The 112,366-nt window shown below is 33.1% G+C and overlaps 8 protein-coding genes, 1 long non-coding RNA gene and 1 other non-coding gene across 17 annotated transcripts; 5 read left to right on the plus strand and 5 right to left on the minus strand.

The window, feature by feature from the left end:
- The first annotated feature begins 33,362 nt into the window (after positions 1–33,362).
- LOC139101023 (uncharacterized) lies at positions 33,363–41,626 on the plus strand. The gene is made up of 3 exons (XM_070653885.1): positions 33,363–33,427; positions 34,215–34,948; positions 40,671–41,626. Exons 1-3 carry the CDS (start codon positions 33,363–33,365, stop codon positions 41,624–41,626), a joined length of 1,755 nt encoding a protein of 584 aa, XP_070509986.1.
- A 3,935-nt stretch (positions 41,627–45,561) lies between these two features.
- LOC139100998 (pyroglutamyl-peptidase 1) lies at positions 45,562–46,951 on the minus strand. Its single transcript, XM_070653828.1, has 2 exons — positions 46,766–46,951; positions 45,562–46,706 (listed from the first exon to the last, which is right to left on the minus strand). The coding sequence occupies exons 1-2, from the start codon at positions 46,810–46,812 to the stop codon at positions 46,154–46,156; spliced, it is 600 nt and encodes a 199-aa protein (XP_070509929.1). The 5' UTR covers positions 46,813–46,951; the 3' UTR covers positions 45,562–46,153.
- Positions 46,952–47,641: 690 nt separating this feature from the next.
- Positions 47,642–48,303, plus strand: mRpL23 (mitochondrial ribosomal protein L23). The gene is made up of 2 exons (XM_070653829.1): positions 47,642–47,860; positions 47,924–48,303. Exons 1-2 carry the CDS (start codon positions 47,720–47,722, stop codon positions 48,242–48,244), a joined length of 462 nt encoding a protein of 153 aa, XP_070509930.1. The 5' UTR covers positions 47,642–47,719; the 3' UTR covers positions 48,245–48,303.
- Positions 48,290–49,194, minus strand: RpL30 (ribosomal protein L30). The gene is made up of 4 exons (XM_070653830.1): positions 49,130–49,194; positions 48,997–49,051; positions 48,778–48,923; positions 48,290–48,529 (listed from the first exon to the last, which is right to left on the minus strand). Exons 2-4 carry the CDS (start codon positions 49,015–49,017, stop codon positions 48,349–48,351), a joined length of 348 nt encoding a protein of 115 aa, XP_070509931.1. The 5' UTR covers positions 49,018–49,051; positions 49,130–49,194; the 3' UTR covers positions 48,290–48,348.
- A 216-nt stretch (positions 49,195–49,410) lies between these two features.
- lap (phosphatidylinositol-binding clathrin assembly protein lap) lies at positions 49,411–79,399 on the plus strand. Of its 8 annotated transcripts, none has more exons than XM_070653820.1 (14): positions 49,411–49,943; positions 64,458–64,600; positions 64,675–64,750; positions 65,332–65,352; positions 65,498–65,722; positions 66,155–66,348; positions 66,423–66,562; positions 67,679–67,844; positions 67,917–68,151; positions 68,870–68,983; positions 70,757–70,970; positions 71,739–71,835; positions 72,661–72,747; positions 73,788–79,399. In XM_070653820.1, the coding sequence occupies exons 1-14, from the start codon at positions 49,808–49,810 to the stop codon at positions 73,977–73,979; spliced, it is 2,040 nt and encodes a 679-aa protein (XP_070509921.1). In that variant the 5' UTR covers positions 49,411–49,807; the 3' UTR covers positions 73,980–79,399. The 8 variants fall into 8 exon arrangements, with proteins under 8 accessions (XP_070509921.1, XP_070509922.1, XP_070509925.1 ...); XM_070653821.1 differs by having other exon boundaries at positions 67,920–68,151; XM_070653824.1 differs by having other exon boundaries at positions 67,727–67,844.
- Positions 60,968–63,962, minus strand: Hsc70-5 (Heat shock protein 70 cognate 5). Its single transcript, XM_070653704.1, has 5 exons — positions 63,754–63,962; positions 63,631–63,668; positions 62,892–63,470; positions 61,584–62,829; positions 60,968–61,518 (listed from the first exon to the last, which is right to left on the minus strand). Exons 1-5 carry the CDS (start codon positions 63,841–63,843, stop codon positions 61,444–61,446), a joined length of 2,028 nt encoding a protein of 675 aa, XP_070509805.1. The 5' UTR covers positions 63,844–63,962; the 3' UTR covers positions 60,968–61,443.
- Positions 79,400–82,519: 3,120 nt separating the features above from the next.
- TRNAR-CCU (transfer RNA arginine (anticodon CCU)) lies at positions 82,520–82,611 on the minus strand. Its single transcript is given in 2 exon segments — positions 82,520–82,555; positions 82,575–82,611. It is a non-coding gene; the product is annotated as a tRNA-Arg (tRNA).
- Positions 82,612–84,531: 1,920 nt separating this feature from the next.
- Positions 84,532–89,142, plus strand: LOC139101024 (uncharacterized). The gene is made up of 7 exons (XM_070653886.1): positions 84,532–84,903; positions 85,127–85,546; positions 85,886–86,031; positions 88,308–88,457; positions 88,517–88,627; positions 88,698–88,849; positions 88,918–89,142. The coding sequence occupies exons 1-7, from the start codon at positions 84,532–84,534 to the stop codon at positions 89,058–89,060; spliced, it is 1,494 nt and encodes a 497-aa protein (XP_070509987.1). The 3' UTR covers positions 89,061–89,142.
- A 4,624-nt stretch (positions 89,143–93,766) lies between these two features.
- On the minus strand, positions 93,767–95,275 carry LOC139101002 (uncharacterized). The gene is made up of 4 exons (XR_011545503.1): positions 95,135–95,275; positions 94,892–95,053; positions 94,665–94,829; positions 93,767–94,061 (listed from the first exon to the last, which is right to left on the minus strand). It is a non-coding gene; the product is annotated as an uncharacterized lncRNA (long non-coding RNA).
- A 1,165-nt stretch (positions 95,276–96,440) lies between these two features.
- On the plus strand, positions 96,441–97,410 carry LOC139100947 (uncharacterized). The gene is made up of 2 exons (XM_070653734.1): positions 96,441–96,513; positions 96,571–97,410. Exons 1-2 carry the CDS (start codon positions 96,506–96,508, stop codon positions 96,995–96,997), a joined length of 435 nt encoding a protein of 144 aa, XP_070509835.1. The 5' UTR covers positions 96,441–96,505; the 3' UTR covers positions 96,998–97,410.
- Positions 97,411–112,366: the final 14,956 nt, after the last annotated feature.

The raw sequence follows: 112,366 nt of genomic DNA on the forward strand, positions 1-112,366 counted from the left end.
AATTCCATAAAAAGCACACAGCCCACAACAAGCAAAGAAAAGAAAAGTTTTCTCGCTTCTATCTGCTGTGAATTTGAAATTTGACGAGATTACAAAGGAATTTCCAAATAATAACAATAATCATCTCTGAATCCGTGGATTACACGGCAGTGAAAATTATTTCCTTTTTTTTGTGATGTGCGTCGACATAAACTTTAACATTATTGATTAATACATGTTATTGATTCACTTTTCACTTCACTGCCGCTGACTGCCTGCCTCACTCTGCTGCTACATTTTTTTTGGTATTATGGTTTTAAATATAATCGCATTTCTCACACTCAATTTCACTTGAATTTGAATTTTTATTGTAGCACGTTTCACTTCCTTTTTTTGGTTCCTTTTTTGTTCCTCCCTGCTACTCTCGATGTTGTCATTATTATATTTTTATTACTTTTATACCAAAATATATTTTTTTCTTTTTATTTTCTTTTCGTTTTTACTTTTTCTTTGGGAAAAAAGGAGGAAAAACTTTCTGTGGTGCTGCATTTTCCCGAGGGGTGATTGTAGATTTAATGATTCATTTTGGGTGGCTGAATGGACAGTTAAATTGATCGTTTTAAGGTAATGGAGGAATTTGATGTCAATAAATTGCTCATTTTAGGTCTCTTTGGTAGTTTGGATTTATGTTTTAATTTAGAGACTATACAATAATCATGAAGATGATGTCTAGATTCATAGTGGCCATTCTGTGTATTGTAACGTCGTGCAGCTCATAATCTTCTCTTGTTGGCTGCCAAAGAGTTTCAGTACGAAATCTTGGTCATTTATGTCGCTCAAAAATTTACACTTTTCATTCATGAATAGTGCTGTATATCCAGATATTATCATGCTCCATTAAACAGGCATTTTGGATTTACATTTTTTAATGTCTCTGAATTTTAATAAAATCGAAAAAGACACAATTGGACCAAATCAAATTGAAGAACTTTTGGTTCTCTAGGCAAACTCATAGCCAGAGCTCGAAATCGACTGGAAATTTTGGTGGAGTCGAGTCAACTTGAATCAAATTTTCCATAAAAAGTCCAAGTTTACTTCAAGCTCTGCTCATAGTTTTGAAAGTTTGAAGAGGATATATTTGAGAAAAGTATAGTCATTTTCATTTGTGCTGCTCGGGTTTTTAGGTTCCTCGAATTTTTTTGTGGTTTCTTGTTTTGGCGAAAACAACCGGATTTGCCAAGTGGCTGCCAATTTCCTAATATACTACTATCTCGTCGGCGTGGTCGCAACATTTCAAACAGTGCCGATCGGTAAAAGAAAATGATTTCAAAAATCTCATCTTTAGATCAAACTGGAATTGAAAATCCAGGAAATCTAAGAGTGACTCGCTTGTTACGTAACGCATAATTTTAGTGCAGAATGGTCTGTGTCTTACTACGCTTTATATTGAAATTTTTGATTTTTTGAAATAGTTTTATAAAAGCAACTTAAAGTTCAAAGTTAAAAATTCAGACCATAAAAGAAAAATCCAGAGCTCGAAGTTGAAATTCATATGGAGTCGAGTCGACTTTTTCAATCCAAAATTTTGAGCTCTGAAAAATTTTGAAAAAATGTACGGAATTAATTTCCGAATTAAACCAAAATTACAATTTTTTTAAGACATCATTCCAAAGAACAGACCCAGATTTCAAGGCCAAAATAAAATTTTATGGAAAAATAGACTTAAGTCAACTCAATTCCGTGTAAAATTCGAGTCCACTTCTAGTCCTGCAATTTAAATTTCAAATCAATTTCAAATCAATCTTAAATCAAATCCAATTCATCCGAAAAACAATATCTTCAGCAACAGCATCTTAAATCCATAATCTCGGATATTCACCCAAAAGACAACATATTCTTGGTAAAATGTCTCAATATCAACTTGAGTCAAAGATCAAAATTTATTGATTCTAGGTAGGAAATCTTAAAAAACACACTTAAGGGGCACCTGCAGGCACGGTATTAAGTTCTTTTAGTCAGAATCTTCAATGTTATCCTTCAGAAATTAACAGAGCTTGAAATTGACTTGAATTTTGTATGCAAAAGTCAAGTTCCTAGAAATATTGAGTTTCTTGGATTTTGTATGGAAAAGTTGGTTTGAATCCTTGAAAATATTGAGTCGATTTCATGTTCTGAAACTTGATTTGAGGTCTACAACGTAATTGCAGCTTAGAAACCTAATGACAGCTCCAAAATACCTGATTTTGAATGGAAAATTCAAGATGACTTCCATCTTTTGAAAATTTGAGTCGATTTCAAGTTCTGGAACCTAATTGGAGCTCTACAGCCTAATTTCAGCTCTACAGCCTAATTTCAGCTCTACAGTCTAATTTTAGCTCTACAGCCTAATTGCAGTTCCAAAACCTACAGCCAACCCCAAAACACCTCAAAATGAATCATTTGTCACCTACCAAACCTCAGAAAAATGCGTCAAATCCACCAGAATATGAATCCAATAAACTCACGTTATTCAAACTTTAGATCTCATATCTTCCTTATATTATTATTTTTTATTAAATTGTCATATTAAAGAACAAGAACAAAGTTTTCGTGTATAAAATTTATATCACTGTAACATTCACATTCACATAGTTTTTTTTTGTCGACTACAGGTAGACTGAACATAGATGAAAGAGAAGGAACGAAAAATGTCTCACATCAATTATCCATTAGTGTTTGTTCGTGTGTAAGAACCGCAAATATATAAAACCGTTACTGTGTATTATAGATTAAGGAATCAAAATTGTCATTTTTAGCATGCGGCAATATAATCCAATTATCAATGCTTAATTTTGGAATTAACGATCAAAATTCACAAAAAAAATATATATCCTTAATTTCTTATTTCCTGACAGTCACTAAAACACACAAAGTATGAGGAATATCCTTTCACGACGTTACTTTTCTTATGTGCTATCATAAACACGCTTTTGATTAAACTGAACTTGAAATAAATTCTTATATTTTGAGGAATCGACTTGAATTGAGGGGTAAAATGAAGGGATAAGAATTTCTTCCCCTTACGTCCCCCACCAAAAATGTTGGACATGCGCAATAGCTATTTTCACCCCACTCCTTGTTGCGTGCATTGCACACCACATGTCTGTGTGACATTCATGTCGTCGACACAAAAGAGAGTGACTTGATGCTCAATTGAGCATTTTCTCTCGATGAGCATAAAAATGTCTCTCAGAGATGGCAAAATTGAAGCACATTTCATGAATTATGTGCTTGAATTCTCAATTTTTTAATACTGTATTTTATTATTTTTTTAAAGGAAGATGAGAGAAGGACGAGCTGCACACGAGAATTTTTTTTCTTTTTTTCTCATGTCGTGTATAAATGATATAAAGCAGCACATAATAGGCAATTGCAACAAGCAATAAAAATTTTTTTCTCCTTCTTCTTATTTTCTAATTTTTACTCAAAAAAAAGACGAGAATCTCGTCATCTTCTCCCTTTAATGCTGTTGTTGTGAGGATGAAGAAGTAGGAAAAAAAATTGAGAAAATTCCGTTTGATGCCTTCAGACAAAAAGGAGGAAAAAATTTAATTTTTTGTAAAGAAATAAGTTTTATGTTCTTTGAACAGATTCTTTCATTTGACAAATACTTAACGGAAGACAGCCATCTGCAAGTGGGTTTTCTAATCATTTTTGCTTCGTTTAAAGATATTGTCGATGAATTTCGAATTTTTTTTCTAGGCTTGATTTTAAAGCGAATTTTAAATTTTTTCCCATACAAACTAATATATTGCTTGTTATTTAATATAAGGGAGGGAGAAGGGGGGTGGAAGGGGGTACATATGAGAAGGTCGGAAAATTCATTTTTTTCGCAAAATAATAACTGCATGGCCTCTATTAGAGAACGTTCTTAAATTACGTCTCGCCAAAATTAGCAATTGAACCAGTGATGGGCAACCTGTGTGCAACGGTACAATAATGTGTCGACAAAAATTATTAGAAATGATATGAATCTTGTGCGATTTCGCTCGAAGCTTCCAAACATGATTTGCCGTGACAAGTTAAAGGTTGCCGACCACTGATTTAGACCTACACCCTCCCCTTATCCTGACGTTTTGTATCAAAATGATGAGACAAAATTGGCTGTTTTTTACGTGGACCACCAAAGAACTCATGGAAGGATTTTATGGATAGAGACAGTATTGTACTTGATATTGATAATTGGCCGATGAATGGTGGGGCGGTAGAACTCCATGGAAGTCAGAGAGCGGTAAAACCAGGTTTAGTCTCAATCTGAAACTAGTCATGGATCACAATTAATCTGTATGGCCAGTGAAGAAAGCAAGTACATAACAAAATTAACTTCTTCTCCCTCCTCTTTCTTACTTACTTGCAGTAATCAAGCTCCTATGAAAAACTTAGGTTGTAACAAATTGCTATCCATCTGACTTTGTTGCTGGTTCTGGTCACCTAGTGTGTACAAATCCTTACCCTAGAACCTCAGTACTTTTGATAAAAAAAATTCTCTGCCTTCACGTTGACCTGCCATTCTTAACCCTCCTCTTCTTAATCATTACATAATCCACAAACATTCTATACCGCCGTCGTGTTTCCATCAAACCATTGAAAATTAAATTTGTCACAGCATACAGAGATTGTAGGATTATTATCTGCGAAAGCCTTATTTTATCACATTTTGCGCATCAATTTAAAACATTTTTTTTTCCTTATCAAGAGTTCGTTGCTCTTAGCAGCTTAAATCACAAGGGCAGCATGTAAACAGAATCAATGTCCATTAAATATTCATGTTTAAAAGAGAAGTAGGATGTACAAAAATTGTGCTGTGATGATTTTAAGGTTGTAGTCAGGGGTGAGGAGGGGTTTTGGGGTGTGGGTTAAAGGGGGTTTGACCCCAAAATCCCCTCTCTTGTGAATTTTTTTCAATTTGTTCGTAGAAAAAATTCCAAAATGTCCTCGAAAACTTTCTGCCTACATCTTTGCATCAATTTTTCTAGGAAGTGAAAGCAATTGAATTTCAAAATAAATATCATCGAGACTCAATTATTTAGAATATTTGGAAAACATCAGAGATCCTTTACGGAAGAATTATAGAGTTTATTCCTGTTGCTTTGGCAATTTAAAGAATGTTTTTATTTTGTTTCTTGGAATATTGACAGTAAAGTCGCTTTAAAGGTGAACTTGTCAATTTATAGGTTTGAAGCCGCTTGAAGCACATTCTAGAAAATTATTATTAAATGTTGATAAACAGAGAATTTGCATGATGATGCAAAGTTCAAGGTCAAATTCTTAGGTATCCTTTTGCATCACTTGATGTTGCTTAGCCTAGCAGACAGTGAGGATACTCATATTAATGAACAGGTAAGCATTCATGAGTGGCTTTTGGGAGTCACACCCAATACTGTCCCTTTCTGGCTACGTTCCTGCTGAAGAGTCTTGGGCACTTAACTTCCATCCCCTTTCTATTTATGGCTATGTCCCTGCTGAAGGGTTTTGCCCGCGACAGCTCCTTCCTCACCCTCTCTTTTACAGACTACGTTCCTACTGATGAGTACACTCTATTAATACAATTGAGCATGCTTTGTGAGCATATTCATCAGCATCCCGAGCGACACAGAAGAAGAAGGCTCCGCCACAGAACTTTAAATGCTCCAACACGGAACTTTAATAACTCCGCTAAACCTCTTTTAAGGAAGCCGCCCTAATTGTGCAGCCATCATGATGAAGCGTTCTTCCTATGCTTTCTCGATACCAAGACCGGGACAGCCTCGTCCCGATCCCATCCGAGAAAGCATTGTTCTCCCATTATGTCACTCGACCAAGCTCCTCATCTCTTCCAACTAATTCAACCATTCACGCACATAATTGACAACAATTAAGACTAACAAAAATTTAATTACAGATCCATATTACGTCAGCAGATCTCATTCCCTAGCCGAGCGGGAATACTTGGAAATCAACTTGAAAGACACGAGTCTAAATACGTCTAAGCATTTCAACAGAACTCATTCCAGTCGGCATTCATATCTAATTGAATCATTTGCTTAAAAAAGCAGCAATTCCGTCTACCTCCGCATATAAAATTCATTGAATGACATCCACGCCGGTACTTTTAAGCAGTCATCAAAAATGCTCATTTACACTAATTTGTAGCTTGAGGCTATAAATTTATTACTTTAACCACCTAAACATCCTTAATATTAATCCTACATCAATAAAATATTGTGAATGTGAACCTTGACCTTGAAAGTTTACAGTTCCCGAGAAAAACTTTCTCTTTTTTACCATTTTAGGTATTTAACGTCTCGTAATACATTAAAAAGATCGTAAATTAATAACTTAAGACCTTAATAATTATGAATATAATTTATTGCCTTATTAATTATGAATGCTCAGTTTTGAGGCTAAAATGACGCTTTTTTGAATTCTCAAAACGTTTCGTATGAGCAGCCATTTATTGATTTTTTTTTTCATTCTTTCCTCTTCCACAATCTTGAATATGCTTTAAAATGGATGAAGGAGAAGAGATTTATTGTACATGTGAGAGTGTGCCTTCTCATTTTTGTATGTTTTGAAGACTCTCACACTTGAGTAATTTTTTGATGTTTATGGTAATTTTTGTATGGATTGGTGCATTGATTTGATTGCTGATGTGTACTTTTAAATTGTTTCTGTTTGAGATGGAAGCTGATGAAGCTAAGTAGGGGTTCTGAACAATGTAATTGAAGGGATTCGAGTGAAAGAATGTCAGCTCAACGTTCGGACAGATAATAGAGCCGGACAGAGAATAGAGCAAAAGAGTAAGATGGAAAGTCTTCTTTTGTAACCTAATCTCCACATAGGAACATGGTTGCAGCAAATAAGTATGTAAGTAATTAAGGGTAGTGAAACTGAGTGTCTTATAAGTATAAAGGATAATTATCCCAAATTGGCAAAGAGATCGGTTTTAGGTGCTGTAATTGTATTTCTATGCCTTGAAAGCATGCTCTTTACCTGTTAGGATACGAATGTTTAAAAGGTTAAAAGTTAAAGCCATTATTCTGCTTAGGTACGAGTTCATTTTTGATTATTGATGATTGGATGCTGTTTCTAGCTAGGTTTTGATCCTAAAGCAACTAATTTTCAGATTCTGAAGTGTGAACTTAAGAAGCAAAAGTATCTAAACTTCCGAAAAATCATCAGGATGATGGTAAGACTTGAACCCGGTAGTTCAAATTCAACACCGACTTTCGTGACCTTCACCATGTAAATTGAACTATCAACGCACTTCTGCTGCTTATCAGGCAGGTGAGAGTCAAACCCTAGTCCTCAAAAACGAGAGCTTTACAAGTTTCCAGTTGACTTACTTACTCGACCAGTGAATCCTTAGAGTTATGATAACAGATTCGCCTACATATGGCTTGATACCCCAGACTCAATCTCTTCTACATCACCACACGACGATACAAGCTACAGTCTCTTACATTTCCTCCCACATAATACTTCAATAAACTTTTAAAATTCGATGATTTTAATAATATATCCACAAAGATGCAATTAACAAGATAAACAGAACTTAAACTACATGAAAGAAGAAAAAAAATTTCTGAAAAAAAGTTTAATAAAGAAAATTTCCATTCAGTAACTTTCTTCTTGCTTCCTTCTTTTTTTCCTTTTTATCTGATATTTTAACATTTCTTTCTTGTTCCTTCATCTCCCATTATTATTATTATTATCTCGAATGGTTCCATGTTATTCTTACAACTAGTTGTCGACAACAACAATAAATCCTTATAACTTGTACTACTTACGGCTGTTAACTTTCATTTCTGAATTAAATGCTTTCACATTTTTTTTGGTTGGGTAGATTATCGAGGGGTGGGAGCTGTGAACTGTGTGAAAATTGAGATATTTTTAGTGGGGATCGGAAGTGGAGTTAGAGATTTTCAAACTATGGGGTATTTTTTGGAGATCTTGATTTTTTCGATGGGTAATCAAGGGGTTTCTCAACGGATAATCAATGGACATCGCAATAAGCGATCCAACTAGCTTCTCAACTAGCTTTTCAACGAGCTTCCCAACGGATACAGACAAAATAACATTGACCCTTTGCTACGTCCCTAATGGGGTCTTTGAATTTTTGGATTTGGTAGGGGAGCAAAAGTATGAAAACCCAAAATTTTTGAGGGTCTTGAATGCTTTCTCGAAAAATCCTAGCAATTTAAAGAGCTTTTTTAGTAATGATGGGATAAGAGATTAATCCTTAGCTCCAGATTAACTCATGGCTCCGGATTCACCCAGGGATCTGGATTAACTCAAGACTCCAGATTGAACATAATTACAGATTGATCCATGGGTCCGAATTGACTCACGGCTCCGGATCTACCTATGACTCCAGACTGACTCATGACTCCGGATTGACTCATGAATCTGGATTGACTCATGGCTCCGGATCTACCTATGACTCCAGACTGACTCATGGCTCCGGATTGACTCATGCGTCTGGATTGACTCATGGCTCTGGATTGATCCATGGCTCCGTTCCTTGTGGAGTCATTGATAAGAAGGAGAGTATAGTATGAAATGTTGTATGCAGTGAGTTTTTTGAATTTCTGTCTATAAATTCCAAACAAACTTTAGAATATTGTCGAAAAATGGGGGATTTGAACCTCAAAATCTCATTGACCTTCAGCCTTTTCTCACTCTAGCAAACACAACTGGGTCATTGGATCTATGCAAAGTATTTGAATATATTAGAGTTTTGAGTGTCAGGCGAATGACAGGCTTTAAGCTTCGCTTGAATCTAGAGATTTCTTAGAAACTCAGTAGAGTTAATCTACTTCAATTGACACAATTTAAGCATAGCAGTCACTGACTCACAACCCAAAAATGCCAAAACACCAAACCCTGCATCTTAACACTACAAAAAATCTCATTTTTTACTTAAAGACTGCAAAAAAATTTTCATTCATCCTCAAAAAAAAAGAATCAAGAAAAGAAAGCACAAGATGTAGAGCAAAATCAAGAAATCATTCGATCGACATATCTTCCATCTAACATCCATACAGCAAGAAGAATAGAAAAAATCACGGACATCGAAGAAATATAATTGTTGAATTCCGTACGATATTTCAAGAATGTGGCATATCCACAAATTATGTCACACAATGTAAAAATTATAATCGGATTTCCTTAAATTAATTAAAAAATTGTTCCTTAAGTCTTGAAAATAAAGCTCATTTAATCCACCAACCAGCATTTTAATTAAGTATCATAGACAATCTCCTCATTATCAATTACGTACAATTCCCGTACTCGTATCCCATACAAGAAAAATCTCGTTCTTATTTCTATAAGCGATAAGTTCGCATGTGCTCGAGTTGCGAGAAGTGAGAAGAGACAAATAAAGGCAATGACATATACGGTCGAGTAAAAGAAAAAAAGAAGGAAAGGAAGTAAGAAGAAAATTTATGTTTGGGTATTAAAGATAGTGGAGAAATTACTTTGAGTTAAGGATTTATAAGTATAAAGGAATTAGTTAAATTGATAATTGATGAGCATTTTGTTGGAAGCTTTTAGGTGAAGTTTAGTGGCATTTTGGAGTAGTTTGGTGACTTTTTGGAATTTATGGGATGGCAATTGACTCAAATTTGGAATTATTGCTTAAAAGTTAGAGGTTTGAATCCTCCTCAATAGCAGGCAAAGAGCGTGGTCTCAAGAACAGAGCATCCTGAGCATCACGAGCATGCTCAACTAGTATATTTAAGTAAATCAAGTTTCCGAGTATTGGCAAGAGGTAGCCAACGATATAATCAGCTTCATGTGCCTACTGAGAGAGGCCATGTATATCATATCATCATGCATCCAGGATGTATCACGAATCCGTTCATGTACGCATGCAAAAAGCAGCTTTTGATCTCAAAATTCCATCAAAACAACCACGACAAGCTGACAAAAATCCAAATCCAAATCCTTCACTCCCCAAAAATCAAGCTACTATCATCGTGAAATTAAATCAAGAAGAAGCTCAATGAGTAGAATCAACTTTGTCGAAATGCGAATTGGTTTTTGTTCTCGATTCTTTTTTAACGACATCCAAAAATGAACATAGAATAAAGGAGAGGCGATGACATTGGTAATAGAAAGTTATGTGTTAATTTTAATTTATTATCTTTCAACGTTTGTTTATGGACATGCCTTTGATTTGAGCATTGACATAAGCACGTATAAACTGCCTCTCCTACCCAAGCAGTTATGCCACTCAATCAACTTATCGCAGAAAGTTTAGAAGAGTCAGTTTGATGATATTTTTGTGGCAATGGCACGAAAGGAAGAAGAAAGTGTGGTTTGTTGCAGGGGTGGGAAACTTGAGTGTCGCGGTTATTGTTGTGTGACGCTTAAAGCTGTTGGAAATGTCATGAAGTGTACAACGTGTACGGTTTTGAGCGAGGCATACCATCCGAAAGTGTGGCTTAATAGCAGTGGTGGGCAACCTGTGTGTCACGGCACACTAATGTATAGCCAGCCTTAGATTGTTGGAAATGTCACGAACCGTATTCAGTGCGTGATTTCAGTCGAAGCTTACCATCAGAAAGTATGACTTTATAGCAGTAATGGGCAACCTGTGGGCCGCGGTACACCAGTGGGTCGCCTACAATGATTGGAAATGCCATGAACCATACACCGTGTGAGGTTTCGTTCGAGGCTAACCATCAAATTGCCCCGCTAATAACACAAGGTTGTCCACCCCTGCAAGTCACTTACAACACTGCTGCAAACTTTCTTTTCTCCGCATTTTCTTTCCAAAAACGTAACAGAAAAAGTTTATCATAATTTTACATAAAAAAAAAAAGTTTGTGGCTTCCAGTGGGAACAAAAGCTGTTTTCTTGTTTGTTGCCATAAATTTCATTCTCAGCCTTCTAACTTACTCCTTTTATTTTTTTGAGCTAAAAATTGTTCATTGATGTTGTTGCTACATACTTTTTTTTTATTTTTGAAGACGTTTCATGTTACACAAAGTTAGCTGCTGCTACTGCCACATAATGTGGGCTAAATATTGATTTAAATAAATTAAATTTTTCTTGTGCTTTGTTTTGTTTAAAGCCTTGAACTTTTTATGGCTTTTACACATTTTTGCTGTGTAGACATTGATTAGTGGTGCTCTGTTTTTTGCAGAGAGGAAAAAGTTATGAAGAAATGGAAGCTTGGATGGAATTTTCGAGAATATTGATGTTGTGCTTTAAGACAGTGGTGGACAACGTGTGTGGCGTGACACACTAGAGTGGCATCACAGTAGTGTGACGCTAAAAAATATGGGTTTGGTCGAAACTAACCACGAGGGTGCCGCGGCACACTTTGGTTTGAAACCTAGACACCAAAACCACACTCGGCATACGATTCATGACATTTCCAACAATTTTCGGTGTCCCAGTAGTGTGCCGCATCACACAGGTTGTCCACAACTGCTTTAAATCCTTGAATCTGCTTATTCAATTAAGATGTTGTAATTTTTTTTTCTTGAGATGTTTTACACGTTTCATAATTTTTCTAGATTTTTGTAATGCTTTTTTTGAGGTTGAGAAATGAAAAATTTTCGAGGAAAAAGAGCCTAAGTAAAAATTCTAGATGAAACCAAGACGGTAATTAGAAGTTGTTTGAAGAAAATCTCAGGAAAACATGGTTCTTAGTCTGTGTGACTGACGATTATTTTGGTTACCATGAGAAATAATGCAGAGAGGATTTTAACAACATTGTAAAGTATTAGGCTTTTGGGAGGAAGAGTACTATGCTAGGTATTGATAATTAGAGGAAGGTAGCTAGCGATAATGCCAGATTCAGACGAAGGCATTGACAATAAAGTAAGTGAGTAAGTAAGAGAGCATAAGCAACGGTCACAAGTTATTTCCGTTCTCTGTCTTATCTCTTATTATCTTGTCGTTCGGAAGTCTATCATAACTAGTACTTGCTTATTGTGGTGTCGCTCAACTAATCGTCAATCACATGCAATGACAGCGCCAAACAGTGGTGTACCGCAGATCATAGTTTGAGAAACACTGCCTTGGAGGTATAATCGAACCCAACAACTAACCCAGAAGGCACACGATGAAGAAATGTCCTACTTGACTCTGTCCTGAGGTTGAATTTCATCGAATCTGGTCTGGGAACAGAGATACGTTGACCTGGGGCCAATTTTTATCCATTTTTACGTTGTGTGCTTTCCGGTTATAGTCGTAATACCCAAAATCAAGCGTCCAACCCTGGGCCCCTTATAAGCATAAAACATCATCCTGTATAAGATATCCTGTACCCCAAGTTCACTATACATACCACAGATTCATCAGAATATCTCAAGCCTTAGCTACCTCAACATCAGATTTCATCCCACTATATAAAGTTCAACCTCAATCTCTTTAAAATAAAGATTGCAACAAAAAAAAACTGAAAAATCTCATCAGAACCAAGTGTCTTTTATCGTCACCAAAAATAAAGCAAAATCAAAAATGCTTCTTCGCATTCATTTCATTTGTCAGTCAGCAGTTCACTCAGCTGGATATAGATATTTACTTCTTATTCTTGTTGCTTGTTTCTACGAAAAATGACTAAATCCTCAAAGTACACAGCAACAAAGTAAAAGCAGCAACAGCAGCCATCACACAAGGAATATATATATTTATACTCATGCTCATGTAAGCATACAATGTATGTACGATTTGTGGAAAAATTAATTTTTCATATTTTCAGTATATCCGACAAAATGTTTATGTCTATTTCTGAAATTGTTTTTTTGTTCTTATCCCTTTCATGTTTATTGTATAAATGCTACAATATTTGAGTTTGTCATGAAGTTGTATTTTATGAGGGAGTTCATAGCAGCATAACATGAATATGATTTGTCTTACTATCAAAACCCTCATCCATGCTAACATATAACATTCTCATTTAACGTTAAAATTTTTGGCTGCCGATGATTACATGAAATATGGATATAATATAATAAAATATTTTTTGTGCAAATATGTCGAGATATTATGAGTTTATTGACTGGTGGAAGTGGATTGTGGACTTCCGGGTTGGTATGTTGGAGTATAAATGAAGGGAGCAGTAACTTATGATAGTAGTGAAATCAGGAACTTTTTTTAGCACGCATTCGATTCTGCGATATGGAAAAATTTTAAATTGATAACCAGAAGGGGTACCAAAGGAAGGGGTCCTAGGTACCCAGGGGAAGGGGTCCTAGGTAGCCGAGGAAGCGGTCCTAGTTAGCCATGGGAGGGGTCCTAGGTAGCCAATGAAGGGGTCCTAGGTAGCCAGGGGAAGAGTCCTTGGTAGCCAGGGGAGGAGTCCTAGGTAGTCATGGGAAGGTGTCCTAAGGAGTGAGAGTCAACCCTCCTCATCCTTCATTTTTTGACAATTATCTTCAACCCTGTCTGCTAGGGATTTTTACCCTGCAAGGGTTTTTTCGAGTCAAAACCCCCTAAATTGATTTCCTTACTCTCCCCATCCGCTTCTAATTTTAGGTCCTCATACTTTGAATCCGTCACTGTCAGGGGATGCAGACCATCTCGCACCTCTCCTGGAAAATGAACTTAGTAGCATAACCACACAGCCACCCCAACTCGGACATCACTTTGATTCCATTTGATCCAAAATCTCAACATCCACAATCAACACCCTCTTAAAATCCCACCCAGAAGTTCACAATCACACTAAACAATCTGTAATTGAAACTGAATTACACGAAATAAAGCAGGAAGAAATAAGAGAAATTACATGAAAATTCACAAAAAAGGTCAAAGTACAGTCATCGAATAAGGCATAAAAGGTGATAAGCAAGAAAGCAATTTTTTACGATCACAAGGAACGTGCACTGAAGTCTCTATAACCTACTAATCATATCAATTTGAGATGCGAAAAACTGGAAGCGATGTGAAAGTTACAATCGTATAAAAATTCATCAATCTTGTTTTCATTTCCTTCTCCTTTTTTTATACTTTTGTTCCTTCTGCTCTTCTTTTTATCGCTCTCAATACATTTGTTTTTACCCTTCATTGCACTGTTACAAGTCCTCATCTATCATTTTCATTCTGACTCATTCCCACTTTGTCTAATATTTTTTCTTTTTATTTCTCTTAGCTGGATTTTCTTGGAAGGGATGATATATCTAATGGGCATGTTGGTTTGAGTGATGTGAATTTGTGGTTTGTTGCTGGAGATGGCGACAGAGTAAATTGGAATCTGAGATGTTGAGCTTATTAATAGGCTAAGTAAACAGTTCAAGGAGAAGGTTGAATGGTCTGCAATGGCCATGACTCATGAGACTATCTTACAGAATATAAATCTTTTAGACAATATAGAGCATGCGTAAGTTCGATTCTTGGACTAGAATATTGTTCTTCAGAAGTCTACTCGGATTTTATAGGAATAAGTCAATTCAAGTCGACTCGATTCCATTCAAAATTTGAGTTCACGTCGAGCTGTGTTATTGATATTATAAGGTTGTTCTTTGGCACTATCCTGAGCTAGATGAGAAGTTCCTTGAGATGTCGGAACAAAGGAGAATCTGGAGTATTGAGCCATATGCAGTCAATTATGCCAGTGCGAGCGTAAGGCTTCTGTAGCCGCGTGACTTGTCAATAGACTGAATATTTGCATCACACTTTTTGTGAGTATGAGGGTTCGATTCACACCAGGAACAGATTCCTAGATAATCATGCAATAATTTGTCGATATGACAAGGATTCGTTCAATGCTCAGGATTACTTATTACATTACAAGTAGGAACACCCCAATACTGTCTTAAACCTTCCACATTGTCGCTAGTCTTACTCATGAATTGAGACCCATAGCCTCCTTTAGATGCAGTTTAAAGCTGGTTTAATCGTTAGTTATCGTCTGCTAATGCCAACATCAAGTATCTAGTACAGTTATAGGCAACTTGTTTGCCGCCAAAAATTCTTGTAAATTTCATGAACCGTATTCAGAGTGCAGTTGCTGCCGAGCCTTACAAGCAAGGTATGGCTGCTCACCACTAATCTACTATCTAGTAGTAAAGCCTTATATCCCAAAAAATTCGCTCTAACCCCCTCAACACCCTCAATCCAATGCCTAACCTTACTCATTATCATGTCTCAACTCCCTTTATGTCTATACACATCCACATATGTACATCTCATTTGTTTTCTTCTTGTTGCTCCTAGCCTTGATTGTGACATCAGCATCAAATGTTGAAGGAGATATGATACGCGAAGGATGTCAATACGCACCATCGATAAGACCAATTACATCAAAAATCAAAAATGATTTTTATGTCCTTGGAATTATTGCTTCCATTCTTATATCTCGTAATCATTCGCCTTATGGTATTCCATGCAATTATATTTGGATGATTGTCTGTAAAGGTTTATTGCGTATGAGACAAATGATATTCAATTATATTGCGAAAAGTCGTATGCGGCAAATTATTGCTGTGGTTTGTTAAAATGAGGTTGAAGCACATGATTCAGTTGGGTATGCTGCGTATCTAGAGAGTAAAACACAAATAAAACCACAATTATTCTAGAAAAAAATGTCCATCGAAAAATTACCCAGAAGAACCACAAAAATAGCAGCAGTTAAAATTATCAACGGAATCAATCATCAAAGAAGAATAAAGAAACAACATTCATGTCTATTTTCAGTGACATTTCCAATCAGAATTCATCTTTGTTTTTTTTTCCTACATCCTTAACATTCCTACTAAATTGATTTCATGATGAGAGATGGGGGGACGCGATGATGAGTGAAAAATACGCAAAATGGCATGAAATATTTGTTGTTTGTTGCTTGTATCTCATATATGACAAACGCACATCCTTTAGATGATATTATCGGATGGTCATTTTTATTTCTTGTTTCTTGACTGTCTGTCGTGTGGACTTGATTTAATGAAAATACTTGGAAACTGCCAAAAAATTACTTTTGAGTGACTGTGATTATTTTTGGGTGACTGTGAGCAGTGAATCTGGAACTATGAGGAATGACCAAGGATTAACAGGAGTTGTTCTTTTATGACATAATGGAAAAATCGAACCCTCTGTTCCTTCATCTCTTTACAACTCAGTTTTTGAAATCAACCCCATCCTGACAACACTCATACTCAATATACGATTACAGTCTATACCATCCCTTGTCAGATAATGGGTTGCCCTAAAAACGAAGTAATTTGGATGGGTTTTATAATTATCCTTTACAGTATCAGGAGATAGATGCCACGAGAAGGTATACACTTAACATTGGATCAGCATCGGAGTCAGACTTCGACTTCCCCAATAAGAAGTTCCAAAGGAATATAAGAGTTAATTTAAGTTCGGGAGTATCACCTTGTGGCACATACTAAAATGCATGCAACATGACTATGTTACCCCTTTAATACCCTTGAGACTTTACAATATACTTCTAAATTATTTCGGAGATGGAATGTTGGTACAGCATGAGATAAGAATGGGATAAGAATGAGATGGCATGTTCGGACCGTTTACCTAAGAAGATAGAAGGTGGTGCTTGACCATCGATTTCCTAAGCTGATGATTATCCACCAAAATGACAAGAATCCAGCCCTTAGTGCTCAAAACATAGTTACTCAACCCACTTCAGCAGTCCATCCAACTATTATCCTCCAATCAATGTCCATCCAACTCATTGAGTCCCCCCACAAAATGCGCCCCAAACACAATCTCTTATCAATTCCACTTACCAATTATTATTTCAAGTCTTTTTATTCAATCAAGCGATGATGAAAAATGCGTAAAAAAGGATAAAGAAGCATTCATTTTGATTTCATGATCAATCACATCTACTTTTTTGTGTCTGCATTGATGTTTTTCTCTTTTTTGTCAATTCAATGTCCCTAAACTCATAAAGATATGTTTAATATCTATGTGGAGACATTTGCGGACATTTGATCGCTTTTCTATAATATCGGTTAAGAGGAAAAATATGCCATAAATGCTGTTTTTGTGCTATACATATCCATTTATGTTTTCCTTCTGGTCGTTTTGGTCAATAATTTTTGATTGAATGAATATCCACATCTATCGGAAATAACATTGAATATTGATTGGTTATGTTTATTTGCTTTTATTCAATGGATATGAACGGATGGGACCTATTAGAATAAAATGTAAATAAAAAATTAAAATTTTATGTTTTTTGATGCGGATATGAGTGAGTCTAATGTGGGTCATATGTGGATTATAGTCGGTAGATGTGATTTTTTTGTGGTTTTTGTTTACCGTGAAAATGTTTTTGAAAAAAACTCAATGCCAACTTAGTTGATCGAAAAATTCCAATTTACGCAGATGTTATGCATTCATACAGCATCGGACATGAGTATTTCACTGTATTTCACCATTAATTAATTAAAATCCAAACATAATATCAATTTCATCACAATAACTACACAATAATCATCATCACCAATGGCTACTTATCATTAAGATATATCAAATCAGTAATTTTTATTTTTCCACATCAAATGCTTCAGTAAACATAAACAATCCATCTGTAATTACAAGATTCATAAAAAAATAGTCTCAACAAGCTACGTCATTCTGAGAAAATGTAAAGGAAAAATAAATAATTAACAAAACCTCGCCTCTATCATTACAGTTGCTATTTTATTGTCGTTTTAATACTTTCTTTTCATTCTTGGAAATGTTTGGTCTAGCAATTGGTTGCACAGTTTGACCTGAGATGACAATGTATTACTCAATGTAAGATATCGTGGGTTGAGATGACTGGATTTTACTCAACTTGACCCTAGATGACTGAATTTAACTTCAGCTCGACCTAAGATGACTGAATTTTACTTCGGATCGACCTTAGAAGACTGAATTTTACTTCAGCTCGACCTTAGATGACCAAATTTTACTTTAGCTTGATCCTAGATTATTAAATTTTACTTCAGCTTGACCTAAGATGACTGAATTTGACTTCAGCTCGACCTTAGATAACAGAACTTTACTGAGCTCGACCCTAGATGGCTGAATTTCACTCAACTCGGCCCAAGATGGCAAATTTCACTCAGCTCATCCAAAAATGAATAAATATCATCCAGTTGAAGTCAAGATGACCGAATTTATTTCTGCTCAACCAGCTTTCAGCTTCCCAAATTAGCTGACCAAAATGCTTCAAAAAGATGCTTTACAAACCCATTAAATTTAATGAAGCCCCAAAAAATTCTCCTTAACCAGTTGATCATTGTATATCCATTTATTTTGTATATAAATTCTCCTATTTATTTCATCAGTGCTGATTGATTTGTTTTTCTTTCTGGTGAAGAACACACACAAAAAAAGAATCTCCATAGCATCAATATTCATCCAATAAAAGCATAAAATGCTTGAGAAATAAAATCGACAACTACAACATCAGCATTAATCTATCCAAAGTTGGAATTGATTTTTCTCTTTTGTTATTGTCTTGGAAATTGTCATTGAATGACAATGTTTTGAGATGATTGCTTGCTTGTTGATTTTTTTTTATTCCTTTCTTTTCTGTCCTCAGCTATTGTTTTTTGCATTGAGCTATTAAATGACTTTCTACTTTATTTAATTGTTTTTAAGCTTTTTTTTTTCTTCTTTACATTGGAAGTTGTTGATGATTGAGTCTGATTGTCAATATTGAATTGACTTAATTGATTGTTTATTGACAATTGAATCTGATGGAATTTCAATGAGATGTAAGTTTAAAATAGTTCAATTAGTTATACCCAAGCGACACAGAATTTTACTCAGCTCGACTCTAGATGACTGAATGTTACTCAGCTCGACCCAAGATGACTGAATTTTATTCAGCTCGATCATGAATTTTACTCAGCTCGACCATGAATTTTACTCAGCTCGACCCTAGAAGACTGAATTTCATTCAGCTTGACCCTAGATGACTGAATTTCATTCAGCTGGACCATGAGTTTTACGCAACTCGATCATGAATTTTACTCAGCTCGACCCAAGATGATTGAATTTTACTTAGCTCGACTTTGGATGACTTCTTCATTTGTATCGCTCGGCCATCATCAGATATTCATGGAAGGAAAGTCAAATACAGCAACAATTCGCATCAAAATAATTAAATTTCAACATTTTAAAAGTCAAATTTTCCATCCACACATCAACATACAATGTCTGCATGTGAAATGTCAATAAAAATTGCCATATTCTGATGCATCAAGAGTTAATTGTACAAATATTTGTTTATTTCACCGGATGTACTCCTCTATTGCTGTGGAAATGTCAATTATTTACTATCATGTTGAAAATTAATCGAAACTTTTGCTTTTGATGCATTTTAAAATGTCAAAGGATGTCAGTTAATAGGGGAAAAAAATGGTTTTCGTACGGGAAACTCAATCAGATGCATGAAAGCTTACCAGTTACTGATAGCTGATATGTTATGAACTAATTTGATTAATTGAAAAGTTCATCGTTTGGTAAAACTGTTACGGATGGAATTTTCCGTGAAATCAAGTTATTTTACATGGAATATACAGCATATGATGTGGTTCATATGAACCGTTATCAATGATGGACCTTCATATAAATGAAATTTTTCAATAAAAAATGCATATTAGTTCGTAAAATTCTTTCTATTTTTATGCAGGTACATTAATTCATTCTTTACAGTTCGCATTGACCCACTTTTTTATATCCAGAACTTGTTATTCTTTTGTTACTTTAATGCCTTTTTGTTTAAGCTTTTTGATTTCAAAAAAAGTTTGTTTAATTTTTATCTACTAATGTATATTGTTCTTGTAAGTATAGCGTTGCATGAAATGAAGATAAAACAATGAACTATGTGCAAAGTAGAAGTAGTGGAACTGATTTCGCACAAAGACGCACAAAATTCGGACAGAATTTGGAGTTGTAGAAGTACTAAAAATGTATCCCATTGAATGGGATAAAAATTCGGACAGAATTTGGATTTGTAGAAGTACTAAAAAATTATCCTATTTTATGGGATAAAAATTCGGACAGAATTTGGAGTTGCAGAAGTACTAAAAAATCATCCCGTTGAATGGGATAAAAATTCGGACAGAATCTGGACTTGTAAAAGTACTAAAAAATTATCCCATCGAATGGGATAAAAATTCGGACAAAATTTGGACTTGTAGAAGTACTAAAAAATTATCCCGTTGAATGGGATAAAAATTCGGACAGAATTTGGACTTATAGAAGTACTAAAAAATTATCCCGTTGAATGGGATAAAAATTCGGACAGAATTTGTATTTGTAGAAGCACTAAAAAATTATCCTGTTAAATGAAATAAAAATTCGGACAGAATTTGGAGTTGTAGAAGTACTAAAAAGTTATCCCATTGAATAGGATAAAAATTCGGACAAAATTTGGACTTGTAGACAGACGTACTAAAAAACTATCCCGTTGAATGGTATAAAAATTCGGACAGAATCTGGTCAATTATAACTCATTTTAACATCTTTCCTACCATCTAAAGCATCCTCAACTCATGAAAAAAGAAATATTGTTGTTAAAGTAAGAGGCTGCTAAGAATAAGAGATGATATAACAGCCAACTACAGTAAAGTGCAGATAAGCAAGTGGCAAACACTTTCCGCGCTATTTCTTCATTACTTAACACCAACTCATTCTTTTTTTGTTTTAAAAAAACACTTTTTATTGTTAACGATAAAAAAAGCGACAGAATGAATAAAAAAAAGGATGTGGAAATAAAATAGGTGGCGAATTGGATGGGAGGCAATAGAAGTTAAACGATAGTTGCTGGAGAGAAGTGTTGCGCAACATGTGTGTCGCGACACATTAGTGTGACGTCAAAGTTTCTTGAAAATGCCATGAACCGTATGCCGTGTGCGGTTTTGGTCAATATTTGTCATCAAGGTGGGCCCTGAAAAATCAAAGGTTGTGCACAACTGCCGTAGAATGTAAAAATGTTTATTTAGATCTTTCGTTTATAGAGCAGCACAGTTTGTGGTGTTGCTACATAAATCACATAATAATACTGCTTGTTTAACTACTAACATCTATTTAACTACATTTGCTGTAAATTCTTCTTTAAACAGTGCATACAAAGAAGGGGAAAATTCCTTTCAAAAGCGATAAAAAAAAAAGGCTTGCAAATGCATCCAGTGAACAATAAAGTTTAATTTAAAAATAAACATAGTTATTGTTGAGCTTTTTTTAGCTCAATTTTCCTTAAAATGCGAATTCATTTTTTCGCTTCTTTAACTTTATGCTTCGTTGGTCGTGACTTTTAATTTGGCAGCAAAAACAGCAAAATTCTTTGACTTTTCAGCGCTCTTTGATGTGTAACGGCTGCTAAACAACTACCCTCGGCACTGATGCTGTGCTTTGAACTGTTGACATGATGAAGTTGCTACGTTTGACTTCCAAAAATAATTACTTGATTGCTAAAGGTTAGTGTAGTTGAAATTGTATCGTATCGGTTTAATGGCATGGTCATCGTCCTATCGACGACACGTTAAAAGAGCAGTGGGCAGCCTGAGTGCAGTGACACTTTGGTGTGACATGAAAAATCTAAGTTGTGCTAATGCTGAGGTTTGAAAAGTTATTAGGGGTTTGATCCTTTGACCCCCAACAGCATGATCCTCTCACGTATATGCTCCTGATGATTACTAGACGTAGGTCAATTGGCTCTAACAGGCAAAGAGCATGCTTTAATGGTACAGAAATACAACTATGGTACCTAAAAGTGATCAATTTGCCTGTTTAGCCTGGATTTGGGCTGGATAGTCAGCTTTGATCCAAAAGACGTCCACTTGACTAAGATTTCCAACTAGCATTTAAAATGGCTGTCACTGCCAAGTAAACGTCATTCAGCTTCAATGTTAATGTCGGCTTGACCACTAAATGAACAAAATTTTGAGCCAATTCTTTCCAGATCGGATCAATGCCGAGAATTTGCCGAAGTCGAGCTGCATCTAGAACCCTTGAATTCCAACATAAGGCAATCAGATCCAAGTTCTAAATCTCAAAATGCGCTTCTGTCACCAACTATCTAATACAATCCCCTAATACTTGTAATTTAAATTGCATGCATTCCGATCTATGCTCAGTTCTGAGGTTTTGCTTATAACATTTATCAGCATGCAAACATTTATAATGAGAGGAAATAAACAAAAAATGCAATTTGCCAAGTTACTGACACATAAATGTGAATAAAAAACGATGCAAAAAGAGACAAACTACAAAAAAAATATAAATTTCCTCCCAATGAACGCTTATGCATAATGTGGACGGATGTATAAGCAAACAGAGGGGCATTTTATAAAATGAATGGGCATGTTTATTTTATTCATTTTCATCCATTTATAGCCTTTTATTTTTTTTTCCTTTTTTTATTTTAGTCAATGTTAGCCAGATATAATGATAAGAAATATTATATGCATAAACTAGTGCCAACTAGAATTGATGGAAGTAAATAGTTGTTGATACCGGTGTAAGTAGCACACTTAGCTAGGCAGGCAGTGGATTGGGGTCAAGAATCTTCAATTTTGACAAAATTTCTCAAATTAAAATCTTGAACCCCACTAAATATTAAGCCCAATGAATCAGTTTCTAGACTTCTCAGGGTATCGTACCCTATCGTATCCTGACTAAAATTTAATAATTAGAGCATAACCCTTCCCTATTCTAAGAGTCTTGCCCAACTAAGAGCTAAGGATTGGAATCCTTGGGACCGGTTTCTAGACTATTAAGAATATTATACACTATCCTATCCTACCTAATCTAAGAACTGATGCTTAATCCACTCCTTTTCTAAGAGCCTTCTCCTGTAAGTAACTAGGAATTGAAATCTCTGGAATCGGTTTCTTGGACTACTCAGGATATCCAATCTTTTTTTTTTTTTTTTTTTTTTTTTTTTTTTTTAGCTCTCCCCTGTTCTAAGGGTATTCTCTTACCCCACTCTACCATATTCTTATCTAACGGATAGGATAAGGTGCTTGGAGTAGCACTCTAAGGCAGTGAATCATATGACGTGTACGGTTTTGATTGAAGCTTACCACCAAGTTGTGCGGCGAAAAATAAAAGTTGTCTACCACCGTCCTAGAGGGTAGACGATGAGCTACTCTAGAATATTCCCACCTACGCAAGTGGGTAGGGTAACCTGATTATCCATAGAAACTAGTTCCTGGATTATAATCCTATATAACCTTCGAGGGTTCAGCTTATTCCACGTCGATGCTATTACTGAGCATTTCCTGGAATCTAAAGGTAGACTCTGCTTGCTCTTCTGCGAAACCAGAAAACCAACTCTGTCGACTACAAAATCGCTCCAAACTAAAGCTTTTTTCCCCATTTTATCAGAATTTCAGCACCCAACAAAATCTGTACAAGCTCAATATTTTTCCTTCTCTTTCCTTTTCAAGTTAATGCCAAACAACATTATTATAGTAGGAAGTATTTATACATGTGGCTATAAGTATATGTATGCATTCACATATCATTATGGTTATTACCATGTAAATATGAATCACTGATATGGCTATGAATAAATGCTTGTAGTAAAAAAAAATTGTATACATCTACATTTATGAGCTTAAAAGTCTCGACAAAACATGAAAATTTATCAGTAGTCATATTTTTTTTTATTTTGGTCAATGGCTGTACATTTTCATAAAACTTGTTTTTTTTTTTGTTCCTTTTTCTTTCTTGTCTCCGTTTATTGTTGATGTATATCATTTCATTATGTGTGTAATGTGCTGCTGAACTATGCTGTATTAAGGGTCGGTCATTTATTCATGCCATGTAAACATGAACTTTTTTTTTTCTTTCAAACATATGAGTATGGGGGCATTCAATTACAACAACAACAACAGCATACATGAGTGACTCTTGATGTTCGTAAAAAAGAATTAATTTTCAACTGCTTGATATTTATTTCCTTGTTATTGTATTTTCCAACTGTACTTAAACTTTTTTTATTTTCAATAAAAAAATCTCTTGAAATTGAAGAGGAATAAAAGCTTTCGGATATTTTTTTAACGCTTTTGGAAAGTTCGAAAGTTTTTGCTTTGAAAGTTCTTATGTGTAAGCTTTTAAAAAGAGCTTAAAAGTTTGGAGTTTAGTTAGGATGAGGAATTTTTGACTCAAATAGCCTTTGCAAATTTGTTGATCTTACTGAAAAAGTATGATTCTGAACACCGGATCTTGGAATGAGAATCGAACCCACATCCTATGATTTTAGGTCACATGCTCTTACCACTAAGCTATGGATGGCTAATCGACTGCAGGGCAAAGTACTTACTTACTTCGATGGCTTTACACATCATCTGTGATCAAAGGCCTATCTCAGTTGGCCTCTAAAACTGGCTCTACTTTGTCACTGCCTGTCCTTTGTTAATTACCAATTAGAACTGCTTCTAAGTCTCTTTCAACAACTTCTCTCCAAGAGTGCCATACATAAATTATGCATTTTCTATATCCTCCTTACAATTACAATCCCAATGTATTAGGAGCTTACCATATCATTCGATTGGAACCATGCTCCGACTTGGAGCCTAGGTTGGTACAAAATGCTTTCCATCAGACTCTGTTGCTGGCTGTATCACAAAGCTTGTACAAATTCTCAGTTTTACAAATAAATTATTTACCATAGCATTGCCATATCATTACAATGAAAGGAATCCCATTCCAACATATGTGAAAAATCTTATTCAAAAAGAGGATTGGTGGTTAGACCCCTAACCCCCTCCTTAGGATGCTCCCTCTTTAGATCAAGTAGTGATGGAGATCCTTTTATTTTTCGCATCACACCTTTGTAGGTAACTTCGACAAAAACTACACAGGACATATTGCTTATGGGATTTCCAAAAATATTTAGCGACGCACAGATTGCCCACCACTGGGATACGCCCTTAAAATGCAACACGAAAATTGAATTCAATTTTAGAAACCCACATTTTCCTCATTTGAAACCTAACAAAATATCAATCCCCCCATCCCTTTCCTGACGAACGTGAAACGTGATACAGCCCCTTAGTTCAATACCCCGAAAATAATTACCTATTCAAAATAATTCTCAAGAAAAAGTAATATTTTTTTATCAAAAACATTACAAATTATTCAAAAATTTATTAAAATCCATTGAATGTTTTCTGAAGCACGAAGGAAGCAGACGTGAGGTGTGTCAGAATACAAAAATTTACATTTTTCTCACATTCAACAATTTTGTGTGGAAAGTTCATTGAACTAAGTGAAGCTTTTTAAAAGCATTACTTTTACTATGGCACAACCAAGTTGTTGATTTGAAATAGAAGAGCTTATAATGGCATTTTTCATTAAATTCTTCTTCTTTTAATCATGCTTAACTCTCATTTTTGATAAAAAGCATCGTGCAAAATCTAGACAGAATAAGCGTAGGTTTAAATGGAAATTCTTTCGACCATAAAATTAAAGAATTGAATTTATTGTTGCTTGATATGACAATGGGAATGTATGAAAAGCATCACACGTAGCATGACTAAGTGTAATTAAATTCTCAAAAAAGTTTTGTCTTTCGATAAAGGAAAAGTATCAATGAATTGAGGTTAATATCCTTTATGACAAAGAGGAGCTTGATCCGTGCTAGAAATTTGAGTAAGGACTTGCAAGTATCAATTTCAGATATTGAATTCTGAGGATTATGGATAGGATTATATTTAGCATCTGGTAGGGACGTATTCAAGGAAGTTTTGGGGTCAAAAAAATTCTTCCAAGGAACATCCTCAAAGCAACATTCCAGACGTGTGTCTTAATGCACTTTATAGCAATATATTAAGTCTAGGAATTTAATAAATCCAAATTTTTCGTTTCGTGCTTCTATGTGGAATTTCTCGAAGTCTCGGACTTGACAAATTCTCGAGACCAAAATCAAAATTGAGACCACAAGTAAATTTCCCGAAGTCAAATTCTTGACCGGCATTTTGTAGTTAAATTCAATTAAATTGGGAAGGTAATTTTGTGACTTTCAATCGAATTATCTCCAATCCGTTCCTTAATCTTACTTTACTCAGAGCTTAAATTTCGTCTTATTCACGTGCACAGATAATTGAGAATTCTATTTGGTTACTGAAATTTGAGGACTGAAAAACAGCTTTTGGTACATTTGAGTCGTTCGGATATCTGTGTTAATCTGTTGACGTGTAAAAAAACTTCCTGATGGATTAAAATAATGATAATGTTTATTCTTCGGAGTTCAAAAACAAACTGAAAAGTAAACATATGAAAGGGTCAACAACTATAAAAGGGGAATATCAACTTATTCTAGATTACAAATACAATTTGAATATTAAATGACAGTTGACATATTTTTGACATTATCGTATGATTTTCAAGCTTTTATATCCACTTGTTCATTAAAAATGCATGTTAGACAACAAAAATCCTTCATTTTACATCCTACATCTGTAATTTTTTTGCAAAATATGATTTTTATTGACATTTTTTCACAAAAATATTTTGAATTCGATCCAATTTTTCACATATTAATGAAAAAATGATTCTTTTTATGGATTTTATGAAAAGGCTCAACAGAGAATATCTCCAACAATAGATTATCAAACAAAAAATATCTAACAATTCATCATTCAAAGAGAATTTTGATAGAAAAAAATATTCACAAAACCCAACATTGTTAATAACTGAACCTACATTCATCAACAACCTGAATCATTCTGTTGATTAATACGCAGATCTGGATCATCAATATAATATTCCTGTTGACTCAAAAAATATCAAACAATCCCAGATTGCAAAAATACATGAAATGTATAGCATCCCAAAAAAATAATATTTTCTACATCTGTTATTTTACAAATAAGAATATGAAATGAAATACCTTTTTTTGTGGATGAGCGAGCACATTTAAATATGCATTGAATGGTGCATTGACAATAAATAATTCACAAATTTATAAACATAAATTTCTATGAAATTGCAATTTACTTAATAAACTTTCTGCATTCATTTTATTCATTCACGATGTCTGAATGGAATTGGATGAGTGAAAATGTGTACAATGAAAAATGGGGTCTCTAAACCTTGAAGCATTTGATGTTTTGAAGCATATTTTGGTAGAAAAAATGGTTTTTCATGTTAATAAGCTGTTGTGATGCAGTAATCCAGTAGAGTTAAATTAAGAGGATGACTAAGTTAATGCCCGTGCGACAAAAGTCTTCATATGGAAGCTTTTAGTAAGCTACACGGAGTTCGGAGTCCATTTGGATTTGGATTTGGATTTGATCTAACCCGACTGACAAAAATAATGAAGAAGCCGCCAGGAATTAGCAAAAGCACGATAAAATACACATCAAATGATGGCCGCATTCATATGTAGGTGATATAGCTTTCAAGCAAAAGTAGCTTCCATTTAGTGGTAACACAGCTAACTATGACATATCCTCGTTTATTTGTGTCACTCAGGATGTGTTGAGCAGCTCGAAATCAAGAATGCAGCACTGATCAAGCACTTTTTGATCAGATCCATTGAGTCGTGAATGACTCGTTGTAGTAATGGTAACTAACTATTATAATATCAATCATGTGATCATGGGTTCGAAACTGAGCCAGAATGATTGACTTGTTCTTTTTCGAATCATACTTTTGTAGAGGAAGCTCGGCGCAAAATCACCTGAAACTCAACTAAATGTGATTGACATTAACTGATGTAAACATTTCTGTTTCTGATACCACAAGCTGTAAAATATTCAACATGCGCTTTTGCAGATCAATTCCTAGTACTGTCATACCAAAAAATTTTCAATTCTCGAAAAAACTATTTCAAGAATAACTGGAAGGGAAACAGAATCACACACAAAAAATTTCTCGCATGATATTTCCATTTAGTTATCATATTTATATCTAAAAAGTCCATTTCTACTTATTTTGCATATTTTTTTTAGTTCTCGTTTCTGCCTCACTCCTTCATTCATTGAGTCTCTCGTTCTCACTCTCTGTGTATGAAAATGAAATGAAAAGAATTGCTTTTTTTTCATACATTATACGAAATGCTGTTTTCCATTGCATGTCCGAGAGAAAAATTGAGTGGGAAGGAGAATGTTTAGGGGTTTAATGGGGGAAGAAACGCATTTCCGAGTGGATAAAAGGACTTTGAACCTAGTAGGTGGCAAGCAGCACTACATGGCTTAGGACGGTAATGAAGGAATACCAGTTAGATGTCAAAACTGAGAATTTGTACAAACTTTGTTATTCGGCCCGCAATAGAGTCAGATAAAAAGCATTTTATAGCTACCTAGGCTCCAAGTTGGAGCATGGTTCCAAGAAGTAAGCAAGTAAGAAGTCGAAGTCGATTCGGATTTTGTAGGGAAATGACGACTCGTCTACTTGGTTGACTCAACTCTTAGCTCGACTTGACTCCACCAAAAATTTTAGTCCATTTCGAGCTCTAATGTCAATTTCATGCCTACTTGTAACTCCGAATAACCACAACGTGTTCGCCATGGCACTACTATGTCACCACAGTGACAATAAGACGAGGAATCATCCTGACTACACCTTGACAGCTGATTTAAACCAATTTTGCTGCCGATAAGGAACACAAGATGGTAGAAAAAATGGTTTTTCATGTTAATAAGCTGTTGTGATGCAGTAATCCAGTAGAATTAAATTAAGAGGATAACTAAGTTTATGCCCGTGCGACTGAAGTCTTCATATGGAAGCTTTTAGTAAGGTACATGGAGTTCGGAGTCCATTTGGAATCATTGTTGTGTTTGATCTAACCCGATCGATAAAATAAATTTTGTAGGGAAATGACGACTCGTCTACTTGGTTGACTCAACTCTTAGCTCGACTTGACTCCACCAAAAATTTTAGTCCATTTCGAGCTCTAATGTCAATTTCATGCCTACTTGTAACTCCGAATAACCACAACGTGTTCGCCATGGCACTACTATGTCACCACAGTAACAATAAGACGAGGAATCATCCTGACTACACCTTGACAGCTGATTTAAACCAATTTTGCTGCCGATAAGGAACACAAGATGGAAAAATTCAAATTACGTCGTAATCAGGCGTCACGTAGTCATCAGGGTGTCTTCCAATATCCTCACGTTTCGCCAACAACCCAGCGACTTAACAACATCTAAGCAACTACATTACGCTTCCCGGGAGCATATTTCAAATTTTCCCTCCAAAATGCAGTCACTCTTTGCATACTACCCACCATAAAAATGCTGCATTAAAAAAAAATATAGAAGAAAAATGTAGATATATGCACATACATAGACATCTCCATGCACAAAAAAAAAACTGAATATATTTATTGTTATTGTGACCATAAAGCATTGAAAATTGCACGTACATTTCAGGCAAATTTTTGCTCTACGACTAAATTGAATTTTTTTTTTCTTTTCTATCTTATGCATCTCCAGTTCTTTTATATAAATTCTTTTTTGTCGCTTTGCTTTATGAACTTTGGACATGGCAAAAAATATTATGAGGAAAAAATTTGTATTCAAATTAGATTTTCTTGATTTTTATTTTATTGAGCTTTATTGTATGGTTTTTGGTTGTGATTTTGTAAAGAGTTGAAGAGGATATTTGAAATAGATTGAAAATTACTATGATTCAGTTTGATAAAGTGCATCAATTTTTATATGAAAATGTAGGTTCTGAGCTACAAAAATGAGGTCAAAAAAGGGTCCGTCATGGAGCTTTTAAGACTCAATCGAGAGTGTATCTTACCCAAAAATACGTGGAAGATGCGCTAAACATTCGAAGACAGATCAGAGTCAGCTCTACATAGACCCGTATTCACCATGATCTCAGTTAGGGCTGTTCAGTTAATATCTAACGCCCTTTACGTAATTCAGTGAAGGACAACCTTAAATTGTTTACGGCACACTAAAGTAAGTTTCAACCGAAGCCGCACGCTGCACAAGGTTCATGGACGAATTTTGGACGGAACACGCGGAACACAAGGAACACAGCTTACCCCAAATCGCGTAATTTATCAACATCAAAATCAGTTTAATTTCCAACTTGTCCCTACTTCAGATTCTTCCACTTTCTCTTCCAATGAAGCAATTAATAAAAAATACAACACGATATTCCCATCAGTCGTATTAAAGCGATTAACCCTTTATTGGCATTAAGACTAGATTGATCAGCTTTCCTATTTTATATACTTATTTTTTCTACTAAAAATAAAGTTTTCATTTAATTTAAACAGGGATATTAAGGTGAAAGGAACAAGTGAAAAGAAGCTTATACACAAAATGAGAAAAGTTTTCCGTCCTGGGATACTTAATACTCTTTGTTCAAGAAAATACACAAAGCATTGAGTTTCTGCTTGTTAAAGTCTCTGTCTGATGATATTAAAGATTCACTTTAAGGAATTGATTTTGATGGATATTGTGGTGTTATTGCTATTAATTGTTTGAAGATGGATGAATGATTAGATTTTGCTACATGCCAGAGTTGGCAGGACTGCTGGAGTCGGAGTCCACTGGTGGCCAAGACCTTGGAAGTCTGATGATGTAAAATTTTAGAAATTTCACATCGATTTTCATGAAATTTCATCAAAAAAGCTCATCTTCAATTGAATATCATTTACTAGCGACTACTTCCTCCATCCTTTATCCTCCAAACCCCTCATCATCAAGATAAAATATTTATATTTTATGTGAAATTCTTCTTATGCTCGCTCAACTCATTTAAAATGTATCCAAAAAAGAGTAAAGTAATCGCATGACATTGAAATGAAGAAATTGAAAAGGAAGACGGGCAATAAAATATTTTTTTTAGTCTTAAATTGATGAATAAAGGAAGAAAAGCAAGTCAAATAATTCCGATAAAGGCAAGATTCATTTCCTTTTAGGTATGCAAAGAGATTTTTATGTGTCGTGAAAAGGGACGAAGATTTTTTTTTTTTCTTCAGCCTTAACCTTTTGAAATTTTATTTTTTTATTGAACTAAAGGGAAGGGGAAATGGGATTTAAATAGGCTTTTTGCTGGATGGAAGTAAAATACATAAATTCATCTTCGAAGCTTTTCTATTTTTAAACACGTCATCAAATCTTATTTAGGAATTTTTGTAGTTTTAAAACTTTTTCAATTTTTGGTTGTTTTTCCAAATTGAGCATTTCAGGACACAATCGCTTGTCATATTATCGATCTTTTGCTAGTTTACAGTCTAAAGTTATGAATTAAATAAGTTATAAGTTTGTTTAATCTCCAAAAAGTACTAAACTTTGCAAATTTCCTAAATTTTTGAATGTTTTACAATAAGGATTAATGTTGTAGTGTAGATGAACATTGCTTATTTATTAATAAGTTTAATTAAAGACTCCTGACGGATTTATTCTTCTCTAACAACGATGTTTATTCTTCAGTGATCAAAAACGGACTAAATATTTACATGAAGGGGACTAACAACTATAAAAGGGGAAAATCAACTCAAATTTTAGTTAGATTTAGTTTGAATATAAATCAACCGTTGGTATATTCCAGAGATCAAAGTCGACCAGGATTTTATGTGAAAAAGTCGATTCAAGTCGACTCAACTCCATACAAAATCCGAGTCGACTTCATGCTCAAGTATATTCTCAACAATTAATGCTTAGATTCCTTATTTCAAATTTGTATTAAAATAAGAAAATTCAAAGCTGTACTAAAATTCGAAAAACCATTAAGAATTGAGAATTTTTAAGATTTGTCTCTACATCTTACTCAGTTCCCAGTAATCTATCCTGCCCAATCCATACAATACAAGATTTATATTCAATCAGATTCATTTATCAGCAACTTTTATTTCTGTATATTTTGCATTCCTTATACCTTTTTATCTCTCCTTACCTTTAACTTATTCCAATTTTACTTCCTCTATTCATCCAATTTATCTCCTCCACCCACTTAATTCGTTAGCTGATTGAAACATTTTTTTATTCCATTCATTTCCATTCTTATTCTATAAAATTAAAATTTTTAAGGAAGGAAATGAATGGGACGATGTCGATAGCAATGATCGAACAAAAAGTGGAGCAAGGAAAGACAGAAGAAGAAAAATGAAACTTAAACTTAATCCTTATCACTTACATTGATCTTGAAAAAGAAAGTTCTAATCTTCATCGAGCATTAAACGAAATAAAGGAAGATAAAACAGCACAAAAAAGTCCGTCTGTCAAATTACTGTCAATTATAAAGAATTTCGCTCGATATAAATAAAAACGGAAAGAGAATTGGCTATCAGGAACTATTAAGGAAGCATCGTGAGACAAAAAAAGATCAAGAGAAAAGGGACGAAAAATTTTAAGTAAGTGGATGGAGCTTCAAATATTTATGGAAGCTTTTACTGTGAATTTAGATGAAGGAAGCGCATACTTTGTTCCAAAATGAATTGAATTTGACTTCATGCTGATGAATGCAATGAAATCATGTTCTTATTAGCTCTTGATGTGGATATGCATCAAGTACATTAAGTAAAGTATGTATCAAATTAGATTGTCTTTGAAGAATCTGGATTTTAAGCTAAAGTTGCTGTACTTTAGAGTTTCTCAATCTTTTCTGAACTCGATACACTCAAGCGAAGCAAATTAAAAAGGTTACGAATACTTAAACCCTTCATCATGGACAGGTTTTCAATACCAGGATCAAAATGTATGTAATCCTTAGTTAGTGCTGTTCTCTTTAAATTAAAGGATTCCTTCCAAATTTCTACAACTCATTTAAAATCAAACAATCTACCAGCATCAACAAGCTTTTAATAAATTCACAAACTTCCCAAAACAGACAAATCGAGGACATCATCTATCCCATTCATAAGAAAATATTGGACATTGAATAAAATAACTGCAAAGAAGGAAACGAGAAACTTTTTTTCTCTGTGTGTCGAATAAAAAAGTTCATTTAAGAGAGAAAAATTGAGATGTTTTGATTTTTTATTTTTGTGCTTTAGACTTTCAAGGTTCTTTTTGTGAAGAACCAAAGAGCAACTTTAAAAAATTAAGGCCAGTTTGGGGATCGAATGACGAAAAGAAAAACTTTTGATTATTAGAGTAGAAAGTTTCTTAATTAAATCAGCATGTGACAGCTATCGATTTTTTTGGTGTTTGTTATACTTTGTATGAATTTAAAGTGCCAGATAGCATTATTTTGTATTTTTTTGTACAATGAATGTCATAAAGTCGACAATCATTCGACAATTATGTGACAATAAAGAAATGAAGAAAAATTTCGAATTGCTTTTATGGTTTTTTCGATAATGGGAATGTTCTGCTGTACTTGAGACATTAATTGTTAAAGAAACGAGATCTAATTGAATGTTTTCGGTCGATTTTAAATGACAACTGGATGTTTTCAAGTTCAAATGTTTGTTTTCGTTGCAGTTTCATTGTTAATTAATGAAGAGGAACATGTTAACTAATGAAATTGATGGTTTTATGGTCTTAGAGAAGTCTGCAAATGCAACATTGCGGATGTATTGATTAAAATCAATTACTCCTTTTCACAGTCTGTTGCATTATTTGTACATGTCGGTTTCAGAATTGTGCAGCTTACTATTCATATCCTGATTGTGGCGGTTTCTCCTGTTCAGGAAGGGTTTAAATAAGCTTTTAATCTATCCTTTCAAGTATACATTCCAACACACACCTTGATAAAGTATCCACTTGACATTTGGCCAACTTCGGAGTCAGAATTCGACTTTCCTAATTCCTCAGATTTAATCACTAATTCTATCCAAAGATGCCAGCAGGTTGATTATGTATTAGTCCCTTTTGAGTCACTTAGGCTTGCTAAAACTTGATTTTTCTCGCTAATCTTAATTTTCTGCTTCTTACCTGCTTATTTCACCACTTTGTTTACAACAAAAACAGTTCACATCGGTCCGCCAAAGGGAACAGACGTGTTTTTAATTCGCTCCGCAATTAATTCAAAATTCTCAAAAGCTCCAGATAACAACAACAGAGATTAAAGTTTCGAATCTCAGTTCAACTTGTTCAAACGTGTTTTGACTTGTTCGGCAAAATGGTAGAAACAACAACAAATCTCAACAACGAGGAAAGTAACCAAAAACTTTCGGAAAAACAACCTGAATCTCAACAACAAGATTCAGCACCCGTGACAACTCTCATCACCGAGGATATAAACAACGAAAAGCAACATGACATTGAGATGGAAAATCTCAAAACAAAACAGACAACAATGGATCAATTCGTCCAACCATTAAGGGCAGAAAAACGTCGCAGCCAACTTGAAATCTTCAGTGCGCCAGCCAAAAAGATATCTAGTGCTAGCAAAAAGAAAGATGACAACAAAAAACAATTTGACTTCTCAAATGCTAGGACGAATCTGTACGATGACAGATTTTTCAACTTCAGCGGAGATAACAGCAAAGCACCAGAACAACCAAAACAAAGTGAAATATCATCATCATCGAAAGACAACAACCTAACATCACAGCAGAAACCAAAACCACCACCGATCCATATAACTAGTGGTGGAGGACAGGAGATCAGAAGGTTGATGAACCAGATCAACAACCAACCCAGGAGTTTTATGATCAACGTCAAAAAGGATAAACTCAAAACAAAAGTTGTATCAACGGAGAGTTGGGACGACTACGACAGATTCATCAAACTCCTCAGAGAAAAACAACACCACTTTCACACCTATGCAAACCAGGAACCACAGATGAAATTCGTGCTCTACGGACTTCCAATGATGGAGATCGTAGACTTGGAAAAGGAGTTGAAAACGGAAAACATATCACCAGTTAAAATTGTCAAAATGACAATGAAACAAAGGAGACACGAAAACGACGACGACCAGAACTACCTTCTGTATTTTAATAAAGTACAGGAAGGTAACATTTTGGAAAACCTTCGAAAGGTTAACTGTGTCTACGGCTTCAAAGTAAAATGGGCTAAATACAACAACAGGCGAAACGGACCTTCTTTCTGTTCGAAATGTTTGCAGTTTGGTCATGGACAACGTGGTTGTAACAAACCACTAATCTGTTTCAGATGCTCTGAACAGCATGATTCAAAAACCTGTCCTTACATTTCGATTGAAACCAACAAGGTCCCAATCGAAAAACTAAAGTGTCACTTCTGCGGCGAGAAACATACAGCAATCTCACAAGAATGCAACATCAGGAAACAAATAATCGAGAAGTGGAAAGCTAAATCAACGAACGACAACAACCGAAATCAAAACAGACCATCAGGTGAACAACAAAGGATTCCACGAAATCCTGCTGGACAAAGGAATGCTCCACCAACATCAAAAACAGGTGAACGATCAGGCGGATCTGATCAATTTACATCACAAAGACCAGCTAGGAGTATCCCAGAACCGGTACCAACAACATCTAGAAAACCAGCTTCTGAAACCTCCGCACCAGTCACCATAAAATCGCAAAATAATCATCCACAACAGAAACCCTCAAATCAGGGAAATCAAAACAAAACACGAAGAAACAGGAGAAGGGGAAGGAATGGAAATAACAACAGGTCAAAGCCAAAGACCAATAACAATCATCAACAGAACTCAACGCAGGTTGTAGAAATTATGGACCTAGACTTCAATTCACTAACCTTGGAAACAAACAAGGTCGATCCTGAACCTTCATCCAGTGGTAATACAAAGGAACAAATTTCACCAGCCCAAGGCACAATCGATGAATGCATGTTCTTCATCAACTCATTCATCGAAATCATCACCAAAAAGCCAGAGTACCTAAAAGAGGAACAGGTACAACAAGCCATCGGCCAAAAAGTTGCCAAAATCTACATGAGTCAACATGGATTGTAGTCACCAAAGAATCAACGTAATTTACTGGAATGCTAACAGCCTTGCAGATAAGATGTTAGCATTTCTCGACTACCTCAGCATGCAAAACGTTGATGTTGCGTGCATATCGGAAACATTCCTAAAACCAAACTCCAAAGTAGACTCGCATCCTGACTACGTAATTCATCGATTTGATCGCATTGATAGACCAAAAGGCGGTGTTGCGATCATTGTCAAAAGAAATCTAAAACATCAGCTTCAACCAAGCTACAACACAAAGCTAATAGAATGCATCGGAATAAAAGTCTTCATCAACGAATCAATAAGCTGCCACATCCTCTCCGTCTATCTTCCAGGAGGAAGCAAAGGAAGGGAAATAGACGATCATCTAAGAGATGACATCAACAAAATAACAAACATCAGAGGAAACTACTACATCTGCGGAGACTTCAATGCAAAACATCGAGAGTGGAATTGCAACGTAGCAAACAAAGCTGGGACAATACTACAGGATATGTCCGGGGAGTTCATGATCTACTACCCCGATTCACCAACGTATTATCCAGAAGATCCGACGAAATCTGTATCAACAATCGACCTGATGCTCTCAAATTCCAGTCTGAACACTACAGAACTAAAATGCACAGAGGCAATGAGTGACCATTGCGCTGTGTATTTTCAAATCAGGACATCCAAAGTTGACAGAACAGACAACACAGTTTACAGATATGACTACAGAAATGCCAACTGGAAAAAATTCAAATCGTATATAACTCGTCGCATCGAAGACAGCACTCTGGAAAACCCATGCAACACCGTAGAGGAGATAGAACATCATATCGAAGTATTCTCAGAACTCATCATGGATTCCAGAAACAAAACAGTGAAGAAGAAAAAGATCAACTTTGAATCGACAAAGCTCACACCAGAAATCAAAGACTTAATCAGGACGAAAAGAAGTCTTCGACGAAGACGGCAACGTAGCAGAGATAATCAAATCAAAACTGAATTAAACATTCTACAGAAAGTCATCAAAGACAAAATTAAGGAACTCAAAAATACAAACTGGAATAAGCGGCTTTCAGAAATCCAACCATCAAACCAAACAGTCTGGAGGATTGCAAAGCATTGCAAGAAAGGTTCAAAATCGATGCCACCGTTGATTGATGCAGATAGAACATTCATCACTAATAAGGAAAAGGCCAGCGTTCTCAGTGACTATTTTCGTAAAGCTCACGAAAATCCACTTGAGGACAACAACCCAGTACATACCCAGGAAGTAGACAACGCAGTGAAGGAAGCATTGGAAGGAGAAAATAGTAACTGCACAGAACTTACAAATGTAGAGGAAATCTCATACATTGTAAGAAATCTGAAAAATCCTAAAGCACCAGGATTAGACGATGTCAACAACATACTCCTCAAAAATCTTCCACCAAAAGGCTTCGAATATTTGAAGTTCATCATCAACACGTGTCTCAAACTTAACTATTTTCCGAAAGTTTGGAAAAAAGCTAAAGTAATCCCGATCCCAAAACCTGGCAAACCAGCAAACGAAGTGAGCAGCTATAGGCCAATAAGCTTGCTTAGTTCCCTAAGCAAAATATTGGAGAGAGTATTGCTGAATAGAATAAACGAGCATCTGGAGGATAACAACATCATTCCGACTCAACAGTGTGGCTTTCGCACAGGACGATCAACATCTCACCAACTCATCAAAGTAATCAAAACAGCAAAGGAAAACATAAGCAGGAAGAAATCAACAGGAATGATCTTCCTAGATGTGGAGAAAGCATTTGACAGAGTCTGGCATAACGGACTCTTGTTTAAAATGATCAAATTAGGGTTTCCACTGCCACTTATAAAAACTGTAAGATCTTTCCTAAGTGAAAGAACTTTCTCAGTTTTTATTAAAGGTCAGTTCTCAGAAACCAATGAAATCAAATTCGAGTACCACAAGGAGCAGTGCTTTCACCAACTCTCTACAACATCTACACATATGATATTGTAAGAGAAACAACCAACAATATCGCACTCTTCGCAGATGATACTGCATTGTATCATTCTGCAGAAAACTCAGCCGATATTGTAACACATCTACAACACACTGGAAGAAAAGTACAACAATACATGAACAAATGGAAAATAAATCTCAACAAACAGAAGACTCAAGCCTTATTCATCACAAATAGGTACTCCAGGCAACTTCCTAGAGACAACATCAAATTCCTCAACGAAAACATCAAATGGGAAACCGAAGCTAAATATCTGGGAATGATAATCGACAAGAGAGTGACATTAAAGCAGCATGTAGAATATGTGACCAACAGAGCTCACACTGCACTAAGACTACTTTATCCCCTCATCAGCAGGAACTCACATCTCGACGTTCGAAACAAACTTCTCATCTACAAGCTAGCCGTGAAACCCATCTTCACATACGGCTGTCCAGCATTTGAACGGATGGCAAAAACACATCTACAAAAACTACAAGTACTACAAAACAAATTCTTGAGAATTGTTCTCAACAAAACAAGATATGAAAGGATATCAGATCTACATACTGAAGCAAAAATACCCTCTATTGAGGACTACGTCGGAAAGTTGCAAGCGAATTTCAACACTCGTCTTGCGTCGCGAAACACCGAATAAACCACAACATAAATTAAAGCAAAACAATTTCAAAATAAAATCAAAAACTAAGTGATGAATGCGATAAGCCAGAATCCTTTAAAAATTTAAATACAAATAAAATGTATCCAAACTTTGTACATAATTAAGTTAAAAATTTAATGAATAAAAAGTTTATTTAAAAAAAAAAAAAAATTACAACAAAAACATTCAAAATTTTGAACCCAAATTTGAATTTTGAACTTCAGTTGATTTCTTGACAATTTCAAATATAATTAATACGTTAATTCTGATAAATCTCTAAAAACAATCACGTTACCATTGAAATTTACCTTAAATATTTTGTTAATAATAACATTCTCAAAAGCTTCAAAGTGATCCAAATCTAAAAATAATTTCCAGCATATTCTAACTTCCAAACATCACAAGAAAAATCCATTTAACTTCCCCCAAACTCTATTGACAACAAGACCAACTAAAACATAAGGGGCCGTTCACTTATTACGTTACGCAAAAAAACAAATTTCTAGACCCCCCTTCCCCCTAGTTACAACATGTCGTTACAAAAAAAAAATTTTTGGTTGAGCCTGTTACAAAATCGTAGACCCCCCTCCCCCTAAAAAGCGAACGTAATAAGTGAACGGCCCCTAATAAATTTGAGATGAATTTTCCAGAGAATTTTAATAATTGAGAAAAATATTCATCTCAATAATCCTCAATCCTCAAGTCAATGAATTATTAAGCCACAAAAAACTCGGAAGTGCTCTATCAACTCATCAATTTGTATAAAAATAATCCACAAGAGGAGCAACAACAAAATAAAAAACATTTTTAATGAACAAGCCATAAAGCTAATCAACAAACTGAACCGGTAAGTTTAAAAATATCCAAATACATTTTATTCATTTATTCATAGACGAGAAAAACCGAATTTTCCTCTTATGCGGTTTTACTGACAGTACTTTTCATGATGTTGAATTTTATAGACAAAAAAAAGATGGAAAATAGGAATGAATAAAAGGAGAAACAGTTTGAAATTTTGTAGGGAAATGGATAAAGCGCTGTTGGTTTGAAAATGACTAGAATAATTGATTAAGGAGCTCTAAACTGCTCAAATCGGTTAGTAGATCAAAATTCCTGCGATAAGCCGGCGTGAAGTCAGAGTCACGCCTGATTCGGTTCAAATCCCGCATTGCAATGTTGTCTACATGATGATTAAGTAGACAGAATTATTAAAACTATAGGACAACTGTGTAGCACTCTCTATAAAGTAGCTGTCATTGTCAAGTAGTTTGTTCTAATTATACCTTCTGTCTATTTGCATGCCGTACGGACAGCACTTCAGATTAGATAATTTTGAAATCCCCGAAACAAAAAAAATTAAAAATTTTATCATTGTCCGATAGCAATTTTAGTGTCATTGTAATCTTAATACATATAATTAGTCAATATAATTTTAATAAGCAGCGGAATTGTGACAAATTTTAAAAAAAAAAATTAGATCCAGTGCATGGAAAAATGTCTTTTTAGTCAATATTTAAGGACTTACTTCACTGGTCGGACAGATGAATTTTAATCTTTGGCATCTTTTAGATGATGGATGATGCTGACTCTATCGCTGGCTAAAGTCTGACAATTCTAATACTAAGTGTAGGACTGCCTCTATCCTTTTGATATTTTGCCATTTACAAGTTAAATTTAAAGACTTTTTAGTGAATGATTTCTGTTAAAGTGTTGCCGGAAATTGCCAGGATAACATAAAACCAGCATCTCTAGAGGAAGTCTAGAGTTAAATTGCACCGACAGTCTCCTAGTTCAATCTAACGTCAGAGTCACGATGGCAGAATGTAGCCTTACTAATTTCTTTGCTGGCCGTACAGATCAAGTGTGATCCATGGCCCATCTCAGTCGGCGCCTGAAACTGGATACTGATTGGAATGTAGCCTTGCACAGGCGAATTTCATCGAAACCAGCCCACATCAGACTAATCCTGACCAAAAATCACATTTCTCGCCTTTTCTACGCAGTGCGTTTTTTAAGGTTGGTATTACTGGATTTGATGAGTAGCACTTGCAAGTATACAATTATCATATCAATTATCTCTTTTCATTTCGTAGAAAAAACCATCAAATTATTAAAAAAAAGCCCCAAAAGCTATTTCAGTTACTTAATCTTATCATTAGGACTTTTAAATAATTTTATTGCACCTGAAATTCCTTTAAAATTCATATAAATTGCATTTAATTCGCGACTGTGTCAGTAGGTAAACAGCCATTGAGTCAAAATGAACCAAAAAGTTATAATCGTTCTGTCAATTTTCATAATTTCTGTGTATGCTGAGTCTCAGCGCATTGCTGGTGGAGACAATGCAACACTTGGACAGTTTCCATATCATGCAAAAATTGAGCCATCAATTGGAAGTTTCAGACGATTGTGTGGCGGTGCATTGATTAAATACAATTGGGTCATTACAATTGCACAGTGTATTTTTGATGCCAGAGATGTAATCGTCCGACTTGGTGTTATTGATCGTTTGACTGGACCAGAAACGAAAATTTTTTGGGTCCGAAACCGAGAGCACATTATTACTCATGAAGACTATAGCGGTGACATTGTGACAAATGTGTTTACTAATGACATTGGATTAATATTCCTAGAAGAAGCAACTGAAGCCATGTTGAACATTCCGGGTCCAAATGGCAACCTTTTAATCGGTAATGTAACACTTCCACCACGCGACTTAGATCTTGATAGTTTTAACAGAATTGGAGTTGTAACTGGATTTGGATTTTATGAAGATGGACCTGATGCCTTAAAGTCAATGATTCTTCGTTATACACTAATGATGACTATTCCCCTTCAAGAATGTAGAGATTATCATGGTACTGCTAGAGTTACTGGTGGCAACTTTTGCACAAAGACGACTGATGGCGGTTCAACATGTATTGGAGATGAAGGTGGTCCATTTGTTATATTACATAATAATATACCAACTCTTATTGGTCTGGTTAGCACAACATTTCAGGAGTGTACTGTAGGACATCCAGCAATTTTCACAAATACGGTGTCATATCATGATTGGATTTCTGGTATCATCGATGATCCTCCTTTTGCTACTACGGTCCAGCCACCAACACGACCTCCTGGTGATGACAGCAATTGTAATTGTATATGTAAATGCTTTACTTGTTCCCCGGAAGGTATACTTCCAGCTGATAAGGAACCTATAAAAAATAACTTTTGGGATGATTAAGTTACTTGAATGATTATTTGTTGTTGATTGTCACATAATGTCCAAAAGAGATCAATAAAAAGATTTCAATCTATTGCATCATATATGTACTTACTTACTTCGCTGGCCGTACAGATCAAGTGTGATCCATGGCCTCCCTCAGTCGGCTCCGAAAGCTGGCTCTATCGCTGGCTACCGCTTGCCAATTACCAATCATCTATGCATGTCTATGAAAATAACCTTTAGGAATTCGAATCATTGAGATCCAGAGCTGTGTTAGGGCGATTTCCTGTTAATTGTTTAACGAATAGGAGTGTGCCAGGGGTCGATTTCTCTGGTAGTAGTAGGTTACACCACAAATCCGTAACAATGGTAAACCTGGTATGGCAATGTGGCATTACTGTATCGTATCAGTGATAAAGCGGTATCATAACTTGCCGTAGCATAAAGTATCACAACCGAAGATATCGGATCCACAACACTCAGGAGACACTCAATAGATCCACAATTTATAGTGAGATCGGAACCATTCCTCTGATGACATTACTTCCTGCAGCCTAGAAAAAGTCTTTGGAATCGTATTTCCATTACATATGATTCCAAAAAGGACAAATGAAAAGTTTCTCCTGCTGAGTCTCGAACCCATGATCACCGGGTCGGTAGTACAATTAATAGGTACTGAAGTACTGAACCATTCCGTCAACAAGCCACTTCTAATCCAAACACATATGTCTACAGTCTAACTAAAATCCAATCCAGCCTCAAAACCGATAACATTCATAACATTTCTTATTAAAATCGTGTTAGCAACGGTAAACCACATAAAAATATGCTTAAAAGTGGATACAAGAGTAATTGACCATGTGTAGGGTGAAAAAAAGCCAAAATCTGCACTCAATTTTCAGGTCAACTGTTCACTTTATTTTAACCAAATTATCGACTAAAAAATATCCCCAGAATTGAGATCATAACAATTAAAATTAGTAGAACGTGATGTTGAACCTAATGAAACATCGATGTTAGGGATGATGTCGGTTGGTAATCTTAAACGATGTTTTTTTTTTTTGGGTACTAAATGAGAAGTCAATTTTGAGTTTAAATGGTTTTATTTAGTTGCGTCTATAATATTAAATGAAATTCAATATTAATTGGCATTTAATACCTTTATCTTTATTGAAATGATGTCTATATCTAAAATTAAATGAGTAGCAAAAAGTGTCTTTATGGTTTCTGTCTATAAATTGCCATAATGTATATGGAAGTGGGGGAATTATTGTGAGGCGGAAGCTGAATGATTGCCTTAATAAATGTATCATGTTGTAAAATAATTTTGGATATAGGAGAGGATGGGAATAGAAATTTTCTATATTTTTGGGATTTGAAAACTTTTTCATCATCATCATTCGGGATTTCCTTAATCTTACCTCAAAAATTCGTTGATTTTGTAGGATATGCTTATGTATGTTATCACTAAATGAATACTAGAATTTTATAGTATTTAGTATTAGGGCTCGAAGTCAATTCGAAGCAGATCTCATTTGAGTCATCATTCATCAGCCAATATATGTAGGATCAAGCTTTCAATTTCTCAAATCCAGCAGAATGTAAATAAAAGTATGCATTTTGTTATAACGTTCATTTGAGATTTGAATAATATTTATTGTGCATAGTTAAAAGCCCCTTTTTCATGCAAAAGTTCAGTCAGTTTTTGAACTCCGAAGAATAAACATGTTTGTAAATAAATAAATAAATCCGTAAGGAAGTCGTTTTAATTAAACTACATTTATCTTTGTCAGCAATCTATGCTCACTTTAAGTCGGTTATGATAGTTGTGTATACTACTATACACAAACATCCGGTCATAACTACAGTTTCCGAAGCCAACTAAGTTTAATCCAGTTCAAACATTTTCATAACATCAATGACGTCAATATTAGCTATAAAACTGACCTGACTTCCAATAAATAGAAACAGTTTCCAAAGTTAAAAGTAAATCAATATAAATTCTATTTACTTAAGAGACCGTGTCAGAAATGAAGCAAACAAACAACTTAACGAAATCATAAAAGTTCCATAAAAAAGCATAAACAGAACTTTTCAATTTCTTAATCAATTATTTTCCATCTTTTCATCCTCATCTTCATCTTCTTTTCCAACAATAATCGCTTCTTTCTTTTTTTAGTCCAAATCTTGTAAATGTCCAGCAAACATTTTCAATTCATTCAAACGATCCGAACAATGTTTTGTAGGACGAAGAATACAGAACAATAAAAAATAACAAAGGAGCGAGGAAGACAGAAGGAAATGATTCAATAATTGAAGATTATATTGTTGCTCTCATCCATTCACATCCATTTATTCAATTTCCATTCAAATTTTCATTGTTCGTGAAATGGAAGGAGTAAATTTTATGGATTACCGGAAGGCAATTACAAGAACTGGATTCATACACAGACATGAATAATATGTATGTCCATGGACTATATAGTCAAAAGTACTGCAACATAAATTATTTTCAATCGAAAATTATTCAATAAAATGTTATCTAAATGAACATGAAAAATGTCCTCGATGGTCGTTTTATTGCGACATTAGACGATGACATAAAGGCATATTAAATGCTTTTAATAAGCATAATAGGTCATTAGCTCGTAAATTTTATCATCTGTCTGCAATCAATTAATGTCATGTGTCAAATTCATTCAATTACTATTTAATTGATGGCTTTTTGTGAACTGAAAATAAAGGTTTTTTATTGCTATGTCCTGTTTGAATAGCTGTGAAGCTTTTAAGTACGAACGATTCAAACGGTTGTCGACCTTAATTAGGAGATGTTTTTTGGGAGTCTATCTGACATTTTTAGTACTCTGATTCTCAAAAACTGCAATTTGAAAACTCCTTAAATGCCCTGAGGCTGATTTCATTGACACTGCTAACGTACCGACGTGGTTATACCGCACCATAACAGTAACGGAGAATCCCGCCCCAGGGTATGATTCTAATGTTGACTCAGTGTAGATCCAAATGTACTAATTTATGTTTGACTACTTGTACGGTAGAAAAGGAGGCAGAACAACAACAAAAGAAGTTAGCAGAAATAGCCGTTATAGCCTGGAACAGAGACCTGTTCAATCGCTTTGTTAACGCCCTACGATTCACAGTGGATCCATAGGAACCAATCATCATAACTTGTACGGCTAATTCTAAGGACGACTAATGTCCATTCCTACGAAGAGTGACGCACTTTTTTAATATTCAGTATTCGTCACCTACGAAGTTGCTCTCATTGGTTTTGCATCGTTTTGCAGTCAACTAATGGTGATATCCTTGCTATTAGATTACGTATGGCGTATGCATGATCATCTGTTGAGAACTCTGACTTCCAATAAAGGTTGAATTAAAGTGTTGAATTGCATATCCAGAGCACCACAATGTGCATAGTCGCTAAATTCGGCCCTATAAAATTGTTATCAGCAAGACAACATCATGCTCAACCAAACAAAAACAAGAACTAATACGAATTCCAATTGGACTTAGCACCCCGAGTAGCTTCCAAATAGAGTTTTGTGTCGCACCAGCTTCACGGCTACATAAAGGATATTCTGGTTCTGAAACACCCATATTACAACACATAAACTCAACTGACAGTAAGTAGCATGTGGCAAAGGCAACCATATAAAATTCATGCGAAACCAAATGATCTTACTTATAAGGATATTCAACTTAAAAACATTAAATTATAAATTTTTTCCTAGAAAACATTTTCAATCAATCCATAATAATTGTCAATATTTTGAATAACAACATGTACGCCACCGTTGTTTAATACATTTTCACCGCATCTCACACCTCAACTGTTTCACGCTTTTCTATTTGTGTGTGAATGAAATTTTCACACTAATCCATATAAATTTCTATTGATATTTATCGACATTTACACAATTGAATTAAATAGCTTTTGTATACTAAGAATTTATTCAGCTTTTATTGACATGACATGAAAGTCTTCTTATTCAATTTTTTATATTATAAATGTGATTTGTTTTCAATTTGGATGTGCTCTAGTTTTATCACCTTTTTGTTGTTTGTGGATGTGTATGAATCTGGGATTAATATTTTGAAATATTGACTATTTTGGGGTCATTGGGGATTATTTTTTACTTGATTAGATCCAGTATTAGCAAATGATCAAATAGACAAAGGATGACTTTAAAGTCTGCATATGCTTAGAACCAATAGTCCGACGATGAGTAATTAGCAGCAGATCAACTTGATTTTAAGTATACTGTCAGGTTAGTCGCTGAATAGACAACGATTCAATGGATGCCGGTCGGGTTGTATATAAAACTGTCCAGATCGGCGAATAAATAGAGCTTTTAAATAAAAGAAGCATAGGGATCACTAAAAGACATTTGATTCAATACAATTCCTTTAACAGAATAACTTTAGGTACTTCCTCTAACTCATCATTAAATGTATATTATGAATGATACAAAAATAAAGCTTTTTCTAAAAAGAGCAATAAAACTGGATGTGCTAAAGCACTTTCTAAATTCTAGGTGTAATTAGACATTGTTCAATCACTTTAAATATCCCTGTCGCTGTATCTTGACTACTAAATGGTTTATCAATACATGGTACGTGAACAAAAAGTGTTCTTGATGGATCTTTATCTAATGATTTTAAATAAACGTATCCGCAAAGGTATTGTCCTACATCGCATGATGCTGTAAACATGTTACAGTGTTCCTCATTGAGGAATTTTGTTATTTTATCAACATCAATTTTCGTTTCTAATTTTTGGCACTTTCCTGAGTTTTCAAGGCATATAACTGGATCACAAAGTGTTTTACAGCAAAAATCTTTTGATACAAATCCATTTCTAGCACATTTTTCTAAATGTATCTTGCAAGCACTGCCATGAACGCCTACATGAATTACTAATTCTGGATTTTTTGACCATATTTCATTAACTTTCTTATCTACATCATCGTATTCGACAGCAAGTTGAATTTTTTCTATTTTGAAATTTTGGTCTTCAATTTGAAGCTTATTTGGAAGTAACTGGACAGCTTCCCAACTTGCATTCTTCTCTTCATGACTATAAAATAGTTAGGTAATAGAAAAATTGATGAAAATTGTGAATTTTTAACTATTTACCCTTTAAATACGCCATATCCAGTGACAACAATCAATTTTTCGTCCATAGCTTTGTATTTTCTATTCTACACACTGTGAATGATTACTTAAAAGTAAAATATATCTCAAGAGATAAAAATTTGCTTCTTTAAGTGATAAGTACTGCAAATATAAAAAGTATTAAGCAACAAGTCACTTTTTTCTCTTAAAATCATACTGATTCATTATTTTATTATTAAATTGGTATTACAATGTAGTTAATTATACACTCAATAGTGAGAATACACACATACATAATAAAATGCATTAGAAATGGAATATAGTTTTGTTATTTATCCAATAAAGTTAATAACTACGACATGAAGAACAATGTGAGCGAATATAAAGTCAGCAAATCCTCTTTCCGGTGAAATTCCAATAAATTGTGCCTTATTTTGTGGATTTGATTGTAAACGTAGACAGACTGGATGTTTTAAAAAATCAATAGTTAATTTTCTGGATCATTGACAGCAATAAATACAAGACTTACCAGCAAGGATGAAGCAGCTAACAGTTGAGATGAATCCAGAAAGGAAGGAATTGAACGGGAAAGTGCCGACTAAACAACAATACACAAATTGCAGAATTCCGGTCAACAAAATGTACACTAAGTATGCATCTACAACTTTGAGCTTCTTTGGAGTGTTGTTTCTGTATTCATCGAAGAATTTACCAATAACTGTCTTTAATTGAACCATGATTTTATGCTGTATTTATGTTTAAATTAATAAAATTTATTATTTCCACGTAATTCTGAAAATAAGAGGCAGAATACTTGCTTCAATGATGCGAAATAGAAAGATTTTTGAATATTTTACAATCGTTACACATTGTTCAGTTCATAACGACTTTTTAAATTTCAAATTCTTCGCATCTCTCAGTCGTAAACAACAGCATTGAATAATTTTTTCGGCAATAAAAATTAAATAATTAACGATGAGTTCGCGATGGTATCCACTTTATCAACGTGGTAATCCACAATTAAGAGTGTTCCTTCCCAATTTCTGGATGAAAATCGTCAGGACACCAAATCAACAGCCTGGAAATGTCGTTTGCTTTGAAGTTTCACATCAAATGGTAAGAATCTCCCTTAAATTGCCATAATTAACTGTTAATAATCAATGATTCTTTTATTTTTAGACAAAATATGATATTAGGCAGTATTTGGAAAAGATTTATAAACTTCCAGTAGTAGCTGTAAGAGATCGTATTGCAATGGGAAGATTTAAACGTGAAGAAAGGAACGGCTATATAATTAAGGAAGAAGATTCTAAGCTAGCATATGTGACGTTTCCAAAGGAAGTAAAATTCACATTTCCCGACCTCTTCCCTGAAGAAAATGAGACAAAGAAAAACCTTAAGGACGATGAGAAGTCGCTGGATCAAGCTAAAGATAGATTCAAAGAATTCTGTAATAGAAATAGCAAACGTCGTGGATTACCTGGATGGTATTCAATATAGTCCTGTAAAATTAGAATTATAGTGTAATAAAAAGAAAACATCAAATTTTATGTCTTGAACTTCTTAGCTTTATATTTTCATCAAAAGTTTATAGAAATACAAGTTTAGTTTCCAGTTTGGGCTTCTGGAAGTGTTCTGATGATATCTGAATCACCAGCGTCTGTGATTGACAATGTGCAGACACGGAAATATCTACCGCAAGCTGTTCCCAATTCAATATTGTTTCCATTGTAATGGTGAACTCCGGTTTTGGCCAACATAGCGTAGTATTCAATCTCTGATTTTCTATTGGAATGAATTAAGCATTAAATGAAGAGTTCCTTAAAGTGCTGGAAATCATATGATGCCATTTTGTTGAGCCTGAAGTCCTTAATTTTTGGATTTTACTCCATAGCTTCCAGTTTAGTTAAGGAATCATACTTCTCAGTCAACAAAATGACTCCATATGATTTCCATTAGACGACTTGTGGATGCATGGAATGCTACTTCTCAGTAAATCATTTCCATCCATATCCAATGCGGTCAATTCTTACCTCAAATGTGGAGTATTGTTGGCAATAATGACCAATTTAGCCTTGCCTTGACGGAGAGTCTTCAATGTCTGCTTGTATCCAAGACAGAACTTTCCTGATTTCATCACCAAAGCCAAACGGGCATTGATGGATTCTAAAGCCTTTTTCTGTAATTAAAAATATAAAGCATTAATAACCTCGAAACTTTGATTTTATTAATATTCACAATTTATGACTTACTTGCTTCTTTTGTGTAACCATTTTGATGATTTAAAGAATTAAGCGTTCTTAATTGCTAAATTAAATATAAAACAAATTGAAATAATCACTAAAATGTATTTAATTTATGGAAAATTGAGCAAGCACGACTTACCTGCTTAAAAACTTGAGGAGAAAAGAACTTTTATAGTTCGAAATTCCATGAGTTCGAATTTTCGAAAATAACAATGTTTACTAAATTATGCAAGATTAACATTGATTGAATTAAATAATGACATTAAGTAGGCCTAGAATGTGTCAAATATTGTTAATTAATTACATAATCAAAGAAAAGACATTTTCGAAATTGCGCAATTTTCGAACCCAAATTAACGAATTATCGAATATTCAAATCAAAAAATTTCGGCCCTTGCGAAAAATTCGGAAAAAGCCAATGAAAAAAAGTCTTCAAAGGAAGAAAAATTTTGTTAAATTAAATTATCTGTATTTTGTGTGTAAAAAATCAATTTGTGTCGATTATTGTCCTTTCTTTGGACAATATTCATTCAATATTGCATAAATTAAATCGAGTGCATGTGATAAATAAGGAAATATCAAGTATTGAAAAAAAATTATTAAAATATAGGGAAAAAAAAAATTTTTTTGTGACGACAAGAAAAATATTTTTGCGAAGGAAAATATCGAATAAAGTGAAAAGTGATTCATAGCAAGTCTTAATAAAAAGGATATCCTATTTAAAAAGAAAAGTGATTTAAAAGGAAATTTGTCCATTTTCCTTCTATCATCTTTATTCGTACCAGTGAAATTAAAAAAAATAATAAATTAATTAAATATGGCTATGGCCGGACAAACAATTAATGATCGCTTATTAGCGGCCAAACATTCACTCGCTGGTCAAGGACTGGCTAAGTCTGTTTGTAAAGCAACAACCGAAGAATTGATAGGACCTAAGAAGAAGCATTTAGATTGTAAGTACTTACACGAGTGGACATAGCTAGTTGATGTCTAGTGTTAGACTTGAGTTAACATGTCAATGGAACTAGACTAGATCATGACATATGGAAAGTTGATAACTAAATTAAATTATATACTTCACAAGTGCAATCAGAAATTATGTATAGCCTACATGAATTGTGCAATCCTAACGACTATTGCCAAAATACAGTAGTAACTAAAGTGCACTTGTCAGAAGTGCTTTTGGAGCCTAAAAGCACATTTAATTCTGATTTTTTCAAGGAAATTTATCAAATATTGGCTTTTCCGTGTACGTTGAACGATTTTGGTAATAATGATAATTAACTAGACATATGTCAAGCTATATGGAATGTTCCAAATATGTCATTAAGTCGTCTTGAAGTCTAGTTCATTGGCAAGTTGATAGACAAGTAAATAGCTAATCTTTGACTTAGTTCCATGTCCACTCGACATACGTTCTTATCATATCCACTTGAATATTCATTGATAAACTTCCATATACACAAAAAATATAAACTCGTACATCTATTTAAATTTATCGTGAATATCTATTAATGTTACAAAGTGAATTTTATTTTATTCAAAATGCCACGGTTGCCGCTAAAAATCTTTTTTTATTAATTCATACGTCCTTGAGCTTTCTAAACTCACTTAAGAAAGAGAGTATTGGTAACTCTGACTGCGGTGAACTGGCATGTGTGTATAGACAAAAAAAAAATAAATTTTGTAATCAACCTTAGAAAAAAATACGTATATAGTAATTTTTTTTTATTTATTAGCTTATTATCCACGTTGCAATCTCCTTTCATTCATTGAATTGGAACTACTGCACTCTCGTTTCACCTGGTTTTCTTATAAACAAATTCTAGTTTTTTTGTGTAAAAAATGTATACAGCCTCTTAAGTAGAGAATATGATGATTTATATTACATACATACTTTTATCTGGGGCCAATAATCACTGAATTAGAAAAACTGGTGCAAGAAGGTGGTTTTCAATGTTTTTATTGCTAGATTTCCTCATGAATTTCCAGTTTCTTGTTTTAACGGATTTTTAAAATTCAAATCCTCAAATAGAATTCGTAAAATTTCGAAATTAAGTTTTAACGGAATTTTAAAATTCAAATCTTAACGAAATTTGTAAATTTTTGAACTAAAGTTTAAACGATTTTTTAAAATTCAAAATTTTTGTGAATGCGCCTGAACATTTTTTGCACATTTCACCATCACAGTATCACACCCTTTTATCGATTCAAAAAATAACAATTCCGTTAAATTTTCTTTCCGTAATTACAAAACTCTGTGAACTCTAATTAATGAAAGTGAAATACAGATCAACCATGCAAATTCATTACTTTAACGCCTATAGCGTGTTTGAAAACAATTCACATCGTATTTGATGAGTTAACACAAATTCTACTCGTAATCTTGAATAACAAACAAAATCAAAACAAATAATTTAATTCAATTATTAAATCATTGACAGTCATTCAAAACTGAACATCATCAATACATTTGTTTTATGTAATCGGCTATTTGATGATTATTTGGAATTATTTTATAGAAAAAGTAACGCTATGAAGCACATCATTCATAAAATTTTGAATGTTAAACCCGATTGGCACAAGTTTGGCAATGTGGCAGTGAAGTGATGGTTTCTTGGTACCCAAGTGGTGGCAATATGGCATACAATTGACTGCAACATGACATTCAAGTGGTAGCCACATGACATTCAAGTGACGGCAACATGACATCCAAGTGTCGGTCGCAAAGCATCCAAGTGGCAGTCACATGACATTAAAGTGGTGGCCACATAACATCCAAGTGGTAGCCACATGGCATCCAAGTGACGGCCACAAAGCATCCAAGCGACGGCCACTTGTCATCCAAGTGCCAATTTAAATGACAGTTAACATTAAATTCGACAATTGGACACCATAAAGCTACCAATTGACTGTCATGAATAATTTGTGCTGATCGGTAAACTTGCTAAATAGCCGACAACAAAACATATTAATTCCACCTCTTTTGGTTACTTGGACAACAGTAATTTATACATGAATCATACTTTATTGTTCTGTTTTGGTGGACATTTGATAAATTGCGAATTGATGTGCTTCATGCAATGCTGAACTCAAGAAAAATGTTGTAAAAATATTGGATTTAAGGGATTATTTTCTGAACTTAATTGTTGCGGATTAGAATGACGTGCACATTATGTGCAAACATTCACGAGAAGCTTTTAAAAAGTAACAAAAAATTTGCATTTCGAGAAATTCACACAGCACAAAAAAGAAGAGTGAATAAATTTATTCATGATGAGATTTTAATTAAAGGCTTCTTTTTTTTGTTTATATTCAACCTTAAATAAATACAAAAGAAAGAATCATCAATGCCTGCACGATTTCATATTACTCATTTTTATTATGAGCTTAATTTGCGTTTTTTTAATGGAAATTTGAGAAATTATCTTTATGGAAATTATTTCGCTGTGCTGCATATGGGCAATAGATTTGTTTATTGATGTCTGCCAATTGAGTGATCATAAACTGATCGACATGAATGTGGATACAATAAATTAATATAAATGATAAAGAATAATTATCAATAAAATGCTGTATTTTTATTTGGATTCAATGAAGCAGAAAGAATTGTTTAGTTTGGTGATACTTTGTTGCAATGCTAGTTAGTGATGGGTGTTAATATAATAGACAGGAATTGTTTACATATTTGGGTATTTGGGTATTTGTATTGACATCTCTAATTCCATCTTAAATGTATCTAATATCTGAATATGGTTCCACAAACGCTGTACATCAATTCAATTGAATCATTAACAATGCTGCGATACTGATCGCCTGATGTATCAGACTATCAAAGATAATCCGATTCCTTAAAAAAATATACCGATTCATCTTCCATATGACACATTCAACTATAATACATACTTCATCAATGTAACCTCATCTGGATCTAATTTTTCTTTAAACTTTAACTCAAAATATGACACTGAACTAAAAAAAATTCCACCGACATTCCACAAATCCGACACAGTCATCATCACATGCAATCGGATCGTCATAAATATTCAACAATATTTCAGATAGAAAATAATAAAATCAGCCACTAATAAAAAATGTCTTAAGCCGGTTTGAATTTGCGTAATAATTTTTGTATAACTAAAAAAAATTAAAATAATGCAATGCTCGCAAATGAAATGAAAAGTGAGGCAAAATGAAGAAATTTTTTGCAAGTAATCGTGAAATTTTTTATTACAAATCCGAGCTTAATCTTCCAGGTCGATACTGTAACACTATAGAAAAATTACGATGAAAAGAAGAATTTATTATGCTCATAAATATTTTTTTTTCTTCTCTCGCACGCAGTGTAACACGTACGATTAGATAATTTCTCATCGCACTTAGTAGATCAAGTAGTTGATAACTATCACTTACACATCGTCTATGCACTGAGAACTATTATTATTGTTGTTGTCATATTGTTATTTAATTCAATTAAATAATAAATTGAACGATTATGTTGTGTAGTACTTTTAACTGGCATTCGGAAGTCTGAGGAAATAGAATGATGTAGTACATAATATATGGATTAGAGTAGGTATTGTGTGGGAAATTCGTCAGATTTGGTATATGAATAAGGTTTGAGTTTAGTGTTGATCAGCCGACCCTTACCATCCTAATTTAGTCCCAGGATAATTCTAGTCGGATTTTTGGGTACTTTCTCGCTGTTTTTAGTCACATCAACTCGAATTGAGCACTTGCGACACTTAAACTGTGTCTGAGTTCATTGCATTGGTAAATTCTAGGTCATGCAATTGTGCTAAATTCAAAAAAAATCAAAATTCAATTTTGAAAAAATAACGGTCAAATTATATTTAAAAAATAACGGTCAAAACTATTTTAAAATGCTCATAAAAATATTCAAATTTCTCAAAAACCGTTACAAAAACAATTAGATTGTCAGCTTCCGAATCTGCCTCTCTATTTTCTATGGTATACAGAATGGGCTTCCGATGCTGAAACCGAGACTTCCAGGGTAGTCTCAATCTTAAGAATTTGTCGAGACCGAGACTTTGGGAAACTTTAGTATACTGCCTAAATAAAGAACTTATAACATAAAAATACCTCAAAAAAAGTCAAAAAAATTCTGACAAAATTTCCCTAAATTACACAATTGTTCTCTTCATACCTCTTTTTTCCATTCTTACAATTCTCTCGCATTGCATTGAACATAAAACTTTAATTATTAATTATGTAAGAATGTCTGGTAAAGTTTCATGTAATTGTTGACATAGAAGAAACGACAAAAAAATAAAAAGAAACAAAACTGGCAACATTGAATAAATAAATTTTTATTTTCTGCTCTCTTTAATCTTTCTGACTCATTAGCCATGTCACTTTAATATAAATGCACGATTCTTATGTTTACCTTTTTAAAATGTCCTGTGGAAAAAAGTAATAAAAGATAGAAATTGATGTTGATTAGACAATGCAACATAGTTCATAGACAGAGTTGTAAAAAAGGTGCTTGTGACATGCAAAAACCGTATAAATTCTTGATAATTTATATAATTTTTCCTACAAAACCATACAATTTATCAAGAATTTGTACGGTTTCCGTCTGTCACAGGCACCTGTTTTGCAACTCTGGTTCATAGTACATTGTCATGGATGGTGAATTAATGATGAGAATGATGAGTTTGTTTGTCGTTGAGTGAAATGAAATTTATTCTTGTGGGTATTGAGTTTGATGTCGTTTTCAAAATGACACTAATGGAATTGAATAAAAAATAGTTAAAATGAGTAGTAAACATTAAACGAAAATGGGACTTTAAATGCTTTTGTAAGGAAATGTTTAATGACTTGGCTGGAAGGTTATTGATTTTTAAAGAATTGTGATTTTTTAACGGTTTTTAAAAGAATTTGTAAGGTTTTAAGAATCTAAAAAATTGTATGGTTTTGGCTGTTTGTAAATTTGTAATTGTTTGGTTATTGTGTCTTCAGAATTGAATGCTGTTGAAAGGTTTAAAAATGGAATTGTAAGGTTTTGTGTATTCTAATGAAATGCTGTTGAAACTTTCTAAAAATGAAATTGCTAAGTTTATTTGTTAATTTTTGGAATTGAAAGGTTTTGAACAAACTTGGCTGATTTGTATTTTTAATTGAAGTTATTCTCTAATAGAAAAATTAATAATTTTTAGAAAAACTGTTAAAAATAGCCTTAAAACTGAAGTTATTCCACTTCTTTGCTATTACTGGACATTGATGAATTCTAATAAAGATCATCAAAATAAAACTGTTGTATGGTTTCAACGTTAAAAATTTAAATTTGAAAAAACCATTAAATTTCATAAATTCATATTTTGAAGTTCTTGACCTAAAATGTCTACAACATCAACCCTTATCCACAAATAAATCACATAGATAATCAATTTAGCAATTTTAAAACAAAGCTCATTGCAACTTCATTGTTAACTTTTAATTACTTACATTCCCAGAAGTACAATTAAAGGTCTGAATTCATCCAATCATATATCAATCAATAAACAATGTTATCATATTAATGCCGAACAATGTAAGCAATTATTGATACTGTATCGCTATCATCTAATGAATTATTCAGCACTTCCCTTGTTTCAAACAAGAAAATGAAATTTTTTTTGATAAAAGTCGTTCTTCCTGAACGACAGCGTTGCATATTTTTAAACAACATTTTAAGTCTTATCGGAAATGTAGCAACACAAAATGCTGTACGAAGAATGTTTTAATGCAAGTGATCTCAGAGTCATTCATATTTTTGTATGCAGTAAATCATGTGCTTGTATCAAAATCAACTCGCAGTTGTTCCTGACGAAAATAAGTTTGTTTTAAAAAAATTACTGTAAATTCTTGGTTGAGTCATTCACTTATGACGTCGGCAATTTTGTGATATTGGTGACTTTTTAGTCATGGACTTGGTGTCCTGGTTAGTTTTGGACGTTAAATCGTGTCATTTGCTATTGAGGGTGTTCTAATGTATTTTAGGGTCATGATGGGTGTCAAGTCCAGGTCAAGGCATGACAGATGTCAATTTCAGGTCAAGGCATGACGGGTATCAAGTCCAGGTCGAGGCACAACGTGTGTCAAGTCCAGGTCAAGCCATGACAAGTGTCAAATCCAGGTCAAGGTATGACGGGTGTCAAGTCCAGATCAAGGCATGACGGGTGTCAAGTTCAGATCAAGGCATGACGGGTGTCAAGGTCAAGTCAAGGCATGACGGGTGTCAAGTTCAGGTCAAGGCATGACAAGTGTTATGTTCCAGGTCAAGGCATGACGGGTATCAGGTTCAGGTCAACGCATGATGGGTGTCAAGTTCAGATCAAGGCATGAGGGGTGTCAAGTCCAGGTAAAGGCATGACGGGTGTCAAGTTCAGGCCAAAGCATTATGGATGTCAAGTCCAGGTCAAGTCATGACGGGTGTCAAGTTCAGGTCAAGACATGACGGGTGTCAAGTTCAAGTCAAGGCGTGACGGGTGTCAAGTCCAGTGCAGTGTTGATATTGCATCATTATCAGTTAAACTTCTAGAATCTTCAGACAATCCTCTTGACATTCCAATCTATTACCCATCACTAATGCACAACTCCCATCATTCATCCAGCTCAACAAAAAAAATGTCTTTGACATTCGCAATATGAGTAATATGATTTTGCGTCACCTATCGCTTTACGACAGCAGATGATCGAAATGTTAGTAAGCATGCGCAAACTTTACTTCTTTTTTTTATTCATACATGCTTTCATTTATTGAATGAACTTTTTTTTTTTTCTTTATTATTTCTTCTCGTTTCTGTGTTTCGAGGTTTTATTTCTTCTCATTTCGTCGTGTTTGGCATTGAAAAAATTTGACATCGACATTTTCACACTTGACACAAATAATGAGTCCGTGTGTTTATTATCTAGTTCTTTTGTTTTATGTGGACACAAGATCAGTTTTTTTGGACATTTAATTTGCATTTTTAATGTTTTTGGGATGTTGTGGATGATGATCATGGTGACTTTTTGGTGTGAGATGGAAGTGAGTTTTTGTTGGGATTTTTTTGATTGTTTTAAACAGTTTTAAAGTTAATTGATTTAGGTCAGCAACTAATTAGCACATTTTGTGTGTAAATATGAATTTGTTGCTGTGCTGGGTGTTCATTGTGATAGAATATTGGGAATAGTACGTTGATTTTGAATTTAATTCTTAAAAAGTAGAGTCTAGTCATGAATAGCTGGTCCGTATGTTGGATGCACATGCTTGTAGTTTACGGCTGCATCTTAAAACTCAATCAAGGTTGTAAATCTTGAACGAATCCAGCAAAAAAAAAATCTTCAAAAAACCGTTAAATTTTTAAATTTTTTGTAAAAAATTTAGGTTCAAATTTTGAACTTTATAAAAATGTAAACAATAAGCATAGAAATTGGTCCTTCTGGCTCTCTGCCTTAATATTCATGTATCCTAAAGAAATTCTATTCCAAAATCCAAAAAAGCCATTTAAAAACTTTAAAAATGAGTCACAAAAACTCAAAATAAATACAATATTTCAATCAGAATTCGTGCCTATATACTTCATGAAAAGATTACAAAAAAAGTCAGCAGAATACACCGACATTAAGTGTCGCATTTAAGTGTCTCAGTGATTCTTATCAAGATACAATAATTATAGTAGGTGCAACGACTGTTTATCACTAATGTATTAATTGCCTCCTTTGTTCATGAGAACTTACAGACATAAGAATGATTTGACAAATTTTTAGTTACAGTACATTCTATGCTACATAATTGAGACCCTGATTGAGACTTATTTGAATACATAATAATATTAACATGTTTCTGAATTCAATAGATAAGACTTGAAACGCCCACATGACGAGCAAGTAGTTTATCAGCATATATTTATTTTTTGTTGGCTGTTACCAAGTCTATGTGATTGTATTTCTGTATTTTATGACTATTTTTTGCACAGATCTTTTTTTGTTTTCTTTTTTTATTAAGCAACTCACGAAATCACTCAGTGTTGCACTTCCAAAAAATTATAAATCAATTTGAGCTTTCAATTTCGACGCTGTTGCTTGAAAATTCTTTCCATTTCGTTATATTTTCGTGTAATAATGCCTCAAAATTGATTTATCGGTGGTTCTCGTCAATTTTTTTTTGTCTATGCTTTATTATCGGTTTTGTTTTGGGGAATATTTGGGCGTTGAGGTGTTGATTTTGGGGGACAAAAACCGTACAAATTCTTGATAATCTCTGGGTCATGAACCACAATTGATCTGTATTGTCACATTAGCACTGCTGAGATAGCTCAATAGAGTGTTCTTATGTTCCATTGACCAATCCTTGTCTATTGTCGTTTGTATTGGTTCATCGTTGTTCGCGGCGTCGCTAAGTTAACGCAGTGCTGTAAAAGATTCCAGTATACTCCATCACGGTGCCGTCAGGGTAACTTTGCATCTTGCCACTATTCCGGTGGCGATTTTGTAGCCCAGCGAACACGGTACGCTGGTTTGTTATAAACTGTGAGTCCAGGCACAAACTCTAGATCTAGGCCAATAAACAATGAGATATGCTCATGTAGATACCTCAATGCCATCAATAGCCAGGAAAATTAAGTGCTGTAGATGCTAACAAAAACCATTGTAGATGCTAACTTAATGTATCAAAATCCAGAACCACTTAATATTTTATCACAAACTTTTCAATCGTATCTTAGCCTTTTTCAACTCCACATCGTTAAAATCTCCAGCAAACTGGCAACAAAGTCTATAAGCCGGCTTCTGAATCAAATACATATATGACCCTTTTCAATACTTTTCTTATTCCGTACCCATTTATTTCATGACTAAAACGTAGAATTTCTTTTCTTTTTATGCAATCAGATAAAATTGTTCATGCCATTCAGTCTATAATGCCGACATACATGTATGAAGCAAATGGCTGTTTTCTTTAAAATTTTTGTGGAATTTTCATTAATCGAAAAAAATTGTCTTGCTTGGTTTATTGAACTGTCTAGCGGATTCAGTCAGGTCAAATTATTTAAAGTGGAATTTCCAATCAATAATTCACAATAGTTTACTATGATCTATTTGCATAGCTATATTTATTAATTTACTTGATTGTTAGACGAGGAAGTCAACCTGTTGATGAATTATTTTTGGTTAATTCCAATTTTTGTTTATTTATTTGCATACAAAATTAAATTATTCAGAATATTTAGGCCTATCGTATGCTGTGCTTCTAATTGCCTCACAGGATATTTGGCTCTTGTGTATATTGATATGGGGTGCTTGTTTACTCAGGAAAAATTATAATTGAATTTTCCAGTACGAGTCCCTATTAAAATAACGAATTTTAAAAATTCGAAACTTCATTTTTACGAACACTTCATTTTTTCAACCGTATCATTTTTTCGAAAAATTCTTCATGCAAATCTCTTATAATTTTCAAATTTTTAAAAACCGTTGATTTTTTTTCAAGCATTTATACATCAAGTTTCTAATGTTTTCTACAATAAAACTGTTTATTCACATTAAGAACAATTAAATTAGCATAGTTCTTCAATATAAGTAGAAAACTTAGCTGTAAAATATATGTTTAAGAAAATTAAAATGCTTGAAAAAATTAACGGTTTTTTAAAATTTGAAAATTATAAGAGATTATATGAAGAATTTTTCGAAAAAATGATATGGTTGAAAAAATGAAGCTTCGTAAAAATGAAGTTTCGAATTTTTAAAATTCGTTATTTTAATAGGGACTCTTCCAGTACATATCTCTCGGAAAAATATCTCTCTCGGGCGTAATTATATCCCATTATATATTAAACGATACTGATATTCTCTAATTGATTCTCACTTTAATGCGTGCAATTAAGGCTTAATTTAATTATACTTAATGAATCTTTACTGGGGTCACTTTAATCTGCTGTTATTATTAATAGATCCGATGGAATTCTGGAGAACTGATAATAAATATAATTGTTGATTTTTTTGCTATTATCATAAGTAGGAAGCTTGTGTTGGCTGAAAATGCTTTGACTTGCTTTATCGTCCATGATTTTTTATCGCATTAACTGAAATCTCTGCACGATTTGATCTCAGTCACAAATTAAAAATTTACTGAAAACTTAAATTTTATAAAATTTTCAATCTCAATTTTCCGTTAAAAATTGAATATTTAATTTTTTCTGATAAAATCTTAAATTTCTGTTGAAATTTTGAATCTAATGTTCCGTTAAAATTTTGATCCCTTAAATTTTAGTAAAAATTTTAAATCATAAATATCCGTTAAAATTTTGAACTTTTGATTTTCGTTGAAATTTGAATCTTAAATTTACAGCTAAAGTTTGAATCTGATATATCCGTTACAAATTTGAACTTTTAGTTTTCGTTAAAATTTTGATCCTTATGTTTTCGGTTGAGCTATTTGAACCTTAAACTTTCGTTAAAGCTTTGAACCCTAAATTTTCGTTAACACTTTGAATCTCAAAAATCCGTTAAAATTTTGAACTTTAAGTTTTCGTTGATTTATTTGAAACGTAAAATTTCGTTAAAATTTGAATCTTGAACTTCCGTTAAAAACATTTATTGTCACATGAGCCTATAAAATTAAGTTAACAATTTATATCCAGAATTAAACATCTAGAAGCTTTCAATTAGTCAGCACCGCCACCAACTATGATATTTACACAGATAAACTTTTCAGTGATTTTTCGTCATGATAACAACAGCACAACTACATTAATTGCTAATTTACTTCCGACTTTAATGTTTAAGCTGACTCGACAGTCGAGAATCGTGATAATCAAATCATCAAATACTATTTTTATATATTCTTTCCTACAAATCTTTAAGTGTAGCGCCGTATAAAGCACTCAATTTGTGCAAATTAAGCAATTCTTATTTATTTCATTCATAAATAAATTATTGGAGTTGGGCATGAAAAGGGTTTTTTGTTGAAAAAGCGGTAAGCAGTAAAAAAATGTTTCATTTTATGTTCCTTATGTATACTTGATAAACTTTATTTTCGGTCATCTAGCCATGCTTTACATATTTAGAAAAAAGTTTTTCCTTAAACATACTCAATCGCTCTATTCATCTACAAAATTTCATTCAGAAAATTGAACAAAAGTTATTTAAATTAAAGAAAAATATGTGATCGATTAAGGAACGGCTGTAGAGTCATCTAACTATAATAAAACATTTTTCCGACTCCAGCAATTTCCCAATCGATTTCCATCCATATTAATCCTTTGGAAATTAAACAGTTACATACACACATGGTTGATTTAAATTGAAGGATTCAGTTATTCTTGTTATTTATTATCGTCTATTGTTCTCGTTTTTTTTAAGCTTTTTTTTAATTCTAATTAAATTTTTTATTCTTCCAACTGATCTTTGTATCATATTTTTAATGCAATAGTTAAAGTAACTGGAAATATATTTGATGACTGATTAAATTTAGTTCTTATCTTCCTTCTTCTCGCTGCTCTCCTCATTTGGCTTACTTCCTGAACTCTCACGCTCTGATGCCATCTAAAATATTCATGAATAATATCCATTAGAAATCTTCAAATTTATATATATCCCTAAAGTCTTACCTTTTTGTATGCCATTTCGAAGAGTTTGAGTGATGATTGTTGAAGAGCACCAGTCTCTTTACGTACGAGATCTGGATCAGCATTTTCCTTATCGGCAAGCAATGTTCGTACTTTTGAAATTTCTTCTCGCAATTTATCGCATTCCTCCTTTGGCAATTGATCTTTGTATTCTTCCATTTTTGCTTCTGTGTCATGTACTATTGATTCAGCTTGATTAACAGCTTCAATTCTTTCTTTCTTAACCTTATCAGCTTGTGCATACTGTTCAGCATTCTTAATCATATTCTCAATTTCATCCTTACTAAGACCACCTGATGATTGAATCACAATTTGTTGTTCCTTGCCAGTTCCCTTATCTCTAGCTGATACATGAACAATACCATTTGCATCAATATCAAATGTTACTTCAATTTGTGGTACACCTCTTGGTGCTGGTGGTAATCCAACAAGTGTAAATGCACCAAGTAATTTATTATCAGATGCCATTTCACGTTCACCTTGATGTACTTTAATTTCAACTTGTGTTTGTCCATCAGCTGCTGTTGAGAATACTTGTGATTTCTTTGTTGGAATTGTTGTGTTTCTTGTAATAAGTCTTGTAAAGACACCGCCGAGTGTTTCAATTCCAAGTGATAATGGTGTGACGTCAAGTAAAAGAACATCTGTAACATCACCAGCCAAAACACCACCTTGAACAGCAGCACCAACGGCAACAGCCTCATCAGGATTAACAGCACGTGATGGTTGACGACCGAAAATATCTTGTACTGTTTGTTGTACTCTTGGCATACGTGTCATACCACCGACAAGTAAAACTTCACCAATATCTGACTTTGATACTTCAGCATCTGATAAAGCTTTTTGGCATGGTGAAATTGTACGTTTGATGAGATCTCCAACAAGTGATTCCAATTTCGAGCGGGTCATTTTAAGATTCATGTGTTTTGGTCCACTAGCATCCATTGTGAGATAAGGTAAATTGATGTCTGTTTGGACTGCTGATGATAATTCACATTTTGCTTTTTCGGCTGCTTCCTTTAAACGTTGCATTGCCATAACATCCTTTCGGATGTCAATTCCTTGATCCTTCTTGAATTCATCAACCAAGAAGTTAACAATTGCATTGTCAAAATCTTCACCGCCCAACATTGTGTCACCATTTGTTGACTTGACTTCAAAGACGCCTTTTTGGATTTCGAGAATTGAAATATCGAAGGTTCCACCACCGAGATCGTATACAGCAATGCTATATAGGAATTAAAGATTTATATTAGTATGCGGAATTTCATGATAAGGCACAAAACTTACATTTTGTCTTCGCTCTTGTCCATACCGTAAGCTAAGGCAGCAGCAGTTGGTTCATTAATGACACGTAAAACATTAAGTCCGGAAATTTGACCAGCATCCTTTGTTGCTTGACGTTGTGAATCATTGAAGTAAGCTGGAACTGTAACGACTGCATTCTTAACTGGAGTATTTAAATAAGCTTCAGCTGTTTCCTTCATTTTAATTAATACAAATGCACCAATCTGTGACGGTGAATAAACTTTTCCGTCTATTGCTTGAACCCATGCATCACCATTTGATGCCTTAACGATTTTGTATGATAAATTTTTCATATCTTTTTGAATTTCTGGATCATCAAATCGTCGTCCAATAAGACGTTTTGTAGCATAGAATGTATTAGCTGAATTTGTAACAGCTTGACGTTTGGCTGGCATACCGACCAATCTCTCTCCTTCTTTTGTAAATGCAACATGAGATGGTGTTGTTCTTGATCCTTCAGCATTCTCAATAACCTTGGCCTGTTTTCCTTCCATTACTGCGACGCATGAATTTGTGGTACCTAAATCAATACCGATGACAGCACCTTTAACACCTTCAGATCTATGATGATTCAGTTTTTTTTCACGAGTCGATTGGAATGTCGCGATTATGTAAAGAATCATTATTTGTGGAAATGAAAAGAAGCAGTTAGTATTTTATGTATGATGAAAATTTCACTTATATTATGAAAAATTTATTGATTTTCTCATTAAATACTCACTTGTATCTACATTGTAAGCGATTAAATTGATTGAAGTTCTAAAATGTAAATGCAGACAAATTAGATATTGCACAAAAATGACATGATAAGTTATAATCATGAAAATTAACCAAAGAAACTCACATTTTTCATCAAACTCGATAGATTTCTTGTATTCATAAGAGTTTGTGTGATGTTTGAGTTTTTCAACAAGTGTTTTGTAGCTGACAACATTTTGTTTAATTATTTTATTCACTTTTAACTTGCTTAACTTCTTTATTTCACGTGAGTTATTCTAGAAATACAATTTTTTTCTCTCCAATAAGAAGAATCGAGAAAGGTTCAAGCCGATTTCGAATAAATGTGACGTAATATTCGAATTTTCGAAAATGATATTATGTGTTCGAAATGAGTTTTTATTTGAATTTTTTGACCGTTATTTTTATGGTCGACTATTTTTACTTGCGAAATTTGATGTTTTGATGTTTTTTTAAATTATTATCACTGATTATGACTTAATTAAGTATGACTCTATGTTCTTTGGTGTCAACGTTCGGTTAATTAATCTTTATTATTCAACACATCCCTATACAACTGTCGATGAATATTGACTTATCTGATAACACTTACACATGCTTATTCTGCGGTATCTGTTCAAAAATAAAGATGCGCACATGCCAATCGCACATTCTTATACATCTCTACATCGATGATTCTAGAATAGAAAATTCAGGATCCTCTAGATTACGCAACATCCATGCCGTACTTTACTAGATATTCACATCCATCAATATTTTCTATTTTTAAATATGACACGCAAATTTACTTATTTTTTTCTATTTTTACAGACTTAGTCCATTGTACAAATGAGCCAAATGTCTCAATTCCCAGCCTTGCAAATCTCTTGGTAGAAAGATCACAGAATGCTAATTGGGTCGTGGTATATAAAGCTCTCATCACAACACATCACTTGCTTGCTTATGGAAATGAAGTATGTTTGGGATTTAATATGATAATGATGTTGTACGGGAAATTAATTAAAAAAATTTCTTTTGTTGTCTGCAGAGATTCATTCAATATTTAGCATCAAGTAATTCATCATTCAACTTGGGTAATTTCCTTGATAAAAGTGGAGTGCAAGGTAAATTATATGTGAAACATTAAAGTCTATGCTGTAAAATTGTGCGTGTATCAATGGAATGTAGAAATGGTCAAAGTATTGGTTTGTAACGGAAAGAGGAAATTTAAAATTTTTTGTTCAATTTTAACGGTTGAATTTTGAAAATTCGCATCATTGAAGCGAAAATTCAAAAACTAAAAGTTTGTTATATTTGAACTTTGGATAAAAATTCAAATTTTTGAAAACCGTTAATTTTTTAATTTGGTTATTGAACAATATTTTGGTAGTAGAATCTAACAAGAATGTAATCTTATAAGATTCCATTGGTACGCAAAGTCTTTAAAGTAGCGTGATTATGCATGTTAATGCTGTAATTACCATTGACTAATTTTCTGCTTTTTTACTAATTTAGAAAAATGTCTTCAATATCTAATAATTTTGTTGACAAAATGACCTTATTGGTAGTCAATTACTAATTAAATTTTTATTTTTTGCTTTTTTTCTCTTTTTCTCCTTTCTATCCCCAAACATATTCCATACTTATGATATAAACAATATTTTATCATATTAATAACATAATTTGTCATATAAATTATATCAAGGTGCTGTGGGAGCACGTGTTGGTAAGTTTTCGTAACAAAAATTCATATCTGATACATAATTTTATTATTTTTATTATATTTATTATTTTGGTGAAGGATTTACCCAAAAAAATAATCTTATTTATGTACACAATAACACAACATATTTATCTCTATTAATCTACAGGATACGATATGTCGCCATTCATAAGACGCTATGCGAAATATTTGAACGAGAAATCACTTTCTTATCGTGCGAATGCTTTCGATTTTTGTAAAATTAAACGTGGAAAGGAAGAAGGATCACTTCGCACAATGAATACTGATAAGCTATTAAAGACTCTTCCAATATTACAGCAACAGCTTGATGCTCTACTGGAATTTGATTGTACGGCAAATGATTTGACAAATGGTTAGTAAATTGCAATATCCTTTGAAATTGTCAACGGTCAAAAAATATTTGAAAAATAACGGCTGGAAAAAATCCAAATTTTTTGAATAATTTTTGACCGTTAATTTTTTAAATTCATTTGATTCTATTCAATTTGGATTAAATCAGACAATTTGTACCAGTATTGAACATTCCTCAAGAGAAATAAGAATTGAGATATAATCAGATCAAACAAGAATTTCTAAGGAATTTGACTGAGGAAAGAGAAGCGAAAAATTCCATTAAATTGCTCGATGTTTATTGAATGCCTATATTTATTTCTGTTTCGTTGAATAACATCCAAATCTCCGCAATTTACACCTTCTGATTTCTCTCAATTCAATCTATCTGATAATCTATCAATTTAAATTCAGATCATTCATTGAATTATTTATTTTATTTTATTTTTTATAGGTGTCATTAATATGTGCTTCATGCTCTTATTCCGTGATTTGATTCGCTTATTTGCTTGCTATAATGATGCCATTATCAATTTATTGGAGAAATATTTCGATATGAATAAGAAGCAATGTCGTGATGCATTGGACTTGTATAAGAAATTCTTAACTCGTATGGATCGTGTTGGAGAGTTTTTGAAAGTTGCAGAGGTAAATTTTGTGTAGTTAATTTAATTAAATTCATTTTAGAGACAATTTGTCAAATTAAAAATCAAAAATTCCAGAACATTGGTATTGACAAAGGTGATATTCCGGATTTAACAAAAGCACCAAGTTCATTATTAGATGCACTTGAGCAACATTTAAATACACTTGAAGGAAAGAAGACTTCATCTGCCGCAAATACCCCAACGCAGACAGCAAGGTATAAATTTTCAGGATGCATCGTGAAAAATTTATCAGACACGAAATTATTACACAGAAAGACACACAGATTTAGTTTGATTTTTTTGACAAACAAAACCTTTAAGTAGATTGATTGATGCTATTCGATTAGAAATTGGATGATTTTTTATTATTTTCATGTGAAAAATTTAGAATTTCAAAATTGTTGAGAGAAAATTTTCATTCTTAGAATTTTGAGGATGTTTTGTGTGGTTTCATGATCGGAACAATTGGAATGGATTTATTTGAGAATTTGACCGAATTGATTTCATGATTCCACTCATTTTGGAAATGGTGTCATTTGGAAATTTGACACAATTGAAAATTTAACGGTCAAAGAAAATTCAAAATTGAACCGTAATAATTTTTTTGAAATTTTCAAGTTCAAAAGAGTTCAAAATTTGAAATTTTAAATAACGGCTTGAACAATAATTTCTCATTTTACATTCTGTAAGTTCCAATTGAGGACAGAGACAGCTTCCTGTGAAACTGCAGCTTCACAAGATCATTGCTGCATCCATGTCCACTCATAAATCCATGAAATTCCATAAACATTCTCAATTTTATTTAAATTTTCTTTACAATACAGTAGCACCTCAAAACTCAAATGCTAGTACTGAGTCTCTTTCTCTATTTATTTCTCGATAGTTTCTAGACCTAGATGACGTCATTATCTTGAGACTAATGAGACCATTTCATTATAGTTACAATTTACATACAAAAATAGATTTTTCTTTATAGTAATTTTTGATTTTTTTGTCTTTTTTTTCTTTAAACTTTTTTCTCTTTCTTGTGCCTCCCAATAACTAACACATTTTTGTACTAATCCTGAATTCACAATATAATTAATCATATATGTATCACTATCTGTTTGCAATGTTTTATAATTTTCTTATATTTGCCCCCTATAAAAATGCATTTTTGTTGTTTGCTTTCCCATTTTATTGCACCATCTGTACTATTTGCAATGTTTCATCCTTATTACTTGCTCTAATTTATTCTTTGGATGTACACAAAATTATATATAAAAAATTAACTTAATCTCATATCCAACAATGATAAATTTGACTAAATAACTAACGAAAATAATAATTAGCAATCAGAAAAACGTAAAGAGCGGTGTTTCTGCCCTATCTTCTACTAGCTCATCATTTGGAACTGCTGCTGCATCGGCTAAATTTGATCAACATACAAATGGTATTGATGAAGGTATGAAAGCTCAAGCATTGGCTGAGGAGGAAGCTGCAATGAATCAATACAAGGTTTTTATCTGCTAATTTAAAGGAACTACTTCCGTTGATTTTAATTCTTACATTCCATTTCTAATTTCAAAGCAGTCAAAAGTTGGTTCACCGACCGCAACAAATCCATTCTTAGCATCACCGCCAGCGTCATCAGGAAATATTGTTGACTTATTTGGACCAGCTGACGGTGCTGTTGCACAACCAGCACAGCCATCAAATGCATTAGATGATTTATTGCAATTAGGAAATCCATTTGCTGATATGTTTGGTGCACCAGCCCCACCACAGCAACAGCAACCTGTACCAAATCAATGGATGAGCAATGGTAAGATCTGTTTTGAGCTTTTATGTTTCCTATTTTGAAATAATTATGATAATTTGTGGAAAAAGATATATTATTAATTATTAATGAGTTGAATCTTTTTATTTGGATGAATTTGAGAACCTTACAAATGTTTTTGAATTGCTAAGGAATTGTATGGTTTTATTTGATAAAAGTGATTTTTCATTTAATAATTCTGGAATTGTGAAATTTTCAGACATTTTTGAGAAATTTAATGATCTCCTGAATTTTGTATTTGTATGGTTTTTGATCCTTTTGGTTTGTAGACTTAAATGTTCTAGGACAATAAAATTGATTTAAAATCCTTTGAATTGTTGAAGAATACCAAAATGTTTCAAAACCTTACGAATCCCTATGAAGCAAAACTGTTGTATGGTTTTCAAATTTTTAAATTTTAACGTATTTTTAATTCCAACTTAAGAATTTTCAACTCAAAATTTTTCTTTGAATTTTTCCCTTTCTAAATTCTTATTCTTTATTTTAAATTGTTTGAATTAATTTATTGAATTTTATACTTATGATTTTAATTTATTATCATTTTAATCACACATAATGATTCACATAAGTAAATAAGTAGCTCATTTCAATCAGTTCGGCTAAATAAAATAAAATCACATGGGGCAGCAAAGAAAAATTTTCCATAAAACAAAATAATTGAGAATTTAAATTCATGACATCAAAAAAAATATATAATTTCTAGGATTTAATGGACTTGCGACACAAACTGCTCCTTCATCACAAACACAAAATCATTCGACTGCATTTGTTAGCGAAAGTAATTTCTCCTCAGTTTTTGGAAATAGTGAGCCAGTTGGTATGTAATGTTGACAACAACACATTAAGAACTTCTCATTTTTTATATGTTTTCCTATTTTTAACTATAAACTTAACTTATTTGCTGTGCATTAATTGAGACTTGTACAGAAATAACAAATTTATTTTAATTCCTAATTTTCCCCTGTAAAAGTAATTAATAGTTAATTTAATAACTCGGTAATTGTATTGAATGGAATGGATTTTCACGTCCTCTAAAACACATTGAGAGTTACACAATTTTTTTAAAGATTGCATGAAATACACTTGAGTGAAATTTAAGTTTGTGGGCAATTTTTGATGATTAGAATGACACAAAACTTAAATTTTGATCGTCAAAATTGTCAGACTAACCCTAATTTTACTCAATTCACAACTTTGGGGCATTTTTGTTGGATATTCTCAAATATCATTAATCCTAATTGACACAATTTTTCCAAATTTTCCTCATTTTGTCACTTAATTATCAAAATTAACACTTAAAGTTCCAACAAAAATCGTCCTAAAAAATCCATAAATTCTTCCAGTACTAAACTTAGTTAATCTCATATTAAGTAGCTACAGAACTTAGTCCTTAACTCTATATCAACTCTAGACTTTTCCCATTTTTTGTGACTTTTGAATCCAATTTTTTTCATTCCTTCCAAAAAGTGAGATTTAAAGATTTGAAATTCAATTGAGGAACAAAATAAGCATTTTTAGAACCTAGAAAAAAAAAACTTACTTAAAGCTCCATTGAATTCACGACAAATATGCAAAATATCATCATCAATCATAAATTAATATACCAGATGTTGAAAGGATTTGATGGAGATGTGTTGACGGAATGTGTAGAAAATTTTAGTCATCTATCAAGATTATTATATGAATTCGTCTTGTTTTGAAGTCTGTATCGTCTGCTAGTCTATTGGAATAAGCTCTGTTTACGTCATTTTTCGTATTTGCCATGTTGCTTTAAATTTCCTTTAGAGAAACAGGCTGGGATTAATCGACCAGAACTTGACATTTATACAGTAATATAAATTCAAAGTTTTAGGCAAAGGTTGAAGTCGAATTAAATTTTATATGAAGTAGAATCGACTCGAGTTGACTTTTCGATATAAAATCCAAGTGGATTTCAAACTCTGATTCTAGGAATCGATTAACAAATTGCAGTAAATTTCACTTAAAAGTGCGGAATCGATAAATCCGATTTTAACTAAATTTGGTCACTTTAAACCAATTTATTGCTATTTGTTCCACTTGAACTTGATTTCTTCTGTCTAAGAAATTTTAAAAGCTCAAAGCAACGATCTACAAACTTTATGTTGTGTACCACAAAGCAAAGTTTGCATACTTTAGGAAATACTATAAATAATCGTATGTTCTCAAACTTCTTTGTGTCAACCTAGAAAAGGTCCGATTTTAGCGTAATTCCTAACATCCAAAGAGAACGAATTACAGTACTTCAGTGTCTTGCAAACATGATCTTTGTCTGTTTGGGAATGTGTTTGTTTCACAGACTCTAATCTCTAATTTCCAAATTTCCATTAAGTGTCATTTACTCAAATTGACTCAAATTTTCTACACAAATTAATCAACCATTTTTCATCACATCCACAATCATCATTTTGGTACCATAAACACAATTTTATTTTTCATTTTAAAAATTAAACTTTTTTATTTTCTAACAAAAATTTTTCTTTTTTTTTCTCTTTCGTTGAATTTTCCAATTTTATGATTTTCTGAAAAATTTGAATTTTTCCGCAAATTTCTAACTTGATTCGATAAAAAGGCTTTGATCCATTGGGAGACGTACTAAAACCGGCATCGACTGGTGGACAATCTACAACTGGCTTTATTCAAGCTACACATCAACCAATAATTCCAGGTGCAGCACAGCAGCAGCAACAACAATCCGGAAAAGTGCTTACGGGTGATTTAGACAGTTCGCTTGCGTCATTAGCGGAGAATTTGACGATTAATAAAAGCGCAACATCATCAATGAAGTAAGTTGTGACTTTTTGGGGGATATGGGATATGGAAGGTTTACTTTAGGGTAAGGGTAAGAATCACAGTTTGACTTTGGGGGATATGGGCAGATATAATTTTGGGTTAGGGCAAGAATCACACGGCTGTATCACCTGCGTTTTTGATGCGCAGGTCTGAAGTTTTCGGATGTACCTTTAAGTTTGTCCAATGCTGCTGGCCTGTAAGTTTTACATGTAGGCCTGCAGTTTTGAAGCAACCTTAGTTTACTTATACAGCTAAAGTTAAGGGGCAATGTGTTGGCATGCTACGTTGTCTTTTTTGGGGGTGAGGGTATGTGGGACTATTTAGGGCATCTACTGATGCTTTGGGGAATAGACGATTCTAAGGGCTCTGTTACTCATTGCATAGTAACTGACAGGGCTCAAAGTTGACTCAAATCGACCTAATAATATGAAATCCGAGTTGACTTCGAGCCCAGTAAAGAAGCCTTTTTCAGAAGATAAGAAGAATTTGTGGGATTTGCTATAATTTTGTTATATTTCTTTATACTTCACAAGAGTAAAATTCTGTAAAATTATATTAATTTTTGGGAATTGAACAGTAATATTCTTAAATTCAAATTCCTTATCTACATCTGCATAATTTTAATACATCGCATAACTTAGCTTAATTGACTTCCATTTCTTACTGCTCAATTCCTCTGAATTTCAATCCTCAATTTTAATTCTACATTCCAATAACTATAATCCCATAATTAATTACTCTCCCAATTTTTATTATCGCAGAGGTGTGCAATGGAATTCACCGAAGAATCAGGCAAAGCCACAGAACTGGTCGCCACAACCTATGGCAGCAACAACCGGCGCAAATTATCGGCCAATGGTAAGGACTAAACGATTAAGATTGATGTTAACTATTAGTGTTATGTAAATATATTCAAAATTCTGTAGGGTGAAAAAAAAAATATTTTTTTTTTCTTCTTGGTTAAACGATTTTTCTCTTATTTTATTGATTAATGGAGTTTACTTTTGTTTCTTTATTTGTTTTTAATCGCTTTTTTTGTACTATAATTTTCTATTGAAATATTGATGTTGATTGGAGATTTGTTGACTGGATGGGAAATTAAGTTGAAATTTGGTTGATTTTTTTGAGTTAAAATTCAAAATTTTAATTTTTAAACCGAGTTAAATTGCTCAAATTTAAGGGTTTTGTTGAAATTTTAAGGGGGTCTTCGGTTTGAATAATTGAATTTTTAACGAATATTTGAAAAGAAAATTGAACCTTTTGGAACCAAAAATCTTCAAAACATAAAAATTTATTATCATTTTTAAAACAAGTTAAATTGCTCAAATTAGGGAGATTTGCTCAAAAATTTAGGGGGGCTTCAGTTTTATTAATTGAATTTTGAATAAAAATTCTTTTCAAATTGAACTTTTGGGAACCAAGAATTCTCAAAACACAAAAATTTCCAGTTCATCAAAATTAATTTCTAATTGTTTAACACAATTTTTGCTAATAATAATTAACAAAAGCTAGTCTTTGTGCTGTGTCTAGTCAATAGTCATCAAATCAACTTCAGTCCTCAATTTTTAAACCTTTTTTTTATGAATTTAATTCAATTTATATTTTTGTAAATTCTCTTTTTGTACAAATATACAAAAAATTTATTATTATTTTGATGAAACAAAAAAATCAAACAAATAATAGGCTAAAGGCATGACTGTAACTCCTGCACCAAGCACAATTCACATGTATACCCACAACATACCTTTAGCGTATTTTCCTCCGATGCAGGTAAGATTTTGTTTTTTTTTACTTCTTTATTATTTATGTTATGAGTTATGCTACTTATTGTTTATATAATATAATTTTTTTGTAATCAATAACAATTTCACCCACAATTTTGCACCGAATATCTTTAATTAATTGTTTTTTTATTACGGTAACTTATAAGAGAAATATTTTTTAATGAAATGCAAGAGCACTTGTACACTGAAATAGATAGATTGGCATAATAACTGTGAATTAATAATTAACACTATGAAAACTATGTGAGTGACATGGGATTATTGTTTGGGATGTGGTTTGATGGTTGATTGGTTTTTAAAGGATATGCTGTGGATTATCTAAGTTTTACTTAAGGTCCGTCCAAAACTGCAGATTTGCGGACTTAGACGAACTTTAACAAACAGCTAAATCTGCAAACCTGAGCATCTGAAACGCAAGATATTCAGGTTTATGGTTCTTGATCGAATCCTAGCTTGATTCCATTTTGAGTGTCTTTTATCCTGATTTGTTAAATATGGGTTGCACCTGAGCACTTAGTAATTGTAACAGTCTTTGATGAGAACTGATCTTACGTTCTTGATAATTGAGAAGCCATCATGTATCTGGTTTGATGTGTAATATCTTGATCACATGGACTTGCTTCTCATAATTGCAGATCATGTATTCTTTTGATATAACACAGTCTATAAACCTGAGCAGCACAATACGAACAACCGCGTTTTTCTTCATAAAAATGAGTCTAAATCCACCGTCACGTGCCGTTAGGGCAACTATGTGTCTTATCGTTAATACGACGACGCAGCGGTGCCTTAGCGAGCATGATGTACTGTTCTTGACACTCATGTCAAATTAAGGAAGTTCTGAATCTTCGATTTACTTCAAATCACTTTAAAAATTCTGAACAAATCAGCAAATTCAATGTCTATTCATATCCTCCATTTAACTATGTAAATGACAAATCTCACAGAATTTCATGTCACACACCGAAAAATCTCGTCTAAAAAAGGTTTTCAGTTTACTAATTTTAAATTTTATTTTCTCAACAGCAAATGGCACCTCAAATTCGTCCAGGAATGCCAATGACATCACCTGGTATGGCAACTGGTATGCCAATGATGCAGCCACAAATGCCAATGGCAGGTCAACAAATTCCACAGCAGCCCATTCTCACTCAACAAATGCCACAAGCTCAGCCAGCAAATAATACAAATATTCAACTAGATTTATTTGGTGCATAAACATCAACCAATGATGAGGAAATCATAAAATAGAGAAAATAAGATATAAAAAAAATATATTAATATTAATTATAATATAGAGTCATATATATATATATATATTGAAAAAGGAACGAGAGAAACGCATTGATGGTGACTCAAAGAGTTCGTCCATCAAAAAGCTTTTTTTTTTATTGAAACTATGAAGAAAATCAAATTTTTTTCGTTCATACTTTAAACTATTCAGTTGGAACGAAAAAAGTACCATTAAGGAGATGCTGTTCTGCAAATAATTTTTATTTACATCATAAGGAAATCATTCACTTGAGACATATTACATCCAATTATCCAATTAGATGATAATTGAAATAGATCCAGTAAGTGGACTCGAGTTGAAGATACAGTTGCAGACAGAAAATTTAATAATGATATATATTTATAGTCCAAAAACATGAGAAAACTTATTTATCTTTGCAAGACACACACATTTAGCGCATTACTATGAATATTATCAAACTTCTATATTCCTGTTATCTATTTGCATCTAGAAAATCTATTGTGAGAAAAAAAAACATTTAATGAATGATTAAAAATTATTATTATTATACAATATATTATGAATATATTTTGGCGAATGAATTAACTAATTGTGGTTAGGTAAAAAATCGTTTGTGAGAGAAAAATTTGATATAATAGAAGCAAGAAAGGGAAATTGTTACGATTAAAGGTGGATGAGATTGATTGTTATTGTTCACTACATGATATCCTTAAATTCATTCAAAATTGCAACGAATAATCCGAACTTAACATTTCGGCTCTAGGACAATATTTATGAAATTTCACTGCGACTTCTTAAAAGGTTAACAATCCTTATTCTGAGAATTATCTAATTATATCTATAGCAATCATGTGTCAATAAATCTACAGTGATCAGGATAAGTTCAACTTCTGATTACTGAGACATTCAAGCCCTCAATCAATCATCATTCACCAATCAATCCCTTTTCTTTCTTTTTTTCTGACTATATATATCGTAATCCAGTGCAATCAGGTATTTTATGAAAGCAAGGATAGTTCATCCTTCAGCAAAAAATATTAAATATCTATATAAGCGTAAATATCGATAGATTATTATAACAGAAAAAATGAAATTTAGACCAATGAAATAAATTTGTATTGATTAGTTCAACAATCTAGTGCTGAATTTAGGGTGGGGGTTTATGAGATGTATTTTGAGGTTAAGTAGTTTATTAACTGGAAGCAGGAATGTAGGTAGAACTAGTATAGAGGAAGAATCTATTCCAAATAAGCCATATTCCTAGTAGTCAATGAGCATACTCACCTAAATGACCGTACTTGTTATAACAATTTGAATAATATTTATTGTACATGATTGAAAATTTCAGTCTGTTTTTGAACTCCGAAGAATAAACATCGCTGTGAATATCCGTAAGGAAGTCGTTTTGATTAAACTACATTACATTACAATTACATGAATATGTATGAAAGGGGGTTTCAACTATGTACAATGCGTTATAACAGATAAATAACGTGAGATAGGGTAATCAATTGGAAACTAAGCACTACTTGCTTGATTCTTCCGTATTCCTACTGACTGAGTTACTTCATAATTGTAAAAAGTGGTAAAAAGCAATAATAGAACCTTTTTGTAACGATGTACGTTACTCTGCATCTTTAAGTACTATATATCTCCTAGGAAACCTTCTCAAGGCATTAAAAATCCCTGAGAATGAATATCTTGCAACTCCTCACCCTAAATTAAACTTAATTCAGTAGTTCAAAACGAAAATTAGCTAAAACTAAAGTCATAATTATTAATAATATTAAAGCATCAAATGACTAGACAATATTCGTAGTGAAATCCACTGATAAAAATTTTCATGTGTAGTGCAACATCACATTTAGGACAATTTAATGAGACGTGCTAGATTATTTTAGTACAAATTTATTCAATGCTTGGTTTATGGAACTGCTTGTGATGTCTTTCGTGGAATTTTAAGTCAAATTGATTCAGGAAGACATGAAGCAGTCTCGTAAATAATGTCAAGGAAAATCTATCGCTAAATATCTATAAAATATGAAAGAAATTATAATAATTATGACTATATGACTATGAGAGATAGAAGAAAGGAAAATGCATGAAGCTTAAGAATTTTTTTGTATCATTCCATTTAATTTTTTTCCTTATTTTCCATCTCTTGGACTAATTTTTTTTATGTTTATTACTTTTGTTTTGTATTTCAAGTTTTATTATATTTCTAGTAAATGTTGCAAATATTTCTTCTTTTTTAATTTTCTTTGTTTTATAGACACGAAAAAGTGTGGTGAAAATGAGTTTTCTTTCTGAAAGAATATCAATAAATGAAAGATAAATAATCTAGAATTGGAAATTAATGTGATTTTGTCCTTTTTAACTGAATTATTCAACATTGGTCGCTCTTGTCGACAAAAAGTATCAGTTCCAAAAAATGGAATTCTATAAACGAATATGAAATTTGGTTGTCAAATTTTTGAAAGATTCGAACTTTCGATATTATTTTGAGAGTTTTTTTTTCAATATTTTGATATTACATCTTATGCTCTCAACCAACTATATTTATATTTAGCTATGATAATAATGGTTATAAATGGTTTGATTACAGATATAAAAAAGCAATTTTTTAAAGATTCTGGTCTACTTCGATCTAGCCCAAGTCGGCAAATTTCAGACAATTTCCCGAACTCTTGATTTCGGTATCAAGAACAGTTTAAAATTCACAATCAGTTTCCAATTCTAGACAGAAAAAAAAAATAATTTAAAATATTTAGAAGAACAGTATTTACGTGAAACATTTTGAATATTAAAATGAAAATTATTCTTATTGTATAAAATGCTTTTAAAAATGAATAATTATATTAAATATGCTAGGGGCATCGCGAACGCAAAGCTTCAATGGAGTTAAGAATTATAAATTTTTGCTCATTAATTTCATATTTTTTTAGTATAGTTTCTTGTGTAAATTATTTCTTCTTTTTGTTGATTACATTGAACTGATTTAAAGTAAAAATAATAAAATATATTAATTATTGCAACAACAAAAAATGTATAAGTCGTCGACAATATTCGTAAAAATCGATATCCAGGATATAAAAAAGTATATTTTTTACATACATAACCAATTCGAATTTCGTTAGATTCTTATTTTATTGAATCATGACAATGCTTATGTTTTAGTTACGAGATTTTTTTTTTATATTACTGCAAAATGAACGTAATTAGTCGTCCAATAAATCAAATAGACTCAAATTCACTTAAATAATAAATGAAATAAGGATAAAAAAAAAATTGTGATGCTGATTATGATAAGTTTCAGTACCACATTATATTGAATAATTACGTATTAGACCAGTGATGGGCAAGCATTGTGTAGCGGCACACTAGTCCCTAACATGCAATGATCATGCTTTGATGGTACAGAAATACCAATATGGTACCTAAAAGCTCGGTCTCTATGTCTGTTAGAGTGTGTATCACCAAATTGTTTTGAAAAAAGCACATGTTGTGTGCGGTTTGACTCGTGGCTTGTCACGAATGTGTGTCGTGGCTTGTCACGGAGTTGTGTCGTGGCTTGTCACGAAGATGTGTCGTGGCTTGTCACGAAGATGTGTCGTGGCTTGTCACGAAGATGTGTCGTGGCTTATCACGAAGTTGTGTCGTGACTTGTCACGAAGATGTGTCGTGGCTTGTCGCGAAGATGTGTAGTAGCTTGCCACGAAAGTGTGCCGTGGCATAAAACAGATTGCCTATCACTGTATTAGACCCAGAAAAACCAGCAAGAAAGAAGAATTAAATGATTTTTTGTACATACCCAAGTGAGATGATGAATGAATGAGCTGTTAATTGAGTTTCATGTTCTTTTTTTAAGGATTTTTTTATTATATAGTTTAATTAATTGAAGCAATTTATAATTATCAGTGGAACATGCTTTAATTCTATTGCCTGTTAATTCCTATTCTTTTTTGTTCATCGATGACACAATTTCCTACTTTTCACATTCGTCATTCTGATATCTGCCTGACATTTAACGCTTTTTGTGTTCTTTTTAAGTTTCTTATTTTTTTCGTTCTTTTCGCTTTCCTTCGTTCTTCTCGATGTTCTATCAAAAAACATTAACGACTATTGTTCATTACATTTATTGAAAAAGTAATAATAATAATTAATAATAAAGTAATGCTAATATTAATGATAACAATAAAAAAAAATAAATTTACCTACAAAAAGTAAAAAAATTAAAAAAAGATGGAAGAAAACGTTTTGTCATCTGTCGATGGGCTTGGATGTTGATTGATTCTTTTAGAATAATTTATGAGAGCTTAGATAAGCTTTCAGCTATAATTAGAGAATGATTCTATAGTGCTTTGAATGCACTAAAGTTTGAATTTAGATTTTTACATTTATAAAAGTCCAATTCTCGCGAATGTTTGTACTCATTTAGTAGAACTCTAGATAAATCAGTTATTAATTGGGCTTAATACCGTACTAAGAGTTTTTTAAAACTAGCTTTACCCTCCTTTAGCACTTTAGAGTTCTGCCAGATAACTTCTTGATTTTCTTTTATATTCTTGTTCCAAAATGAAGTACCAATGACCCTGTCCTAAATGATATCGGAATCTTGCAAACGAAAACGACATCCTTCATCTTGAATGTCAAAATTGCGAATAAACTTAAACTAGTTGTGGTGTCGGTTTGGACCGTAATCCGCCCGTTACCCGCTCTTTAGCGGATTGTTTAGAAAAACCGGAATCTGTAGCTATACTTTTTGTGATAAATACTGTACGTGGGTACGATTCCTACCAGAAACTGATCACTCAATCAGAGTATTGTCGATATGACAAGGAACCGTTCAATCAAAATATATCTTTGCTAAAGAATGAAGTTACAAAAAACTATAATAAAGGCGACATAACGTTGCCCTAGCGAGAATGTTGTGCTGATCGGGTAGAAGGCAATCAATTCTAAAAGATCAATCAACTTCCAAGTCCAAGGGTTTGAGTTTTCTAAGTAATTCCTAGATCCTACTTTTAGACATTTATCTTAAAAATATACCATATTAAAGAGGAATAAGTCAAAATCCAAGAACCATACCCAAACAAACTCAAATCCCGACACCAAAAAATTCATAAAGAAAAAAAATCAAGAACATTTAGAAAAGCAACAAAAAAACAGAAGAATTAAAAAGTTTAAATAAAGTTAGATGAAAAAGTTTTAAAGAATATATTGCGAAACCTTATGAACCTAACGTATTAAAGATAAAGCAACAAGCAAGTAAAAAAAATGATGAAAAGCAGAAAAAAATATATTTGATGAAAAGAAAAAGTGAAGTAGCAGTAAGCAAGTTATATATGTGAATAAATTAAAAAAAAAAAAATATTATATATGATGAAGTATGAGAAAAAGAAGAAATGTTTCCAAAAAACGAAAGAAGTTTTAAGGTATAAAAAAGTTACATAAAAAAGTGAAGATGAAAAAAAAGAACTCAAGTAAATAAATTCATTAATATTACATGATAATATGATATTGTATGTAAATGTAGCTTATGACGATATGATTTATTGATTAAAAATTGAAAATATAACTATAGTAATTGAATAAAAATTACATACAATTGAGTATGTTAATCAAATGCATATTATTCGAGGCTATCATCATAACTAAATGCTATTTTTAAAAAATCATCACGAAAATCATAATTTTTTAGCTTTTTTACAGAAATTATGGCTGTTTACTTAAAATGCATTATGGATTTTTGTGTTAAACACTTTTTGGCACTGACAAAGGCCGAACTGAATGAACACAAAAGTGAATAAATCAGTTTATATTTCCATTAGGCAAAATATACTCTTTTGTCTGACATTGCATTGTCGTAAATTATTCATATAGTTTTATGTTTAATTATTATGTAGCTGCATTTTCAGCTCCAATTTAGCAATGGTCATCAATTGCCGTGAGAATGTTTGATTCGTTGATTATTCTTTTTGCTTTGTATTTCCTTTGGTTTGATTGTCAGGCTTTTAGTTTTGACTATAGAGCTCAAAGTGAGTCAGTTGAAGTCGACTCTAATTGGCTGTTATCTGCACTCAGTTCAGCTCCTCACTTGATTGCATCAAGAACAGTGGAGGGCAAAACTGTGTGTCGCAGCGTTATGTGCCATGAAAAACCGAAAACTAGAACTAACTCAAATTGCACGAGTCGAATGACTCGGACTTGGATTATGACTCATTTTATATCCGACATCATGTCAGAGTCACGTCAGTTTGGTGCCGGATTTTGGATCGACTGATCGACTTGTGCTATTCATTAGTCGTAATTAGATCAAAGTTGGGCACTCTGTGTTCCGCGGCACATTAATGTGCAAAATTTTGCAAATGCCATGAACCGTATGAAGTGAGCAATTTCAATCGAGACTTTTCATCAAGGTATCTACTCGGGTTCGTAGCTAGTAAGCATTCTCGTGAAAATTCACCCGAACAGCACAAAACATTCGCTAGGACGCCTCTACGACGCCATACTAACGCTTAGACGGTTGATTTTGTGATTTTGACCCATTTCTATTGCAAAAAATGTGATTCACCGTTTGTTCAGGCTAACTACTTGATTAATCTATTTTATAACTTTACCTCTTGACATCGAAACGATTTATTTCTACAGGAAATGACTTAGTTCATACCCAAAATCATAATAAATACTTTGAATAAAGCTAAACTAAAACCACCCAAAGCTACTGCGATCTACTTTACAATGTCAATGATACCTTCCTTTATTTCATAATTAGGAAAGGCCAAGGAATTTCTCTAGTATGCGCTTGCTTAAGCTTTCAATGCAAATGTGATTTTGCAAATAAATTAAAACGTATAAATCAACAAACATATCATTAATTCACGGCAAAATGCTTATATTTGACAGCAAATGCAAATAAAATGACAAATTAATCATCCGTTTTGGTGATGCTGTTGGAACTTGCTGAAATATTATTTTTCTTGATTTGTTTTCTTTCTTCTTCTTATTTTCAGCTGCATACCGCCTTTAAGACTCATTTGGTAATAGCAATATCATGTCGTTAATGTGATTTTCGTGAATTGCTCTGCATACAAGCTGACTATAAATAAACAAATATTGAAAGTCTAGACTTGACGTTAATGTCATTATGGATATTTTGTGAATGTTTTTATTAATTTCTTTGGTTACTGAATGATTTGAATTTTTTCTCATTGAATGCACTAAAACAATTTCAAATTTGAAATGACCGTTAAAAATTGTTTTTATTTTGTTGGGACAAAACAATGAAAATTACAAATTTTATGCTATAATTTATAAACAAATGACTGTAATTCTCATTCCATTAAGACATTCCATGATTTATGATGCCAAGCAACAAGCCATAGAACTGATTATGCTATAAATATTATGTCTATTTGATTAAATAATTTTACAGCATGAAATTAATGCTCAAAATAGCTTCTTAAATAACAGGAAGTCTCAGCTTTCCCATAAACGTGACGATGATGCTACCGTTTTATGATAGAAAGCCTCAAGTGCTCTTTACAGTAAATTTTCTCATAAAATAGTTCACCCACTGATAATTTCTAAATTGCATCATGTTTTATTTCGTTAATTAGTGCTGATTAGATGATGCTATAACTCTAAATTAGAGACCATAACTAATGTGCATTGTTTAAAGTCATCCTCAAAATATGATTTTTTTGCAATTAATTAAGAAATTGCTTCTGTTAGAAAGCATTTACCTTCCTATTGACCTCTCATCATGATTGATTGCAATTTCTGCCTTTATTTGTTCTTAATTACTGGATAGGATTGAATAATTCAAGAAAGCTACATCCTATAATTTATTGAATTTAGACAGTAGTTGGTGATTTTGTAATGAGGAATTAATTTTAGTGGCTTTTGGAATTGATATTGATATAATATTAAGAGACATTATGTGATGATCATGAGATATGCAGCGTTCAATAGATATATCCGTAAAGTTTGACTTTGATGATCTTTGATTGGGTGAGAAATAAGAAAATTAATGAAAAACTAAATTTGCTACGACAATATACCCAAAAATGTACGTTTCGAAGATGTGAAAAGCTGCAGATCTCTTTATTAATTCCAAAATCTGATCAGCATACTCATTGGGAACCCGAGGAGCAAATTACGAGGAGCTTCTTGTTGTACAAATGGATCAACATCTTTCGGTCCGAAGTCATAAGAGCAACAACTTCGCATCTTTCCGTCAATACGGCTACGCAGCGTACCCTAGCGAGCAGAGTTTGCTGCTCGGGAATATTGTCCACACAGCAGCCAAGCTGACAGTATAATTAGAACTAAAAGGCTTCCACTTGGCAGTACCAGTCACTTAAGAATCACAGCCTGCTTGGCAGCCAAGTAACTTTCGTACTGTCCAAATCGAAAATCCATGTAAGAACCTTTACAAGAAAACATTCTGTTGCATGAAAAAAAGAAAATGAACCGGTCATGATATTGGAAAAAGATCCTATACCCGTAGAGGGGGTCGAACCCTCGACCTTTGGATACCTCTCTTAATGCAATGTTAGGAGTCCAACGCGCTTTCCACTGCGCCATACGGGCTGTCGCGAATAATAAGCAAATCTCAGTACATATTGGATGAGAAGTGTGAAATTTTGTTTAATGTAACTTGAGAATGTTGGTATGGAATCAAATAAAATGTTCAGAATGTTAATTCTCAGTTGAGTTTATGTATAGTTTTGACTTTTTGTTTAATATGTGTTTGTTAAACTCAGAGCACTTAACACAGTGACATAAAATTGTTAAAACAATAAACATATTGAGATCAGATAAACTTGGTTCACTTTCAAACAGTTCTGTTAAGAACTGTAATTCATAATTTGTGTGGTTGAGATTCATACAAACCTGGTTGAACAGCTAAAATAGGAAAAATTCCAAGGGTCAGACACTCCAGTGGTACAGTACTGTACTTACTGTACTTACTGTACTTTTCATACAAGTACAGTAAGTACAGTAGGTACAGTACAATACTTACTGTACTTTCATACAAGTACAGTAAGTATTGTAAGTATTGTACTGTACTTACTGTACTTTCATATAAGTACAGTAAAAATTTTACTGTACTTACTGTACTTATATAGAAAATATTATAAGGATTATTCTGTTAAAAACTCTTGTGAAGCATATGAAATCAATGTTAAAAATCTTAAATTTATTATATTTCACCTTAGTTTTCTTATATTAATATAAAAATAACTACTACAAATCCGAATTCTGGCTAATTCTTTTTATTTTCGCTTCAATTTTCTTATTTGTAATGAAAAATTACTCGGAAAAGCCGAATTTTGCTTCGATTTTCATATTTGGGATGAAAAATCATTCGGAAAAGCCGAATTTGGCTTCGATTTTCATATTTGGGATGAAAAATCACTCAAAAAACCGAATTTTCATATTTAGGTTGAAAAATCATTCGGTAAAGCCGAATTTGGCTTCGATTTTCATATTTGGGATGAAAAATCACTCGAAAAAGCCGAATTTGGCCTCGAATTTTATATTTAGGTTGAAAAATCGCTCGGAAAAGCCGCATTTAGCTTCGATTTTCATATTTGGGATGAAAAATCACTCGGAAAAGCCGAATTTAGCCTCGATTTTCATATTTAGGTTGAAAAATCATTCGGTAAAGCCGAATTTTGCCTCGATTTTTATATTTAGTTTGAAAAATCATTCGGAAAAGCCAAATTTAGCTTCGATTTTCATATTTGGGATGAAAAATCACTCGGAAAAGCCGAATTTAGCCTCGATTTTCATATTTAGGTTGAAAAATCATTCGGTAAAGCCGAATTTTGCCTCGATTTTTATATTTAGTTTGAAAAATCATTCGGAAAAGCCAAATTTGGCTTCGATTTTCATATTTGGGATAAAAAATCACTTGGAAAAGTCGAATTTGGTTTCCATTTTCATATTTCGGTTGAAAAGTTTCTCAAAAAAACCAAATTTTGTCTCAATTCGATGAATTTACTGTGGAAAATTCCTAAAAATGTAAATTAGTACATCAGTTTTCCTTATATAAAGGTGAAAAACTTTGAAAAACATTATTTTCTATTAAATTTTCTTTAAAAATAGTGAAATTTAATAATTTTTATCACTTTTTCATTTTAAAAATGATAATACAAGTATTGTAAGTACAGTACAATACTTACTGTACTTTTCATACAAGTACAGTAAGTATTGTAAGTATTGTACTGTACTTACTGTACTTTCATATAAATTCAACAAGTACAGTAAGTACAGTACTGTACTTTTGGAGTGTCTGACCCTTGAAAAATTCTTAAATTTGACAGAAAATTCCCTGAAATTGGTTTTCAATCAAAGCAACCAATTCAAAAATTTCCAAAACATTTTTAATCCAAATTTTTCAACTCCATTCCATTCATCATGAGAATCCAAAAAGTCGAATATTTCAAGCCACAATTTGGCGAGATTCATGGCCTCTTTGGCTTGAAATTTCTCAAGCATCACAACATGCGAGATAAGTCGTGGACAGCTGATGACCTGATAGAACAATATGAGCGTATCAATGCAGTCTATGCAAAAGACAACAATGTCAAAATGCTACAGCATGAACAGGAGATAATGAAACAGGCTGCCGAATATAAAGATTTAAAAAAGCAAAAGAAAGACAAAATAGAGGAACTGCAAAAACTCTTAAAAGGTGATGTGCAACGGACTAAAAATGTTCTCATGAATTTTCCATCATATTTGCGAATGTACCAGAACAAGCAATCGTATGAGGTTCTTGAGGAGCTTGACGACAAGACATTTGCCATGACAAAGGCACTTGATCGATACCTGAGTAAACGAAAGAAGCTTATTAAAGGATATGAGACACGACTTGTAAGTTTGAGTATGCAGAATTGTTGAATAGAGTCGTCCGTAAATGATGGCTTAGTGAACAGCCCCAAATGTCCTTAACTTGCTACGTCACTGCTTTGTGTCATACCATGAAACAATGACGTGCTGGTGCCCTAACGAATACGTTATGCTGCTCAAATTAAACACTACTGTCTAATCGACCCCAAAAAACCAAATATTAATCCCCAACAAATTCTATTTTCAGCTCCAAATTGCAATAAAACAGGAAATCAACCGTTATTATGACATAAAAGAATTCCAACAAGAACGAGACACAAAGCGACTTCTCGTTGAAATCAAAAATTCCGAAACTCGTTGTCGTGGAATTGAATCAACTAATTTGACTTACAAGCATATTATTAATCAGCTAATGCGTGATTCACTATTCTACAAGCCAGTAATTGATGCTCTTAATTATGATTGGCAGGAACAAACACGATTGGTACAACAAACATTTAATATTGGCTTTCCGGCTATAAATCATGTGAAAAAGATGGATAAGGACGTGACGAAGCTGTCGAATATTAGTGGAAAGGAAAAGGCAGCTAGATTTGATGATATGGTGAAGATAAAGCATAGCCTCAAGGAACATTCAAAACTTGTGAAGCAGTTTATTCGACGGGATGTAAGTTGTAATTTGTTTTTTAGGGACAAAGTATTGATTCAGGAAGATTATGTTAAGAAGAACCGGTCAGATCAGAAACGAATTTATGCGGAGGGAGGAGAGCTTAAAGGATAGCTCCACCCTCCTCATTTTTGGACTAAATTCGTCAATTTGCTAAGGTTTCTGGCTACGCTTCTGAGTCAGACTATTCTCATTCAGTTGCATCCGCACTTTGACCAGAGACCACATTCCACAATAGTTATTATGACGTTCCTATGACTCATATTACGTCCTTTACTCGACTCAGCAAAATTCAAGCTTAATTAAATCATTTTTAACCAATTTTATTCCTTTTTCCAGTCCGATTTTGTAAAAGTTGGAGACCGGTATATTCGAGAAACACCATCGATGACAGAAGCAAGAGAAAAGGTCGAGAAAATTGAGATTGACGTTAAATTATTGAAAAACATCGTATTGAGTGGATCTGCTGAAAATATATTGAAAAGGTAAGGATTGATTTTGATAAATTTTTAATAATTTGTGTGGATGAGGGTCTAGAACTGTCATGATCCACAAGGATATTGGGGGTATTAAAGGGGGATTGACCTCAAAAAATCCTTTAATCAAACAGATCTCGATACATGCAAATCTTATATTGGACTTAATTACACCTCGTAAGGGCTCGTCCACTTATGTCATCACGTAACGCTAAAAAATTAATACGACTCCTAGGGCAGGGTCGAATTCAAATTCGGATCATTGCACTACGCCCCTATCTAAAGTCAAGTTTTTTGGTTGCTCAAGGAACACAAACGTAAGCTTTTCGCTGAGGAGACTCAATCCAAGTCAGCCATGTTAACTTTACAACCTTATATTCATGAAAGGAACCAATATTGGGCATTAAAAGCCGTCATGGTTCTGTCAGGGCATCTCCAAGTCATTTTAATTTTTTGTCGTCAACGCGGTGACGTTGCGTTGCCCTGGCTACCATGTTGTGCCACTCTGGTAAGAATAGTTGATAGAACATACAGTTCGATAACTTGAATGGATTAGTATCTTGTGTACGTCTTACTTACTTACTTCACTGGCCGTACATATCAGCTGTGGCTCTATTGCTGGCTGCCCTTTCCTAATTAGTCTTATGGACGTCATATATAGAAATTTTCAATAAAGAATCCGTTAGATTTTTCTCGAGTTCCACATTTCCACGGCTAATTAAATAATATAATATATGTTATTTCATCAACATTAATTATCATAATTCATTATGATATCCAGACAATTAACACATTTCATCATCAAAAGAAAGAAAGAGAAGAAGAAAAAAAGTTGAAAAGGCGTTGATGCACTAAATGTAAATTTATTAATAATGCAGTTATATATTATATGACGTTCATGCATTATGAATTTCAATTTCATAATTTTCCCAGATTTCATTCATTCCACGAAAAAAATAAAATAAGCAAAAAAAAAATTGCATCCAAAAGAAAAAAAAAAAAAGATCCCAAACTCATAAGTGCATCTCGTTAAGTCATAAGCTCTCTTCTTTCATTCATTCTTTCTTTCTTTTTTTTATGTGCTTCATGTGTGTCTCGACACATTCAATTAAGCTCTTTCCGTGTGTGCATTTTTAATTACTTACTGCTTTTTTTTTATTGTGAGAAAAATATTTTTTATGCTTCTTATGCGGACTTCTGTGAACTAGCTATGCGCACTTATTATCTCATCTTAGACGTATAATTTGGAAGTGTGTGTCTATGGATTTTGTAAGCTTTTAGGCATGCTATGTAGATTTTGATGATTTTAAGCATGCTATGTAGATTTTTTGTTGATTATGAGACTTAAATTTGCATTTTTGTTGAATAGAATTTAAGAATTAAAAATTAAGAAAAATGTCTGTTAAGAAATGTTTGGGAGTTCGAATCTCAAATTTGAATGGAAATACTGAATGCAAATCATGTGGAATGAACTACCGTCTGAAAATTTTTTTCTTTGTTTTTTAAAGCCTTTGATAGACCTATCAGCTTCTTTGTCAGAAGTCCGAAGTCAACTTGAATTCGATCTGGAATTTTTTTCTGCTGGCACTTGTGAAGTATGACATTTTGTACTATTTTTAATCAATTCTTGCAGACAAAGAGCGTGCTCTCAAGAGCAGAGTAAGTTGAGAGCAACGCTCACGAGCATGCTCATCTACTATATTTAAGGCGAGCAAGCTCTCGAGAGCATGCTTTTTGACTGTTAGGGTTTGAAATGAACTGTGGTGAACTCAATAAGGCTTCGACCTCTGGTTATTTGGTTCCTTGCCTATGAATCCACACTATTCCAGTTCTGTTTAAGAAGCAATAAGGAAGGGATCGTTCTTTAATTACTTAACGCAAAAGGGAAAAGGGATGGTGGATCAGAGTTTCGTTATGGCTCACACTTTGATTTTCAGAACAAATTTCGGTCGAAAGATAACAAGAGAGTCAAAAATGCTCATTTCTTACGTAACATAATGAGCCAAAGACACTGTAGCAGAAGTGTAGAATCTGTTTAAGAGGAATGTCAACCTCAATTTTTGGATTTTTATCTTGATAAACCCTGGAAATTTTAAGCTACACTTAGATGTACCCCTGTCTCTCCAAGAACACCACCTTCCCCCTCCTTCCTAGTGTATAACAAACAACCAGCCTCTGGTATCTTTGACGAATGATATCAAGATCAAGACTTTCCAGTCTCCATCTCGAGTTTTACCAAACCAGATACTTCAGGATATCCTACTAATTAATCAATTCCATTCCAGAACATCAGATATGTTCATCTTAAAAGACCTTAGTCGAAAGATAATTGCAAAATCTGACATCAAATACAAGAAAGTTATGGATGATTATGAGACCGTCAACTTCATCTATCTGTTGCTATTTGACGGTCAACCGGAATTGTATAAGGAACAGTAAGTGCTAATTATGTTCATTAATTGAAAAATAAACAATAATGAAAATAATTTCACAGATTTTTGCCAGAAGTTGTTAAAATAGAACAAGCAATAAAAGCTGAAAAGGAGATGCAAAAGCAGAAATTGGAATCGTCAAAGAGTCAGCAAAATTTGATTGGAACGATGAGGTTAAAAGCATACAATTGACTTATAAACTTTATTTATGTTAATTAATCCATGTGGCATTAAAATTTGCAGGTTTGCCATGCAGCACATATTGAATGTCCTTCGACATATTGGAACTGAAGAGTTTTACATTGAACGCGAATATCCGACTGATGTATTGGAATTGCCGCTATTAAAATTCAATAGCAATTTACCAGAATCACCGAAAATTTTACAATGGGATTGTAAGCCTTTTATATGAGCCACTAACTGAATTTCATTGAGGAACTAATGTTTTCATTTCCATTCACAGTTGAGAATTTACTTGAAATAATAACAACAAAAGTAAATATTATGATGGAGCATTATGATCAATTAAATGGAGGCATCGATGATGATGAGGAACTGTTGGAGATCACCAAGACGTATCAAGCTGCCATTATTGACGACTTTTAATTTTGTCGTCACCATATGAAATAGAAATTTATGTAAACGATTGGGCAACAATAAAGTGAACGAGGAATTAGATGTCAATTAATCATTTGAATTATTCATCTATAGATCATTTGTTATTTTGAATCGATTATTGGATGAAAAATTGTGTAAATAGAAAGAAAACACTTTCTATGTAACGAGGAAGTGAATTCTTTGATTTGAATTTTGAACAATGACTTCAAAACAATGATTAAAAGGTCATTAATCATTAACGGTCAATTTAAATTTGAATTATTAGTTCAAAATTCTGTCATTTTGGAACGTTTTATGTTCAAAGTTCGAACCTATAACTATTAACGGTCAATTTAAATTTGAATTTTTGTTTCAAAATTCCGTCATCTTAGTAAGAAATTAGTCATCTCAGTAGGCAAAAAGATGCAAAAAATTTTAAATTTCATCATCTCAGACATTAAATGATTAATATTGTCTGTTTACATAATTTTTGTCTATAAATTTATTGCAATTTATCTCACAATCAGTCATTGAAAATGTCAATCACAGTTGTTTATACATCATGTGAACTTTAACATCACAAAACTCATCGTTAACCTCGAAAATAAATCAAATATAATGACAAAAAGATAATGATGAATTTCTTCAAACCACATAAAGCACGTCAATCAGACAACTGTGAAAATATTTCCTTATGTAATCCGGTATGTGATGGAACTAGAGCAGCATCTGAGAAACAGCTGATAATGTACGAATTTAAAATTCGATTAAAAAGCAATTTTTTGTATCCAAAAATGTTTCAATTGAAGTCGATTTTCAGTCAAAATGTGAAATTCGTGCTGTTCAAATTGCCACTTCCAATGGGCTTCCTTACACAAATGCTAATTATTTGGGGCAATAATTGAGATCTCAAAACTTAATGAATTATCGATTATTGCAAGTTAAACTTCACAATGGAAGTAAATACTCGATTGGCAGTAAAATGGAACTGAGCTATTGAAAATTTCATTGAGCAATGGCTGTATCTCTTCGCTAGACATCCAATACGCGTGACTTACTGCTTATTAATTGATTCTTGAACTTTGGCTGTTTCTTGTGACATCCAGTAATGTATTTACAATCTGTGCTCATCACACAACAATTCGAGACCTAAAGATCATCATTAATATTCATTTCAAGAACGATGCACAGCAATAAGTCAACAGCAACAATGAAAAAGTTCCTCGAATGTTTCACTTTCGATTTCATTTGAATGTTTTTTTGAGGCAACATTGTCAACATCCAGCACAATTCAATAATGTGACTTCATATCAATAAATTAAATTAAATGGTAAATATCATCGGCAGTTCCAACATCTCTCAAAGTGATGATAAATTTGTTCCAGGTGTCTTAAATATTTCCTCATTCTTTCCATTCCCTTCGTCGTCTCTTCTATGCCTGCCTGCAATTATTTGCAATCACATCTTATTTGAAATGATAATTTTTCATCATCTTGTTGGTGCTTCTCTTATTTCTGTGTCTTATGGCGCTTATGAAATTCCCAAATGAAGGCTCTTTATTGGGAAATAAAGTCATGCAAAATTTGAAGATGAATAAGTCTGCATGCGGTGCATGGATGATGTAAAGAAAGCATAATTGATGTTATCAGTCAGCCTTAATGTAAGCAATTCGACATGGAACACCCTAACATGACCTAACTGATATAATGAACAGTGATGGTTGTAGCAACAACAACAATAAGAAGAAAGTATCATGCGGTGCAGTCAGTACTCAACTTAAATAATAACAATCATCAATCGAAGCCTAAAATATTCAGTAAGTTCATCAATCAGAAATCGATTTGAACTTCTATGTAGGCGGAAAGCATTGAATATTTATCACAAATGGATATTCAATAAACATGAAGACTATCAAGTCTGGCTGAATGCAGTTCCTTACATAATGGATTATTCAATTACTCATCTATTAATATTTTACTTGGATCATTAATTTATAATTGGAATCAATAGCTATAAAATCTGCAATAGAATCTAGTTCATGTTTTGAATGCAAAGACTTGCTGACGTGCGATACATAAAATACTTTTTGTAGTCCAAGATGACCATGAAAATGTCGAATTTTTAAGCACATCATCACGACGATTTTCGTTCATTCTGCCTCAGTCTGTGCTGCTCCAATTCAAATAATTGCTTATGATTTAATTTAATATATCTTTATTGGCAACAAATAATCATTTGTGCCTGAATATGACAATTTTTGATCACCAAAAGTGATTTTTTTATAGCAAACATTCCGGGTCATTATAAAAAAAATTGTTCGCAGTCACTTCCGTTAATTATTATATTTTGTTGGTCTAATCGATTAAGACAACTAGAAACTATTAAACAGGCACAATACTTTTAATGATCACGATTTTCATTAAATAAAGGTTGGAACAATTGCGAATTTAAAATCCGATAATAGATGAAATGACTTTTCCTTCTTCTTCTTCTTTCTCCTGTTTTCACATAAAATAAGTGGCTATAAATATCAAATCTATTATAAATCGATTCAACTTTAATATCCTACGACGTCAGTTAGACCACTCGTGGAGTGTCAAATTACAAGCATTTAAGGCGTGATTTTTTAAGTAATTCAATTCCTTTTTCATCTGTTTTTGCGCAAATCTTTCTATTTTCGATTGTCTTAATTTGTAAGGGATTGAATGGAATGTTTGGAACATGATTATTGAGGTAATAAGCTTAGTCTGCACACTTTTACTGGCTGGATGTGGAATTTAAAGATAAACCTAGAAGTACAGTACATAACAAAACAATACAACGTGAACTTGCCTTTATGGTACCTTGACAACGGATTTACAGCTAAAAGTATGCCTTGTCATATTGTGTTGGTCATGTAAATACTGGTTTGCTTATAGCAAAATCGGCACTGTCATTCCAAAGCCAACTAAATCAAATTTGCTTTCAATAATTTTACTTTGAAAATTTTAATTTATAGATTTTTACTATGATTACTGTGTTTAAATGTAAACTATTGCTTTCAATCGATCCTTGCCATCCTTTAGAACAGGAATTGAGTCATTCATAATTAAGAGTCTCATTCTTTAAAAAGATATTTGATGAAAACTTTTTGAAGTGAAAATGTAAACAAAAAATTCAAATATTCAAAATTTCAAATTATTAAAATCCGTTAGTAATCATTTCATCGTTAAAAGCATATATTAATAGATTCCCTCCGGAATTAAGACGGAAAACAAACTGTCATCTGTTCTTCAGTGACAGTATTACTTGTTTGACTTGAATTCATAAAACATAACCATAAATAACAGAAAGAGAAATGATAAAATGATATTTAACGCCTCACAAATATGGTCATTATTTACCTTTCCGTTTCTTCTTCTTACCATTTTTGAAGTCTAAAAATGAAGCATAGTGAAATGAGAAAAGCATGCACATCTCACACTTCTCACACCGCAGAAGAGTATAGACACATATAACCAGCCGTAAATAATTGAATATAACGCGATTTCAGCAACAATAGCAATAAGAAAGAAGCACCATAGACTGCCGTAGACCATAAAATTATTCAAATTGAGACATTTGAAAATAAAAAATAAAAAAATTGGCACGAAAACAAAACAAATCAAAATAAGAGAAAAAAGATGTGAAATAATAAGGAAGATAGTGAGCAGAAATCGATAACTATAATGCATGAAATTGATGCTCTTCATCAGCTTCCTTAGAAACCTTTTGACACACATAAAATTTCCATAAATTATCATTCGACAGATCATAAAATAATTTAATTAACCTGAGAAACTTCTTTTCTTGCTTGTCTACAGATTTGGAGAAAGAGCAGCACAAAAAGAGTCATCAATGGTTCATTGATTTCAGTAGTATTAAAAAGTCGTGCATACATAATTCATCGGTAGTACCATTAGTTGCATTGATCGAGCTGACGATGATGATGAGCAGTCAGTTGTTGAAAAATGAGCAATTGAAATGGAATGGCTGTGAAAGAAGATTGAAGGGACAGCTTTTGGATGGACTTTAGGTCAGGTTGCTGGATCTTTGACTTGGTATTCACCAGTATTCACCAGGACTTAATGATTCAATGCTTAATGGATGTAGCGATGAAATGAGAGGGAAGAAGGTGTTCAAGAGGGCATGATTGTCTCAAGCGCGACATTGTAAGCTACATATCTAGTGTAAATAAAGCAAATCAATAATATATGCCTAGAACGGTAATCAGAATGAGCGTGGAGAGGATCTAAGAGTTCTGAATGCTGAGACCAAGAATTGGACAATTGGTCATGACTCAGACTTCAGGAAGCAATTGGAGAAACTCCTGGTCTCAGTCTCGTTCTCGAGAATATAGGAGGAAGATTGGTTTGATGGTGTACCTCACGACTCAAGACAAATATCCCAAAAACCAGTTAACTTGTTGGTCCTGTTTCCAAATGATATCAAGTTAACTCTATCCAAGAATCCCTATCTACAACACCTACGCGTACCCGACCCTGCGACTCCTTGCTTGAATACGATACCCAAACAGCAAACGAGACTAGACAAAAGACAACAATATTTTTTAATCTAAAAGTCTGACTTGAGTCTGACAAAAGACCAAATAAAGTTGGATATGGAAGAAAAAAAGATGAAAAAAAGAGATAAAGATCTCATGTTTATGATGAGAATCTAATGAAAAGGGCAAAAGCTCACGTTTTTATGGATCATAATTTGTAGTTTCTTTAATTCTTTTCCGTTTTTTCTCTTCTTTACTCCATGCATTATTATGATGATTACATTACATTGTTAAATAAAAAATAAGATGAAGATGCAACACTAATCAAATTCGCAAACCTCAGTGGTATAAGATGATTCAAAAATAGTCTTAATTCGATTATCAATTTTTGTCTTCACTTTCTGTATGTTGTGATATTTATCATGAAGCTTCATCATGCCTGTGATCGCGTAATTTGGCATGCTGTGTTCTTCAACCACGTATGTACCCTAGAGACATGAAAAAAAAGAGATGCAAAAAATTCAATTTAACTGTTTAAAATGTTGATTTAGATTTGCTATACGTGAGAAATGGATTTTGTGGATGTTTAAATGTTTGTCAATTATCGAGTGAGGACGTCATTGTTAAATTAAATAAACTGTTTTGTTCATAACAGGAAATTGTTCTATGAAGGTCGAATGTTGATGACTGATATGACATTTTTGGGGAAATTTGAGGCAAATTTTAATTGGACATTGAGAAATTATTCTAAAAATAAGTTCCTGCATTGATATATTGTTAAATTCGGTTGAATTTGTAAATTCTACGAAAAAGTCGTTGAAATTTCAAATTTTGAAATTCAGTTAAAATTTTGAATTTTACAAAAACCGTTGAATTTTTGAACTTTATCAACTGCTTAAATTTCAAGTTCTACAAAATTCGTTAAATTTTTGAACTCTACACTTCAATTAGAAATTTAAATTCTACAGAACCGTTAAATTGAAGCTAATTTTAAAAATCAAAATTCAAGTCTTATTGACAACCACATCAAAATCCAGTCAATAACCAATCTAAAATTCTGTTCAACCTTCAACCTCACTTAGCATACTAACCTTCTTAAATGGACATTTCAACAGAAACTTCAGATTCTCCATTAAATGGTTCAGTAACGATTTGAAGAAAATATTTGCATTAACAATATCATCAAAATCGCACAAATCAATCGTCCGATTAGCCAGCGTCTTATGGGTTCTCATATCCTCTGCGATCAATTGAATCTATGTGCAGATATTAATCAAAAATTAGAGTCAGAATTAATGTATAGCTGTCCATAACTTACGTGCACTCTAGGAATGTCATGCAAAACTTTGATCTTCACTTCTGGAACTTTATGGACTGGATGCTTTTTTGAATTCCTTTTATACATCGACATATCAACATTAATGTTCATGAACCTCTCATCATAAGTGTAATTAAAGTGTGAAAAATAGAAGCCAAGGTGCTAAACATACCAAAATTAAAAATGTTAAGCCATTCCTTCAATTTCTTTTGTCATTGAAAATCAATAAAAACTTTACATTACCTTCCCGTAAGTGGATTCAATGAAGAGACAAAGCCCAAAAATTATTGAAATTCTCCATAAATTTAGCAGTTCCATCGTGCACGTTCCGCACCCAAAATTTGAATAAAATCGAAAGAGGTGTAAGCAGTGACTAAATATCAGAAGTAATTTTCGCTCAGTAATCATCATAAAAATTTATAATTATTACTGCCGCACATTTTTTAATGTCTTCTTTTTTCTGTAATTGGAAATGATTCAAATGATGATCTGAGCGGATAATTTTTGTGGATTAAATTGTGAGGGAATTAATTTGTTTTGTCGGGCTGTTATATAGACAGCAAGAGTATTTCTGTCTGTGTCACAGAATGTGGCGTGGGTTCGATTCTCATCGCAATTAGACCTCTTTATCGTTACATACTTACTAGGTTGTTTCCTGATGCCAGTAATTTTCATGCATTGCTGTAAAAATCGGCAGACACCAGTCATCTCGTAGCCCTTAGGACACACACATGCCTTGTTATCAATGTGGGGAAGTAACGGTACCCTAGCGACTCAATTGCGCTCATAAGTATACTCACTGGAATTAGCATGAAATGTGTATTTAAGGAATAAATGGATGCTTCAAATGACAATGTTTGTGGACGTTCCTTGATGCTCTCTAGAAACTTTTGATAATACTTTAGTGCATTGTTGTGCAGACTGTATGGGTTTCGGTTGGGGCTCATTACCAACGTGTGCCGTAACACAAATAATATTTGGACAATGCTGTTTTATTGCATTGCCTTTATCCTTGCTTTACACGATACGGCATCAAACCAATAATAATCCTCCAATAAAAAAATCACATGAGATCCCCAATTCATTGCAAACTTTACAGCATAAAGTTTTATTGACTTAATTTTAATATGCGCTCATAAACTGTATTTACTGGATTAAGTCAATAAAATGCTACATACTTTATACATACCTAGGCATAATTATTATTTTATATCCATCAGATATTTTATATTTATGGATATTTAATCTCCCATAACTGACGTCTTTATGGATGTCGATGACTCATCAATTAAAATATTAATCGCATTGATGATATGGAGCTCATATTGCATGCTTAATTTTATGGATTTTCGGCAGCTGTTGATGATGAGTCAATTGGCCAAATGGAAATTGATAAGTTTTGTACACACGCGACACCAAAAACCTGAAATCTTCCTAAGAATCAATTTAAATAAAACGTGTTAAACATAAGAAGCTTTAGTGACTTCTTCTTATTCCACTTAGAATCTTATAAAAACATCTGTGATATGCCAAAAAAAATTCATTTAATATTTTTACAAAGTCAATGAAACTTCTTTTGTGTCGCCAAACTGTCCAAGACGAAAAATACGTTAAATGAACAGGTAAGAATCGGAAATTCCATTCGTGTTTCACTTAATTCCATTTTTTTTGTTTAACAGCAATCAGTTCTATCTCGCAATTCTATGCCTGATCGCAATATCATTGATTAATGGCGATTCACTTCCAAATCAATTATTTAAGGGCGACATCACGTACTATTACGAATGGCGTGGTAATTATGGATCGTGTGCCTTAAACAAGTCCTTTAGTGATCCTTATCAAGTCGCTGCATTGTCGAGACATTGGATGAAGTTGCCGAAGAACATAACAAATCCAAACAAACATCCACTATGTGCTGAACAGCATTGTATTAAAATTAATGGCAAACGAAGTTCTGTAGTGCTGAAAGTTAGTGACACATGTTATGGATGTAGACCATACGATGTTGATATTGCTGATAAAATATATCCATTGCTTGATGATCCACGCAAAGGACGCATTAAAATGACATGGAGATTTATTGACTGTAAATATATGGAGAACTAATAGGCAGGATTGTAGATTTTATTATGTTGAGGAACGACTTCAGTGGACTGTATTTTATGTTAAAGTATCAATTTCAACAATATTTAACAACTCAATCGAGAGTTTAACCAGCAATTCACAATATTTCAATGCTTTCTTAGATTTTGCCAATTTGCAAAAGATGCAAAACTTTTCGCATCATCTAAATTTTCAAATTCAAAGAAACCGTTAAAAACTTCAATATTCTTTGACTTATTCAACTAATCTACTGCAATAATCCACAAGCTTGATCAACTCAATCATCCACAACAATCTTCAACAAATAAACTAAAGCTCTCATATTTTAGTATGAAATTATTCATGTACATATTTAATTGACGAACAATAAAAAGCTGAAGTATTGCCTTCAAGGCTCAGTGCCATTAAAAAATTTATGATAAGAATTTTTATTACAAGCTATTGTTAAGCAGTAAGCAGTAAGAGATACGAAATATTAAATTTGTGCCACAATTAGAGGTCGTCATTTTAATGTCTTTATTTAAAAGGAATTAACACAAAAAAAATGAAGCAATAAATGAAAAGTCAACATCATCATCATCAACAGCATCAGTGCCAATAATATAAAATTACAGTCGTTGTACTAATAAAATTGTTTGCCATCACATACTTGAGAGATGCTGAATAGAACGCCCACAATCGGTGAATTGACATAGAGGCCGAATTGTTCATTTATGATGCTTTTACCTCAATTTTTATATACTTTCGAGATCTTTGTGTTGAATTGTGCGATTTTAAAGGTGTTTTTGCAATAATCAGCTTGGGCAATTTTGCGTGATGAGTGTCCAATTTAGCTATTAGCTAAAATTAATGTTTATGAGATGAATTATGGAAATTTTTGGGGGAGTGTGGAGCAAGTTTGACTGATTTCAATATTTTGGGTGGATTTCAGGGGTAATTTGCTTATGAAATTCATCAATATAGAATGGAACTGGCCAATTTGATGCTTTATGACATTTATTTTGTTGAGAATAAGTCATTAAATGAGTTTTTAATTAAAAATTGCATTTTAGCATCAATTTAGAATCAGTTTTGCATCAATTGATCCAAAATATCACTTCAACTGATGTAAAACTCTTTTACTTTTAATGTTTTTGCATCAAATGATTCAAAAGTCTGCTTCAATTGATCTTTTGCTTCAAATGCATTAAGTGATGCAAAACTCTGTTTTAATTTATACAAGTTGAATTCAAATTTTGCACCAATTGATGCTCAATTGATCTGAAATTCTGTTTCATCTGTTCCAAAGCTCTGCGTCAATTGATGCAAACCTTTCGTATCACGATGCAAAATATTTTAAAATAGCAAAAAATATCGTAATTTTTTTCACAGTCAATCCAAAATTCCCATGTCAAATTCCTCATATTTATTTAATTGCAATCATAATCACATCCAGTAAGCTACATGGAAATTGTAGGCAGGAACAGAAATTTTTCATGAATCATGTTATATAGAAAGACACTCAACAAATCTCTGTCACGACTCGTGAGTTGCAAATCTTACAACTTGACAACATTCAAAGCGATATTTTTCAATTAATTCAGCTCGAAGTTCAAGAACGAGAATCATTGTGTGGATGTTGGTGACATTGAGATGCTTGGAGGGATTTAAAAGATTCTTCTAATAGAAAAAGCTTCAATATCAATCAATTAGCATGTCATTTTATCTTTATTAGCTTTAATTATGTTCTGTATATGCAATTGTCTATAGGAATTATATCTAGGAAATGTAAAACTTCCGATTCATGTCACGTCATGACGACTCGCTAAAACATAATCACGTTTTAAATGTTTGTGCTTTTAACAAGTCACTGTGGATGAAAATGTTGCAATGATAATGGAAGAGACACTAAAAAATTATTTATTGTCCATAAAATATTGTTTTGTTTGCTTTGTTGCTGTACAAATATTGCAGAATGTCAGTTCCTGTATATGTGATTATCAGTTTTTATCTGAAGGTACTTTTACTATCTTTCACATTAATTGCTTTGTTGCTACTACTGTCTACTACTGTTGATCTTATTAGGTAATCTATGGTTTTTAAGTCTAGCTTCTTAATTGTGCTGCAGACTTTGACTTTTTTGAATGTGACGAACCGCATTTCTCGCCATAAAAATGGATCGAAATCAGCTGTCACAGGCAACATCGGGTCCTACCTTTATACTGCGACGAAGAAAACACATTGTGCTGTTCTAGTTTACAGTCACTTTCTAAAAGTAGAATACTAGAACGAGTTATAGGAACCAGTGACCATAAAAATGCAAAAATCGTCGTGATGATGTGCTTAAAAATTCGACATTTTCATGGTCAACTTGGACTACAAAAAGTATTTTATTTATCGCACGTCAGCAAGTCTTTGGATTCAAAACATGAACTAGATTCTATTGCAGATTTTATAGCTATTGATTCCAATTATAAATTAATGATCCAAGTAAAATATTAATAGATGAGTAATTGAATAATCCATTATGTAAGGAACTGCATTCAGTCAGACTTGATAGTCTTCATGTTTATTGAAATAATAAAAAATATCCATTTTTGATAAATATTCCATGCTTTCCGCCTACATAGAAGTTCAAATCGATTTCTGATTGATGAACTTACTGAATGTTTTAGGCTTCGATTGATGATTATTATTAGTTAAGTTGAGTACTGACTGCACCGCATGATACTTTCTTCTTATTGTTGTTGTGGCTACAACCATCACTGTTCATTATATCAGTTAGGTCATGTTAGGGTGTTCCATGTCGAATTGCTTACATTAAGGCTGACTGATAACATCAATTATGCTTTCTTTACATCATCCATGCACCGCATGCAGACTTTGTTCATCTTCAAATTTTGCATGACTTTATTTCCCAATAAAGAGCCTTCATTTGGGAATTTCATAAGCGCCATAGACACAGAAATAAGAGAAGCAGCAACAAGATGATGAAAAATTATCATTTCAAATAAGATTTGATTGCAAATAATTGCAGGCAGGCATAGAAGAGACGACGAAGGGAATGGAAAGAATGAGGAAATATTTAAGACACCTGGAACAAATTTATCATCACTTTGAGAGATGTTGGAACTGCCGATGATATTTACCATTTAATTTAATTTATTAATATGAAGTCACAATTATCAAATTTGAACAATTGAATTGTGCTGGATGTTGACAATGTTGCCTCAAAAAAAACATTCAAATGAAATCGAAAGTGAAACATTTGAGGAACTTTTTCATTGTTGCTGTTGTGACTTATTGCTGTGCATCGTTCTTGAAATGATATTAATGATGATCTTTACGTCTCGAATTGTTGTGTGATGAGTACAGATTGTGAATGCATTACTGGATGTCACAAGAAACAACAAAAGTCCAAGAATCAATTAATAAGTAGTAAGTCACGCATATTGGATGTCTAGCGAACCAGCCAAAATCATTTCTCAATGAAATTTTCAAAAGCTCAGTTCCATTTTACTGCCAATCGAGTATTTACTTCCATTGTGAAGTTTAACTTGCAATAATCGATAATTCATTAAGTTTTGAGATCTCAATTATTGCCCCAAATAATTAGCATTTGTGTAAGGAAGCTCATTGGAAGTGGCAATTTGAACAGCACGAATTTCACATTTTGACTGAAAATCGACCTCAATTGAAACATTTTTGGAATCAAAAAAATTGCTTTTTAATCGAATTTTAAATTCGTACATTATCAGCTGTTTTTCAGATGCTGCTCTAGTTCCATCACATACCGGATTACATAAGGAAATATTTTCTCAGTTATTTGATTACTTAAATTTGTCGACAGCATGTGATGTTTATGAATATTAATGACTTCTGTGAACTGAATTACTTCAAATTACTGCCGACTTTCATCACTTTACAATAACCGCGGAGGTAATCAATTTTTTTTGGACATTTATGACGTGTCATAATGTTTTTCACTCCATGAATGATTATCACCTAACTATTTATACCTAATTTACATTAGACCAAAAGTCTAACATGCTTCTGCAGTTATAAAATATATACCGTAACGAACATTGCTTGCAAAACTCATCTTCTTGCATTTTGATGCACATTTTCATAATCATAATCATAAGGCATACACATTTCATGAAAATTTTACCATTTTTTCTCATTAAATCACCAGTTTTACGTCTTTAAAGTTTGAATGCACACGGAAAGAGGTAATTGAAATAGAGACACTAATAGGAGAAAAATGATGGGAAATTTACTGAAATGTGAATTGTTTTCATGCTAATTTAATGGGTTTTGATGGTTTGGATGCAAAATTCTAAAGCTGGATGTTAGGTTTGTGATTATTGGTTTGTTAATTTGGTTGAATGTTGAGATTTTGAGGTTAATTAAGAGCTGAAATCTTGTAAAACTTGTAATTCTTAACCAAAATCAAATATTGTTTACAAAAGCTTACAACTTGGAGTTCTAGGTTTGAACTTTGGACAAAAAGATTCAAATTTTGAACTTGAACAGTCAAAAAGTTCTAATTTTGATTTTCAACAGCCAGATAGTTTAATTTTTGAATATAAAGAACAGAAATGTTCAAAATTTGAACTTCAACAGCAAAAAATCTCAAATTTTGAACTTAAAGAGCAAAACAGTTCAAATTATGAACTTAAAGAACAAAAAAGTTCAAATTTTGAACTTGAAGAACCAAAAATTTTGAATTTTAAAGACTGGCTCTTTTGAACTTTAAAAACAAAAAAATTTAAATTTTGAATTTCAGGAACAAAAAAATTCAAATTTTGAACGTTAAGTTCCAGAAAGTTCAAAAATTTGAACTTTATAATCAAAGCAATCAAAATTTGAACACCAAGAATCAAGATTATCAAAATTTGAATTCAATTTAAGTTTCAAAATTCAATTACTTTTTCCAAAATGACAAAGCATTTAAAAATTGCGCCATTTTTCCACAAACCCATCAAAAGCATTTAAAATTCAAATTTTCTGCCTTAAAACACTTCAAAAAATAAGGGAAAAAATAATAAATTATCATTTCCAAGTCAATCAAAACGCAGACGAAAGCAATTAAAAATTCAAACAAAAAAATAAATAAAAGCCCAGAAGCAGACGAGCTAAAATCTGAGAAAATTATGAAATGAGATCACATGGAACAGTCATAACAAAATAGCAAATCCAATGCAACTTAATTCACATTTAACACCTTCACGCCTCATTCACCTGATTCAGCAACTTCTTTCCATTTTCATCTTTCACTTATCTATCTCTCATTGTTTTTATATATCATCGCATCGCCTCACCTTTATGTATATATGTGGATAGACTTCATTGCAAAGGCACTTTTTTAAATTGGTATGCATAATGTTCGCAGGTTGCTCAATATGAAATGATTATCTCGACTCTTTTTTTCCATTTTTATGCTTTATTTAAATATTCAAAAATATCCATTGGATTTGAACAATTTGTTGTTGTTGGATGTGATTCCTCATTTCTTTTCAAAAAGATTCATTTGTGAAATAGTCATAACAATTAAGTAATTAATATGCTACTAATTATTAACTCATTTATTCACAAAAAATGTGAAGCTTTTTAATGAGTCTGTTAAGCATAAAGTCATCTTTTATTACTCATGTCATTTAGTTTGTATGACAGCATGTAAACATGTGAAGATCACAGATAGATTTCGTAATGCAAAATTGCGTCTGTGATGATTTTAATGACTTTATTTTAGTTCTTAATGAATCCTTTCCTTGGTTTAATTATTTCCTAAAGATAAATTTGCATAATGTGCGGGTAGCTATAAATTTTTATGAGGTTTTGGTTCCTATTTGGTCAAGTAATTTTTTAGATTAATTTTGGAGATATATTTAAGTTCATTAATTGTAAGTAAGTGCTGCAATTAAATTTTTGCGTGGAAATGTTGGGTAGAATGAGTAGTAAAGAGTAGTAGATGCGAATCTGGAAGTAAATTACATTTGAAATACAGGTTGGTCATCTTCTGAGATGCTAAGGGAACAGCTTGCCATTTGTAGATTCTGTCTTGTAATTTTGCGTATTTTTATGGCATGTACTACCTTCCTCAATTTTAGAATTCAGGAACTTAACGTTTTATTTCAGTGAAGTACAAACTGTCTGCCGCGGCACCCAATTTTCTGCAGAAATGTCACAAACTGCAGGCACAGTCCGGTTTCTGTCGAGGCTCACCACTAACTACAACATTGGTTTATTCAATCATGACCTGCTCGTTGAGGACAAAACATTAAGAATCTGAATAATCTGGACCAGAGCCAAATATGCTGAGATCCAGCTTTTAGTCACACTCATGCCGATATCGGGCCAAGTGTATAACGAGCTAGTTGTTACTGTTTTCAAGTTTTCTTTTCAGAATCTTCATGGAATTCTCCTAATCACTCGTAATTTAAGTTCGAAGACGATTATCCTACTAAAATTACCCTAACATGGAATATAGCTACGATTCCTATAAGTGTTCTCTTTGCAGGTTAGGGTTAAAATTGACACCAAACCGAGTGGACGTTATAACTTGTTATTGGCAAATTAATGTCCAGTTGATGACTATTGCTAACGTATTATTGTCCACTCGGATAAGATTCATGGATACATCGATGAAATTGTAACCGAGCTTTGAATCAGATCTAATATTGTAGCCTTGACAGGCACAGCTTATCACTTCAATCATTAGTGTCTTTTTGTTCCAGCTAAGGCTTCAATTTAGAATTGCTTATTTATTTACAGTTTGCTTGACAACAATCAAAACATCAGAACATTTTTTTGCAACTTTAATTCTCTCTAAGTTCTTATAATCCTCAATTCAATTCAGAATGAAACAATTTGAACACCTTGAGTATAAAAATATCTTGATTCAACAGCATATTCAACCAGACTCAATAAAATTTTAATCACTCGCTCCATAAAAGATTGAATTCTCTGAAATTCCCAACCTTTACCACGCAGATTTATTAATTAAATGCAGAATAAATTCATTCCAGCACAAACAAATGGAGACACAAGAAGCAAGTCGTGGACAAAGACTTAAAATACTTTTTGCGAAACAACCAGAACAAACATGAAATAACGGAAATACCGATAATGACGCATTTCTTTCATGAGATTTAAAAATCTTATTTGGAAAACAAACAATACGCAGAGCTTAACTTGATTTTTTTTAATGAGCTTTTGCTCTGTACAGTCAAAAAATAAAATTAGTTTCAAGGATGCCTTTTTGGTTAGCAAAATTTTTTGATAAATGACGCCTGAAAATGAAATCATTAACACATTTAAAAGATTAAATAATTTTTTTGAGGTAGAAAAACAATGAGCAAGTAATAACAGAAGTTACCACAAATTGATTGGTTTGGATTTGCTGATGAGTTTTTTGTGGATGAAGTAATGGTAGTGATTGTGGGATTTGCATTGATGTTTAAATACAATTTCTAAGAAATTTTGGAAAGATCAACTGTCGGGATTAACGACTTTTTGAGTTAAAAATTGTGTCATTCCCTTGAAATTAATATTTTGAATTCCTGGAAATTCATGGAACTGTTTTGCTGCACATTTGTAATATGGATATAGCGAATCCAATAAAAGTCACAATTTGTGTGTCACTAAATCCACAAATTGAGTATGTGTGACTAGAAATAGCGAAAAAGCACCAGATTGGACTTTCCCTCGGATCGAACCCGAGTCATTATGGCTGGTTGGCAGACACTCTAACCACTACGCCAGTGTTGCTTAGTCACAACTTCCGACAGTTCAATTAAATTCAAGAATGTTAGTTGTAAGTAAGCCAATTTGATCTTTTTTGCCAATTGACTGACACTCTTGAATTTAACCCGAACATTAAGGGTTCCCGATGCCGAGTCGTCTAGGTCTGGGTAACCGATACTGCCCGCGTATTCTCGTTTTCGGTCTCGAGAATTTGTTAGGACCAAGACTTCAGGAAACCTCACTGGACAGTACATGCCTTAAAAACGTCCCGAAAATCCGATCCTAGGCCAACGTGACTATTGCCAGACTATTCAAGCCAGATTCTAGTAGCACTTAACACAGAAATAAATCCTGATCAGTTCGAATTACTCATGACAGCAAAGTCTGCAAAGTCTGCAATATTGCGTCCAAGTGACAATTTTCCTGTCGCTTCTTTGTCATGCAGCCACTATCTGACAGCCACCAAAATCATGTGCCGATCAGGAAAAGGATGAAAACCTTAACAATGCCACCCAACAAAAAATCTCCCGCAAAGTTTAAGATTTCAATCACATCAAATAACACCCAAAAGCATCATTACGATCATCAATACTTTATAATCGATCATAAATTCAATGCGCAAACTGATCGCATGCTAATGCTTTTCTCGCGACTAACAATGAAATTTCTCTTAATATTTCAATAAAAGATTCAGAAGCGTCATAAAAATTGGCAATAAAAATAATATTTTAATGACTTTTTTTGCTGTTGAATGATTCGACAATTCCAATCGCGGTGCTTGTCTAATTTACATCATCGTATGTGATCATGTCAGCATTTAATGAAGCATTTTATTGTAATTTAAGTAAAGGTCAAAAGTAGCGGATTGATTGTCGCAAAATATTCAAGACAATGGACCAAAGTCGAGGAGAAAAACCTTTCTTTTGTGTCCACAATTTTCTCTGCGGTTCTCTTTTTACATTCAAATCAATTAAGGCGCTTCGGAAAGTCACCGAAAAAAAAAAATGTCAAGCGATAATTCAAAGTCATGAATGTGAACAACAAACCACTTGACCCTTTAATGGAATTGCAATGAAAATTCTGAAAATAAACAAAACAGCAAGCAGCATAATGACTTGACTCAATTGACTACAATGCATTGCCATTTATAAAAATTTTGTGTACATTTCTTTTGTCGCCTTGAGTGCCTTGCGCTCAAGACGCAAACAAACAATTGAATTATATCATTGAATCAATTAAAGTATTACGTTATCGGCTGATTAAACATGCCTAATGTTGCTACTTCTTTTTTATTATTCTCTCCATGATGCAAGTTTAGCATGCTTCAATAGAAGTTGAGGTGTTGCTAAGTAGGTGGGTGATTGGTGTGCTTTAGATTTCAATGAAAATATTTTTCCAAAATGAATTTGCATTTTTTCAAAATTTTAACGGATTTTTTGGATTTTTAATTTTAGTTTGTGAAAAAATTCTCCACTTCGAAAAGTTTTTTGTATAGAATTTGATAAATACAGCATAATTTGCCATGAAAGAATGATATTCTAGCATAAAAAAGTGGCAAGAGTTGGAAAATTACTAGTTTAGTTTGTGAAATGATGAATTGTTGAAGTTATAGATGATAATTGGTTTATTACTTCTCATTGAAATGCCTACTTTTAGGTTTTAAAGTCTATTAACTCCTAAATATGTCAAGCATCAATTTTCTTACAATATATCTCAGAGAAAATTGACAATTTGTACCAAACCTAATCTAAAGCACTTATAAGATTGCAAAGAAATCAAGATGATCAAAATGAACTCAACAACAAGCTTATTTGACATCTGTTACAGCTTCCACTTACATTTATCTACCCAAAATCAGTCAATGATGTACTTCAAATTACAAAATCAACTCCCATAAATTGCATGCTATTCAAATTCACACAAAAAGTATCTTGACATTAAAGATTCCTTATCAACATTTAGAGTCAAAAAGTTTGTGACAATGGAAATGGAAATTCTATAATTGCCATTTTTATTCCCGTATATGCAATAGCTGTGCATCTCATATGCACTTTCCCTTTTACTTTTTTCCCATCTTACTGCTTCCAATTTCTTCTCTTCTTCCTCGTCATCATCTTCTTTTCTACTTGCTAACTTACTAACTGACTATTTGCTTATAAGCACCGCATTTTCTAATGACATTGGATTATTTCTCGTACTTTTTTTTCAGTATCATCATGATTGCATCCATGAATATACATTTTCCTTCAAATTAACAGCATGCATTAACGCTCGTACGCCTAGCATAAAAAGAAAAAATTGTTTACTAAGTCACAATGTTGATGACTTAAAAGTGATAGTAAAATGTTTCGATGCCGGCTCAATTGTGTATATAGAAATGATTCTCTTGGATTTGCGGAAATGATGGAAATTTATTAGAAAATGTCTTCAGATGTGCACTTGAAAGACATTTAAAGCGACTGCATCGAATGTGACCTTTATGGACAGAAAAAACAAACAAACTTTTTAATAATTATATGCAGTTATCAATTTTGTGTTTTATGACATTTTTGTCAAGCTTAAATTTCTTTCCGATTTAAATATCGTCAAATGGAAATTTTACACGGAAGATGTTACTGTAAATTTTGCATGGGAAATAATGAAATAAGGGAAATTTTTTGTAAGGTTATGTAGATTTGTATAATAAGATATAATATGGGATATTTGGAATATATTCCTTTGATGACCATTGATGTAGTGTGGATCAGTGCCTCCAGCTCATAAGGCTGGGCCCTTCAGTCATTTTATTATAATGTGTGTCAAAATTGCATTGATCGAGTGCTATACTACATATGTATACTAAGCAAGTCGACATGCATACACTGAAATATTGTCCACGAGGTAATTAAGCTCACAGTTCAATTAGATCTAAGAAGCTACCACTTGACTCCCAAATGGACGCTGTTGGGTTCTAATTACATATGTTGTCCGCTTTAAGTCCGCTTGTTAACCTTGTGGACAAGATTTCATCGTGTGATGATCGGATTAAAAATATTAAACTCTATGAAGAGCCTTTGTTAGTCGCTGTATTGATGGAAAGATGGTATTGATGGTGTTCTCCTGACGGCCCCATGACGACTGAATCTATTCTTATTAGGTTGCTCGGAGTAAATTCATTTACGGTTTTACAAATCTAATCTCCTACAAATGTAGCCGATTTACTATAAATGACCAGTTAATGACTAGTTATAACGTTGTTCTTTCCTCAATCAGGAGCTGTACTAATGATAATGGTTGACAAGCTTCTTAAAAATGTCAGCAATGTATAGAGCTTACATGTGATTCGGAAATCATTAACAACAATATATTTAAAGAGTATTGTACAAAAGAGTCTATCTTGAATGACAAATTAGGAAAAGCAGTCCGTGTAAAGTCCAAAAGAACTCTGAATTCTGTGAGGCTTAGTTCAATTGGAGCGTTATGTCATCCAAATGTACACATCAACTTTCAATACCTTAACCTCGAAATTCAATTCTTCAATAAAACATCATTTCCAATTCAACTTCCAAAACAATTGTCAACATTAGAAAAAGAATCTAAGAGAGTCACTTCAACACAGCAAGAGAGCGACATAAAGCTTTTGAAAGGTCGTTTCTTAACATCTCTACATCTTCTATTCACATAAAAGAGTAATGAACTCAACAATCTAGCGAGCTTTCATTGCGTCTAATGCTGAATGTTGCAATCCGTTGTTGCACACAATAAAGCTCCATGCCGTTCAGCATTAAACAATCGATCTTTTTCTCACATGAAATATTCTCCAAAAAAAAAATGAATTGGTTGTGATACATCCACATATGTCACACATTATTGACATTTTCATTCATCAAATTGATGACTTTGCAGTTACTCTACATTTTTGGCCATTTTTCATTGTGTATTTGCCAATTTTATTTATGAGAAAATAAAAAGAGTAAGGCAGTCAAAAAAATAAGATAAATTTTGAAACACATTCGTCATTACGATGATGACGAGCTATTAAAATTGTGTAAGATTTTTTTTTTCATTTCTATTTACACTTTATGCTGCTACTTCTTCTCGCGTCTGTCGGCTGCCGATGAAAAATCTCTTTTTTTCAGTGTTACAGTTCAAGATGAAAGAAATCTCATTTTTTTGGTTGATGTCAGATGACTGAATGATGTATAAGAATGGATTACTTTATATCCACAAAACATATAAATGATGCTGAAATAATTTAGGTGAGAAGAATGGGTGATGGTGAGTAATAGACAGAGTTGGAAGGGATGATGAGTGTTGGGAAGGTTTTATGGGAGATTATGACTTTTATGCTGACGATTCTCCTTGTGGTCTAGCTCTGTGGTTGTCAATACTTCAAAATTCGAAAGCTTCTGGCTCAGTGCTTACTATAAGATGTTGTGATCTGGATAAGAGTCTAAAAGATAGTTATTTAGATGCAAACTACGATAACTAATCCGTATTAAAAGATATTGAATTTATTCAAATCTTCAAATATAATCTAAGATACCAAACTCACACTGTAACTGACAAAATCACAGAAGATTGTAAACAAACTAAACAATTATAAGAAGGGGACTAACAAATACAAAGGGTAAATTAACTAATTGTAGTTGCTCAGATAATTCAAATATGAAATTACTGTTGACATACTCAATTACTTATTATTACTTATACGTACAGTGAGTACGCATAAATCACTTATGATCCATGACCTTCCATAGATTTCGCCTGAAACTAGCTTCAATTTGTCAATTCCCAATGTCAACAGCAATCTCTATAGACAGCCTCCTTCCAAGAATTCTTTGGTCGTCCACGTACTCTCTTGACTGTTAGCATACTCTAAAAATTCCTACATTTCAAGTCCACCTTCCCCAACTCTGTCATCAACAACAACAAAAAATCCAACTTCTTCTTCTCCTCCCATCATGCGTGCCCTACAGTATTGCTAAATTTCTTCAGACTTTTTTGGCATTTCATTCCATTTCTTTAAATTCATGTCTAGATGTTGATACATCAATACGCCGTATAAGAACTCTTCAAGTTTGAATTCAAAGAGATTAACCATTGTGATTCATACATAAAGTAATCATTATGATTCACATCAGATTTTGATTCCGTTTTGAATGTGAAGTTTTGGAATGTTACAGTTTTGACGGATTGTCTGGGATGATTTGATAAAAATTGAAGTAAAGTGACAGGAAATTTTAGAATCCTTTAATTTAGGACATAAATTACCTGCCATAGGACACATCTACTTGCTGTAAAATTGACATTACAAGACAATTTAAAGCTTTGTTCGAGCGGATCTTAAAAATGGTTTGGAATTGACCAACACATGGTGTCGTCAGTGATGTAGCGACGTAGCGATGCCCTTGCAATCGTATTGTACTGTTTAGGCTCAGATTACTGTAATGCAGAACCAAAAATGAAGTCATGAATGCAATTTATGTATGTAGCACAAAAATTCATAGCAACATTCTGCCTTACGGTTTCTTTGGATGCCTTTGGATGCACCAAAACAGCAGTTCCTCAACAAACCCCTCAAAAAGCGCCTGCAATTCATTCAACAAACATCTCCAAATCAAACTTCTTTTAAGCAGCATCGAGCATAGCTATTACTAGTTCCATTACTATTATTAACGGGCATGGCCGTTTAGAAATTCACACTCAGTAATTTGAAGTTAAAGGCATTTTTCTCATTAGTTGGACTATTTAGGATCACTTTTGGTAGTTATAATTGTAGAAATTCATAAAACCAACATTTTGGCATATAATTTGCTATGCTTAGTGCTTTAATTAATGCAAAAATTCAAAAAATATCTCAATTACTGAGTGTGAATTTTTGTTCCATTTTTTAAAATTTTTCAGAAAAATTAATAAAAATCGCTAAATTTATGTGTTTATTATGATTTAAATTGTGGGAGCATAAAAATTTTATGTTCCTTTTTAAGATTAGATTACTCTACGGAAGCAAATCATGCTTTAAATTAGTTTAATTAACGTAATTAGTAATCTGTTTTTGAAAAAAATATTTTTTTCCGTTGAAATTTTGAAAAAAAATGGAACGTTATTTGCGGCTAAGCCCTAACATAAGTACAAGGGATATTGTAGCTTAGAGTGTATAATTGAATTAATATTAAGCAAACAGATTCATTCAAAAAAGACTGCAATGATAGTAAACAGAACGAACAGCTATTGATGATGGAAAGTAATAATTGAAATGCGATAGAAGTGAACAAAGATGATTGTACCGTCCAAAAAAGTAATAATTGTAGGCACAAAAGCGAGAGAATTTTTTAGGTTAAGAGGTTCCAACAAGCCGATGCGTCGCGAGCGATAAATTATTTTTATTACAACAGATTAATAGACCATTACTTACAATGTTTATAGAAAAATATCCACTAGCCTCAAGGAGGAAGTCGAAGGAGGCACACAAAAAAATATAATGAAGCTATTTTAAAATTCTTCAATCGCGATAGCGCATCCATAAGCACATAAGTAAGTCAGACAAATTGTAAATTAAATGGCTATATTATTATGGGATTGCGTAATTAATAAATTTGCCTGCCTGGGCAGTTCGAGACATGACACATCCTAAATTTAGTCATTTATATGCTTAATGTTTGTCGCTTATTTGTAGACGGAGACTATTGTAATGATGAGCAATTCATTCGAAATGCCACCTAATTGGATATAGAAAACGATTTGTTTGATGATAGTTTTGTGTGTCGTGGCTTTTTGAACTGTGGGTCGGCATGGAGTGGCTTATTGTCATTTATTGGACGGATTTTTATTAACTTTTGAAATTGTTGCGGTTAATTAAAGAGGTTTTGAGTCTAGACGGGCTTGAATGTTGAGTTTTATGTAAGAATTCAGATTTAGACAGTCTGGCTCAGATGATCATCTGGACTCTTCAATCTAAAATGGATATCCTGTTTAATTTTGCAATTTGACTTAGTTTCAAGTAGTGCCGATAGATTTGCATGGTATATTATGGATGGAATGTTATCTGTGCTATTTTATTCCAGATGGTTCAATCATATCCATTCCAAGTAGAACAACGATGCCGTAAGGTCGCCGAACATGTCGATGCCTTGATGGCAAGACAAAAGAATATCCTGATCTTAACGAAATGATGAATTAGTTATTGATTCTCTGGGAGACAAAAGGACCGCTATTAGGTACAATGAAAGCTTGATCTTTGCATGTTTGAGAATTTAGTAATTTTCTAACCACATCATGCTGAAACAGTTTAGGACTGTAGCTCAGGGAATTCTATGGTATTGACTGTAACTTTATTCACCCAAAATTCTGTCATTTCTTTGCAGTAAGGTTAAGTATGCACCCGAAAATTGACATATTCCATTAAAAATCTCCCAAAAACATCGAATTAACTTCCAGAAAGCTTCATGTGTCATTAGTTCCTATATCAACCGCTCAATTTCAGTCTTTTAATTCTTCTCCCATTCACTTTCAATTTAATTCTTCAAATCTCACTCTTCTCCGCAGCCGCTGCACATATTTCGCTTATTGTCTGTATTTTACGCTTCTCGCTGTTGACCTTTTACTTTATTTACCTCTCCTCCGCTCTGTTGCTCTTCATTCATTCAATTCTTTTATTTACAA

The sequence above is a fragment of the Chironomus tepperi genome, unplaced genomic scaffold (assembly GCF_022539635.2).
Source record: "Chironomus tepperi strain 1889 unplaced genomic scaffold, CSIRO-AGI_Ctep_v1 contig_73, whole genome shotgun sequence".
In the NCBI taxonomy this organism is placed as follows: Eukaryota; Metazoa; Arthropoda; class Insecta; order Diptera; family Chironomidae; genus Chironomus; species Chironomus tepperi.

Bases quoted from the DNA above. Each gene is read 5' to 3' on its own strand.
- LOC139101023 (XM_070653885.1), top strand. From the start codon at position 33,363: ATGTTAACTAATGAAATTGATGGTTTTATGGTCTTAGAGAAGTCTGCA. The intron at 33,428-34,214 runs GTATTGATTAAA...TGAAATCTTCAG, and splicing joins GCAAATGCAACATTGCGGAT to TGCGCCAGCCAAAAAGATAT. The intron at 34,949-40,670 runs GTAACAAACCAC...TGAACCAAAAAG, and splicing joins TGGTCATGGACAACGTGGTT to TTATAATCGTTCTGTCAATT.
- LOC139100998 (XM_070653828.1), bottom strand. From the start codon at position 46,812: ATGGACGAAAAATTGATTGTTGTCACTGGATATGGCGTATTTAAAGG. The intron at 46,707-46,765 runs GTAAATAGTTAA...ACTATTTTATAG, and splicing joins GGATATGGCGTATTTAAAGG to TCATGAAGAGAAGAATGCAA.
- mRpL23 (XM_070653829.1), top strand. From the start codon at position 47,720: ATGAGTTCGCGATGGTATCCACTTTATCAACGTGGTAATCCACAATTA. The intron at 47,861-47,923 runs GTAAGAATCTCC...TTTTATTTTTAG, and splicing joins TTGAAGTTTCACATCAAATG to ACAAAATATGATATTAGGCA.
- RpL30 (XM_070653830.1), bottom strand. From the start codon at position 49,017: ATGGTTACACAAAAGAAGCAA. The intron at 48,924-48,996 runs GTAAGTCATAAA...TTTTAATTACAG, and splicing joins TGGTTACACAAAAGAAGCAA to AAAAAGGCTTTAGAATCCAT. The intron at 48,530-48,777 runs GTAAGAATTGAC...TCATTCCAATAG, and splicing joins AACAATACTCCACATTTGAG to AAAATCAGAGATTGAATACT.
- lap (XM_070653820.1), top strand. From the start codon at position 49,808: ATGGCTATGGCCGGACAAACAATTAATGATCGCTTATTAGCGGCCAAA. The intron at 66,349-66,422 runs GTAAATTTTGTG...CAAAAATTCCAG, and splicing joins AGTTTTTGAAAGTTGCAGAG to AACATTGGTATTGACAAAGG. The intron at 71,836-72,660 runs GTAAGGACTAAA...AACAAATAATAG, and splicing joins GCGCAAATTATCGGCCAATG to GCTAAAGGCATGACTGTAAC.
- Hsc70-5 (XM_070653704.1), bottom strand. From the start codon at position 63,843: ATGTTGTCAGCTACAAAACACTTGTTGAAAAACTCAAACATCACACAA. The intron at 63,669-63,753 runs GTGAGTTTCTTT...TTTACATTTTAG, and splicing joins TATCGAGTTTGATGAAAAAT to AACTTCAATCAATTTAATCG. The intron at 62,830-62,891 runs GTAAGTTTTGTG...ATTCCTATATAG, and splicing joins GACAAGAGCGAAGACAAAAT to CATTGCTGTATACGATCTCG.
- LOC139101024 (XM_070653886.1), top strand. From the start codon at position 84,532: ATGCGAGATAAGTCGTGGACAGCTGATGACCTGATAGAACAATATGAG. The intron at 85,547-85,885 runs GTAAGTTGTAAT...TCCTTTTTCCAG, and splicing joins AGCAGTTTATTCGACGGGAT to TCCGATTTTGTAAAAGTTGG. The intron at 88,458-88,516 runs GTAAGTGCTAAT...ATAATTTCACAG, and splicing joins CCGGAATTGTATAAGGAACA to ATTTTTGCCAGAAGTTGTTA.